The sequence below is a fragment of the Anolis carolinensis genome, chromosome 3 (genome assembly GCF_035594765.1).
Source record: "Anolis carolinensis isolate JA03-04 chromosome 3, rAnoCar3.1.pri, whole genome shotgun sequence".
NCBI classification, from domain to species: Eukaryota; Metazoa; Chordata; class Lepidosauria; order Squamata; family Dactyloidae; genus Anolis; species Anolis carolinensis.
Window position 1 is genome coordinate 279,881,819 of NC_085843.1, and position 124,328 is coordinate 280,006,146.

General features: G+C 40.3%; 3 protein-coding genes across 4 annotated transcripts; all 3 read right to left on the bottom strand.

The window, feature by feature from the left end:
• Positions 1–8,076: 8,076 nt before the first annotated feature.
• Positions 8,077–35,508, bottom strand: LOC100560197 (cytochrome P450 2J2). Of its 2 annotated transcripts, none has more exons than XM_008116252.3 (9): positions 33,604–35,508; positions 19,410–19,572; positions 18,425–18,574; positions 15,498–15,658; positions 14,912–15,088; positions 13,557–13,698; positions 12,149–12,336; positions 9,988–10,129; positions 8,077–8,649 (listed from the first exon to the last, which is right to left on the bottom strand). In XM_008116252.3, exons 1-9 carry the CDS (start codon positions 33,769–33,771, stop codon positions 8,459–8,461), a joined length of 1,482 nt encoding a protein of 493 aa, XP_008114459.3. In that variant the 5' UTR covers positions 33,772–35,508; the 3' UTR covers positions 8,077–8,458. The 2 variants fall into 2 exon arrangements, with proteins under 2 accessions (XP_008114459.3, XP_062832936.1); XM_062976866.1 differs by lacking the exon at positions 33,604–35,508 and adding an exon at positions 29,609–30,407.
• Positions 35,509–40,880: 5,372 nt separating this feature from the next.
• LOC100565324 (cytochrome P450 2C31) lies at positions 40,881–67,787 on the bottom strand. The gene is made up of 9 exons (XM_008116272.3): positions 67,412–67,787; positions 56,321–56,483; positions 53,995–54,144; positions 50,838–50,998; positions 49,973–50,152; positions 48,306–48,447; positions 46,908–47,095; positions 44,507–44,648; positions 40,881–42,763 (listed from the first exon to the last, which is right to left on the bottom strand). The coding sequence occupies exons 1-9, from the start codon at positions 67,577–67,579 to the stop codon at positions 42,537–42,539; spliced, it is 1,521 nt and encodes a 506-aa protein (XP_008114479.2). The 5' UTR covers positions 67,580–67,787; the 3' UTR covers positions 40,881–42,536.
• A 19,646-nt stretch (positions 67,788–87,433) lies between these two features.
• Positions 87,434–113,082, bottom strand: LOC100565520 (matrix metalloproteinase-23). Its single transcript, XM_008116273.3, has 8 exons — positions 111,916–113,082; positions 110,198–110,328; positions 108,322–108,458; positions 104,917–105,084; positions 104,279–104,443; positions 101,202–101,312; positions 91,482–91,620; positions 87,434–88,833 (listed from the first exon to the last, which is right to left on the bottom strand). Exons 1-8 carry the CDS (start codon positions 112,039–112,041, stop codon positions 88,659–88,661), a joined length of 1,152 nt encoding a protein of 383 aa, XP_008114480.2. The 5' UTR covers positions 112,042–113,082; the 3' UTR covers positions 87,434–88,658.
• Between the last annotated feature and the right edge of the window lie 11,246 nt (positions 113,083–124,328).

Consider the following 124,328-nt stretch of genomic DNA (forward strand, 5'->3'; position numbering starts at 1 on the left):
TGGGAGCTGTCCAGCGTGCTGCATCAGGAGCCGTGAGTTCTAATCTTCTCTCTATTTTTCTCTCCCTGTTCCTTCCCTATCTTTCCCCGCTGGGAGCTGTCCAGCGTGCTAACCCTAAAAATGCTAACCCTAATTCTCATTTTTTCTCTGACTCTCCCTGCCAGTTCTAGCCCAGTTTTGTATGAATGGCTTTCTTCTAAAGTAAACTTCTGGCAACAGTTGGCCACAAAGGCCTTAAATGTCTCAGACTTTTGCCTGTCTAGTGGAGCTTCCGCCACAGACCTGTTTTCCACTTGTTTAATTGGCATTCCAGAACCTCTGGAAATTTTTAGAAATTATACCATGTTCCAAGACATCCCAAAGGATATGTCTTACAGAGATCTCTCAAACTGGGGAAGAGTTTCCATGGACAAGTTGCCCGGCATGGCTACTATCCGCCTTGCTCATGTTCCACAAGCAGAAAATTGTTTTCAAATACCCACCTGCACCGGTGAGTGCCATCAGCTTCCCATTGACAACTCTCTAAATTGCACACATATAGAAAAACTGTCTCATCTGAATGCCCATTTGGTCCTGCCCCCAGGATGGTTTTTCCTGTGTGGACAGACAGCCTATGGTTATCTACCTGCCAATACCTCCATGGGGAATTGTGCATTGGGTAGGCTGTCTCTTTTTATGCCTTCCAAGAACGACTTGGAACTGGCACACTCTTTGAGTCGGAAGGCAAGATCCATTCAAAACTTGGACCCAAATTGCGACCCCTCAGTGGTACTTAAGGGCATTCCTCAATTTGTGGCAGCTGCATTGTTCACTCCTGGAGTGGCCTCAGCCATGAATTATAGGGCCATAAAGCATCTGGCCTGCGCTCTGGTCAAAAACATCAATTATACCTCTCAAGCCTTGGCATCAGTGGCAAAGGAAATGCATGAGCTGCGGGAGGCTGTATTAGATAACAGGGCAGCTATTGATTTCCTCTTATTGAAAAACCACTATGGCTGTGAGAGCGTAAGGCACATGTGCTGCTTTAATTTGACAGACCAGACTCCTATGATCCAAAAATCCATCGAGAGTTTGAATGATTTGGCTTTAGGAATTAAGGAGACGACTGGATTCGACCTTAGTTTTCTGACCGATTGGCTCCCTTCTTTAGACTGGTTGAGGAAAGGTTTTCTCCTTTTTCTAGCTGTAATCCTTTTCCTTCTAATAATAAGCTGCTGCTGGTCGCATTTGCCCGCTCTGTTCCAAATTTGTCGCAAAAAGAACCATTCGAACCCCTCTCAGCAGATGGCCATGCTGCCGCTGAGAGGTTATAATGCTTATGCGGTAGGGCAGGGGCGAAATGGGCTCCGCCCACCTCGCCCCGCCCTCCCGAGTGGGGTTATGATAACCGAAACCCCGGCTTTTAAATTAATTTAAAAGCGCAGCGGAGAGTTCCACAGATCACTCACCAAAGGAACGGAGCGGGACCGCAGCAGACTATTATTAAAAGATTTTTTTCTTTCTTCACTTTCCCCTTCCCTGAACTATGTAACAAATCCCCCCAATAAAAGTAGCATTTATTTTAACAGTAACACTCTCTATCTGGTTATTTTGTGTCATTCTCTGACTCCTTCCTTTGCATGCAATCTCTCTCTCTCACTAACTCGCCTGATCTTAAAAAAAACCCTAGCGGAGGCTTCTCCGCCATAGATTAATACGGCGGACGATATAAATTGGCTCATATCTCTATCAAAATTACCCCTAGAACGCTCCTCTTTTAGTCCTAACCCTTTCTAAGGCTCCTGACTCGAAGACCACCAACGGAACCGAAATCGGTCCAGTTTTCGGCACCTCAACAGCTGACTGTCAAACGGGACCGACTGCTCTTTTCAAGCCGGGCTGCCCTCCTCCAGCCTTATCCCGGACTTTCCTCTCCCCGCGGCTCGCGGAATGGTTTTAAGAGATCCCTAGCCCCTTTCTGTGAACTGGGGATGGGGGGATCGCTCTCCCGCTGGGGAGACATAGATCTCCAAGTACCCTCACCCTCTCTGCAGCTGCCAGGGGGTGCCCGGACGGGTGCCCTCCACGTTTCATTCATACCTTCGTAATTTTATGAAGGAGAAGAACACTCTTCCCCAGACCTACCCCTGGACTTATGAAATCTTATACTTCCGAGGACTATAACCCACATGTGCCCCTTCCCCATGCCCTCTCTATGAATTTCCTTCCATCACAGATGAACTCTTTTCCCTCATGTATCCATGAATTTTCATATTCTATGTACCTGGACACCCTCATGACCCACTGTTGTATGAACTTCTAATCGTTGGGCTAACTTCATGAATTGTGAAATCATGCTGCTAGAACTCCACTTCTATGACTTTCCATATTGGGTTCCCCAGATGTTGTAAACCTCGTTCTTATCAAATGTTTTCAATTGTTTATATCATTCATGATCCCCCTTATGCAATGTAACCCACCTTTATGAATTCCCCCCTTACTTCCTCGAAATCTGTCTATCTGCCTATATGTATTTGTACTCTTTGGGATCCCCGGAAATTATGTGTTTTTCCTAGCTGGGTTTACGCTCCAACTTTATTTTATTTTTCATTTTCATCTCATATAATTGTCAAATCATGAAATCAAATGGGAAATATTTTGACCCCAACATGAACCCTAGCCCCTATGACCCAGGCCTCCCTTCCCAAAAACAAAAGGATAATCTGCTACAGCTTAACCCAATCTAATTCAGATTGCATGGACAATATAAGGCTGAGTCACCAAATTCGGAGCATAGTCCTAAAGGTGATTCAGCCCCCAGGGCAAACATTGTCATATCTCAGGAAATTCCAGGACGCCCCACGTTGGGCGCCCTGTGGAGCCTGTCAATTTTGGCTCATCAACACCCATCACCACTTCCCGTCTGACACCCCAAGGCATATCTAAAATCTGTGAATGTGACAGGACCCTGGACATCCTTGATGGGTGCCATTAATTCCTTTAGAAATCGGCCGGGCAAGGATTAATCTGATATTTCCTGTCCTGTCACTTCATTGTTTCAATAGCTCCCGCCTCCTCCTCTCTGATTGGCCCGAGTGGGGACAAAAAGCGGCTCCCCATTGGGCCAGCAGAGCGAGGCGGGAAACGAAAGCCCGCCTCGTTCAACCTCCCAGCCTATCCGCGATTAGATGGGCGGGGGAGCGGGGCGGGAAATTCAAAGGGCTGTCAGACCGAAACATTGTATAAATATGGCTTTATTTGAAACATATGATACGCTAGTAGATTGAATGATTGCTATTAGCGTCCTTTTCGGCTGAATCGCTCAATAAAGACTCCTTGGCGGATTTTCCTTCAACTTTGGCGGACCTTCTTCATTTCGGCTTCAGGTTGTATTGCGGCTTATATTCTCCTTTTGGCTTCGCCAAGGTCCGTTCCCTCCGGACCGGGTCGGGTCTCTCCTTAAGGGCCCGATCCCCTAAAACGCGGTCGACAACACGGGTGCATAGGTCCCAAGCCTGCACCCATAGGCCCAAAGCTCCCGGGCCTATGGGTGCAGGCTTTGGGCCTACGCGCCCTGGCCTTGCAGAGCCTGCAGCCGATTGCCAAGTAAGGAGCGCTCTGTACTCAGCACTCAGCTGCAGGCCCTGCGAGGCCCGGGTGCATAGGTCCCAAGCCTGCACCCATAGGCCCAAAGCTCCCGGGCCTATGGGTGCAGGCTTTGAGCCTACGCACCTGGGCCTTGCAGGGCCTGCAGCCGATTGCCAAGTAAGGAGCGCTCTGTTCTCAGCACTCAGCTGCAGGCCCTGCGAGGCCCGGGTGCATAGGTCCCAAGCCTGCGCCCATAGGCCCAAAGCTCCCGGGCCTATGGGTGCAGGCTTTGGGCCTACGCACCCGGGCCTTGCAGAGCCTGCAGCCGATTGCCAAGTACTCCATACTCAGCACTCAGCTGTAGGCCCTCTGAGGCCCGGGTACATAGACCCAAAGCCTACACCCATAGACCCGGGAGCTTTGGGCCGAGAAAAAAAAAACAGATCTTTCACCCCAGAAGACAAAACAAAACAAATGTCTGATTTCAGGAGGTCAGATGAAAATGGAACAGGTCCCACCGAAAGCTGCAACACGAAACGGAACAAGGTAAGTCCTGAATGCACACCACTAGTCGGAACCCAACTGGTGACCATTACCCAGAGGACCTTTTCATCAGCCCCAAAAGACTGTAGAATGATCTGCCAAAAGAAGAAATCCCACAGGTAAATGAGTGGTCAGAATTTAAGACACAATTGAAAACCCAACCTTTCCGGCAGGCCTACCCAATCAACTTTCAATCATGAGTTTTGGTTTACATTCTATTGCTATGATATATCAATTCTGTATCTGTGTTTGGTGCAACTTTTTATATTTTTGTGTTTTTTCTATGTAATTTATTGTATATATTTTAAATTCATATCTTTTTGACTTTGCTGTACCCTGCGTCAAACCATCAGGAGAAGTGGGTAGTATTTATTTATTTATTTATTTATTTATTTATTATAATATTTATATCTCACCCTTCTCACCCAATAAGGGACTCAGGGCAGCTTACAATAAAACACATATATAAAATTGTACAATACATTGTGAATCAATTAAAAAGTTATTAAATTAAATCAGACATTCATAAAAACACTTATAAAATACAGATAGGCATGTTCGAGTCTAAAAGACTGGGTCTGTCAATTGAGTTACAGAGTACATAATAAATAAATAAAACATATTATTATTATTATTATTATTAATTATCATTATGAAGTTATATTGGTGGCTGAGGCACTTAATACTCCAAGGTGTTTCAAAAAGGCGGACCCAATTTGAAATCACTAGATCTCTGCAACCACAAATTGCTCATGAATAAAACTCTTACCATTTGAAAGGGTGGAATATAGAATTTCAGATGATTACTACTAGAAGCCTCTCCAGCACACAAACAGCCCCTTGCCTCAGTCATTTGCAAGATGGTGAACCCACAAAATAAGGTATTTTGTGTTCTTCAGTTCATCAAAACAGAATCCATAAGCATGGTGCAGTGTGCATTTCAGTGACATTTTGGCTTTGGCACAAGCCAAAGAGCACTTGTCATAGTTATCAACAATTGGAGGAAACAAGCTGTTTATGTCCGGGGAACAGCTCAGGGTGACCATGTGCTACACAACACAAAATGCCTTATGTTGGATGGTTGCCATTTTGTGACTGATCGAGGCTAAGGGATATTTCTGCACTGAAAATTGTGAATTTTCATCCGCATTTTATCAATGGATTTTAACTTGTATCTTAACTCTGTGTGTTTTGTTGTATGCCTTTTAATAGTGCTTTCTCTCTTGTTTTAATGATGTTTTATCCTGCCTCAAGCCACAAGGAGAGGCTGTTTATAAATTCATCATCATCATTATTATTATCATCATCATACTCATATCTAGTGGTAATAATTTGAAACTCTATACCTCATGTTTTCAAGTGGCAAGAGTTGCATTCAGTGGGCACCTCCACTTTATTTATTTATTTATTTATTTGATACATTTATATCCCGCTCTTCTCACCCGGAAGGGGACTCAGAGCGGCTTACAAATTAAATTTACATACGTTATATTATTAGCATAGCACAATACTGGTAATAAATTACTATATTGTACTATATAAATATATTGTAATATTATTAGTAATATTACATTTAGTATATAATATATAATTAATATTATTATATTGTATTATTAGTACTGTATTGTATTACAAAATAATATTAATATTTTATGCATATACAATATATTATAATATTATATATTGTAAATTATATTGTATATATGTATACATGCATATATATATATATATATATATATATATATATATATATACATACACACACACACACACACACACACACACACACACACACACACACATATATATATATATATATATATATATATATATATATATATAGCCAGCATGGTGTGGTTTGAGTGATGGAATATTGCTCAGCAGACCAGGATGCAAATCCCTGCTCAGCCATGGAACCTGTTTCCATATATATAAAAGCATAGCATGTTACTGGTGAGAGGGGCCTTCAGCTGGTGCAAAGGAGACAAGATGGAACTGTCCTTGCTTTAGAACACTAATGTGATAGCATCCTTTGAAACATCTTGTACTTTGGATTGGGAAGATTTTTGTAGTGGTCAGTGGAAACCACACAAACAGCCTTACTAGTCCTATGTGTGATCCAAAGACCATATGTTGGCAATTCCTGTGGTGCTTTTTTGAGTCATTTCCAACTTATGGGAACTTATGTCATGGTGTTTTCTACACAAGAGTTGTTTAGAAGGGGGTTGCTTTTGCCTTCCTCTGAGACTGAGAGAACATGACCATTGCAAGGTCACCCAGCAGGTTTCCATGGCTGAGCAGGGGTTTGCACCCTGGTCTGCTGAGCAATATTCCATCACTCAAACCACACCATGCTGGCTATTATGTGTTGGAAATGCCTGGCTTAAAATATGTGTATTATGTGGGCATCTCCCCCTGTGTTCTCTGTTATTATGAAGGCATGGTAAGAATGAATATGACTGACTTGCTTTATCTCTGTCATTGATGGTAGTATGAAGACATATTATTTTATTAACTCTGGATCATCATGTTGCCACTACAAATAACATATTTACGTGCTATGTATTATGTGCTTCTTTGTTGTTGGGCTGTGTGTATGGATGACTAAACCTAAAGGATTTTAAATGATTGTGTAAGATTTTCTCATTGATTTTCTAATATCTTGAAAGCCTCTCTGTGTGCTGTTGCCCAGGAATGGGTCTTACGGCTTACATTTCCAGAGTCCCCATACTGAGCTTTAAATGGGCACCAAAAGAGGATGAATTGCCCCTCTTAGAGCCCTTCCACACAGCCATATAACACAAAATATCAAAGCAGATAATCCACAGTATCTGCTTTGAATTGGATTATCTGAGTCCACACTGCCATATAATCCAGCTCGATGTGGATTTTGTACAACTGTGAGGAAGAGACCTTAGAAGACTCCCTAAGCACAACAATTTACCTTTGAAATAGATTGCAGTGTCCCCCTGTATGATATAATGTAACTAATTCCAATTTTTGAGAACCTGAAGTACACTTCTGATCACTCTGAGGGTTTCTTGTTGTTATTGTTGTTGTTATTGTTGTTAATTTTTAGTAGTGCATGTGGCTCCCAGAAGACCCCAGGGCATACAAGTGGGCACCAGATCTGCCGTAGTTGTCTATCCCTGCTATATTTAATCTTCAGAAATGACATTGTAATGTTACATTTTATATCACCATTTAAGTCACCATCTGTTATAATTCAGCCAATGATTGGGGATGATGGCCCTGTGGATGATGGGCTTGCTGGGCCTAAGATTTCAAGTCCTGAAAATGAGCATTCTCTTTCTCCTGTAGCTTCTGAAGGCCACATTCCTGAAGAGGGGCCCAGCAGCCTTTCTCTAAGGAACTGAGTTCTGAAGATGAATGATCAGGTGCAGTGGTTAATGAGCCAGGAGATAGGAGACAGAACTTTCATAAACTTCGGGTGCCAAAGGTCATTGCATTTGTTAGCAAAGAGACCTTTATCTGGTTGCAGATGTAAACGAAATGATTTCTTGACAGTCTGAGACGAAAAGCTTTAAATGAGACGGGGAAAAGATTTTAGATCAGTCTGGGCAATGTTGGAGTTTGTAGAACATCTTGCATCAAGCCTTTGCCAAGGGAATTTCTAGTTTCATGTTTCAAGTTAGCCAAGTTCTTGTTTTTCTAAATTTAAAGGATTATTTTGAAGTTCTGTATATTAAATTTCATGTTGCCTTGTTTATCTGGAGATTTTGCATTTCTAGACTTTGTATTCTACCTTTGTATCTTGGAGTTGATGGACTATTTCACATCTTTGAACTAAACTGTTTTTATCATGTTTATTGCTTTGCATTTATATATTCTTTAATATTCTTCAAGCTTGCTGATTTATTGGATTGGTGTGGTGGTTAAGTAGAGAGGTATTCCTGCTCTGGGATACAACACCATCTATTAGAGAATGTATGATGCACTATAAAGTGAGGAAAATATCACAGTATTTATTCAACAAAATACTTTTTTCTTAGAAAAGCACAGTCTTTATACAAAGAGTACTGTCATGATCATTTGTGCATTAACAGCAGGAAAAATATACATTTTTTAAAGATAATCACAGTAGATTAACAAAACAATCCTCAAAGGTGGTTTGCTGAAAAGTAGGTCCCACTGTACTCAGTATGAACTATTCCCAGGCAACTGTGTGCGGTTACAGCTTTAGAACCCAAATCCATCACAGATCTATCTTAAGTTCTGATAATGTTGCAAAGTTTAAAGACCAAGTGAACTGACCAAGACAAACCAGAATGGTGGGTCAGTTGAAAAGAAGTGAGGTAGGAAAGTACAGAACCATTGTTTTTATGGCTCATGTTGTGCTCAATCGGGGGACAGCACAAATCTTGTAAGGACGGGGATGCATTGTCAAGCCAACTATAGGTTCTTGATTGAGTTTTTTCACTCCTTTTGGCAGGTGGAAAGTGAATGCCCTCAATAAGTTGGTCAAGAAAATGAAGAGCTCAACCCTTGCCATCTGTTCACCCACACACGACCGAGCTCCTGTAGGGAAAATATGGAGAAAGACGCAAGTGAATATTAACCTACTACACGTAATCCGCAATTAGTTTTGTTCCTGAGGACTAATGAGTTCAGGCTCGCCCTCTCTTCCAAAGTGGGCCAACATTATCTCCCATCAAGAACATGGGAAAGTCATAACGGGTCAAACCAATTATTTATATAGCCTGGTATCACCCTTCACAGTAGACAGAAGTCTATGGAGAAGCAAAGTGAAATAGCAGCCTCTCAAGATGCTATAACAGGCATGGGCAAACTTTGGGCTTCCAGATGTTTTGGACTTCAACTCCCACAATTCCTAACAGCCTACCGGCTGTTAGGAATTGTGGGAGTTGAAGTCCAAAACACCCAGAGGTTAGGAAAACTTCATTTTTTGCAACTACAACTTCCCAAACCCTTATTCTCTACAAATGAAGTGTTTTGAAAACTAATGTAAAAAAACTTTTCCAAGTTGTGCCAAAACCCAACGACATTAATTTCCTCACAGTTGCTACAGTATTTCCTCTGCTTACTTTTGGACTGCAAAGAACCACTGGGCTATTTTTGTGGAAAGAATAGAACTCATAAGAAAAAGGATCACAGAATATTGGGGAATTTGTTAGGTAACTTCAGTTGCTAGTGTCTAATCCCATTTCTTTAAAGCCTCAAACTAAGCAGGACAAATGTGGGAGGCTCTGCAAATTTGCTGAGCTTTGAGCCACAGGCTCCCTAGTAAAGGTAAAGGTTTTCTCCTGACATCCGACTCTGGGGAGCCGTTCTCATCTCAATTTCTAAGCCGAAAAGCCGGCGTTGTCCGTAGATGCCTCTTAGGTCATGTGGCTGGCATGACTGCATGGAGCGCCATTACCTTCCCAAAAGAGTGGCACCTATTGATCTACTCACACTTGCATGTTTTTGAACTGCTAGGTTAGCAGAAGCTAGAGCTAGCAATGGGAGCTTATCCTGCTCTGCAGATTTGAACCACTGGTCAGCAGCTCAGTGCCACCGCAGCCCCTACAGGCTCCCTACAAAAGTGGAAAATCCACAAATTAAAAAACCTTTTCTATGTGAAAGAACACACTTCTAGGAATCTCTAGGTTCTCCAGCACAACTCTGCAATTTGACCATAGAGTCTCACTGGAAGACCTAGAGATTTCTAGAGAAGACACCAGAAACGGAGGACCATCATCCTCAGCCTACGAGGGATTGCCTAAGTAAGTAAGTAAGTATTAATCAAAACTGCCAGTAATCAAATCTGCCAATTTTAACCCCCCCAAATGTGGAGGGTAACTGTCATCTTTTATTCTCACACAATATTATCAATCATAGACGTTAGCATATTACCTGCTCCAAATGGCAAAAATGCTTCTCTTGTCACAAAATTGCCTTCCTGGTCCAAAAAATGGTAGGGATTGAATTTATTGGGAGTTTCCCAGTGCTTAGGATCAAAGAGAACGGAGCGCAAATCTGGAGCAATGAAGGCCCCCTGCAAAGATTAGGAAAAGAAGAAGCTGAAAAATCCATCTAGATAAAGACAATTTTAATTCTCAGGCAAGAAATTGGTGTTGGGTAGAGATGAAAGATGTGCCTGGAACAGCAAGACCATCCAAGTGTAACACAGGAAATAATCTCATCCTGGATAGGAAACTTCTTAGTACACAGACTGAAGGTCAAACCTGAGGACAAGTTTAGCATGTGACTGAAGATGTCTATTTGCCACAGCAAGTGATTATCCTCAGCTGGGTTAATTACATTTACCACTCTTTGTTTTATGATAGGTCACTTGCAGATTGAATTGCAAGAGAAATATGAGGAAATCCAGGTGTGGGAGGTAAAATGGGTTAATTGCTAGCAGTAGGCACCTTCCTAAATTAGGTTGATGGCGAGAAGTTGTTTTTTAATGCCTCCAGAGATGAAAAAAGAGCATCAGAAGAAAACATTAAAAAACTTAATGTAAATTTTAAAAATATACTATTATTACTGGACCTTCTGGACATTTCAAACAGCAGTGAGTCTACCATGAAGTGCAGAAATTTAGGACACGCAGTTAATCCTAATCTGGGTTCCAGATCTTTGCTATTATTGAGGTCTTGGTCAGGCTGACCTTGAGATCAAACAGTGGCTTGAAATGCAATTACAATGAAAGAAATCTTCAAGGGCAGGTTTCAGAGTATGAATAGATAGCATCAAAGAAAAGCATAGAGAGCAAAAACCTTCCCGTAGGAAAATAAGGCATAGTTTTCCTCCCAGGGCTTAGATGCACCCAAACTCAAAGCATGATTCATTTAGGAATTTCCTCCAATCCAGGCACAGATACCAGTGTATTTAATTTAATTCATCATCGGTCCTTTCCTTTCCACCTCAGTATTTAATCTTTTTTAAATTTGACAGAAGTTTACATTAAGTTTACTTAGTGCCTGTCGAAAGGTTCACTTATAATTTAGTGAAGGTTTTTTTAAGACAAATTTCAATGCAAATATGTTATACCAAAATACAGTCTAGAAGAGAGCGAGTGTGAAATTCATTAAATAAGGCAATAAATAAATGTGGTACATGACACACTGCTTTCTGCCAAATAAACATTTCTCTGCAACATTATTTTCATAGAATCATAGAGTTGGAAGAGACCTCACAGGCCATTCAATCCAACCCTATTCTGCCAAGAAGCAGGAAATCGTATTCAAAGCACCCCCGACAGATGGCCATCCAGCCTCTGTTTAAAAGCCTCCAAAGAAGGAGCCTCCACCACAGTCCGGGGGAGAGAGTTCCACTGCCGAACAGCTCTCATAGTTAGGAAGTTCTTCCTGATGTTCAAGTGGAATCTCCTTTCCTGTAGTTTGAAGCCATTGTTCTGTGTTCTAGTCTGCAGGGCAGCAGAAAATAAGCTTGTTCCCTTCTCCCTATGACTTCCCTTCACGTATTTGTACATGGCTATCATGTCTCCTCTCAGCCTTCTCTTCTGCAGGCTAAACATGCCCAGCTCTTTAAGCCGCTCCTCATAGGGTTTGTTCTCCAGATCCTTGATGCTTTTAGTCACCCTCCTCTGGACACGTTCCAGCTTGTCAACATCTCCCTTAAGTTGTGGTGCCCAGAATAGGACACAGTGTGGTTCCAGGTGTGGTCTGACCAAGGCAGAATAGAAGGGGAGCAGGACTTCCCTGGATCTAGACGCTATTCCCCTATTGATGCAGGCCAAAATCCCTTTTTTTTAGCTGCCGCATGACATTGTTGGCTCATGTTTATCTTGTTGTCCAGGAGGACTCCAAAATCTTTTTCACACATACTGCTGTCCAGCCAAATAGAGGACTCTGTTTGTGCTCCTTTCTTTACAGATCAGAGGTGACAATATTAACCTCTCACCTATTTAGATTTTAATCTAAATAAGTGATCCTTTGGGCTTTTTACAAAGAAACTTTTTATGAAAAGGCATAGCACAAACACTCATAAAGTATGATGCTCCTTGCTCTTGGGCCACACCAGGGTGGCTATAATCAGCCTTCTATACCTTGGGAATGAAAAATCCACGCATCTTCACATCCTTTGCACATTGCCTTGGGATCCCAAATAGTAAGACAAATTTGGTACGAAGAATCTCATGGATCACAGCATGGGTGAAAGGCATTTTCTTCCGTTCTTGATAGCTGATTGATTGAGTGGGATTCAAAACGGCATCTATCTCCTTCTGGATTTTTTCTGGAGAAAGAAAATTGGTTCAAAATTGTGATTTTTTTTCCCCTAATATTTTAGCTGAGGCTTTTGTTGCTCAATTGCTATCCATCACACATGGAATTTTACCAGTATTCTAGATGATTACAGGAAGCTTACAAGGATATAATCAGCTATCTTATCTTAGCCTTTAATTATGCTAAAACATAATTAAATAAGCAATAGCATTAAAACAAAACATTAGTCCTTTTAATATGATCTGTTTGGGGGCCCCTCTAAATATGAGGGTTGAATGAAAAGTAATGCCTCCACCTTCGTAACTCCTCAATAGATGGCAGTCCTGGTCTGCGGCAGGTACTGGCTTGTTCAGTAGACTCTCCTCTACAGTTCCATTTGCCGGGAAGCCTTAGCATTGAACGGTTGTGTTGTTAAAGTGCGAAGTATGGAACCCAATAGACTACACATTGCTTAAGTCGCATTGACCAACCGTCTGCATAGGGTTCCATACTTCGCACTTTAACAACACAACCGTTCAATGCTAAGGCTTCCTGCCAAATGGAACTGTAGAGGAGAGTCTACTTAATAAGCCAGTACCTGCCACATACCAGTACTGCCATCTGTTGAGGAGTTAGGAAGGTGGAGGCATTACTTTTCATTCAACCCTCATATTTTAAAAGAATTTGGGGGAAGATGCCAATGTGTGTGATCTCATTAGAGGCCACAGAAGAGATCTTGGGCCATACTTCTCCCCTCCCTGGCCTAGAAATACCATTCATCTTAAGGAAAAAAGAGACAATCACTGAATGGAAATGATTCCACATCATCATTCCACACACTAGTGTCTGTACATCCAAAGATCACATCTTTATCTTAAAGCCTTCGAAGATAAACAAACATGGAAACACGAGATCAGACCGAGATATGAGATCTTTCTATTAGAAATAACCCATTTATCAATAGGTTGCCTCCTATCAAATTATATAGGAATGATAACAAAATATTAATCAACCCTGCTCTTTCTCCCACCCTGGAGATTCCACAGATCTATAAACCTCACTTGCCTAGTTTCCAACAGACCTCACAACCTCTGAGGATGCCTGCCATAGATGTGGGAGAAACGTCAGGAGACAATGCTTCTGGAACATTGCCATACAGTCCAGAAAACTCACAGCAACCCAATCCTGCTTTTGTTCTTCCCTGTGAGGCTTAATATAATCCCTTGTTCACACTGCTACAATTTGTCTCACCTTGAATATCTGGATAAGTTACCATGAGAAGCAGGGACCATTGCAGAGAAGTAGCAGTTGTGTCAGTCCCTGCGATGAAGAGGTCAAAAATACATTGGACCAGGTTATCTTCATTATAGGTCGAGGTGGGGTCTTCCTTGCTCTGTCATTGACAGTGAGAAAGGGAAAAAATATTTTAGTGGCAGTTCCTAGTTAACATTAATGCTGTAGCACAGACTTCGCCAACCTGAACTCTCCAAATGTGTTGCATTACAACTTGCATGATCCCCATTCAATTTGCTAGAGATTATGAGACCTGAAGTCCAAGTTGAAGAAAATCGATATAGGCCACATTGGCCATATATAAAGAAATCTGGAGGATACAAAGCTTTGGAAGGCTGATTATAAATAGGGGATGTAATACCGTACCCTCTATTCTATTTTGCAGGGACAGTCCCAATTAATCCTCTGTTGTCCTACTTTTCCGGTAACTTTTAAAATACTTCAGATTCTTTCTCTTCCTTCTACTTTTCCCTTTGGCCTTCAGCTTACTTCAAATTGCTGCAAACTAAGTTCAAAAGTCATTTGTGCTCAAATGACATGGCAGGAGAGAAAATAGAAGAATTTCGACCTTTCTAGTAGGCCTATGCAAAAGCAAACTTGCTACAGCCTGTCCTAACTTTCTGTTCTGTGCCATTAATAGTTTTTGCTATCATAATCCATACGGATGTTTTTTGGCCAAACATGTCCTGTTTTTCATTTGTGGAATGTTGAAGAGCATGTAATGATAGAATATAAGCTCAGTTTCACAAGAGCTGTGAAGAAAATGAACATATCTAAATCTTAGAGATTAGGACGGAGAAAACTTTATCTATCCTGATACCATTAGACTCCCAGCTCCAAATAGCTCTGGTTAATGTGATACGGAGAGCTGTAGTCCACTGAGATCAGGAGGTCCATAGTTTTCCAATCCCTGCCAAAGCTGATCTATTATGATAGCAGAAAATCTACACATTTGTGTCCACACAGAGGTCTTTATGTCACAGTAGTAGTAGTAAATTTATTGATTAGTCCTTAGACCATATCACAGTACCAAACTAAACAAAAAGACTTGATAAAACATGATGACATACCATATAGTCAATTAAATAAAACACTTATAACAATACAGTAAATAAATATGATAAAACTGAATATATAGATCATGTTTCCATATCATCCCTACAATTTACTTTATGTCACAGACAACACCAGATCAAAAACTGAACAGATCCGACTAGTTACTCCGCAGAGCATGCTGTTCAATCACATGGATGATTCTAATAACTATTTGGATGTGTAGTATTCTCATGCAAAGCAGCAGAGCAGACCCTTACTTTATCCATTTGAAGCAGATAGTAATCAATGATATCTTGAGGCTCGTGCTGGTTCTCCTGCACCTTATGTCTTTCCACCTCCTTCCTTGCATATGAAAGAATAACATTCATGGAGGATATGGCTTTCTTGTGAGGCCCTGGAAGATATTTCATGACACCTGGAAAAATTTCACAGAGCTGGAGAAGCAAAGCAAATAGTCAGTACAACAAGGAGTTTCAGTTGGCATGCTGAATGCCTGGTGTTATGTGTAATAGGGTTGGAATTGAAAACTGTTTCTCAAATGGAGTCATGTTTGACATTCCCAACAACTCCAGAAACCTGCGTCAAATGTTCCTGCAAATTGTGGGAACTTCTTTGCAGTTCTCTTCACAACATAAACGGCACATTCTTTGAGAACAGTACAAGGGCTTGAGAAACATAATAAACTTTAAGTACTGATGGAATTTTGGGGGGTTAACCTGGCATGATGTCAGTTGTAGTTCACCCACAACCTTATGCATTTTGTGCAATTAAACAATGACTTTTTAAAATGACCCGGGCAACTCCAGGTACTTAAGCTAGTAATTAATAAAGTTACTCACTCACCCCATGAAAAAAGCTGCCTCCAAATTCTAAACTAATCCGAATGGCTTCAATCAGTTCCAGAAAGTCTTTGTCTTCAACGGAAAACTGGGATCCGAAAGCCACAGAACATATCATATTGCAGACTGAGTTTGTAACGGGTAGTAAAGGAGAAAACGGCTGGCCTGTAAATGAAATGATTTGCCATAATATTCATTAATTCTTTGCCCTTAATAATAGAAGGAAGGCACCAAGTTTTAACTTAAGTAAAGGGAAATGCAAGATTTTTATATTTAAAATGTTATAAACACTTCCCTCATTAAAAGTTTCATGCCATACATTCCATCGGTTAGATTGTGGATGTGGAAACATCATAGAATCAGAACAGAATAGGATTATGGAAATATAATGTAATCAGAATATAACAGAATTATGGAAACTCAATGGAATCAGAATAGAATAGAATTATGGAAACATAATGGAATCAGAATAGAATAGAATTATGGAAACAAAATAGAATCAGAATAGAACAGAATTATGGAAACATAATGTAATCAGAATAGAAATGTTCTCATCCCAGAGGAGACAGGATGTCTCAACACTGAGATATCCAGAAATTGTCCTGCTACAAGAAAAACACAGAATATAAATAAATTAAACAAAGGAAAAAATTAGGAAAGTATATCGGTTCAAAAATAATCTGTTGGAATCTATTGAATTGTTGGGTATTTTTTAATCCACCACAATGCTGTACAACTTGTTATATTATTTATCTTTGCCTGAGGCTGTTAGGAATGGTGGGAGTTGAAGTCCAAAACATCTGGAGGGCCCAAGTTTGCCCATGCCTGGTATAGATTCATCTTCTGTCTATTTCCAGATGTTTTCATTCCTCCATCCCCACCATAATCTGTCTCCCTCCTTCTCAGTTTACATTCAAAATGCTTCCAGTTCTCACTGCTGCTGGAGAATCCCAGTGGCTACTCCAACATTTCACCAACTCTTGCAAGCAGTACACAAACTCATGGGATGCCATGACTAAAACAAACATCTCTAAGCTTCTGGCATGAGATCTGGCAAGATTGTTTTATTAACATAAACGTTTCAACATCTTACTACTACCACTCAATGTTGTGAAATCTAATAGTAACTGATGATTTAGTCAGAACTATGGCGAGATGCAAAAGAGACTTCCTTAATGTCATTGAATGTTGCAGGATATTATGGTGCATATTTATTTATTCATATTATATTTATATTTTACCCTTCTCACCCTTCTCACCCTGAAGGGGACTCAGGGTGGATCACAATGGACATATACATGGCAAACATTAAATGCCATTTATGGACATACAACACATACAGACAGATAGAGGCAATTCAACATTCTTCCAACTTCAGCTTCAGGAAGTTATGCTCGATTCATAGAATCATAGAATAGTAGAGTTGGAAGAGACCTCATGGGCCATCCAGTCCAACCCCCTGCTAAGAAGCAGGAAATCGCATTCAAAGCACCCCTGACAGATGGCCATCCAGCCTCTGTTTAAAAGCCTCCAAGGAAGGAGCCTCCACCACGGCCCCGGGGAGAGAGTTCCACTGTCGAACAGCTCTCACAGTGAGGAAGTTCTTCCTGATGTTCAGGTGGAATCTCCTTTCCTGTAGTTTGAAGACATTGTTCCGTGTCCTAGTCTGCAGGGCAGCAGAAAACAAGCTTGCTCCCTCCTCCCTGTGACTTCCCTTCACGTATTTGTACATGGCTATCATGTCTCCTCTCAGCCTTCTCTTCTGCAGGCTAAACATGCCCAGCTCTTTAAGCCGCTCCTCATAGGGCTTGTTCTCCAGACCCTTAATCATTTTAGTCGCCCTCCTCTGGACGCTTTCCAGCTTGTCAATATCTCCCTTCAACTGTGGTGCCCAAAATTGGACACAGTAATCCAGGTGTGGTCTGACCAAGGCAGAATAGAGGGGGAGCATAACTTCCCTGGATCTAGACGCTATTCCCCTATTGATGCAGGCCAGAATCCCGTTGGCTTTTTTAGCTGCCGCATCACATTGTTGGCTCATGTTTAACTTGTTGTCCACAAGGACTCCAAGGTCTTTTTCGCACACACTGCTGTCAAGCCAGGCGTCCCCCATTCTGTATCTTTGATTTCCAATTTTTTATGTCGAAATGAAGTATCTTGCATTTGTCCCTGTTGAACTTCATTTTGTTAGTTTCGGCCCATCTCTCTAGTCTGTCAAGATCGTTTTGAATTCTGCTCCTGTCTTCTGGAGTGTTAGCTATCCCTAGTTTTGTGTTGTCTGCAAACTTGATGATCATCCCTTCTAACCCTTCGTCTAAGTCGTTAATAATGAACAGAACTGGGCCCAGGACGGAGCCCTGTGGCACTCCACTTGTCACTTCTTTCCATGATGAAGACGATGCATCGGTGAGCACCCTTTGGGTTTGTTCGCTTAGCCAATTACAGATCCACCTAACTGTAGTTTTGTCTAGCCCACATTTTACTAATCTGTTTGCCAGAAGGTCGTTCCGGCCACAAGGGGAGCTGTTGCTTCATCCACTATGACGGCGAGTATTTTTTATCATAGTATTTCCTCCTTGCTCTTTGATCACTGGCAGTTTCATGGTGTCGTAAATAAAATTAACCTCCCCGCTTAAGTGGTCCCTAATTTATCTACTCGCAGCTGTTTCGAACTGCTTAAGTGGACGGTAAGCTAGGCTATTAAATGGTTGGGTGCTCAATCCAACTCAGGCTTCGTACTTGCCACCTTCAGGTTGTCAATGATCTATTGCTGCTGGCAATTAACCAGCTGTGCTAAAGATGCATACAGGTTTTATATCAGGAACACAGAACAGGATTAATTTTGGCATTCAGTAAATAAGAAAATATAGGACACAGAAATAGTTCTTCTAAATGAGATACATTATAACATCATCTGCTATTAGTACAAACCTTTTGTCTTTGCAAAAGCCTCTATAAGTCGAAGAGCCTCATCTTCAACTTGCTGCTCCATGCCTTTCTTCCCCAGTCCCAGCTTCCGCATAGTAACTACTCCAAACCGTCTCTGCTGTTTCCAAGTGTGACCGTTTGAAAATACAATCCCTGGGATCAGCAAGATTCAATGGGAAAGCATTGTTCACTATTACTAACATTGTTTTTTAAAGGCCGCAAGCATTGGAAAAAATCAATGTTCATTATGCCTATGAATTCTGCAACTAAGAATTGTCAGGTTGATACAAATCAATTTGTATAACCTTCTCAATAAAGAGTCAAATGTAAGTCTTTTCAATGTAGCAGATAAAAAAGATGACAATATATTATGTATCTTCAAAACAAGATACAGTAGAGTCTCCCTTATCCAACATAAACGGGCCGGCAGAACGTTGGATAAGTGAAAATGTTGGATAATAAGGAGAGATTAAGGAAAAGCCTATTAAACATCAAATTACCTTATGATTTTATAAATTAACGTCATGTTTTGCAACAATGTAGTAATTACTGTATTGACGGATTTAGCACCAAAACATTGCAATGTGTTGAAAACATTGACTACAAAAACATTGGCTACTAACAAATTGACTACAAATAAAGAAAGAATTGCATAAAATGAATGTATAGTAACAACAATGTCAGAAAGTAAATCCGTAAAAGGTTCAGTCCTTGCTGCCTAGAGAAGCAGAAGTGGATCCGAGTGGGAGGCAGACTGCGTTGGATAATCCAGAACATTGGATAAGTAAAGGTTGGATAAGCTATATAATGAAATGAAACAAATATCCTTGACTGTGGCTAGAAGTAAGAACCACATATACCCACGCCATTTCATGGAGAAAGCTCCAAATAACTGGAACATGTAAGAAACCCCAGATATCTTCTTTCCTTGAAGTACCTCAATGATTTTACTCAAAACCACTAAAACGGCTTCATCTGCACAACATACCTCTTTTTTTAACTACAGATTGAAGAAAGGGTGATACTGGGCGCTCGGCAAAGTCTTCTAAATGGTCAATCATCCCTTCTTTCACGGCTTCATATCCAGACAGCACCACAGCAGGATAATTCCCGACCCATATCATGTAAATGTCTCCATATTGTTTTGCCATCTGCAATTTGGATCAAAGTAGAGAAGTGTCATAATTAGGCAATCCAAACTATTTCAGGTCACCTTACAAACTTTAGCATCTTTCCAAATTCTGGCTCTTTTCACTTATATTCTCTGTCCATTCCCTTTCTCATTATTCTTTTCATTCACTGAATCCTAATTCCTTTCTTCATCCTGGAACATTCCATCTTCCAACCTTCCTTTTGAAGATGCTTCCATCGTTTTGCTTATTCTACATTGCCCTTTCTACATTGCCATATAAAATCCAGATTATCTGCTTTGAATTGGATTATATGGTAGTGTGGACTCATATAATCCCATTCAAAACAGATAATGTGGATTATCTGCTTTGATAATCTGGATTACATGCCAGTGTAGAAGAGGCAGAAATTTTCTTGCTGGGAAACAAAACTGACCACTAGATGGAGTTCTATACTTTTCACTACACATATGGATGAAATGAATAGGACTGACCAATATAAATGCTTACTCAGAAGATTGCAATTCCATTAAGCATATAAGCACACTTCCAAAGAAGAAAAATACAAGGGAGAGACAGAATTGACCTATAGTAATAGTTCTGGTAGCTATTCTATTTTGCAATGCCATTGTGTAACCTCTAATTAATTTTACAATTACGTTGCATTTCCTCTTAGTGCTGGTAATGTTTATAGAGCAAGAGCAAGAATAGTTCAACCCACAGAGAGGGCACATGTGGTCCTGTGGCCTACATTTGTGGCTCTGCCAGTCTCCCAAAGTTCCCTCAAATCTCTCTCTCGCTCTGAAGCACAAGATAGAATGGTGATTTAGGAAGACAATTTAGGTAAGTTCTGCCAAAGCAATTGGTTTTCAAACCCCACAGGATACAAGAGACAATGATTCCGGCTATAACCATTGCTTTCCATGGGACCCTACAGTTTTGCATCAAACCCTATGGAATACAAGAGACAGTGATCCCATTTAAAACCATTGCTTCCCATGGGAAACTACAGTTCTGCATCAAACCCCATAAGATACAGGAAACAGTTATCCAGGTTAAACCATTGCTTTCCATGGGACACTATGGCTCTGCATCAAACCCCATAGGATACAAGAGACAGTAATCCCAGTTGAAAACCATTGCTTTCCATGGGACCCTACGGTTCTGCATCAAACCCCATAGGATACCAGAGACAGTGATTCCAGTTAAAACCATTGCTTTCCATGGGACCCTACAATTCTGCATCAAACCCCATGGAATGCAAGAGACAGTGATCCCAGTTAAAACTATTGCTTTCCATGGGATCCTATTGTTCTGCATCAAACCCCATCTATATATATATATATATATATAAATGATTGATGGCATCACGGCGACCAACAAAACAACAAAACTACAGGCCCCCCAATCTCAAAATTTGACAACACAACCCATTATCCATGCCTCTAGGTTGATACAACAAAAAGAAAAGAAAAATAAAGTCCTAATTAGAGGGAAAGGAATAATTGTTTTTATCCAATTGCTGCCAGTTAGAGGACTAATCTCTGCCCACTTGGTCTCCTAGCAACCAACTCAGCCGAGGGGACAGGCAGACTTGGGCCTCACTTAGGCTTCTTCCACAGATTATCTAATTTGCACTGGATTATATGGCAGTGCAGACTCAAGGCCCTTCCACACAGCTATATAACCCATTTAGAATCTTATATTATCTGCTTTGCACTGGATTATCTTGAGTCCACACTACCATATAATCCACTTCAGTGTGCATTTTATACAGCTGTGAAGAAGGGGCCTCATATAATCCAGTTCTAAGCAGATAATATAAGATTATCAATATACAGTAGATTCTCACTTATCCAACACTCGCTTATCCAATGTTCTGGATTATCCAACGCATTTTTGTAGTCAATGTTTTCAATATATCGTTATATTTTGGTGCTAAATTCGTAAATACAGTAATTACTACATAGCATTACTGCGTATTGAACTACTTTTTCTGCCAAATTTGTTGTCTAACATGATGTTTTGGTGCTTCATTTGTAAAATCATAACCTAATTTGATGTTTAATAGGCTTTTCCTTAATGCCTCCTTATTATCCAACATATTTGCTCATCCAACATTCTGCTGGCCCGTTTATGTTGGATAAGTGAGACTCTACTGTACTGTATTTACAAATTTACCACTAAAATATCACAATGAATTTAAAACACTGACTGCAAAAACATTGATTACTAAAAGGCAGACTGCGTTGGATAATCCAGAACATTGTATAAGCGAATGTTGGATAAGTGAGATTCTACTTTAATATGAAAGAGTTACTGGGATAGAATAATGCAGAACAATATAATCTCTAAAACCAGGACAGTAAATTTAGAGCAACACTCTGAAAGCAGTGAAATTGTAAATTCCACAAAGGAAACAATCAGGGCCAGCTAACACCTCCCAAGAAAGGATTCTTCCAGAAAGCTGAGAAGGGAGTGAAGCACTGTGTATTACCAAAGTCATTATTATTACAGTAGAGTCTCACTTATCCAACACTCGCTTATCCAACATTCTGGATTATCCAACGCATTTTTGTAGTCAATGTTTTTAATATATTGTGATATTTTGGTGCTAAATTCGTAAATACAGTAATTACTACATAGCAATATTGTGTATTGAACTACTTTTTCTGCCAAATTTGTTGTCTAACATGATGTCTTGGTGCTTAATTTGTAAAATCATAACTTAATTTGATATTTAATATGCTTTTCCTTAATCCCTCCTTATTATCCAACATATTCACTTATCCAACGTTCTGCTGGCCCGTTTATGTTGGATAAGTGAGACTCTACTGTACTATTATTATTATTATTATTATTATTATTATTATTATTATTGTGTTGCGGTCAACCGTGAAAATGAATACAATCTGGCTCCAAGTATTCAAAAACACTAAAATCAAAATATATAAAAATTAATGTGGTATAATAAAACAGAACAATACAATCTCTAAAATCAGAACACTAAATAAAGAACAACACTCTGAAAACAGGGGAACTCCACACAGGAAACAATCAGGGCCAGCTAACACCTCCCAAAAAAGTATACCCATCATCAAAGTCTGGCAAATCCTCTGTTTTCTCAGGGCCACAGACAGTAGAAGCACATAAAACATCGCAAAGAACACCACTCTGAAAACAAGGGAATTCCAGACAGGAAACAATCAGGGCCAGCTAACACCTCCCAACAAAAAATTCATTCAGGGAGGAAACAGCCAGGCTTTAAAGCTGCAAGGCCATTACATCCTAATCATTTTTCCTAATTGCAGCATTCATACTTGCCTCCAACAGACAAAAAAAAATCAGAAATATTGTATATTCACAACCTTTAGGAAATAATATTCCCTGATGGCGCAGCGTGTTAAAGCGCTGAGCTGCTGAACTTCTGGACCGAAAGGCCGCAGGTTTGAATTGGGGGAACGGAGAGAGCCCCCAATGTTAGCCCCAGCTTCTGCCTACACAGAAGTTCGAAAACATGCAAATGTGAGTGCATCAATAGGTACTGCTCCGGCGGGAAGGTAACGCTGCTCCATGCAGTCATCCCACATGACCTTGGAGGAGTCTACGGACAACGCCGGCTCTTCAGCTTAGAAATGGAGATGAGCACCAGCCCCCAGACTCAGACATGACTGCACTTAACGTCAGGGGAAACCTTTACCCTTTACCTTAACTACCACCTATTCCTCAATATTTTATTTCCCATACCACCAGACTTCGCCACAGCAACGTGTGGCCGGGGACAGCTAGTAGGATACAAGAGACTACTGACAGTTGGACAATGAAACAGGATGAGAAACTTTTGATGGCTCCCATCCCACCTGTTTTTCAGTTGTAAAGATGTGAGTAAAGCACAAAAAGAGACAGGAACTCTGAAAATAATGGCTGGCCTGTACCTTCACCTCTCCTGTTTACCAAAAGGTAGGTTCTGGACATAATTTGCGGAATGATATTTTAGCTTCCAACTCCCTGAATTGGGAGAGCTGTAGTCCAAGGCATGATTTTTCAAACTCTTGTTTTGGATCTGATGGTCCAGGTGCTGATATTATTAATGATACATTCCACTGACAAACTGACTGTGGTCATATCTACTGACGTAACTATCACATTGGCCTCTGGTGTTTTCTCTTCTCGGGCACCTGACGACAATAAAATGTTGCCTAACATTCTAAGAATACCTCTGTGCATTGTTCAAGCTACCTGAGACTGTTTTTGCTGTGATCATTGCCCTCCAAAGGCAGCTCCAATGTCGTAATGATAGGATCCAAAATGATACCACAGGAAGACACACATTCATTTGCATCCACCAAGATTCAGCAATAATCTAAGGAAGCATATTTCTAGGATGCCTCCTTCGTTGGACTGTGTTCGCTGAAGCCAAAACTATTTTCTTGCTACACCTGCTTTTCTACTATCTACATACTACCTTGAAAAAAACAACAACGTAGGTTTGTCAAATGGAAGACTATACAAGGCCAACAGGTTTGTGGACACCACGTATATCTTGGGCCCCTTCTACACTGCTGTATAATTCAAATTATCAAAGCAGATAATCCACATTATCTGCTTTGAACTGGTTTATATGAGTTTATGTAAAGGTAAAGATTTCCCCTGATGTTAAGTCCAGTTGTGTCCGACTCTGGGAGTTGGTGCTCATCTCCATTTCTAAGCCGAAGAGCCAGCCTTGTCCATAGACACCTCCAAGGTCATGTGGCCAGCATGACTCCATGGATCACCATTACCTTCCCACCGGAGCGGTACCTATTGGTCTACTCACATTTTGCATGTTTTCGAACTGCTAGGTTGGTAGAAGCTGGAGTTAACAGCGAGTGCTCATTCCGCTCCCTGGATTCGAACCTGCGACCTTTCGGTCTGCAAGTTCAGCAGTTCAGCACTTTAACACACTGTGCCACACGGGCTCCTTATATGAGTTTACTCTGCCATATAATCCAGTTCAAAACAGGTAGTCTGGATTTTATAGGGCAATGCCTCTTACAAAACACCAACGAAAAGTTATTAGACTTTAAACTATAAAGGAAAGGGGGATTTCAGAGGTAAGAGTGAATGGTGTATAGTTGAAAATCACAGTGAAAATGTGAAAAATAAAGATTGAACGGCCTAGGATTGAACAGTTAAGAGAGAAGGAATTAGGAAAAAGGAAGTAATGAAGCAAAGGAGAGAGAAAGAAAAGAGGCAAAAAAACTCATGAAACAGAGATGTATAATCTGAGATGGAAATTCATCAAATAGAAATGTATAATCTGAAATGGAAAGAACTGGAACTAATAACCGGTTTAGCTCCTCAGGTTAACTATAGTTCCTCTCAATATCATATGAAAAGCTTTCCAAAGGATTACAAAGGACATAATATTGACTCATCTTTCACCGATTTTGAGAGAACTTGCCATGGTTTGTGGGTGAAAGAGAATAGGATGCTTCAGATCTCAACAGAGAATTGTGGGGAAATTAGTGGAGGAATCCAATAATTCATTTTAAGGAGCCCCTAGTGGCACAATGGGTTAAACCCTTGTGCTGGCAAACTGCTGACTTGAAGGTTGGGTTGCTGACCTGAAGGTTGCCGGTTCGAATCCAACCCAGAGAGAGCGCGGATGAGCTCCTTCTATCACCTCCAGCTCCAGCTCCATACAGAGACATGAGAAAAGCCCACAAGGATGGGAAAACATCAAACATCCAGGTATCCCCTGAGCAACGTCCTTGCAGAAGGCCAATTCTCTCACACCAGAAGCAACTTGCAGTTTCTCAAGTCACTCCTGACATTAAAATTATTATTATTATTATTATTATTATTATTATTATTATTATTATTATTATTATTATTATTATCTTTATAGACCTCCCTCTCTCTCTGAGGGGACTCAAAGTGGTTCACATACAAAAAAGGCAAACATTCAGTGCCACAGGCATCAAAAACAACAAATCAAAACAATACAAAAAAAAATCAGTAGACTCAAATGGAAAAGAAAAATACTAAAATTTTAAATAAAACATAATTGCACATAGAAACACATGTGCCCCAAAAAATTGAAATGATTAAAATACATAAAAAGTGCCTGGGAACGCCCAGATGTTTGATGTTTTACCATCCTTCTCTCATGTCCCCACTAAATATCATGCCGATCGCTGAACTAGCTGAAGCTTCCAAAACTATCTTCAAAGGCAGCTCCATGTAGAGAGCATTGCAGTAATCCAACCAGATGTGACTAAGGCATGGACTACCACAGCCAAGTCAGGCGTCTCAATGTAAGGGCACAGCTGGCACACAAGTTTTAACTATGCGAAGATGTTCCTGGACACCGCCAACACCTGGGGTTCCAGGGTCAGTGATGATTCCAGCATTACCCCCAAGCTGTGAATCTGTGTTTTCAGGGGGAGTGTGACCCTGTCTAACACAGGTTGTAACCCTATTCTTTGTTTTGCCTTCTGACTGACCAGAAGTACCTCTGTCTTGTCTGGATTTAGTTTCAGTTTGTTGGCCCTTATCCAGTCCATCACTGATGACAGGCACCAGTTCAGGACCAGAAGAGCATCCTTGGCTTTGGGTGGAAAGGAGTAATAGAGATGGGTGTCATCTGGGTAAATTTGACACCAAACTCCCAAACTCTGGATGGTCTCTCCCAGTGATTTTATGTAAATGTTAAACAGCATGGAGGACAGAATTGAACTCTGAGGGACACCACAGGTCAACGGCCATGGAGTTGAAGAGGAGTCCCCCACCTCCACCATCTGGGTCCGACCCTCCAGGAAGGACCGGAGCCACTGCAGAACAGTACCCCCTAACCCCATCCCAGAAGGATACCATGGTAGATGATATTGAAAGCTGCTGAGAGGTCCAGGAGAACCAGAAGGGACACACTCCTCCATCTAGCTCTCTTCATAGGTCATCCACCAAGACGACCAATGCCATTTCAGTTCCATAAGCAGGCCTGAAACCAGATTGAGATGGATCCAGATAATAGTTTCATCCAAGAAACTTTGGAGTTGTGAGGCCACCACCTTCTCTAGAACCTTGCCCAGAAAGGGGAGATTTGAAACTGGCCAGTAGTTGTTCAGTTGAGTGGAATCCAGTGCTGGTTTCCTTAACAGCAGTCTTACTACTGCTTCCTTGAAACTGATTGGCATTATGCCATGGATCAAGGAGGCATTCACCAGCACCTTCACCCACTCTGAGTCCTCCCCTGGCCAATTTTATTAGCCAGGACAGGCAAAGGTCCAGAGAACAAGTGGTTGTCCTCATTCCTCCCAAGATCTTGCTCATGTCCTCATGTCAAACAAGTTGAAGGGAATCCATTAAACAAGGGGGGCAAAACAAGTGCTCATGCAAAGCACTCATGATACCTATGCTCAATTAGACCTAGCAAGTATAGGTAGGTCTTCTGCCACAAAGTTTTTAGCCTCCCACAAAATGAATATTCATTTAGAACACTATTTGACTCTTCCAGTTCCGTTACCCTTAAGAAGAATATATACCAGGGCCAGGTTTGAAAAACTCGGTATTATGATGCAAACTGGTCGCTACTGTAACATCCCAAGAAATGAGAGATTTTGTGTCTGGGGAGAACAAATAGTGGAAGATATCGAACATTTTTTGATTGACTGCCCAGCATATGCTGAACTTCAACACAGATATTTACATCCATTACTATCTAATTTTAGGTCACCCAACAGATATGATCTTCTGACCGTCCTCTTGCAAGGACAAGAAAGATCCACCATAATCAGAGTAAGCCTTTTTATCCTATCAAGAAAAGAGCACATTTCCTGAAAGAAGAATCAGGAAAATAAGATTTTGACAGCAAACAGAAGGTCAGCTGCTGTCCTCCCATCCTTTTTTTGCCTTGTTTTTATTTATGTTGCACTTTGAAATGGTCATATGACTGGTCAAACAAATAAATTATTATTATCATCATCATCATCATCATCATCATCATCATTAAACAAGGGCAAGCAGGTTATATCCATGGAGACTGCATTAATACTGGCATCTAAATCAGAGAAGATCCGAGTGCCTTTATCTGCAAAAAACCTAGCAAATGTATGCAGAGATTTTGTCTGTATTACCACATAAAAGAGCTGTGAGCAATCTGGATAAAATTTTAATAGACTGGTAGAAGGGATCTAAGACTGAAACAAAACAGGATGTAATACATGTACAAGTTTGGGGCAATTGTATAATATCTTGCTTCATGGTTGCAGAGGGCTTGCCCGAGATAAGTAGCCAAGGCAACAGAAATGATGGATTGCCTGGTAAGAAGTCATCGAAATTGACAGTCCTCAGCTAAAGGAATAACAGAAGTTTATAAAGAGTGTAAACATTGACAGCCCAATAATAACAAAAGGCCTGAAAGAAGTGAAGGAGTGTAAGTCTCAGGAAAAGAGGTTCTCTTGAAAGACCTAGATAGTCCTGCTTTTTCTTTGCAACTGGCATGGAAATTGGAATGCTGCCTGTGCACAGACATCCCTGTGCCCTTTTTGATTTTAGCCAGACAGGAGGTGTGAATCTGTGTCACTAACCGCCGTCAGAGACAAGAAGAACAACTTTAGTAATCCAATGTAGCAAATGGGGATCAGCCTAGTAAACAGAATCCTGTGCCAGCTGACCATAAGAAAAAGAGTGAGGCAACAGTTTTGGAGAAGCAGGATTTGATTAAGCGTAGTCCTTTTAGAGATAAAGATGCCTGTGATTTCATTAATGGGCAGAGACTGAATCTCCTTTGATGGAGCTAGATTCCAAACCTGAAGAACTGCTGAAAGAGAGCCCAGTCAGAAATGTGAAACTGCAAGACAAACTTTATAGGGAACTAGCTGTGCCCGGCCACGCGTTGCTGTGGCGAAGTGGTGGTGGTATTGGTTAAAAATTGTTGTGTAATTTTTATTTGACGTTATTTGCATTTTTTATTAATTTTATTGTAAGTTATATTTTTATTTATTATATTTTATTATTTTCTTGTATTATTTTTAGTTATTTTCTGTCATTATAGTATTTTATTGTATCAATTTTTTAGTGTTTTTTATTATTTTTTATTGGGTTGCTAGGAGACCAAGTTGGAGGAGCTTAGCCTTCTAACTGGCAGCAATTGGATAAAAGCAATTATTCCTCTCTCTCTAATTATGACTTTATTTTTCTTTTCTTTTTGTTGTATCAACCTAGAGGCGTGGATGATGGGTTGTGTTGTCAAATTTTGAGGTTGGGGGGCCTGTAGTTTTGTTGTTTTGTGGGTCGCCGTGATGCCATCACTCTTTTATATATATAGATCCCTAAAGCACAGGTACAAAACACTGTGGGAGAAATATGAATGGTTGCTGTATCTGTGAAGGACATTGTTGGAGATGGCACTCATAAGCCACCACCCTCTGAAGTTTGTTGAGTGGGAATAATGAAAAGGGCCTTTCCAGGGCCCATCTACACAGAAACTAAAACATGGCATTTACCGAGTTAAAGGCGGGTGGATATATGACACTAATGCTAAATCCATGTGGAATCATATTAACTAACAAAAAACACGTGTTAAAAGGGTCCACTAATATCCCGATATCAGCCAGAAAATATGCATATTTGCATCACTGTATATCCCTGCACTCGCAAAAAAAAGTGGTTTCCTTCCCTGCGCCCATGACGACTGCTCCAGCGCACTTGCACTTTTTAAAAGCCCAAAAAAGCTGATCGACTGTTTGGGCTGTTAAATGGACACACACTTGGTTTGAAGGAAGCATAAACAGAGAGCCATTAGAACTCTCTAAAACTCTTTATTTTAAACTTTATAATGCTTGAATAAACAATTGGAAGAAGAGAGAAATCCAAGGGAAGTTTTTTCTGAAAGAAATTCCCTCTGTTATGCACTGAACCTCATATGCACACATATGAATCTGCTATTTATTAGGAGTGTACATAATTTTGTTTTTAATTCGTTTTTCAGATCAATTTTGTTAGATTCGTACATACAAATAGATATTAGAAACATGCAGGAAAGGTGGGGGAATTTAAGAGTCAAAACACTCACCAATTATTTTTGCTAAGATTCCGTAACATTCCGATGCCTCCCAAGGTCAGTTTAATTTTCAGTATAAGCATTAAGCAACTTTGAGAACCAAGAGAACAATTAAACCAAGAGAACATAAAGTGTTTTAAAAACCAATCCTTTTTCTTTGACCCAATTGCCATAAGAAAGGCACTGGGAGTGGGACAAGCAAAGTTAATGGGCGGGAGACTGGGAACAGTTGGGAAAGGTGAGGCTCCCTGTGACAGAGAATGCAAAAAGCCCTGCCCTAAACTACATTTCCCAGAATGCAATACTCAGCATCTGAAAGCCCCAATGGCACCAGCCGTTTAGAGTCAGTCCAACAATAATAAATAAAATTATTGAATCTGCAAAGAGGACTAAAGTAAGTAATAATATAAATCCGTGCTAAATTGAAACTACAGTAGAGTCTAACTTATCTAACACTCGCTTATCCAACGTTCTGGATTATCCAACAGATTTTTGGAGTCAATGTTTTCAATATATCATGATATTTTGGTGCTAAATTCATAAATACAGTAATTACTACATAGCATTACTGCATATTGAACTACTTTTTCTGCCAAATTTGTTGTTTAACATGATGTTTTGGTGCTTCATTTGTAAAATCATAACCTAATTTGATATTTAATAGGCTTTTCCTTAATGCCTCCTTATTATCCAACATATTCGCTTATCCAACATTCTGCCGGCCCGTTTATGTTGGATAAGGGAGACTCTACTGTATACGGTTGTGTGTCATATAGACAGACAGGCATTCAAGGGGATTGCTGTTGTCGCTTTTGGGGGGATAAATCGTTTTTGTCTAAACTTTTAAATCTGTAGATGTCAAGGACAGAACGCCACAAGATTCAAAGTAACAGAGTTTATTAGATTACAGAACTCAAAAATGCCCGTAAAACACAAGGGCCAGGCAGTATTTGCCTTTAGGAGCAAAAAGGGACAAAAGTAAATGTTCAAAAGATAAACCGGATTAAACCGGAGTTTAATCCGGGTAAAAACAAACTGCTTGCTTCAGCCTGGAGGTAAACAAAACGAAAGCCAAGGAACAAAAGATACAAAGAATGCAACTAATTGGCAGCAGATTCCTCTCTGCTGCCAACACTGTGCTTAGAGTAACTTGCGTCGCTCCCACACACACACAGCAGACAGGATTTCCAACACGAGCAGATCAGCCAAGGATTGTAGCAGTAGAGTAGACCAGTTCCGTTCCGTAGATCAAAGCCAGAAGCAGACGTTTGTAGTTTTTCCAAGTCCAAGAAGGAGGGGAAGACAAGCCGTGGTCAGTTCAGTCCGAGTTCTCAAAGCAGGAGATGGCGTCCGTCAAGAAGACGATGGAAGGTCAAGGTCTCAGCACAGGAAAACACACCAGTCTTCAGGAAAGCGTCCCACACACACAGATCCCAAGCGTTTGTCCAGATTACCTTGCCCAACGCAATTTGCAATTGCTCCCAAGCCCCATTTTATGCCAGTTACAAATCCTCATCACTGTCAGCTGTCCTCCTTAACCCGGGCGTTTCCTCATCACTTTCCTCGTCAGAGCTGGAACACCTCTGACTACGCCCAACAGCATCTCCAGCTGTGGATCCCGTCCCATCCCTCCAGCTAAGCCATGGGTCTAATCCTGAAGGTCCCCATTCATCTTCTGTCCCATCATGGCCAGTGGCACCCAATTCCTCCCTTACCCGAGTCCAATCCATCTCATCCTCCTCTGAGCTAACCAGCCCCTCCTCCATTCTCTCCGTAAACCCCTCGAAAGACTCTTCGTCAGATGGTGCTGCAAATATGTCTCGCAGTCTTTTTCTCTCTCGCTCCTCGAGAGTATCTGACTCTCGAGGAGTCTTACGCCCACGTCTGTCAGTAACAGAGCCATGAGGCTCAATCATAACAGTAGATGTTTGAATCCTTCTGAATCTTCTGGGGATTGATGCCGTGGTTATCTTGTGCATTATATATAAAATTCAAGTAGATAGCTCTTATAGAATTTTTTTTAATGTTGCTTATAAAAACTTTGAAAATTCCCCAAAGGTCTGTGGATAAGTCAATCATTCTGAAATTTGGTAGACTAATAGTGGTAAATGTGCCCTACCATTGTAGCAAGTTTCACTCCAATAGCTTTAAAAATCAGGGAGAAAGGAGCCTCTGGATTTTTTCCAATTATAGTAATTATGTGCAATTACTATAATGAAATAGTAATGAAATTTCATCACTCTCGTTATAGTAATGAATTTTTCACAAACTATACGTCAGAAACACTTTACAAATGAAATGCCAGCACCCCACAGTTTTGTAATGACTTTTGAACCATTTTAATGGATCGCACATTCCTAATATTTATATTAAGATAGTCACATATGTGCATATACAGACCAGTGCATAACTGAGTGATTTTTAATTTTTAAAAACCTTCTGCTGGATGTCTCCCATCCACCCTCCATCTTGTTCTGATACAGAGGACTAACAGGTCTGTGTGGGGAACTGAAGTCAGGTCCCGGGATTTTTTATCCCCAATTTAAAACCTGCATTTTGGCAATGTCTCGAAGCGCCCTCAGTGACTGATTTCATGCCCATTTACACTTCCATATAATCTAGTTTCTGAATCTAGATTATCTGCTTTGAACTGGAGTATATGGCAACGTAGACTCCTATAATCTACTCAAAGCAGATAATATGGATTCAGAAACGGGATTATATGGCAGTGTAGATCCAGCCTCAGACTTTGGAACTCCCTAGGGAAGCCAGGATGATCCTGTACCTGCTTGACTTTGTCAGTTATAAATTGGTGATTGGACTTTTAAAAACAGTATGATTGGGATTCTAAGGTGGGTAGAAAGTTTTAATACATTTTAATATTGTTAATGTTGAATGGTTTTAATAACATACATTAATTGGTTTTATTTCAAATCACGTTTTATTGATTACCCCATCGGCCGTATCAAAACATCTAACACATAGACATACATACAACATACAACCCGTGGTACAAAAGAAGTTAAAATAAACAAGCTGTTAACAAGATCCCGTTCAGGTCAAATATCTGCATCACCTCCACAGTTTACCCCAATTGATTCCAAATATGCAATTCTCAACTGTGTTGTTTTGAATAGGAAAAGGGCTGTTTTGTGTGTTATTTTAGGATTTGGTTTCATTTATATTTCTATATTAAGGGGTTCACATTCTTTTAAATTATCATTGTTTTAAATTGTTAGCCACCTTGCATACATTCATTGTTTTCATTTATATTTATATACTAGCTTGGGGACCCGACAGTGCCCGGGTAATTTGAGAAACTTGTGTGCCAAGTTTGGTCCAGATCTGAAGTCGGCTGGGTTCAGTGCTGTCTGTATAAGTGTGAACTACAACTCCCAGAGCAAAAAGTGAGTGAAGCTACTTGGTCCATCCTCCCCCAATCTGCACCAGGATGGAAAGGGGTTCATGGGGGTTCTGCGTGCCAAGTTAGGTCCAGTTCCGTCACTGGTGGGCATCGCAGTGGCCTGTGGAAGTCATAGCGATTGAAAGTACTACAAATCCCATCACCCATGGCCCATTGTCCCGCCAACAGCACCAGGGCATAAAGTGCATCATGGGGGTTAAGTGTGCCAATTTTGGTCCATGTCAGTGATTCCTGGCAGTCACAGTGGCCAGTGATAGTGGCAGCCAATCAGAAAGCTGCCACATACACAGATACATACACCGCCTGCCCACCGGCCGCATACAAACATTGACTTTTATTATACATATAGATATAGATTAAGGGGTTCACATTCTTTTAAATTATCATTGTTTTAAATTGTTAACCACCTTGGGTCGATAGATAGTTGGATAGATAGGTAGGTAGGTAGGCAGGTAGGTAGGTAGACAACCCCTTAAAAGATACCATTTGTGCACAAGCAAATTAGGTTCCAATGAATAGAAAATAATTTTAATTATTTCTCTCATCCCCTTAGTCAGCTGATTAATTGTTTAGAAAGGCATACCTTCTTGAACGTATCCTCGGTAAGCTTTATCCCAAATCGCCAAACACCTCCAACGAGAGGGAGCCGAAAAGGCCCCGGGGGGTAGCGTTTGCAAGACCAGAACTGCTTCAGAAAACTCAGAATCAGGCGTGGAATCAGAGTAATCAAAAATACAAGTTTCCCCAACATTTTCCTGCTGTCCTCCGTCAATGAACCTCTTTAGACAAGTGTATTGATCTTCAAATTATCCCGTTCTGCTTTCTTGGGAGATGTTTCTACCTGTCACCTCTCTTTTTGTCTGTCAGCACCCTTTTATGCATTCTGTTCCTTAGGACTCCTTATTTAAGTCACCCTGAGGAATCTACTTTCTGACACCTTATTCAAGAAGCCCTGGAATGTGGTCCTCCAGATAGGTATTATTGCACCAAATGTAGATGTAAACAAACACGGTTAATCGCTTTGTAAGTGTCACCCAAATAATTGAGGGGAAGGTTAATATCAAAGGTCATTATTTAACCCAACCCTCAACTAACATAACATCAATTATGTGACATACATATCCTACAAATTAATTTGCCATATCTTGTCAGCTATATATGCCATGTAGCTACATTACACTCTCAGACATCTATGGAAAGTTCTTCAAGTGTCTTGGAGTATTTTGCCTTTCCTCACTACCTTCAAACATATGTCTCCAATCAAAATATTTCTAATACCCGATGATGAACAAGATAGGTCATGTAGGTTTGTTCTTAAGTTGAATTTCGATGTAAGTCACAACAGGTACGTTTTTAAGTGTAGTTCTGCATAGCATAGGGAAATGTTAATATCCCTGCAACGTTTGTTTTGCTGTCTGTTCAGAAGGTTTCATATCACTTTCTGTCTCTCTGACAATTGGTTCTTGAACATTTGGAGTTGCTGCGAAAACAAGGATTGGTGATAAAGCTTCAGTGGAGACATTTTTACCCCATCATAATTTTTTCAGGACTAAATTTCCCTTCCTGGGAGTAGATTTCCTCTCACTTCCTGCTACTCTAAGGATCAAACTATTTAATATTGATGCTAGCACTTTAATGGTTGAATTGGGCTGTGGCTGAGATGCTATACTATCCGTTTTAATTGGCAATTTAGTACTATGATGTTGTCATTGTTTAATATGTTGGTGTAATTTTTCTAAAATAGTCTTTATTAAGATTTATCATTACAATAATAAAATATAGCTAGAGTTAGAGTAATAGAAAATAGAAATGATAGGGAAGAAAAAAAAATACCAAAATATGTTATATAGCTATTAAATAGTATTTGCTATTATACTATAAGGTAGATAGATAACACAATATAAGAAACTGTATAAGTAGATGATGTTCTTATTAGGATTAAGTGATAGATTAAAAAGAAAAGAAAAGTAAGAAAAGTAGGAAATAGGTAAAAAATAAGAGGGTGAAAAATATTTTGTTTTTGACTTCCTGGTATCTTCTGGAGGTCTTAGCCTTTTCTTCCTTTTTTAATATTCTCTTTTTTAATATTTCTCCCTTTCTTCCTTCTTCGGTATAATTTTACCTTTATTTATGTGTTATGACACTTTTATGTGCTTCTGTAAGCTGCCCCAAGTCCTTTCTGAGACATAGTGGCGAAGTAAAAGTAAAGCTATTATTATTATTTGTCTCACCTCCAATGTTAACAAGGAGTCGTATGAAGGGACAGAAGATAGGAACAAAAAGTTAATGAAACTGAATTTCATTGATGGAGATGGTGTAGAAAAGCCAAGTGCACAAGAAAAGTAAAACTCATTCCGGGAGGAAGCATTGTATTTGCGTGATTGAAAAGTTTGTTCAGACCTTTTCAGAGCGATTTATTCACTTCAGAAAAGAATTTCAAATAAAGCATACTCTAGTTGATCTATGGATGCATAAATACAGAAAGACACAACATTCTATAACAACAACAACGTGGGACTTCCGAATCCAGACTGACAAAGTTCTGGAACACAACACACCAGACCTCACAGTTGTGGAAAAGAAAAAGATTTTGATCATTGATGTCGCCATCCCAGGTGACAGTCGCATTGACGAAAAACAACAGGAAAAACTCAGCCGTTATCAGGACCTCAAGATTGAACTTCAAAGACTCCGGCAGAAACCAGTACAGGTGGTCCCGGTGGTGATCGGCACACTAGGTGCCGTGCCAAAAGATCTCAGCCGGCATTTGGAAACAATAGACATTGACAAAATTACGATCTGTCAGTTGCAAAAGGCCATCCGACTGGGATCTGCACGTATCATCTGAAAATACATCACACAGTCCTAAACACTTGGGAAGTGTTCGAGAAGAAAACAAGTTTAGGTTCCCCTGCCTTGGCCAGTTTTTAATTGGCCAACAATGACAATCAGTACTACAACTGAAATTCCAAACAGTTTCAGAACCTCGGCCAGCCTGGAAACCAGACTGATAATCAAAATAACCAGCATCATCAAATAATGCCTGTAGGTGACCTAATACATTACCTTAACCAAATCAGATCAACAAGAGGCTAGTCTATAATTTGCAAAGTGTTTACTGCAATAATGGCTTCTTAATCATAGCTTCTTTTAATGGGGGCCAGAAAAAACCCATCTTGGCGTGAAACATTAGTCATAATTGTGGTGGTACTTTCCCATATACTTGGCTAGATCACGCACTCACATGTGAACTGGGCTCCCTAGATCAGAGATCAATCAGAATCTCATCCTACGGTTTAGAGATAATCATAGAGTGTGTTTTGATTGCTGTTTGTGGCGTAGGAGCACCGGATTGGTTCCATAATCATTATATGACGAATAAAGCCAATCTGGCATAATGCAGTCTTGACCCATGTTAAAAGTTGTTGCTGGATAATCCCAAAACTAAGGATTATCCAGTTACTTCAGGCACATGTAGTCAACCGTGCCACTTCCCATTAGGCACCATCAAGCTTTCCCAGTGCTCAATCCGTCTGCAGATAGGAGACGACACCAGCTCTTGGAATGCCACTGACCTAATATTGTAAGGGAGTTTTAATACATTCATCCATCCACAAATCTGTACTGTAGAAGATATAAGATCCATCTTCTGATGTGTATTTCTGAATGCTTCTTTGGAGACTTTTAAACAGAGGCTGGATGGCCATCTGACAGGGGTTCTTTGATTGTGCTGTTCCTGTATTGCAGGGGGTTGGACTAGGTGGCCAATCTGGTCTCTTCCAATTCTATGATTCCATGTCACGATAAGGACTGGTTATCAGTTGAGCAGAGGTGCAATTATTGCTATCTGGTCTGTTGTAATCATCTATGTTCCTTATGGAAATATAAGAAGACTCCATTTATATTCACACTGCAGTCAGCTGATTTCCTGTTTATTAAAAAAAACGTTTGCTATTACATATAATTTGCTCTTAAGCATGACACCAGAAACCAGAGGATGGATGAAACCTACTACAATGAGGCCACAAAGGGTGTTCTATAGACTCCTCTCCACATCCTTTTCACCATTACAATCTTTCCAAACATGGTTCTAGATCAGCTGCTTAGTTAACTGATTAACTAAGTAAACAACTAAGTAAGCAATGGTGGGCTGTGGCGCAGGCTGTTGAGCAACCAGCTGCAGCCAGCTGCAATGAATCACTCTGACCAGGAGATCATGAGTTGGAGGCCAGCTCGGAGCCCTGTGTTTGTCTTGTCTTTGTTCTATGTTAAGGCATTGAATGTTTGCCTTATATGTGTAATGTGATCCGCCCTGAGTCCCCTTCGGGGTGAGAAGGACGGAATATAAATACTGTCAATAAATAAATAAATAGCCTCTTTTGGCCTGATCCACATCTCTTCTTGACTTACAAGTTGCTATGAGTGATGGAAGACTGTTCTGCTCTTGATGGGGATACAGTAGGTTGTTTCTATTGTACTCTCACTAGTGATTTCCAGTGTGACAGTCAGAATCAGAATCCCTGTCCCAATTCCACTTCACACTCAAGATTTCTTCTAGGAGAGTGGCGGTGCTGGAATTTTCAGTCTTCTGGATCCAAATTGCCAGAAGAACAGAGCCATCACTTGCAATGACTGACGCCTAATGAGTCAGGACTGAGAAACTTTTACAATCCCTATATATTCCCTAAACGATTGGGTGTGTGTGTGTGCACGCCCGCATATACATGCCTTCGAATCACCAGATTACTTATGGCAATTTATGAATGTTTCTCTGGAGACAAACAACATTCCCAATTTTGAAATTATTTGAAATTATTTGTATTTATAATCCTCAAAGGAATAGATATTTTTTTTCATAGGAGTGTTACTGCATATTTTGTATTTGAAAGTGAAAATTAAACCTTTCCCAAAAAAAACAGCTCTTAGGTTAAGCCCTGCAAAGTTAGAAATAATTAGAGTCATGCAATCCAGATAAGCCATGAGCCGTTTCGTGTCCCGGCTCTCTTTGGGGGCCTTGATAGGTTTTTGGGAGCCTTCTGAATACTGGAGGGGAGATATCTGTATTTGCTCTGTGGGTGCCGAAAGATACTTTTGGGGGGGGGGGGGCTTCCCAGGCTCTCCTTCCTGTCATTTTAGGCATTAAATCTATTTGTTTCTACTCTAGAGGAGAGGCGCTCGGCTGCAGGCAGATGCGAGTGCTTTAAGGAGGCCTCTTACCTGTTTCTAGTCTAAAGGAGAGGCACTTGGCTGCAGGCAGGCACGAACTTTAAGGAAGCTGTTTTTCTACCCTAGACAAGAGGCACTCAGCTGCAGGAGAGGCAGGCACATATGCTTTGTCAGTCTCCACAGCATCAGCATGCCAACAGCTTTCCAAGAGGCATATTAAGGAGGCCCCGGAAAGGAAGAGCTATGACCTGTAGCTCAGTAAAGCTATCCTTCCAGGACTACCTTAAAAATCCCCTCTGTTTTTAGTGCCTTCAGTCTCCTTTTCTGTTTGCCAGTTTTGTTTCCTTAAAGCTGTTTCTACTTGTACTTTAGAGGAGTAAAAGGCAAGAATATGACTTGCCCAGAATCACCCGGTGGGTTTTCATGTCCTGTGGTCCTAGCTCAACACTCAAGCTGCTACATCACACTGTCTTTTTCTGTTGTATTTAAGTGCAATTGTTCAGATTAGTAGCTGTAGTAAGCCACTAGGAGTCACTACAGTGCAAATCTGTAATTAAACAGCTAAACTGGCACCACTTTAACTGCCATGACTCAATGCTATGGAATCATGGGAATATTTAGTTGACAGCATTGTGACAGAGAAGCTAAATATGTAAAAACTACAGCTCCCATGATTAGCATTGAGCCATGACAGTTAGTGGTGTCAAACTGTATTAATTCCTCAATGCAGATGCATCCCTAGCCATCACAATTAATTTTTGAAGGTATCAAGAATTTTCTGTAAGAGGTTGTATGTGAAAATAATATTTGAACATAGAACTGTGAACCCAACCAATAATTAATCTGGGCCAAACTTGGCATGCATACCAAACATAGCCAACTTTGAACACTGGTGGGGTTTGGGGATAACTGACCTTGAATTTGAGGAGTTATAGTTCACACACATCCAGAGAGCATGGTGAACTCAACCAATGATGGATATGGACCAAACTTGGTACATATATCCAACTTTGAATACTAGTGGAGTTTGAGAGGAATTGACCTTGAATTTTGGGAGTTATAGTTCACCCACATCCAGAAAGCAATGTCAACCCAATTGACCATGAATCTCAACTAAAGGTGACATGCATACCCAACATGGCAAACTTTGAATAGTGATGGGGTTTGCAGGGGATTAAATTTTGGGAATTATAGTTCATCCACATCCAGAGAGCAGTGTGAACCCATCTGATGATGGATCTCATAGTGTAAACCCAACTGATGATGGATTTCAACTAAACTTGGCATGGGGGGAGGGGTGTTGGGGAGAATTGACCCACAATTTTTGGAATTGTAGTTCAACCACAATCAAAGAGTCTTTTGAACTCTACCAACAATGGATCTGGACCAGACTTGGCACACAAACCAACATGATCAGCTTTTAATATTGGCAGCATTTGGAGGATGGGGATTGACCCAGGGTGATGGGAGTTGTGGTTCACCCTCATCCTTGTACGGTTTCTAATGGGATCATTCATAAAACCCAAAAACAAACAATGACTACTAAAATTGGAGGCCTTGAGGACTTTCCTGAAAGAATAAGAAAAATATGTTAAAATTATTTGTTTCTGCCTGAAAGAATGACATTTACAAAGGTTTATATCCTCAATGTGGAGTGATTACAGTAAGGTGTATTACATGTTAGTATTTTAGAAAACATAAATCAAGCAAACCTTTTACACTTACACAGTTGTAGCAGTATGGTTACACTTGTGTCTGCCATGGTTGCATTCCCTGGGATCCCACTGGTTGTAATTAGATGAGACAATAGAGGTTTTTATGCTGAAATTCTAAATACTGATTTTGAAACTGCAAATCCAAGGATTCGACAGGATTGAACCGTAGTAGTTAATGTGGAATCATAGTGCTATAAAATGTACAATATAGTATTTATTTACTTACTTACTTAGGGCCCTTCCACACAGTCATACAACCCAGAATATCAAGGCAGAAGTCCCGCCATATCTGCTTTGAACTGTGTTATCTGAGTCCACACTGCCATATATTCCAGTTCAAAGCAGATAATGTGGGGTTTTATTTAGCTGTGTGGAAGGAGCCTTACTTACTTATACTCCGCCTTTCTCTCTATGGGCTATATGATCCTCTTATCCGCTGCAAATACATTTGTAAACGTTGGGTGGATACATGAAACCACAAATAATCATGAATTAATATTTTCAGTGGGATGAATGACTGAGATACCAAGAGGATGGAGTAACTTGTACAAAAGGCCATAAGTGGGTAAATGAAAATGTGCATATTGACTCTGTGGATAAGAGGACCATATTGTGTATCAGGAATGGGCAAATTTTGGTCCTCAAGGTGTTTTAGACTTCAACTCCCAGCTTGAGCGATTGAGGGGGGAAAGAAAGGGACCTGAGTCTGTTAGTTGAAGTCCAAAATACCTGGAGGGCTGAAGTTTGCCCATGCCTGTATTAGAGGAAGGAGAAGAGGTTGAACAAGCAAGCATATTGAAGTGTGCTGAATTATGGTTGCAGAAGGAGAATGTGGCAGCTGGATAGGGAAAGTAAGAAATGGCATTGAGGCAAAGACAATTTGGATTTGAAGGTAGTGCTAGTAGTCAGTAGAATAGGCTGGGATTTAGAGTAGGTAATCTGTTCAAGATATTAAAGATTCCATCCTCAATTTTTGTAAGGTATGTGTAGACTATTTTTCCTTTTATTAGGTGCATTCATGCCATTGATATTAAATGATAATATCTTCAAGACCCTCATTTTTCAAAAATGTATACAGGATTAAAAATTCAAAGAATAGAAAACTGTCAACAAATTACAAGAGAAACTTTAATCGAGTTTTGCAAATCTGTTTTCACAAAATGAATAATAATGCATTGCTGCACATAGATGACAATCTGAACGCCTTACATTAAATTGTTATTTAAGACGGAAATGGTAACTCTTATTAAATCATTATTGTAACATTTATTAAATAAATTATTCATTTTGCCTTCACACAATCACCATAGCTATTATGGAATTTGATAGCAGTAGATGATCAATAACAGGTGGAAAAGTTAATTGTGTTATTTTCAAGAAAAAGGAGGTGTCCCTTATACCACCAAGCTATCAGAAACCTTGTCATCTATACAACTATTAAAGTTTGTGTAGAACTCCTGCCCTCTTTTTCATCACTTTAGTCATGAGTGGAACAATAGACCATGGGTTAAACTGTTGAACTATTGAATCTGCTGACCTAAAGTTTGCTAGTTCAAGGCCGCGGGTCAGGGCAAGCTCCTGCTGTTAGCTCTAGCTCCTCCCCACCTAACAGTTCGAAAACGTGCAAATGTGAGTAGATCAATAGGTACCACTTTGGCAGGAATGCAATAAAGGCACCTATGTAGCCATGCCGACAACATGACCAGGAGGTGTCTACGGACAACAGGCTCCTCAGCTTGGAATTGGAACAAGAGCACCTCACCATGACCAGAGTTGCACTGCCTCGAGAAAAGCCGAAAAGCCTTTGTTTTGTGTATTTGTATGCCATTGTTATTCCACTGTATTAAAGGCATTGAATGTTTGCCTATCTGTAATCCTCTCTGAGTCCCCTCTGGGAGATAGAGCAGTATATAAATATAGTGTTATTAGTATTATTATAATCTATTTAGCTGGCACATGTTACATTATGTGGTTGATGACATCCATTTCAGTATTGCATTGCTTATTTCTCTACTCTGTTACACCATCTTGAATCTGTATTGAAAGGCAGGATATAGCGGTAAATATTTTAAATAACATAAATAATATAAATAAATAAATAGCAACAAATTTTACAAGAAGAAAAAAATGTACTTTCTGTACAAGGAAGAGAAAGTCCAAAAAGAATTTCTTTAGCTTCTCCATATAGGTATCACTTGTCCAGAATTTTGAAATCTATAATACTCCAAAGTCCAAAATTATCCATTGGAGAATCTTAGCTTTCTGGTGGCTCAATCTACACAAACTTTGTTTCATGCACAATATAAATATTGTATACCATTACTTTCAGGCTACATGCATAATGTATATATGAAACATAAATGAAATTTGTGTTTAGACTGGAGTCCTATCTTCAACATATCCCATTATCTACATATGAAAATACAGGTATACCAAATATTTTAAAAAAAAAACTTGTCAAAAAAATGCTAAGACAGAATTATCATAAGTTGGACTAGACAACAAACACATGACAACAAGTTGGTCACTGTGTCTTCACAAACAAGCATTGCAGAGTGGAAATGTGGAATGGTAAAATGAAGATAAGCAAACAAGTTAAATAGTAGGACTCCAAAAAATGTACAGTGCCAAATATTCAAGTACTCTTTGAGTTGTCTTGTGTTGGACTTCGATGCACTGCAGCCTGGTGAGGAACGGCGCAAATCTTAAATGGGCTGGGATGTACCACAGGGCCCATTATAGGTTGCACGTTACTTTCTTTGATTCCTTCTGGCCAGCGGAAGGTAAAGGCTTTCATCAGGCAGGCGAAGAAGATAAAGAGCTCAGACTGTGCTAACTGCTTCCCCAGGCAGGCCCGGCATCCTGCAGAATGAAGAAGGAAAGGGAGTGAGAATCTCATACGTAAGACTCTGACAGGCCATTTCATACACCGTAATTAAGGACGAAATGACATATGATGATCATAAGGAATGATAGGGAAACATAGTCTATGTAGAGCAGTCATGGGCAAACTTTGGCCCTCCAGGTGTTTTGGATTCAACTCCCACAATTCCTAACAACCTACCGGCTGTTAGGAATTATGGGAGTTGAAGTCCAAAACACCTGGAGGGCCAAAGTTTGCCCAAGCCTGGTGTAGAGTGTGTGCATGCATGCCTTAACGTCACTTGTCATTTCATGAAGTCTCCATTATTTTCATAGGAGTTTTTTCAGCTGTGTCCACACTATAGCAGTTTGAGACCACCTTAACTGCCATGGCTCAATGCTATGGAATTCATATATATATATATATATATATATATATATATATATATATACACTAGCTGTGCCCGGCCACACGTTGCTGTGGCTTTTTTTTAGATGGTTCCGTGTCTTAGAGGGGGGGAATCCTTTGTTGGGAGGTGTTAGGTGGCCCTGATTGTTTCCTGGATGGAATTCCTTTGTTTTCAGAGTGTTGCTCTTTATTTTGTGTTTTGAGATGAAAGAGTGATGAGTACCGAATGGGTTTGGACCTTCAAAGAGTGGGTGTTTCCCTGTTTGGGGGGGGGGGGGGAATCCTTTGTTGAGCGTAAGAACATAGAGACGTGGATGAGGGGTTGTGTTGTCAATTTTCTAGGTTTGGGGCCTTTAGTTTTGTTGTTTTGCCTGGTGGAGCGACACCATTATCCTTTTATATAAAATTTGTATTAGTTTTCTAAAAATACATCAATACATCAGTACCTTCCTTACTCTTATATTTCACACTTAAGTCATTGCATCAACTATATATGTATATATATCTTGTATGTTGTTTTATTCACTTTTATTCACCTCTGTGCCCCCCCCCCCCCCGAGCCACTTCAATTTACATTTTCTTTCCAAAATACTATTTATTCTTGTGGGGGTAATTTCCCATCTACTGTTTTTAAACCATTCTCAACGAATTTTCCCCAAACTTCATCAAAGTTGTTTTCCTTCCATACCCCTTTCCTGACTCTTAACCTACATGTCAACTTATCGTTTATTGCTAATTTCCGTAGTTCTTTATATCATTCTTCGATTTGTATATTTATTTTACCTTTCCAGTTTCTTGCTATCAACAACCTTGCTGCAGTTAGCATATTATTTATTGCATCCTTCTCTGTTTTTTTTTTAAATTTCGTAACATTATATAATGACAACAAAGCAATACTTGCACTTTTTCCTATCTTCATATCCATTATAGCTTCTATTTCTCTAAATGCTATGGAATTCTGAGATTTGCAGTTTTTTGTGATATTTACTCTTTTTCAGTCAGAGAACTCAGATGCGACAACAAACTACAAATCCTAGGATTCTCTAGAATGGAGCCATGGCAATTAAAGTGATGTCAAACTGCTACAAGATGATTGTGAGGATGGTCTCTTAGGCCAAGAATACTCAGAAGTAGGTTACCCTTTCCTTCCTCTGAAACACCACGTGAACAGCACGTGGTGTTCACTGGTACTTGGATGGATCCTCCATCCAAGTACTAACCAGGGCTGATCATTTTTAGCTTCCAAGACCAGAAGGAATCGGAAACTCTCATTCTTAGAAAACCAAACAAAAATTGTTCAAAACCAGCAGCACTTAATAATTGAGTACATTTACCTGTTCCATATGTGTAGAATTCTTCTCTCGCTGTATATTTTCCATCCTTGTCCAAGAAATGGTTGGGATTGAACTGTTCAGGTGTCTCCCACTGCTTGGGATCAAGAAGAACAGAGCACAGATCTGCGACCACCAGCGTATCCTATAAAGAAGAAGATGGGCTCAAATGTATTTCTTGAACAGATTAGATACATACAGGAAAGAACATAGATGCATGGCTACAATACCCAATTGTTGTGACTCAGCTGGAACCTCAGAGTGACTCTGATGGGGATTATGGGATTCAGGTTCAAAATGACTCTGATGGGAATTGTGGAATTCAGATTCAGAGTGTCCCTGTTGTAGAAGATGAGGAACAGGGAGTTTTTTCCACAGCAGGGAATGATGTTGATGCTGAAACTAGCCAGGTGCAAATTGACTCAGAAAAGGAGGACAGTTCTCAGCCTGATAGTTCTCAGCCTGATAGCTTGCAGACAGACGCTAATGAGCTGGCTGGCCTTGATGAAACGGAATCTCTAAATCAAGCTGGCCGTTTGGAATTCCGGGTTAGAAAGAGTGTAAGAGTAGCAAACAAGAAGGAGGTCAAAGGCCAAAGAAATGCTTTCATGCTATGCAAAGGGTATTAAAACAGTGTGTTGGGAGACAAACCTTTGTCAAAGCAACTTCTCGCTCAAGTCAAGATGCAAGTTCTTGTTTCCTGGGTTATCTTGCAGCCTTGGTGTGTTCATGTTCATGGGACTTCGTCATGCTCTTTTGGGACCTTGCGTATTCCTTATGATTTCTTGGATTATTCTTTGAAGCCTTGTTTTGTAACAATCTTTTGGAACTTTACCTTCTATTTCCTAATAAACTACAAAAGACTTCAACCTTGTGTGCAGCCTGGTGTATATAGCAAGTTGAAACTAGCCTGAGGTGTCACACCAATATAATTAGGGGGGAAATGAGGGCTGAAGAACAATCACCATTGCAGCACCGCATGTCTCCTCCTTTAACTTTTTTCCACTGGTGACAGACAGATGCCATAGGTGCTGCACTATGTGGAAATATAATTAATGGGTTGCTGTGAGTTTTCCCGCCTGTATCTTTTAGAAGTATTGTCTGAAGATGAGGAAGGAAAGGAGGAAAAGAAGCTAAAAGGGTGAAAGCCCCCAAATGCATTCACACCCCACCAACCTTCCCTCAGGTCCCCAACTCCCAGTCAGTCCCACTAAATAAAAAATCAGGAAAATTAAGGAAAATCAAAAAGATTCAACTGTGATGCCAAATAGGGGAGGAGGAGCTGAGGTTAGCTCCCACTTGCTTTCGTTGCGGGCGGGTTTTCGTACCGGGAGGGCCCTTATCGTTGTTGTCCTCCCTCCTGGACCTGCTTCATACCCAGACCCTAGTGGCTACATAACTGTTCTTATGTTCCACCAGCATGAAGTAGAATCTTATAACCCTTCCAGACAGGTCCTATATCCCAGGATCCGATTCCAGGTTTTCTGCTTTAAACTGGATTATTGTCAGGGATTCCTCTTCTTCAGAAGAAGGGGAGCAGGAAAGTGTTCATGATCTGAGGGTGAGTTGGAGTCTGAGGAGGAGACTTTGCTAGTACCCTCATTCCAGGAGAGGTGAAAGGAAACAGAGCAGAGACGTCATTCGGCTAGATTAGCTGCCAGAAATGCAGCTGAGTGGTTAGGAACTGCCCTAGCAGCTGTGTGGGACCCAGGGTTATAAAAGCAGAAGCAGGTGCAGCCAGCTCTTGCTGGTAACAAACTGACTCCAATGCCTTCATTCTCTGTGAACCTGCTCCAAGTCTGCATCTGGATTTATGCCTGTTTCTTTGTTGCCTGTAAATTTCTCTGGCAAAGCTGCTGGGCATTTCTGCTTTGGAGCAGCATCTCTCTGCAACTCCTCTACAGTTAACAGCCACTTGTTGCTTTAAATCTTCAACCTCTTCTATGACCAGACAGATTTATGGCTGGCTGAAAAGTTAAGGCTGTAAAAAATTTTGGGCTGGTAACAATCTGTCCTGTTTTGTCTTTCAAGACCAGCCTTAAGACACTGTGGTAAGTAAATGAAAACTGCTTTACTTCAGCAAAACATAAAGTACAGTACACTCAGTGAAATAATGCAAAAGAAAGCCAGGAAGTCTTACTTTACTGGAATGAGGGTACTAGCAAAGTCTCCTCCTCAGACTCCAACTCAACCCCAGATTCATGAAAACTTTCCTGCTTCTCTTCCTCTTCTGAAGAAGAGGAATCCCTGACAATTATAGGAGTCCGCACTGCCTGATAATCTGGGATAAACAGAAATCATGGGATCGAAACCTGTCTGGAAGGGTCCTAAGTCAATGTTTACAGAGTAAGTCCTGATCCTTTGCTTGGGAAACAGAATGGTGGTGGTATAATTTGCTCTGTACCTTTGGAATGAAATGGCCAAATATATTTAAATCCTGTATGCACAGTCTGGGCAAGCCAAACAATACGATGTTGCTGAAGCGTTGGATCTCATGAATCACAGCATTGGTGTAGTGCAGTTTCTTCCGATCATCATAGCTGATCAGTTTGGAGGGATCCAGAGTACTTTGTAGCTCCTTCTGGACTTTCTCTGAGGAGCAAGAAGAGCATTCGGGTTTATAAATGAGATACACATTTATTTTGTAAGTGATTTTACCACAAGTATCTTAGGTTCTGTCTAACTGCTCAAAAAACCAAAGCATGGAGAAAAATTTTTAAGAATTAATATGAGAAAGTGAAGTCATCAATAACTCAACCAGCCAACCATCTTAATGTACTTCACAACTAGAAGGTGCTGCAGTCATCATTTCCCAGTGTCCCGAACTCAAGTGCCTCCTAAACCCTTCCATCCGAGTGTTGCCTAGCTTAAGAAGGTAGTTCAGGCATGGGCAAACTTTGGCCCTCCAGGGGTTTAGAACTTCAACTTCCACAATTCCTAACAGCAGGTACCTATTCCTCATGGTCAACAGACTAATGAATAGCATTGTAGATTCATAGAATCCTAGAGCTGGAAGAGATCTTGTGGGCCATCCAGTCCAACTCCCACCCAAGAAGTAAGAAAATCACATTCAAAGCACCCCTGACAGATGGCCATCCAGCCTCCGCTTAAAAGCCTCCAAAGAAGGAGCCTTAAACACATTCCAAAGCAGAGAGTTCCACTGCTGAACAGCTCTCACAGTGAGGAAGTTCTTCCTCATGTTCAGGTGGAATCTCCTTTCCTGTAGTTTGAAGCCATTGTTCTGTGTCCTAGTCTCCAGGGCAGCAAACCTGCTCCCTCCTCCCTATGACTCCCTATGAAGGCCATCTTGATCCATGGCCTTCATCATGTCTCCTCTCAGCCTTCTCTTCTGCAGGCTAAACATGTCCAGCTCTTGAAGCCGCTCATCATAGGGCTTGTTCTCCAAACTCTTGATCATTTTGGTTGACTTCGTCTGGACACATTCCAGCTTGTGTGTCAACATCTCCCTGTATGTTTCCATGCTGATTAATTGCTATACCCTAATAAATAAAATATTTAAAATAAAAAGAAATTACACTGTGGCCATTGAATTATTTTGATATGTGTGTGTGCCTCACAGTTTCCTTTTCTCCATTACTCTTTGTATATGGGTATCTGTGTACATCAGCATACCATAGAATTAGCCAAATCTGCTGGATCATGGATGCTGTCATTTTGGCAAGAGTATTGACCATCAGAAACACAACTGTATCTCGTTGATAACAATCCTAGGATTTTGTTTTTCAATATATATAAAGCTAGCATAAGCATCCATCACATGTTTTATACCAGTTCTTTTCACCTTGAATATCAGGATGAGTCACCATAAATAGCAAACCCCATGACAGGGTAACAGCTATGGTCTCTGTGCCCGCAGCAAACAGGTCAGCGATAACTTGAATTAAGTTGTCCTCATTAAATGTAGTTGTAGAGTCCATTTTCTCCTGTGGATTACAAGCACAAAATTACAACCAAAATACCATAAGTAAAGTAGGCATAGGATTAAATAGGATCTAATGAGAACTTAGATCTAAAGCCAGTTTGCTACCGAGCACAATTCAAAGTGCTGGATTTGACTTATAAAGCTCTAAACAACTCCGGTCCAACTTACCTGTCCGAAGGTATCTCTCCCTATGAACCTGTTAGAGAGTTAAGATCTGTGGGGGAGGCCCAGCTCTCGGTCCCACCCCCATCGCAAGTGCGACTGGTGGGGATGAGAGACGGGGCCTTCTCTATGGTGGCCCCTCAGTTGTGGAACTCCCAAGGATATTAGACTGGCCCCCTTGCTCCTGGTGTTTGAGGAAAAAGTGAAGACATGGTTCTGCAATCAAGCATTTGGGTAGTGCAATATGGATCCAACACAATGTAGCATGCAAACGACAACCATAAAACTGAGTCAATGTTTTAATAATTTAAGTTTCAATTGTGTATTGCTTTGTATCGATGTATTGGGGCCGGGCTGTGGTGCAGGCTGGTGAGCAGCCAGCTGCAATAAATCACTCTGACCAAGAGGTCATAAGTTCGAGGCCAGCCCTTGGCGGGGTGAGCACCCAACAATTAAAAATAAAATAGCCCCTGCTCGTTGCTGACCTAGCAACCCGAAAGATAGTTGCATCTATCAAGTAGGAAATTAAGGTACCACTTATAAAGTGGGGAGGCTAATTTAACTAATTTACCACTCCATAATAATCATCCAGCTATCATTGGAATGAGGAAGTGCCGTCGCAGTGGATGATGAAGCAGCTGATCCCCCCGTGGCTGGAATCGAACATCCCCTCAGGAGAAGGTTAAATTGCCTCTGTGTCTGTCTCTGTCTTTGTTCTATGTGTATATGGCATTGAATTTTTGCCTTATATGTATATAATCCCCTGAATCCCCTTCGGGGTGAGAAGGGCGGAATATAAATACTGTAAATAAATAAATAAATTGTATTTTATGTTGCTGAATATGCAGCATTGAATATTGCATTGAATATTGTACACTGCTCTAAGTCCCCTGCAAGGGTGAGAATAGCAGGATAGAAATAAAATAAATAAAGGCACATTCACAGAGATGGATACTTTTTTTCTCACACCATGGGATTTCCCTATATATATACTGTGATATATATCAATCAGATTTACAACACAAGAAGGGTAAACAATTCCTAAAAAAACCAGTCACAAAACAAATACGAGATTTTCAGTTCGGGACAATCATGTATTATGACAAATATGTGTCTTTCACCAATTAAAGAAAAACACCTCTTCTAAATATCTGCTAAACATGCCATCTCTACACATGCAGTAAAAGCCCTTCTACACATGCAGTAAAAGTCAGAAATAACTGGGATAAAAGGGGTGGGGTGGCTAAATGAGGTTTAGGGAAAGTACAGGTGGAATCAGGTTAACAGCTGAAAAATCCATGTTTAAAAGGTGCACTTAAAACAACAACAACAGCAGCAGCAGCAGCACATAAAAAAAGACTTACCCTGTGGATCTGGGCCAGATAGAAGTCAATGAAGTTCTGTGGCTCATGGTGTGCTACAGCATTCTGTTTATGTTTTTCTACCTGCTTCTTGATAAAGGAACGGATAAATTCACAGGAGGAAAATACCTCCTTGTGAGGTCCAGGGATGTGTTGCATGAGCGAAGGGAAGAAGTTATATAACTGCAGGAAAAGACAATTTAAAAAAACTTACGGTATTGCTGAAAACAGAGGACTGATGTCCAGTGGTCATTTCTACATCCCGGTCTGTGTGGTTCCAAGATATGGACTCACATGTCCACTGGGCAACTTATGGTGCCGATGCCAGTGATCCGGTGAATTCATTCTCAGTTTTAGTCTGAACTTCACGGGATGTGCTGGATACTACCTGCTATACATTTGGCAATTTGGATAGTTTCTTTAAAATTAAAACTGAAACCTGGAATAGATTTATTGCTCTAGTGACACTGGAGCTAGCAGCAGTATTTTAAGTTGGATCATAAAGGGTATCAAGTTTGGTCCAGATCCATCAGGCCATGTCTGGAGTCTTTGTGGAACATACATACATACACACTTTTATATTTCACTTGGGGAGGTCACAGCTAATTAGCAGAGTACGGTCATCTTTTGTATGAAGAATGTTCTGAGCCCAGTCCTCATCATTTGTACTGGGAAATGATCACCATAGTAGAAAATACTTATTTTGGTCTGGGGATCAGCAGAGTTGCTACCAGAAAATGTAGACCGCATTGGGTGGGAGTAGGCAGCAATTTGACACAGTGTAATAGGTTTGCATATAATACAGTATCGTCCCATTGGGATGGGGCAGAGAATTCTCCTATCCCATATTGGATACAACACTACTCACCGTCTCACCAACACTGCCTCTGAATTTGGTGACAATACTGATATGTTCAGTCAACTTGCATAAAGCTTCATCCTCAATGGGGACATTATGGCCAAATACTGCAGTACAAATCACTTTGGAGGCTGAACGCATGAGGGCCGATGAAGGATCTAACGGCTGTCCTGCAAAACAACAACAATTGGAGCATGTATTACCTTGGTCTTTAGAAACATAGAATAGAATAGGATAGGGCCAGGCTGTAGCACAGCTGGTTAATTGCCAGAAGCAATAGATCACAGCCAACTGGAAGGTTGGCAAGTTGGATCAAGCCCCTGACCGTTAGCCTAGCCTTACTGTCCACCTAAGCAGTTCGAAAACAGCTGAGCTGTGAGTAGAAAAATTAGGCATCGCTTAAAAGCGGGGAGGTATTTTACAACACCATAAAAATGCCGGCGATCAAAGAACAAGGAGGGAAAATTTTATGATCAAAAGTGCTCATTGTCATAGTGGATGGAGCAACAGCACCCCCCTGTGGCCAGAACCAAGCCTAGCCTCCAAGCGCCGATGTTGGGAAATAGCTCTCTCTGTCTGTCTGCCTTGTATGGCTAAAACGCGTTGAATGTTTGCCTGGTATGTTTGCATTGTGATCTGCCCTGAATCTCCTTCGGGGTGAGAATATAAATACTGTAAATAAATAAATAAATAAATAAATAAATAAATAAATGAGAAGAGAAGAGACGAAAACAGCTTTATTTGTCATTGTGCAATAATATACCTTCCCACAATAATATACCTTCCCACAAGGTATATACACATCACAAAACAACACATACATCCCTCCACACCCCAACCACCACCACACAGCCCCCCAATGCCACATCAATGCGGAACCAGAGTTTAACATAGCCACAGCTCTAGGATAAAAACTATCCTTTAGTCTGTGTGTCCTTGCCTTTGTCACCCTGTACCATCTGCCAGATGGTAATAACTCAAAAAAAAAGAATATGCTGGGTGAGATGGATCCCTAAGAATGTTCTAAGTTTTCTTAAGGCAGCGGGAATTATTGAGTTCTTCCAAAGAGGGAAGAAAGATGGCAACCCATGATTCTCTGTGCAGTCGTGGTGACCCTTTGGAGCGCCTTCCTATCTGCCACTGTGCAGCTACCAAACCATTGTCATTTTTTAAATTGTAAGTTTCGTTGATTCCCAATTTTAGGAGAAAAGGAGAAAATGACCAGAATCCTGTTTGGGATTTATATCTTTATACCCACTTGTGGGAATTAAAATCATGCTGCTTCGCAAAGTCCATATTCAGGTGCTGTTACATTACTAAGCAGAAAAACCATCAAAATGCCAGATGTACACTGGCCCAGTGCATAATATAACTGACCAGTACATAACAGTGATGCACACTGAGACCAATGTTCATATCAATCCTTCTATGCATTGGGACATTAGCTTTATGTGTGTGTGTGTCAGGAGTGACTTGAGAAACTGCAAGTTGCTTCTGGTGTGAGAGAATTGGCCGTCTGCAAGGACGTTGCCCAAGGGATGCCTTTGAAGTTTACCATCCTTGTGGGAGGCTTCTCTCATGTCCCCGCATGGAGAGCTGGAGCTGACAGAGGGAGCTCATCCACACTCTCCCCAGATGCAAACTGGCAACCTTCAGGTCAGCAAGCCAACCTACAAGTCAGCAGTTTTGCCAGCCCAAGGTGCCACTGGGGGCTCTGGGACACTAGCTAAGAATTAACGATGTGGATTGGTAGAAACCAATATGCATTGAAACATCCCTTGCCAGTTTCCAGCTACAGATTCCCTAATAGGATTTCTTAACAACTCTGCTACATAGTAATTGTACGTAATACCCATAATAACTATGATTATGATACCCTGCAACACTATCATGAACATTGTGAAAGGGGTTCCATTGTCGGAAAGATTCTATGACTGTCCTTCTTAGCAGCGTATGAGAGAGTTGCACAGACTCATTCACAAGGTGAAAGTCAACAAATATCCTATGATCAGTTGTGCAATGATGCTGTTTAGTAATTCTAGCATAACTATGCTCCCTATTTATATACTGCACCAACCAGAGGAACAAGGTCTCGGCCATTGGATCACTCATAAATGAATTGGTTCCTGAGTCTTCAAAGAACATTCTGATCTCTGAAATAGAATGATCTGCCAAAGAAATCATGCCACTTTGAGACTTATACAGTAGAGTCTCACTTATCCAACATAAATGGGCCAGCAGAACGTTGGATAAGAAAAAATGTTGGATAATAAGGGGGGATTAAGGAAAGGCCTATTAAATTTCAAATTATGTTATAGTTTTATAAATTAAGCAGCAAAACATTGTGTTTGAAATCCAAAACACCTAGAGGAATGGCAACACTGGAAAACCAAAAGTTCGCTAAACACTGATATTGGTCAACTCTCTCCAGAATCTCATCTGGAGCTGGGTGGTCTGTGTTGGGAGGGCTTGGCTTGTGCCTTTCAGCCTAGCAGAATGAGGCTGGACTGGATAGCCTCTTAAGGGAGTGGGGTCTCTTGCATTGCTAGGATTCTATGCCTCTAATTATCCTTGCTTGGGTTAGAAGAGGAGGAGGAGGCCAAAAGTGCAAGTTGCTGCAAGGCTGTCAGAGGTAAAAGAGGGAGGAGGAGGAGGAGGATGAAGAAGAAGAAAAAGTGCATGGGGGAGAAACAGGAAGGGAGAAAGGAGAGAGAGTGATGATCTGGAGCTATGTGTGTTTGTGTGTGTCTGTGTGCAGAAAGAAAGGGAGGTCCACCCACCTGGCCAGGTAAGGAGATGACAGAAGGCCCCCCAACAGAACGATTCACCCCCCTTCCCTCCCTTCCGTTCCTTTTGGAGATGCACTTTCCTCCTCCTCACAGTTTTTTCGCACAGGAAAGAGAGCCACCCACTCTCGCCTTGGATTGAATGAAGAAGCACATATAAAAGGATGCAATGTTTCCAATTGGCCACATTATGGAGCTGGTTAATACGGAACGTCAGATAAGTAAAGATCGGATAAGTGAGACTCTACTGTAGTTCCATTTTGAGTGCGATTACAACTGCCAGAATCGACCATGGCCTTTCACATCCATTCAGCCCAAGCGATAGATGCCAAGCAGATCAGCTTGCACACTGGCCAATCTTTCATCCATCATGTACATACCATTTTCCCGTGCAAAGGTTTTCACAAGAAGACCAGCTTCCTTGTTTATTTGATGTTGCAAGTCCTTCTGCATCTGAACTAATGTCTGTATGGTCGCTTGGCCAAAATGCTTCTGATCCTTCCAGGTTTTGCCATTGGCAAACATGACACCTATGACAAACAAGAACCATAGAGATGTTTTAACAGATACCAGTTATTCACTGTCTGGTCTAGCTCTAAAGGGAGATTGAGCTATACCCTCTGTCACACACATACATGGCCTCCTGTTGGCTATACTTGAATTGAATTAAGAAGTGCCAAAATCACAGAATTATGGAATTATGCCTGTCACCACTTTGCAAAAAATACCATCAATAAAGATACTAAACTATGCTCACTCCATACCAGGGATAGAAAGATTTGAAGTCATTCAAATCTAGGCACTTATCATAGTGATGAATGAGCTTGGCAACTCCTTCCCCACAAAACTCTGCCGCTTGCGTCCTCAACCAGCCAGTCACCCCTCCTGCAGCTGAGGATGCAAGCGGCAGAGTTTTGTGGGGAAGGAGTTGCCAAGTTCATTCATGGCAACTATGTTGAGAAGTGGTATTTGGGTGTGGCTTTCAACTGCATATGGTAAATGTTTTCTCCTATACTTTGTTCATTTTTAATTCCAAAACGTAATCTACTTTCTGGATAACCCTTGTATTTGAATGTGTAACAGGTTAATTCTCCAACAGACCAGAGTTCAAAAACATGCTCAGCCACTGAAACTGGCTGACCTTGGTCAAGTCACACTTCTATAGGGCCACAGCTACAGAACAGTGGGTTAAAGCACCAGCTACAAAAGATCTTGCTGACCAGAAGGTTGACAGTTCAAGCCATGGGTGGGGTGAGCTCCCACCATCAGCCTAGCTTCTGCCTACCTAGCAGTTCAAAAACAGCTGTGAGTAGATAAATAAGTACTGCTTTAGGTGTACTGCCCCTGAAAAACATGCCAGCAGTTCAATCAACACACTCCTCGGCGTGGAAGGATGGAACAACAGCACCTCTCCATGATCGAGTCGAGCACAGCCTCCAAATGCTGGAAAAGAAAGATGGAAACCTGCCTCTGTTTATGTCTTGTCTCTGTCAATTGTATAATTGTCAATTGCATAATGGCATTGAATGTTTGCCATATATGTGTACCTGTAATCTACTCTGAGTCCCCTCAGGGAAATAGAGTGGAATATAAATAAAGTATATTATTAGTAAGAAGAATCTTGGATTGATGAGAACTGCCACAGCCTTTGCAAAATTGGTTTTGCACATGATTACGAGGGCTATCCAGAAAGTAGATTATGTTTTGGAATTAAAAATGAACAAAGTATAGGAGAAAACATTTACCATATGCAGTTGAAAGCCAGACCCAAATACCACTTATCAACATAGTCCCCATTGAAATCTAGGCACTTATCTTAGCAATAAATGACCTTGGAAACCCTTTCCCCACCAAACTATGCCGCTTGGCTTGTGCCTCAACCAGGCGGGCGTCCCCACAGCTGCGCATGTGCACACGATCAGCTTTCCCCCATGCTCGTCCTGGATCACTCTTCTAAGGCTTTGCAAAGAAGCACACCTTTTCTGTCCCAAAAATCGGTCGCCATAACCTTCCTTGCAAGCATTTGCAAAACCTTAGAAGAGCGATCCAGGATGAGCGTTGGGGGGGGGGAGCTGAGCGCATGCACATGCGCAGCTGCAGGAAGGAACACCCGCCTGGTTGAGGACGCAAGCCAAGCGGCAAAGTTTGATTTCCAAGGTCATTTATTGCTATGAAAAGTACCTAGATTTCAATGGGAACTATGTTGAGAAGTGGTATTTGGGTCTGGCTTTCAACTGCATATGGTAAATGTTTTCTCCTATCCTTTGTTCATTTTTAATTCCAAAACGTAATCTACTTTCTGGATAGCCCTCGTATTTTGCATAGATATACTATTTATGTTGCAGAAGAGAGTGTTTCTTATGCAAAAATGGCCAGGTTTTGCGCAAAACAACCTTATGTGAATTTTGTGTGGAACAAGAACTGAATTGTGAATAGTCTTAAAAAACTGTTTTTTGAAGTCTTTCTGGCACCAAAAAGAAAATTCCTCAAATTATTAATTGTTTCCTTCAAGAAGAAAAGCAATGACAAATTACGTTTCTACTGGAGGTTAGAGAAAGGTGGTGCAACTGTTCTGGGTTTTAGGCCGAACTGTAATTGAGCTTTCCAAAGTGGTGACAAAGATCTGCTCCATCAAGTGTGTGAAACATCTGCCAGCCCATCAAATGAGTAAAAGGAAAGGAACTCACCCTTTTTGCAACAACTTACCATTTCTGTTGCCCAATAATTTGAAAAAGGGCATCATGGGTCGTCCAGACAGTCGTTCATAATTGTCCATTAGTCCTTCTTTCACATTTTTAAATCCTGTCAAAACAACCACAGGAAAGTGTCCTATCCAGAGGGTGAAAACATCTCCATAGCTCTTCGCAAGCTGTAAGTGGGATGAAACCAGACAAAATAAATGTTACTCATGGGCCAATCTACAAACTTTCTTCCTCTTACATTGCATGTTTTAATCTCACCTTAAAAACTGGCTCTCAAAAAAGCTAACAAACATCATCAGTTTAAACAATAAAACCAACCAACACTCACAATCAATAATGCTAAATATCATTTGAACACGAGATGCACTTCTAATGTTTGTCACAAATGTCTCAGGCCTTCTTGTTCCTGTCCATGTAGCCTGCCCTGTTTCAGACTGCATCTATGATCCTTTTGTTTTATTTGCTTGATGTGGTTTCCAAATTATTTTAAATACAGTAGAGTCTCACTTATCCAACATAAACGGGCCGGCAGAACATTGGATAAGCGAATATGTTGGATAATAAGGAGAGATTAAGGAGAAGCCTATTAAACATCAAATTAGGTTATGATTTTACAAATTAAGCACCAAGACATCATGTTATACAACAAATTTGGCAGAAAAAGTAATTCAATACGCAGTAATGTTATGTTGTAATTACTGTATTTACGAATTTAGCACCAAAATATCACAATGTATTGAAAACATTGACTACAAAAATGCGTTGGATAATGCAGAACGTTGGATAAGTGAATGTTAGATAAGTGAGACTCTGTACTGTATTGGTGCATATTAGCCTCATGCCACAGAAACATGTTACAGTGCAACTGGTTTCAGCCTCATCAAACTAGTTTAGCAACTTTCTGACTTCAAATTGTCCCTTTTGATGCAGGAGTGGGAGGAATGGCCTCCATTTGCTGACAATGATTGACAAGGCCACATTAACAGGTGTTGCGCCCTTGAGGGAGTGTTTTTAAGTTTCTTTTTAAAAGATATTTTAAAGATGTTTTTAAATTGTTAGAGTTTAGCCTTTCTTGTAAGCCGCCCCGAGCCCTAGGGGAGTGGCGGCATATAAGTTTAAATAATAAATAAATAAATAAATAAATAAATAAATAAATAAATTTCGCCCAGACACCACACAGTATTGAGAAAATCCACTAAGTTAAATTTATTAAGAAAAGCATAAAAGATAAGAAAAAGCACAATAAAAAGTACAATCCAAAAGACAAATCCAGAAACTCCACAGTTGTTGAGTATATGTGACATTCAGTTTCATGAATCAAATCACAGAAATGCAAAAACTTGGAGGTGATACAAGGAAACAAGGCAAAATCCATACACTTGATCAAAATTATGTCCAGAACTTGAGAACAAAAAGAAAGCAAGCCAAAAACCATGAAGATCTGAACAGGAATTATAATCCAGAAACATGAAACTTAACCAAAAACCATGAAGATCTGAACAGGAATTATAATCCAGAAACATGAAACTTAACCAAAAACCATGAAGATCTGAACAGGAATTATAATCCAGAAACATGAAACTTAACCAAGAAAACATGATCAAGACACACAATCCAGAAACTTGGACACTTGGAGCAAGGCCATAGAATTTTGGAGTTGTATCCACTTGAAGGCAATGTTGTTCTCACAAAGAGCTGTACGCTTGAAGCCCACTTAAATGCCTCAATTCCCTCCCATGATATCACTCCTCGTACACCTGCTTTTCCTTTGCTTATTTGGAAGTCACTGGGAAAAACGAGTCTCTCTTTCTTTCACATTCTTGCGGCGCAGCTGTAGCCGTTCCAACCTAGTAATAGACTCACACTCCACTCACACTTACTAGTAATGTCTAATGGACACCAAAAACACAATTCCCCTGATCAGTTGTTCCTTCATCATTGTCAAACATAGATGGCAACTGAGACGAAGGCAAGGGCCAATATCTCCTGCATCCATCCCATCAGGCCATTCTGTCACGTTTGCTTTCTTCCACTGCTTTTCCACTCCTTTGAAGACAACTTTCACCTTTCAGACCTTTTTAAATCCACAAAACCCACAGTGAAAGCAATACAAAGAATAAGGCTGCAATTCATCACTTTTGTGAATCTGGGTGATTTTCCAGACAACTTTGCTTTATGATCATCACAGCCAAATATACCTTTCACTACTATTCAAATGCAGCCCTTGGCACCAATAATGTCAAATAAATTTGTTATGTATACTCAACCAATGACGACTTGCTCTAAAATGACCAAAAGTCAAATTAGCATGGGATCCCATAAACTGTCATACATGTACATTGGCCATATACATACATTGTTAGGGCTCAAGAAATTCCAGAGTCTTATGGACAACAGGTAATTCTTGGAAGCAAACATTGATAGATGCAAATCATACTTTTACATTAAACTGTCATTTTAGCTTCATGTTTACCTATTGCTTTTCTATTTAGATCTGCATCTGCTACAGTAGCTTGGGAGTTCTCCTGGATTCATCACTAAGTCTGGAACCCCAGATTTCGGCAGTGGTCATGGAAGCTTTTGCACAATTAAAACTTGTGCGCCAGTTGCGCCCGTACCTTGGGAAGTCTGACTTGGCCACAGTAGTCCATGCTATGGTTGCATCCCGAACAGATTACTGCAACGTACTCTACGTTGGGTTGCCTTTGAAGACTGCTCAGAAGCTTCAAATGGTCCAACGGACGGCAGCCAAATTGCTCACCGGAGCAGCGTATAGGGAGCATACGACCCCTCTATTGCGTCAACTCCACTGGCTGCCAATCTGCTACTGAGCACAATTCAAAGTGCTGGCTTTAGCCTTTAAAGCCCTAAATGGTTCTGGCCCAGCTAACCTGTCTGAACGTATCTCCCTCTATGAACCATCTCGTAGTTTAAGACAATCTGGGGAGGCCCTGCTCTCAGTCCCACCTTCTTCGCAGGTGCGACTGGTGGGGAAGAGTGACAGGGCCTTCTCAGTGGTGGCACCTCGGCTTTGGAACTCCCTCCCTAGGAATACTAGATCAGCCCCTTCCCTTTTGATCTTCCACAATAAAGTAAAAACGTGGCTCTGTTTGTGCAATAAACAAACAGATATGGATTAACATGTTATGACTATAGGAACAGCCTGGTTTATGCTTGTGGATTATGTGATCAACTATGACTGAGTCCCCTTAGGGGTAGAGAAAGGTGGGATAGAAATATTGCAAATAAATAAATAAATAAAAAACGGGGACACTTGTGGACAAGTCACACCAGAGTGTGGTCAAGGTGACAAGCATTTAATGAAGAACAAATCATAAACTAGGAGACAGTTTGGTAGTTTGCTTTTGCCTGATCTTACTGGGAAGGGCAAGCTTTCACCCCTCCTCTTCTCTCCCTCCTGCTGACTTAAATGAGTGCAAACTACTTTTGCACGTTGCAGCAACAATAGTGAGCTGGGACCGAAAAAGGAAAGTGGGAGGAAGAGAAACTGGCATGGCAAAAGGAGCTGGGAAATTGCGATGACAGAGGATTAATCAACACTGTTCTTGCCAAATCATGACTGTTGGAGGATATGGTCCTACCCTTTTCCATTGTATTTTCACACGATGCACAATAGTCTGGAGAAGATTGTGTCTCCAGTCTCCTCATGACTAGAAACTGATTTTCATGGTTCTGTTTTAATGACTTCCTGGATCTCTGAGTTGCTTCTTCAATTGCTATCTTGAAAATTCAGTTTTGTTTTCAAAGACTTCAGAATTTCATTTAATCAAATCTAAAAGGAAAGATGGAGCCCCCAGTGGCACAGCAGGTTAAACCTCTGAGCTGCTGAACTTGCTGACCGAATCCAGGGAGCGGGGTGAGCTCCCACACTTAGCCCCAGCTTCTGCCAACCTACCAGTTCAAAAACATGCAAATGTGAGTAGATCAATAGGTATCATTCCAGTGGGAAGGAAATGATGCTCCATGCGGTCATGCCAACCAAATGACCTTGGAAGTGTCTATGGACAACGCTGGCTCTTCGGCTTAGAAATAGATATGAGCATCAACCCCCAGAGTTGGACACAACTAGACTTAATGTCAGGGGAAACCTTTACCTTTTACTAAAAGTTGAGGCCTGAAGCAGCATTGTGTATGTCTGTTTTTGAAAACTGGTTAATGTTCCAGGCATACAGAGAAATTGTGTAAACTGAGAGAAAGTTGGAATTACTTGAGGGTGAATGATATTTCTATAGAAATCTAATGCAAGGCATCAAATCTGATGCCTGCCTAAAAGGAATACCTCTGTCTCTGCAAAGACCGGTACGAGTCTCCAGCAGTCAGTCATCCAAAACCAAAATAATTTGCTTGCGCTGCACATAAAATTGTTCATTGCACAAAGAAAGCAGAGAGGTTGAACAGCATTCGTTTATTGCTCAAGGAGCCCTCAAGCCGTAAACCAAGCAAGCCAGCAACAAGACCTGTTTTTCTTGTCCTGAAACCACATGTGTTCATATCAGTGAGGTTTTGAAGCGTGCTAAAAACAACTTACGTAAGCAATGCATGCACACAGGATGCACATATTGGGTCTACTACTCCAGTCATTGTCTGCTTTTATAGAAAAGAACCAGTTTGCAAATACCCCAGTACAAAACTCTTAGCAATTGACAGAAAATGAGTGTGACAGATGCCAACACAGCAGCCATGCTTTTAAATATTTCAGGACTTAGGTCTGTAGCGCTTCATTACATTTTCATTACATATATGCCAGTTAGGTTTGCATAGATTTTATATGTGAACATTTAGCAAAGACTTTGGGATTCATTTAAGAATGATTTTAAGCTCCGTGGGCATTGAACAAGATGGCCCTTGCGGCCTCCTCCAATTCTAAGATTTTATTATTCTAAGATATAATTACTTTAATTTGCTTAAATTACATAGACTTTAAGCCGAACAATTAACTTCTCATGGAAATTGCCCCAAACAAAATAAATTCTTTAATTTATGTGTGTGTGTGTTGTGTACCTTCAAGTCACCTGTTGACTTAAGGCAACCCCATGGATTTCATAGTTTCTAAAGCAAGGAATACTTAGAAATGGTTTTGTCAATTCATTCCTCTGAAATTATTATATTCGAAATCAATAGCTGTCTTGCAATGGTGTAAGGCAATGGAGCAGGGCTAACTTTGCCCCCACCACTCCTCACAGTCTCATTTTGGGAGGGCAGATTTTCCAGTTTGGGGTGTTTTGAGGCTTAGAGAGATCCAAGGGAAAGGTGGGGAATGTAAACTGCTACACTTATAGATACACTATAATGATGTGCACCTACAATGATTTAGCACCTATAATGATTTCTTTCAGCCAGTAATGAAAGGACCAAGGCAGTGACATCTCCAGCCCATCCTCTGTTCTGATATCAGCCAGCATACCAAAGCCTTAAATCAAGAAATAGCTTACTAAGATCTATACACCAGGAACACCTCAGTAAGCAAGAGTCCAAAAGTGGCAGGCTAAAACCTGGAACCTTGATCCATGGCTGATACTGGATGATACTGGGCACACCGAAGACTGGGCAACTTGGAAGGTGCTGAACAGACTGCACTCTGGCACCAGGAGATACAGAGCCAACCTTGATAAATGGGGCCACAAAGTGGAATCCACGACATACAAGTGTGGAGAAGAGCAAAATACAGACCACTGACTACAATGAAGCCTGAGCCCTGCCACATGCACAATGGAGGACCTTCTTGCAGCCACACCAGAGGTACTCCAAGTGGCCAGCTTCTGGTCAAAGGACATTTAGTATAATGCCAAGTTTTTAACTTTCATTGCATTTTTAAATACATGATAACTGTACCCTCATTTCATTTCTTTCTTTCTTTCTTTTTATAAAGAAGCATGATACATCGAAAGTGGTGGAACAATATATTGATAACTAAGTGAGGAGTGGGAGCGTTCTGGAGGTAGGTGAAGAAAGAGAGCAAAGAAAAAAAATGTTGGTTGACTTCCCATCTTGGCTTCGGAGTTTTCTCTTTCATTGATTACATATTTGTATTTTCCCTTTGTCTCTTTTCATTTAATCCATTTTATATTATAGATAGGTCTATCGTAAAATCCATTCTTCTTTTTATCAGGAATTTTGTGAAGTTTGTTCAGTTTGTTTTATTTTTACCCTCTCTTATTTTTTGTGTTAGCTTGTCCATTTGTATCATGTCCAAAATTCTGATTAACCATTCCTCGGAAGTAGGGAGTCTTTTCCCTTTCCAGACTTTTGCTATTGTTAGCCTGGCCACTATGCTTATGTAGAAAAATATTCTGTCTTCATTTTTTAAAAATTTTGAGTTCGTAAAGCTTAATAAATACATTTCCGGTTCTAATTTGAATTTGATCCCTATAATTTCCTGTGTCATTTGATGTATTGTCTTACAAAATTCTTTTATTTTCTCACAGGTCCACCACTGATGAAAAAATGTCCCATTTTTTCCCCACATTTCCAACACATATTAGATTTCTTTTTATTGAATTTTGATAATTTTTCTGGCGTGTAATACCATCTGTATTGCATCTTGTACCAGTTTTCTTTAATATCAGTGGCAGCTGTGTATTTTAATTTCTCTTTCCAAATTTTTTCCCATTGTTCCAAATTCAAACTATGGCCTATGTCTTTCACCCATTTTATCATACATTCTATTATGTATTCCTCATTTCATTTCTGACATGATAAATAAATAAATATAGGTGCACTAAAGCCCTTTTGACAACTTAAAAAAATTGGAGCGTGCTGTGGGGAAGCCCCCAGGTTAGGATTCAAGGACCTTACATGAACCACAAGTTTCACTTTTCCAGTCATGGTTTAAACAATCTTTTTTAAAAACTTGGTTGTTGTAGTTCCCATGTCCTCTTTTGTTCTCCCCTTAATCTATGCCAATTATGGGAAAACTTCAGTCCTCTGGGTGCTTTGGACTTCAACTCCCACAATTCCTGACAATTCCTTCCTTATCCCGCTCAGCTGCTTAATTGCAGGAGTTGAAGTCCAAAGCATTTGGAGGGCCAAAGTTTGCCCATTCCTGGACTAGATGGTCCTTTTGGTTTCTTCCAGCTTTATGATTCTATGATCCTATGTATGTATTTCTATCACTTCCTCATTTGTGTACTTGCTCATATATATGCCCACACAGCTATACATATGTATATTGGATGATGGGTGTTGCCAGGCTTTGAGCATATTGATATTGCTTATTTTAAGGGCCTCTGGGGAAAGCTCTCATTAGATATGAACACTTATCTAGGTCTGAAATATAAACTATGCTGCTGCAAGCAGTTAATGCTTTACCAGTAGTCTCAAGGTCATTCTCATGGCAAAACAGACTGAGAGTGGGCTAAAGGATTATGACTGATATGCCTATGGGTTGCTGTGAGTCTTTTGGACTGTTTGGCCATGTTCCAGAAGCTTTCCTGCCTGACATTTCACCCACATCTGTGGCAGGCATACCTCACACCTCTGAGGATGCCTGCCACAGATGTGGACAAAACGCCAGGAGAGAATGCTTCTGGAACATGGCCATACAGCCCGAAAGACACACAGCAACCTAGTGATTCTGGCTATGAAAGCCTTTGACAATACACATTGATATGCCTATGTTGGGGAAGCCCACACAAGTGGAACTGAAGCTGCATCTTCACAAAGTAGTGAAAGTCTGCATATTATTTGAACTGTATTACCTATAAATGTATGTTTGTCAGATCTGACAACATCTAGGGTATAATTAGCAACTTTGCTGTTTGAAATGAAGTTCCTACATTTTAAGTACTGACTAAACCTGTATATGGTAACCACCAATGAATACCAAGTGCTTTAGGCTGTATTTCAAGGGAATGAACCGTCAAAAGCACCTCTGAAGGAAGCCCTATGAAATTCATGGAGTCAGCATAAGTCAACGGGTAACTTAAAAGCACATAAACATACACATTGACAAGTTGACAGTCATCTTCATGGACAAGAAAACTGAACCATCATTAGAATCGTAGAATCATAGAGTTGGAAGAGACCTCACAAGCCATCCAGTCCAACCCTATTCTACCAAGAAGCAGGAAAATCACATTCAAAGCACTCCTGACAGATGGCCATCCAGCCTCTGCTTAAAAGCCTCCAAAAAAAGAGCCTCCACCACACTCCGCGGTAGAGAGTTCCACTGCTGAACAGCTCTCACAGTGAGGAAGTTCTCCCTAATGTTCAGGTGGAATCTCCTTTCCTGTAGTTTGAAGCCATTATTCTGCATCCTAGTCTCCAGGGCAGCAGAAAACAAGCTTTTTCCCTCCTCCCTATGACTTCCCCTCACATATTTATACATGGCTATTGTTCCATCTCCCAGGAGTTTGACTTTCATTGTCCCATAGTTGTAGGAAATAGCACCCTTTTTGCGTTTCTTCCAGGGTTGCTACAGACTCAGCAACACCCTGATAGTTAACCATCAACAGAGGTTTGTAGACAGCCTGCAAAATCTTTCCTGTTGTCAGCTTGCAAAAGTATCTTTTTGATCTTGAGGGCTGCCCCTTTTTCCTGGGGATAAAATCTCCATTTTGAAAAGCCTTTTTGCCTTCTGCAAAATAGAGAAAAGAACTCAGATGTGCTTGTGTGGTCAAACCAGGCCAGCTCAGACAAGCCATCATAAGTACTAACCTCTTGCCTTTAAAACTAGTTCTGAGTTTAGATGGGGAAAGACCTGCTCTTTCTAATATAGCAACTCAGCACTAGGACAGAGAATATCCCAGTATTTCTCTGCCATTGGAAGAAGCTCTAACTACTTCGTCTCCAAGCTAGCTTTGAGTTTAGACAGGCAAAGACCTGCTCTTTCTGATATAGCAACTCAGGGTTAGGGTAAAGAGCATCTCAGGATCTACCCACCTTAGGAAGAAGTTAACCCAACAGCCAAAGGGAAAGGTAAAAGGAAACATCTGCATGATTTTATAAGTTGACTGTTTGTATTTGTAACCTCAACAAATTGTGCCAAGCCTGTCAAGAACCTGGAGAAAATAAAAATCTTGTTTGATGTTCAATTTGGAGTGGCCTTAGTTGTGGGACTTCTGAGCTTCAAGGTAAGGCCCCCGCAGTCCACCCGGCAAAGAAAGGAGCACATCTTAATTTCAACCCAAGGGTGTCTGGGTGTGACAGCACAGCTATCATGTCTCCTCTCAGCCTTGTCTTCTGCAGGCTAAACATGCCCAGCTCTTTAAGCCGCTCCTCATAGGGATTCTTGTTCTCCAGACCCTTGGTCATTTTAGTTGCCATCCTCTGGACACTTTCCAACTTGTCAACATCTCCCTTCAACTGCGGTGCCCAGAATCGGTCATAGAGTTGTCCAATTACTTGTGAATAATACTACCAAGCAGTATAGGATACTACAGACAGATAGCAACAAAACTGATCACAACCAAGCAAAAATACTATAATGGATGCTTTAAAACGGAAGCAACGCCAATGGCTCACCTAATTTTCCTCCCTGAAAAGTCTTGTCTCAGCGATAGAAAGCTGTGCATGAAAGGACAAGGCATGTGATGTAAACATGTTGACTGCGGGTGGCCTCTGATGTTGGGGTTATGGTGAGAGTTAGAATTAGAGATTTTACACTTCCAACATACGTTTTCATGGATCACTCTTTTTCCTGGCACAAAATGGGTTAACCTATTACCAGCATGGTTGCATTGTAACCTTGTAAACATTTGAAGGGTTACAGGAATAGAAACTGCCCACATTGTTGTATGAACAGAGGCAACCAAGTAACACATATTTTGCTGAGGTTGCTTCCAGAGAGCCCCAAATCGCAGGTTTTAGTCAGGAGCAAAACATCCCGGGACCTGAGAAGAGGTCCACATACAGAACTCTTGGTCCCGGGATTTCTGCCTCCGTCGTCCACACTTGCGGCTTTGTCATGAGATTTTGCAGCCATTTTTCGGCATTTTTTTTAAGTTAAGATGCGAATATGCGAATCATTGTATAAGTTCCATTCTTGGGTTATAGAGGCTGCATGGCCAACTCTGCAGACAAGTTTGGCTTGTGCCTGGGAACTACGGGGTGCTGTTCCTGGGTTATACATGTCTGATCCTGATTGTTTTTATTGTGAAAAGATGTACAATGTTGACTATAGGGTGACAACTTTGTCTTGACAAGAGAAACTTTGCCATCCACACATTTAATGAAGTTTCTGGCACACAAACAAAGTTTATGGAGTAGGATCACTATTTTCGAACAATCTAACACAATCAAACAGGAACACACACTTTCAAGCCAGGAACAGAACTTAGTCATTATTACCACTTTTAGAGGCTGCCTGGCCATCTGTACAGACAGGTTTTGCGGCATGGAACAACAGGGTCATGTTCCTGGGTTGTTCCATGATTGTTCCATTTCTCATAAATAAAAAAGTTGATTACATGGCAAAACCTTTATCTGTGTATCACAAACTTCATTAAACGTGTGGAGGATGAAGTTTCTCTTGCTAGGATAAAGTTTTCTCCCCCTAGTCAACTGTTGCCATGTTTTTAGGATAGAACGAGTCAGGAACCAACATGGATAACCCAGAAACAAACCAACCTAAAAATCCAATATTTTCTGAGTGTAGGGACATACAGAGATTCAAATACAGTAGAGTCTCACTTATCCAACACTCGCTTATCCAACGTTCTGGATTATCCAACGCATTTTTGTAGTCAATGTTTTCAATATATCATGATATTTTGGTGCTAAATTCGTAAATACAGTAATTTTTACATAACATTACTGTGTATTGAACTACTTTTTCTGTCAAATTTGTTGTATAACATGATGTTTTGGCGCTTAATTTGTAAAATCATAACCTAATTTGATGTTTAATAGGCTTCTCCTTAATCCCTCCTTATTATGCAAGATATTTGCTTATCCAAGCTTCTGCCGGCCCGTTTAGCTTGGATAAGTGAGACTCTACTGTACCCACATTTTCCAGCCAGAACCAGGATATTCCCGCACTTGAAAAATCTTGTGTTTTTTGGCGTTTAGTTGGAATAAAAACAACAAGGCTTAGGCCAATATTAACAATTGTATGGTTGATATTTTAGAGAAATACCTTCAAAAGAGTATCCTGCCGTATCTTCCAGCCAACTCTCCATAGGCTTCCAATGAAGGGGATGGGAACAGGTCCAGGAGGAAATTGCCGGCGTGCCCAGAGAAGCTTTACAAACCGTACAACCAGAAGACAGATGAACGTAGCAACTAGTAAGCCACTAGTCCACATCTTTACCAAGCCGTCCTTCTACTAAGTATCTCCCTCAGAGTTGTCTTGGATCAATAGTTCCCTTCAGAGGTGTCTCCTTGGTCCTTCACAAAGCTTGAGGACATCCAACTTACTCTTGTCTTATATCCTACTGCATCATATGGAAGAGAGGCTAGCTAAAGATACACTGTAATTAGGCAGGCAAAACAATCCAGTATTTGGCATACTCTCACGCTCATTTATAACCTAGGAATGCAGACTTCATCATAAAAGCTGCTCCATCACGTGCAAAGCCAAATTATTAGATGCCTCGGTACAGCAAGGAAGAGTTTAATCGTCTTTGAAGCAGGTGAGCCAATGGAAGAGAGGAGATTTCTTTCAAGGCACTCTTTCTATGTTTTTGTACAGCCTTGAAGGGAAGGGCAAGTCTATAAATACAGCAGTCTCACTTATCCAACATTCACTTATCCAACGTTCTGGATTATCCAACGCATATTTGTAGTCAATGTTTTCAATACATCATGATAATTTGGTGCTAAATTCATAAATACAGTAATTACTACATAGCATTACTGCATATTGAACTCCTTTTTCTGTCAAATTTGTTGTATAACATGATGTTTTGGTGCTTAATTTGTAAAATCATAACCTAATTTGATGTTTAATAGGCTTCTCCTTAATCTCTCCTTATTATCCAACATATTCGCTTATCCAACGTTCTGCCGGCCCGTTAATGTTGTATAAGTGAGACTCTACTGTATGAATTTTCTCGTGTTATTTGTTTATTTTGTTGTTTGTTAAGGCCAAAATTCTGTATCAACTGCTTTGTTAAGTAAAGTAGAGTCTCACTTATCCAACGTTCTGGATTATCCAACGCATTTTTGTAGTCAATGTTTTCAATGCATTGTGATATTTTTGTGCTAAATTCGTAAATACAGTAATTACTACATAGCATTAATGTGTAATGAACTACTTTTTCTGCCAAATTTGTTGTATAACATCGTGTTTTGGTGCTTAATTTGTAAAATCATAACCTATTTTGATGTTTAATAGGCTTTTTCTTAATCTCTCCTTATTATCCAACATATGCGCTTATCCAACGTTCTGCTGGCCCGTTTACGTTGGATAAGTGAGACTCTACTGTATACTCAATTCAACTAAGTAACCTCTCCTGGTGGGATCTACCATATATACTTAAGTATAAGCCGACCCGAATATAAGCCGAGGCACCTAATTTTGCCACAAGAAAACTGGGAAAACATTGACTCAAGTATAAGCTGAGAGCAATAAATTTCAGAAATAAAAATAGATACCAATAAAATTACATTAATTAAGGCACGGGTAGGTTAAATGTTTTTGAATATTTACATAAAACTCTAATTTAAGATAAGACTGTCCAACTCTGATTAGATCATTAATCTCATCTTCTTCAGTATAAATACCCTTATGTATCCTTTTAATAATAATAAATAGAGTACAATAATAAGTGTAATAAAAATAATAATATAAGAGTGAAATAATAAATGTATTAATAATAATAAAAAACAGAGTAAAATAAATGTAATAGTAACAATAATAATAGAGTAAAATAATAAATGTAACAATATCAATAAAAATAGAGAAAAATAATACATGTACCATATATACTCAAGTATAAGCCGACCAGGACCTTCACTCGAGTATAAGCCGAGGGGGGCTTTTTCAGTCCTAAAAAAGGGCTGAAAAACTAGGCTTATACTCGAGTATATACAGTAAGTAAAGGTAAAGGTTTCCCCTTGACATTAAGTCTAGTTGTGTCCGACTCTACGGGTTGGTGCTCATCTCCATTTCTAAGCCAAAGAGCCGGCATTGTCCATAGACACCTCCAAAGCCATGTGGCCGGCATGACTGCATGGAACACAGTTACTTTCCCACAGAAGCGGTACCTATTGATCTACTCACATTCTTGAGTAGATGTTCTTGAACTGCTAGGTAAGCAGAAGCTGGGCTAAAGACCAGGAGCTCACCCTGATTTGGGCTTCAAACTGTCAACCTTTTGATTGACAAGATTTACTGCTTCTGGTGGTTTAACCTGCTGTGCTAAAGCCTGTCCCGATAGTGGATAACACTAGATAATAAAAGATTGTTGACACTTGCATGGCAGGGAGTTGAACTAGATGGGCCATGTTGTCACTTTATTATTTTATGATTCTATTTTTAAAATACGGCATGGCATGGATATTTGATACAGGTGGTCCCCAAGTTACAAACATCCATTGCCATTAAGAATGGAGGCGAGACAACATGAAATTAGCGAAATCTACCCCTTGGAAGGGAAATTAACTCTGGAAAGAGTTTTCATGGGAAATAGGTGTCTCCACTGAAATTCTATCACCAATCCTTTGTTTCCACATTAAGTCAAATTTTTCAAAATCCAATTATTGCAAGGACAAAAAGTGATGTGTTGTCAAATGCTTTCATGGCCAGGATCACGGGGTTGTTGTGTTTTCAGGGCTGTATGGCCATGTTCCAGAAGCATTCTCTCCTGACGTTTCACCCACATCTATGGCAGGCATCCTCAAAGGTTGTGAGATCTGTTGGAAACTAGGCAAAAAGTGAGGTGAAACCTACTGAACTGGGGCATAGACAGCAAAATATACACCACACTGATGTACTGTTCACCTTTACGTATGCTATCTAAAGTGTATATATTTTACTGTAGTTACACTTAAAAATGTACATACAAATTCAACTTATGAACTAACCTACAGAATCTTGTTCGTAACTTGCCTGTATATGAGAAAACATTAACTGATTCCAATTTTAAGAGTCATCTCCTAAGAAAGGCAATATACATAGTATAGAAGAAGTACAAACCAATAATCTATTCAAAAATACTTTTGTGGACATCAACCAAAGAAACCTTTCACCAGATAGAAATGGGTGGAGACCAATCATCCAACTATGAACAAGGGTTAATTAGGCAGCAAGATCATCATCATCATCATCATCATTATCATCATCATCATTGCATGGAAAGTTCCTTGACAAAATTGAAGGAAAAGCTGACAAGGAGAAGACCTGGTTCTGGCTCACAAATGGGACCCTGAAGAAGGAGACAGAAGGCCTGATCCTTGCAGCCCAGGAGCAAGCCATCAGGACAAATGAAATTAAGGCCAAGATCGAAAAATCAGCTGATGACCCAAAATGCAGACTGTGCAAGGAAACAGATGAAACCATTGATCATATCCTCAGTTGCTGTAAGAAAATTGCACAGACAGACTACAGACAGAGGCACAACTATGTGGCCCAAATGATTCATTGGAACTTAAGCCTCAAGTACCACCTCCCAGCAGCAAAGAACTGGTGGTATCACAAACTTGCAAAAGTATTGGAAAATGAGCACGCAAAGATACTGTGGGACTTCCGAATCCAGATTGACAAAGTTCTGGAACACAACACACCAGACATCACAGTTGTGGAAAAGAAAAAGGTTTGGATCATTGATGTCACCATCCCAGGTGACGGTCTCATTGACGAAAAACAACAGGAAAAACTCAGCCGCTATCAGGACCTCAAGATTGAACTGCAAAGACTCTGGCAGAAACCAGTGCGGGTGGTCCCGGTGGTGATCGGCAGGCTGGGTGCCATGCCAAAAGATCTCAGCCAGCATTTGGAAACAATAGACATTGACAAAATTATGATCTGCCAACTGCAAAAGGCCACCCTACTGGGATCTGCATAAATTAATTTAGTAAATTAATTTACTAAATTGTGTTGTCGAAGGCTTTTATGGCCGGAATGACAGGGTTGTTGTGTGTTTTCCGGGCTGTTTGCCCATGTTCCAGAAGTATTCTCTCCTGACGTTTCACCCAAATCTATGGCAGGCATCCTCAGAGGTTGTGAGGTTTACCTTACAACCTCTGAGGATGCCTGCCATAGATGTGGGTGAAACACCAGGAGAGAATACTTCTGGAACATGGGCAAACAGCCCGGAAAACGCATAACAACCCAATTTACTAAATTTCTTTCCAAACTCGAAGCAACTCTAGGAGACTTGAAAGACCGCCATAAAGAGACAGGTTCTGCTTCCACCAGGTTGGTTGAACTCAACTATATCTGGAGCCAATGCACTGAGTCCGAATCCTGGCCTTGCAATCTACTGAAAGAGCTCTCTCCCTCCTTTCCGATATTTACTCAGCTGTTGCATAACCTAATAATATTAATTGACTTCCAAATAACCTAATAGCAATTCCAGAGTTTCATTCCTTGCGCACTCTCCAGGGTGATATATGCCATAACCTGCCATGTGATATCACAGTCATGGGAACAGAGAACAGGTGGCCCTCTGATACAACTGGAGTACAAGTCCCATCAGTCCCTAAGTAATACAGCAAATAAATGAGGGAGAGCTTATCTACACTAGTAAAAAAAAAAACCAACATACTCCGAATCCAGTGCTGGCAGTCCTCACGGCTCACAGGGATTTCCAGTAAATATTTGACTTTTTGGCTTTATCCATAATTTATTCCACTCTGAGCAAAGTCGGGGAATACTTCTAAGTTCCAAGTTTTTTGTGGTGGTCTCTGTGCCCCATACAAAGAGGCCCTGTTCCAAAACTTTATAGTTCAGCAATTTGGCAAGAACCTCTTCCATCTACCACACATGTCCCAACCACCAAGCTACTGAACATTCAGTTTCATTTCATCCATCAACGGATCGTTTTCTCTCCTATTTTTCTTGGAGCTTCATCTTTGTTTCGTTCTTATTCTACTGTTTTAAAAAATCTCTCACTTTACCTCATGTTCTCCTCCATTTGCCCTTCCCTTACTGTTCTCTGACCTCAGCAGCTCTTTTCAAACTCTTTTCCATCTGTAAGGTCTTCCTGTGCTTAAGTAAAGGGTTTATTGTTGAAAAGTATGCCATTTGCCAAAGTTTCACTAAAGAACAGAACTCTTTGAAATCATCTGTTGGGGAAAACTTCTCCGAGTTGCCTCTCAAGCAGCAACAAACCTGTCTTTATACATGGGTTCGTTTTTGTTAACTAAGTCTCAGAAGCTTCCCTCAAAAGCTTCTGGTTCTTCAGTACTGGAAACTTCTGTAGATCCGGGAGTGTCTGCAAACAGAGTCCAAGAGCCCTGGTCACCACAAGAATCAACACTTTGAAGAAACTACTTGCTGTGATAAAGGCCTTTCAAACATTTCAGAAGACATTCTTTGGGGGAGTTGTCCAAGTCACATCAGACAATGCAAGAGTAGCATGCTATATAAACAAGCAAGGAGCACACATTCCAATATTCCTCTTGAACTTGTATTGATTCTCTGGAAGTGTTGTGTTCAAAAGGCCCGGGCTGTGGCGCAGGCGGGAGAGCAAGCCAGCTGCAATTAACTGCAATGAATCACTCTGACCAGGAGGTCATGAGTTCGAGCCCCGCTCGGAGCCTATGTTTGTTTGTCTTTGTTCTATGTTAAAAGGCATTGAATGTTTGCCTATATGTGTAATGTGATCTGCCCTGAGTCCTCTTCGGGGTGAGAAGGGCGGAATATAAATGCTGTAAATAAATAAATAAAAGTAAGTTCATCCCATAGCAGTATATCTAGCGAACACAGACAGTGGGTTGGCAGACTTTAAGCCATCACATTGTTTGTGATGTACACCACCGTGAATGGACTCTCTGTTAGATGATGCTTTCAGGTCCCTGATGTCCAAATAGGGGATTCCAAATCTTGATTGATTCACTATTGTTGAGGCTAGGCTCCCTTTTGAGCCTCAGAAACCTGTTTCCTCAATAATGGATTCTGAGGAGAGAAGATTAGTACAAACAGATGTTTATTTTGCAAAACAAAGGTACAGTGTTCCCTCACTACTTCGCAGTTCACTTTTCGCAGTTTCGCGGGTTTTCAATAAACTCTAAAAAAACGATTACCGTGTTTCCCCGAAAATATGACAGTGTCTTATACTAATTTTTGCTCCCAAAGATGTGCTAGGTCTTATTTTCAGGAGATGTCTTATTTTTCAATAAAGAAGAATTCAGATTTATTGTTGAACAAAAAAAGCAAACATATATTATATACTATACAGTAGTTGTCATCACAAACCAACATAACCAGACAAACTGTGAATCCTATCAAGAATTTCCTGTTATTATCATTATTTCCATGTACAACTGGTATGTACATTTACCAATTCTGCATGCTCTGGCAGGCGCCGGGCATGCTTCCAAACAAAAACTTCACTAGGTCTTACTTTTGGGGGAGGCCTTATATTTAGTAATTCAGCAAAACCTCTATTAGGTCTTATTTTCTGAGGATGTCTTATTTTCGGGGAAACAGGGTATAAATCATAAAAAATTACAATTTACAGCCTCGGGAAGGGAGGAAGGTGACGCCAAAGGGAGAGAAAAGGAGCCCAAGCGGCAACGGGAGGAGAAGGAGGCAATTTATCAACACACGATTGGTTGATAAAGACTTAAAATAGTGTATAACTACTAAAATAATGTATAAATATTAAAATAAATATAGTGGCCCTACTTCGCGGATTTTTACTTATTGCGGGTGGTCCTGGAACCTAACCCCAGCAATAAGTGAGGGAACATTGTACTGTCGGGCAGCATAGAAAGAGAATGTCACACGGGATGCAACCTCAGTTAGGTTTTTATACATTTTCCAGAGAAATTTCACACTTCTGTGTTTTGCTGTTCTCAGCCCTGTGTCCTTTCATCTGGTCTTTTCTCATGCATGGTGCTTTTGATGAAATGTTTGTCAAAACAGTTCAAGACAAATGTCCGGTTATAACTGATATTATCAATATACCATCTGGGCCCTTTGAAGTCTCAATGTGGCCCAATCGATCAAACTACATCAAAATGACATTTCCAACCCTTACATCTAAGGCAATTGTTGACTGGGGCTTTATTGTCCTTGATATTCCCAGACCCTCCAATTGATTCCTTTCGAAGGAAGTGATGGTCTGTTTATTGCTGTCATTTGGTGTTTGTGGCAAACCTTTCTTTCAACTGCCGCTTGTGTTATATATTTTCAAAGACACTAAAGCTATCTCCAGTTGATTTCTAAGGCTAAAGCTATCTCCAGGTGATTTTTAAGGCTAAAGCTATCTCCAATTGATTTCTAAGGCTAAAGCTATTCGCCAGTTGATTTCTAAGGCTAAAGCTATCTCCAATTGATTTCTAAGGCTAAAGCTATTTTCCTGATCAATCTATTGCTACTTATTAATCAAATTAGATCAGGTGTTCCTTGTTCCCTTCACTATCTTGATGAATACCATTAATCCTGCAATTTACTCTGGTGCTTCCAGGGAAATCTGGAGTGATTCTGGTGTTTTTCAGGTGTGGACAGCAGACTAAAGCTTGATCCTGGGCCATCCAGTGTCCACATGTCAAAAGACCCAGGGCCCTTCCACACAGCCATATAACTCAGAATATCAAGGCAGAAGATCCCACAATATCTGCTTTGAACTGGGTTATCTGAGTCCACACTGTCATACATTCCAGTTCAAAGCAGATAATGTGGGGTTTTATTCAGCTGTGTGGAAAGGCCCCCAATGCTGTTTTGTTGGACAGAAGGAGCTCCGAGTAGCTCCCTGACAGATCCTTGTTGACAATGTCAGTTCTAGGGATCATGTAGTTGGGCATCCTGTTGTGACCAGTTGTGTCGGCAGATTTGCTGACATTGGCAAAGATGCTGAACAATGGCTGACCAAGGGGCTCTCCAAAACTCCTGTAGTACAAAAAACAAAACAGGTAAATCCCGGTTTACCTGTGCTATGGAGTGCAGGAAAAGCATGTTAGTAGCCTGGCTTCTGTAAACAGCAGGCTTATTTCCAAAACAGAACCAGCCCAACTTTTCACACCACTCCAAAGACTGGGGCTGCTCTGGGGTTTCAGGAAAACTCTGGAGCATTCTCTAACTTGTCCTAATGCAGGGCAAAACTGATTTAACTGGTTTTGCACCACATTGAGAGCTGGGAATGCCTTGGATACCATGTGGACACGTAGGAGCAACTTCTCACCTACTTGGCGCTTGCGGCCTACGTAGATGGGTCCAGAGCTTCTTAGCATCTCTGCTACATAGGTATGTATATATAAAATTACACAAGCGCATTAAATAGAACTGGCTCCACTGTGGAGCAGCTACTCAAACATCCCCAGGAACCGGTTAGGGGTTGGGACAGAGGCCAAAGTATCTGCTGAATACAGATTGAACTGAACCCAGCGATGGTTTTGATTTATTACCAGTCTGCTGAGATGTGCTGATGTACATTGCCATGTCCATTAGGGATCGGTGATAGACTATGGCAAGGCACATGAAACAAGAAAAAAAGTGTGGAAAGTGAGAGTCCCCTTGGGAATAATGTGCTTTCCTCTCTTTTCAGGTCCTGGTTTATCTTCAGCCAGCCGTGCTTCCGGGTTTTTATTTAAGTGTGTCGGTGCTAGGGCTATCCTGACATGCACTCCACATTTTCCAGTCTCAGATTTGAGCCCTGCATGGGATATACCCTATTAACTCGAATCTAATGTTCACCTTTTGGCGAGGTTAAATGACCTCACCAAAAATCAAGGTGTTCATCAAATTTGTGTCATATAGTAATCTTACTGCTGAACCAAAGCAAAAGGGGAAGCTGCTTCAGAAATAGAGTTGTTGCATGTTTTCTGGGCTGTATGGCCATGTTCCAGAAGTATTCTCTCCTGACGTTTTGCCCACATCTAAGGCAGGCATCCTCAGAAGTTGTGAGGTATGGAGAAACTAAGCAAGGAAGGTTTATACATCTGTGGAAGTTCCTGGGTGAGAGAAGAACTCTTGTCAGTTGGAGGCCAGTGTGAATGTTGTGGTTAATCACCTTGATTAGCATTGAATAGCTTCATCTCCTGGCTTCCTCCTGCCTGGGGGCATCCTTTGTTCAGAACATGAAAGGCATTGCAGACTAACTCAACCAGAGAAGTCAGCCATAGCAGAGCACTTGATGAACCAACCTGGACACAGTATATTATTTGACAACACAGAAATGCTCGACCACTCCAACAACTATCATGTCAGACTACACAGAGAAGCCATTGAAATCCACAAGCATGTGGACAACTTCAACAGAAAGGAGGAAACCATGAAAATGAACAAAATCTGGCTACCAGTATTAAAAAAAACTCCAAAATCAGAACAGTAAATAAGAAGCAACACTCTGAAAACAGAGGAGATCCAGACATGAATCAATCAGGGGCAGCTAACGACTCTGAACAAAGGATTTCCCCCAGGCCAGGATGTGAGGCTGGGAAGGCCATTTAATGCTAACAAAGGTGATTAATTACAACATTCGCATTGGCTTCCAACTGACAAGAGTTCTCACCCTGGACTTTCCACAGATATATAAACCTTCCTTGCTTAGTTTCTCCATACCTCACAACCTCTGAGGATGCCTGCCATAGATGTGGGTGAAACGTCAGGAAAAAATACGTTGGATAAGCGAATATGTTGGATAATAAGGAGAGATTAAGGAAAAGCCTAATAAACATCAAATTAGGTTATGATTTTACAAATTAAGCACCAAAACATCATGTTATACAACAAATTGTACAGAAAAAGTAGTTCAATACACAGTAATGTTAAGTAGTAATTACTGTATTTACGAATTTAGTACCAAAATATCATGATATATTGAAAACATTGACTACAAAAATGCGTTGGATAATCCAGAATGTTGGATAAGCGAATGTTGGATAAGTGAGACTCTACTGTACCATTTTTGGCTTCAGGGTTTTGAAAACTGAGTAGCACATTAGTTTCGATGGCGCATTAGACTGAAGTAAATGCAGGACACTGATCGGCTGTAGCAGATTTTCTGGCTTATTCCAAACTTTCTGGTGAGTTTTTTGGGAACTGTTTCTGGCTTAATGTGAACTGCAGTGTGCATGGGAGTGTTCACTCCGCCTTCAAGCCAGGACATCTTGCCTTCAAGCCACTTTCGAACTGCATTATAATTAATGTGTAGAACTGCCCTCTGATACAGGATTGTGGCCTATAATTGTAACCATAACCAGCAACATCTTAGCTGGTGAAAGTTTAACTGTAACTAATTACTTTTAAAGATAACTTCAAGTTCTAGTATCTTTAGTTGTAAAGAGTCAGGACAAAAATCATTCAAAGTAATCATCAGTCAATGCATGAAATCACAAGATCCGCCCCTATACAACTGCCAATTGTGCCTCTAATGTCAGCACACAACACTTTTCCTTTTGAAGCTCATAACCAATAAGTTTAAATTATCAAGCAATGTTAAAATAGGGTTGTTGTATGTTTTCCGGGCTGTTAAAATATTTTAATTATTTTAAAAGAACATAGCAATCCCTGTAATTTGAGCAGCTCTTCCTAGAACAACGAGCTATTTGCCTGGCTGACTTCTAATTGACTTTAATGGGCATCTTTCACATGTGCCAGGTCATAGTGCAAGGTCATAGTAGCCATTTGATTAAAACATGTGCATGTCATTATTCTTGTTCCCATAGCTCTCCACTGCCGTGGATGATTTCACAGGAAACGGCGGTGAGTCATATAATATCTCCCCGATTCAGCAAGGGTGATGCATACTAGGAAACCAGTTTCAGCAAACACCTCTCCAACATGCTTCACTTGGCTCTGGTTGACTATTTTCCAGTTATTCCTGCTAACCCAGGTGGTAAGTGTATTCATTTATTCAACTTAACATGCACAACGAGATTAATTAATTAAACAAATGTGGATGTGAATGTGATGGTTCACAAAAAGGAATACAAAGGAATTATGAAATGGAAAACTGGATGTGATGTGAGTCAATGTGGCCACACTGGTTGGTTGGAAGATCCTGGGAGTTGTCATCTCAAAAAAGAAAACTGCAAGAAAACTGGGACGCGTGTGGCTACAAAAGCAACAATAGAGTCAGCTCAAGATGACAAAAGTTGTCAATGAGGAACACCATAAAAGCTAGGAGAGGCTGCAGCAGTTTGCTTTTGTCTGAGCTTACTGGGAAGAGCAAGATTCCCGCCACCTTTTTCATCTCCCTCTGTTCAGTTAATTGGGTGTAGAATACTTTTGCAATTTGAAGCAACTGACAAAAGCTGAAGACAAAGGGGGAAGCCTATCTTGGCCCAGTTTATTTATTTTTATTTATTTACAGTATTTATATTCCGCCTTTCTCACCCCAAAGGGGACTCAGGGCGGATCACATTATGTACATATAGGGCAAACATTCAATGCCCATAAACACATTGAGACAGAGACAACAGACAGACAGACGCAGAGGCAATTTAACCTTCTCCTGAGGAGATGTTCGATTCTGGCCACTGGGGGGAGCAGCTGCTTCATCACCCACTCTGATGGCACTTCCTCACTTCCTCATTCCAACATTGTAAATTAGTTAAACTTGCCTCCCCACTTTTATAAGTGGTACCTTATTTCCTACTTGATAGATGCAACTATCTTTGGGGTTGCTAGGTCAGCAACGAGCAGGGGCTCTATTTTATTTTTAATTGACGGGTGCTCACCCTGCCACGGGCTGGCCTCGAACCTCATGGTCAGAGTGATTTATTGCAGCAGCTGTTTACCAGCCTGCACCACAGCCCGGCCACAGTTCTCTCCTGTCTTTGGTAGGTTGTGCCATACTCAGAGGCGGTCCAACCATAAGGCGAAATAGGCATTTGCCTGTGGCGCCATCGTCCCGGGGGCACCATCGTCCTGGGAGGAGGGCACCACTCTCCACCTCCTTCTCTTTCGGGCCTTCCGGCCAGCGCAGACCCACCTTTGGGGCCTTCAGAGATTGTGAGGTCTGTAGGAACTTGGAAGCTAGGTATGTGGGGTTTATATATCTGTAGAAGGTCCAGGGTGGGAGAAAGAACTTTTCTTTGAAGCAGGTGTGAATGTTGTAATTAATCACCTTGATTGGCATTTAATGGCCCTGTGGCTTCAAGGCCTGGCTTCTTCTTGCCTGGGAGAATCTTTTTTTGGGAGGAGTTAGCTGTCCCTGATTGTTTACTTTCTGGATTTCTTCAGTTTTCAGAGTGTTGTTCTTTATTTATTGTCCTGATTTTAGAGGGGTTTTTTTTAATACTGAGGGCTATCTGGGTTATCTAAGTCCACACTGCCCTATATCCCTGTTCAATGTTTAGTGCTAAATTTGCAAATATAGTAATTCCTACATAACATTACCATGTATTGAACTGCTTTTTCTATTGATTTGTTGTAAAACATGATGTTTTGGTGCTTAATTTTTAAAATCATAATGTAATTTGATGTTTTATAGGCTTTTCCTTTATACTTCCTTATTATCCAACATTTTCACTTATCCAACGCTTTTATTTTTCAGTGATTGGTTTGGGGTGGCGCCAAAATTCTGTTCGCCTACACTTGAAAAATACCTAGGGCCGGCTCTGGCCATACTCATTTCTATTAAAATTGCAACTTGGGATTTGTTATTCCTATTGCTTGCTATCTGACACACAGTAATCAGGGCAAAGTATGACTAGTGCAGAATGAGATGAAACTATTAATCTCTATTGGCATGAAAATTAGAATGCTATTCATCACATTACGAACACATTTGCCTTTTGTGGCAACCATGTCATGTTGCTTAATCATATTCGACTCATCATCAAATACAGTCCCAAGAGCTGCACCTGTATATTTCACTTCGTTGCCCAAGTACAAAACTGTGCATTCGTGTTAGAAATCTATTTATTGGAGCCTCCGGTGGCATAGAGGATTAAAGCCTTGAAACTTGAAGATTGGGTTGCTGACCTGAAGGCTGCCAAGTTCGAATCCCACCCGGGGAGAGCGCGGATGAGCTCCCTCTATCAGCTCCAGCTCCATGCGGGGACATGATAGAAGCCTCCCACAAGGATGGTAAAACATCAAAACATCCAGGCGTCCCCTGGGCAACGTCCTTGCAGACGGCCAATTCTCTCACACCAGAAGCGACTCAGGTTGCTCCTGACATGAAAAAAAAATCTATTCCTTCCTTCTGTCTCCATTTTCCCAAATGTCATGATCAGTTTTATGTCATCCCCAAATCTAGTAAGAATTTTCTCCAAAACTCTTAATCCAAGAGAGGGACCAAGAACCATAGCAGTTCGTCTATGTGGACCCCAAAATGCACAGCAATTCTCTTTTTTTAAAACAAGATAATAATTGAGAGGTTCTGGAATATTGAAAAACTCAGATTTTCTGATATAAATGAATACAGTTAAACTGCATTATATTAGTCTATACCAGTGGTTCCCAACCTGTGGTCCATGGACCACCAGTGGTCCACAAGAACTAAAATATGGTCCGTGGCCTCACCATTACTACACCGTTGCAACAAGCATGACTGGGCTTGAGAAACCCTCTTACAGTGCTGAAGCAATGGGGATGTCGGGAGGGGAAGAGACTGACTGCCCACGAAAGGCGCAACAACAAGCCTCCTGACTGCTGCTTCTCCTCCTCCTCCTCCCTCTCTCTGATGAAGCCATTCCATATGGCACTCTTCATTTTTAGCCTGTTCCTGGGGTTAATAGGGGTGCTGATTAAGAAAATTGCATCAGCTCTAGATTATTAAATAATCTAGATGGCGACTACTGGATGGTATATGTTCTATCTAAGAAGCTGATGTGGTCTATCCAATGCAATTTTCTGATTTATTTATTTATTTATTTATTTACATCACTTTTACCCCACCTTTCTCTCTGAGGAGACTCAAAGCGGCTTACAGTAAATGGCAAAAATTCAATGCCTAAAAACAATGTAAAAACAATTCATATAAAACAATCTACAAAACAACAGTTCATATAAAACAGATACCATTACAAAATAAAATCACATTATAAAAAATTTTAAGAATGTCCAAGATTAAAATCCATTCATCCAGAATCCTCAAGTCAGAATCAGCACCCCAAATAACCAAATCTGGACAAAGTGGCCCCTGGTCAAAGTGGTCCATGGTCAAAGTGGCCCCCAGTCAAAAAAAAGGTTGGGAACCACTGGTCTATACCGACCATATAATGCAGTTACATGGTAGTGCAGTCTAAAAGAACTCAACCTTAGCATTAAAATAATCTTACCTCTTAGTCATATATTGAAGCCATTTAGTATTCCTTCATAATCCTTGTCACAACTAACTATTTCAGGAGATTAGCAGAGTGACACAAGTGAGAGAAGAACTTAATCCCAGATCTTGTTTTTCTCTTTCACGTAATTATGTCCCATTCACTCACATTCATCCAAACATGCATATATACATATACATCTTATTCACTTACTCATACATTTCTACATGGTAGCTGGGATCCTACTCTTGACGGATACATTGGCAAAATGGGGTGGGAATGAGGTAGCAGAACATTGTCAGCTTTTACAACAGCCTTTTGAGCTACAGGTGCATTAAATATTAGTTAAAATCACAGGTAGAGCTGGGATAAGCATCACGGGAGAATGTCACAAAACATTTGACTTTTAGATCTTTTACATTCTCCAAGAACATAGGATGAGATAGACAGCAAATCCAAAGGCATGAACTGGTTTGCAACAGTCCCATATGACCTGTTACATTATCTGGCTTTGCCAGGCCTGCACAACCTGTGGCCCTTTGGGAGTTTTAGTCTTGAGCTTCCAGAATTCCTGACCATTGGGCAAGCTGGCTAGGGCTTCTGGGAGTTGGAGTCTGAAACACTTGAGGGCCACAGATTGCGCAGGGCATAATTAGCTATGTAGCAAAGGCAATGTGTATCTTCTTTAATCAATTGCAACGATGCATAACAGGACACCAGCAGGAGCATCTGGTGCACAACACACATCAGTGCCTGATGCACATTGGTGTACACTTCAGTATTCAATCTATCAGATACTTTACCAGCTTGGCTACAAAGTAATATAACAACAGTCCTCTGGTGAATACAATTCTAAACTCCACAGACATTTGTCTGCTTGCAACGATGGAAGACCCCAACTGGAGTCTGCCAGTTTTCTGTAACAATTTCTTTATTGATATATCAGTGTTTGTAATTCCATTCATTCACTCAAACTCACTTACGTAGTCCCACTGCAAGTTGTCTGGGATAAATAAATGAAGCACCTTTTGATTCTTAAAAGTGAACCTCGCTTCAAAAGTGAAGCTCTCAGTGTGGCTCTTCATCTGCTTTTGCCTCTTGGCATTACTTATTAGCAGATGTTTTTTTCTGTTTTCTACCTCATTAGATTTTAATTCATGCACTTTGCACCACTGCCCACTGTTCTTATCCAGCGGTTTTAATCACCATTATATTGTTGTTAATTTGTTGGTTTGATCTTTGTAATGTTAAATGTTAATGATGTTTTTACTGTGAATGTATTTTTAATTTTCTTTGTTGTAGAAATTTGGGTTTGGCCCCATGTTAGCCGCCCCGTGTCCCCGCGGGGAGATAGAGGTGGGGTATAAAAATAAAATTATTATTATCATTTTATTATGACACAGCAAACAAGATAGATATGCTGGATTTCGTATCACAAAATCAGAAGTCGAACACTTCCCAAGTGTCTAGGACTGTGTGATGTATTTTCGGATGATGCGTGCAGATCCCAGTAGGGTGGCCTTTTGCAGTTGGCAGATCGTGATTTTGTCAATGTCTATTGTTTCCAAGTGCCGGCTGAGATCTTTTGGGAGGGCAGCCAATGTGCCCATCACCACCGGGACCACCTGCACTGGTTTCTGCCAGAGTCTTTGAAGTTCAATCTTGAGGTCCTGATAGCGGCTTAGTTTTTCCTGTTATTTTTCGTCAATGCGACTGTCACCTGGGATGGCAACATCAATGATCCAAACCTTTTTCTTTTCCACAACTGTGATGTCTGGTGTGTTGTATTCCAGAACTTTGTCAGTCTGGATTCGGAAGTCCCACAGTATCTTTGCGTGCTCATTTTCCAATACTTTTGCAGGTTTGTGATCCCACCAGTTCTTTGCTGCTGGGAGGTGGTACTTGAGGCATAAGTTCCAATTGATCATTTGGGCCACATAGTTGTGCCTCTGTTTGTAGTCTGTCTGTGCGATTTTCTTACAGCAGCTGAGGATATTATTATTATTATTATTATTATTATTATTATTATTATTATTATTATTATTATTTAGTCTGCACTTGCCTAAACATGCCCATGGTTTCCCTGACATCTCCAAATTAATGATTCAATTGTTTCTTCACATAACAGTCCAGCATGTTAATGACTTCATTGAACCAGTCCAGTTTATTCTGGTATGTTTCTCACAATACATTCTGATCAGGGCCGGCCCTAGGCAATTTTCAAGTGTAAGCAAACCGTATTTTGGTGCTCCCCCCCCAAAAAAATACAGTGAGAGTGGAAGAAGAGAGCCATGGAGATTTCCCCAAAGTGCCGGGCCTTTACCGGAGGGAAGTTTCCTCCCTCCAGCAAAGGCCCAGCTTAGAGAAACCTGGGACGCGTTGCTGTTTCCTATAACTTTTGTTTGCCCACCTCTCTCTCTCTCTCTCTCTCTCTCTCTCTCTCTCTCTCTCTCTCTCTCTCAGCACTGAACTGGGTGCCTCAATAGCACCCCCAGGGGATCGGCGCCTTCCGCATTTGCATGCTTTGCTTACCAGTTCAGCCGCCCCCGATTCTGATATACTAATTTCTCTCTATACCTAAGATTCAAACTCCAGAAGTCCAGTTCTCGGATGGAGTCTCTTTGACCCTCGAAATCTCATTTCTGATATGCAAAACTGTCCAAGCTCTGCTTGTTAGGAATGAGATCAGGATAATCTAAGCCCTAATGTCATTTCTAACAAGCAAAGCTTGTCAAATTATTTTTTTAAAGGAATTCTTTTCCCATGGTTCATGGGCCTTTTTGAAAAGTACCTGTGAGGACCCCCACCTTCCACTGACACAAAATGTGAGGATCTTCTATATGTCCCCAAAGTTCATGGGTGAGGTGCTATTCCTGTAATTCTGACATTTTTTTCATGTCAGAAGTGACTTGAGAACGTACTGCAAGTCGCTTCTGGTATGAGAGAATTGGCTGTCTACAGAGATGTTACCCATGAACACTAATCCTGAAAGCAGGGAACTGTTCAGTTTGAAAACTGCCCTGAGAACATTTTTGGCTGAAGAGCAGGTTATAAATATTCCAAATAACTAAAGAAATACCATCATGGATAGGGAAACTGCTATCCTTGGAGGCTTATAAGAGAGACCCCTTGACACAGCTGAATAAAATCCCACGTTATCTGCTTTGAATTGGAATATATGGCAGTATGGACTCAGATAACCCAGTTCAAAGCAGATATTGTGGGATTTACTTCTTTGATATTCTGGGTTATAATGAAGGTGACAAGGGGCCTGGTTTAATTTGATTTAATCTGATTCATCAATAGCAATGGTATGAGGAGTGAGTTTGATTGGGGAATGGCCTTAGTCTTTAGTGTTAAAAGGGAATCAGGTGAAGATCAAGCCAAGAAGATGGGCCATAAAACACCACACCAGATGGACAAGGCAATACATACTCACACAAGAGGACAGAAGGAGAACTTCCGAAACAATTAAAACACACCAAATGGAAGCGAAAGACATTAAAGGGAATGAAGAAAGTTCAAACAGAACTCAAAGTCTAAACACTGTTTGATGGACTGAATGACTGTAATCGAGATTTGCTTTCCTGAACTGTTTTGATAAGCTTCTGACCAAACGGTGCCATGCGCAGGATGAAACAAGATGAAAGGGAGAGGGGGGGGTGAGAATAAAGATGTTTTTGGAAAATGAATTGTACCTGCAAAACTGTAAGAACCTTGTTAGAGACTTCAATGTTGTGCCACTTTCCATTCAGAAGGGTCACCCGCAGCTCTATTTGCAAATAAATCTGTGCATTTCTATCTCCGCTGCCTCCTAGTTCTTGATTTGCAAAACCGGACGTCAGAGGTTCCACAGGGTTTGCCTTCTTTAAAAGGAGCATTGCAAGTAAAACCTTCCTTGCTTAGTTTCTCCATACCTCACAACCTCTGAGGATGCCTGCCATAGATGTGGGTGAAATGTCAGGAGAGAATGCTTCTGGAACATAGCCATACAGCCCAGAAAACATACAACAACCCTGTGATCCTGGCCATGAAAGCCTTCGACAACACATTGCAACTAAGCTTCTTTAATAGGGCTGTGTGGAAGGACCCAGAGAGAAGTCTCACACCATTTTTGCCAGAAAAGGCTTTGGAGCACATGCCCATTTGGACAGTAAATCAATAAAGCTGGAGGCCCTTCAGCAGTGCTGTCAAACCTGTGGCTCTCCAGGTGTTTTGGATTTCAGCTCCTGGAATTTCTGGCTATTGGACAAGCTGGGTAGGGCTTACAACAGTTAGAGTAGGAAACATGTGGACGGCCACAAGTTGTATGCCTCTACCCTAAAGAATCATAGAATAGTAGAGTTGGAAGAGCCCTCATGGGTCATCCAGTCCAACCCCCTGCCAAGAAGCAGGAAATCGCATTCAAGTCCGGGGGAGAGAGTTCCACTGCCAAACAGCTCTCACAGTGAGGAAGTTCTTCCTGATGTTCAGGTGGAATCTCCTTTCCTGTAGTTTGAAGCCATTGTTCCATTGCGTCCTAGTCTCCAGGGCAGAAGAAAACAAGCTTGCTCCCTCTTCCCTGTGACTTCCCCTCACATATTTATACATAGCTATCACGTCTCCTCTCAGCCTTCTCTTCTGCAGGCTAAACATGCCTAGTTCTATAAGCCGCTCCTCATAGGGCTTGTTCTCCAGACCCTTGATAATTTTACTTGCTCTCCTCTGTACACATTCCAGCTTAGAGTCAACATCTCCCTTCAATTGCGGTGCCCAAAATTGGACACAGTGTGATTCCAGTTGTGGTCTGACCAAGGCAGAATAGAATAGAGGGGGAGCAGGACTTCCCTGGATCTAGACACTAGACTCCTATTGATGCAGGCCAAAATCTCATTGGCTTTTTTAGCAGCTGCATCACATTGTTGCCTCATGTTTAACTTGTTGTCCATGAAGACTCCAAGATCTTTTTCACGTACTGCTATCAAGCCAGGCATCGTCCCCCATTCTGTATCTTCGCATTCCATTTTTTTCTGCCGAAGTGAAGTATCTTGCATTTGTCCCTGTTGAACTTCATTTTGTTAGTTTCGGCCCATCTCTCTAGTCTGCCAAGATCGTTTTGAATTCTGCTCCTGTCTTCTGGAGTGTTGCCTAACCCTTTGTTACGTATACACCTTTTGATTATGCCACTCTCCCCTTCTTTAACATTTTAAAATACTTTGTTTTCAAAACCAGAATTTTTTTTTGTTTAGGGCTGCCGGAGAATTGGCTGCCAGGCTTGTGAAGTTGTCCAACCCAGATAGAAATGCTCACCAGCCACTTTCTCCTCCCTACAATTTTTTGCTTCAATAATTTCTACCTCAAGTTCTAAGACCAAACTATTCTGGGGAGAAAAATATCCAGAATAGAGGAGTATAGAACTTAGGTGCCAAACATTTCCAGATCTTTGTATATGCTCCCCTTTCCTCCTGCTTTACACTTGGCACATGAAGAAACAAGCATCACGTGGAGCTTGGGGCAGGGTAATTAAAGGGTGCGCATGGCAGAGTGTGAAGTAATTTGTTTGGTGTCTCACTGAGAAATGAAAAGTGATGTTCCTCAAAAAGAATTTGGCATGTGGCTTGCCCTTCTTTTTTTCCTTTTGGAAGTCTATGGTGTCTTCCTCTGTTCCTCGAAAGATCCTGTCTTGACAAGTCTGAGCAATACATTGGCTTCGGCCTCTTCCTCCTCCTTCAACGGAAAGTCAAATTCTGGCATGCTTCTTTCAAAAGACATGTTAGGGAAGTGATGAATAAAGAAGTATTAACTTCTTTTGAGAAGTGTCTGTTAGTACTCTCAACTCAACTTTATAGTCACAGATGGAAATACAATAGTCTCTCACTTATCCAAGCTAAACCGGCCGGCAGAACCTTGGATAAGCGAATATCTTGGATAATAAGAAGGTGTAAAGAAGTGTGTTTTTATTTTGATTTATAGAAGTCATGTTTAATTTCGTTTTAAAAGTCAGGTTTAACTATGTTTAAAAAGGTAAGTATTAGCCACCAGTGCGTGGGGGATGGTAACCAGCTCAGCATTCTGAGGCAGGTTGCCATAGTAACGAGGGCGGAGTCAACCGCCGTTTGAAGGAAAAGGAGGGAATGTTTTAAAAACAGTTCAGTCTGTGATTTTTAGTCACAGGGAAGACACTGGTTCCAAGTTTTTGTTCTTCAATATCCAAGTCTCTGTCACCTATATTCAAAACTAAGTAACGCTACCATCTAAAGCGAATAAGAACAAGAAAAGAATAAAATAAGAAAGATAAAGAAATAGAAATTCCCCTCTGCCTGAATTCTCCACAATTGGTGACAGCGGATATAGTAAAATATATAATATAATTAATTAAAAAGATTCCTCCCTCCCACATCTCTACAGAAGGGATGAAGGAAAAGCCTATTAAACATCAAATTAAGTTATGATTTTACAAATTAAGCACCAAAACATCATGTTATACAACAAATTTCACAGAAAAAGTAGTTCAATACGCAGTAATGTTATGGTGTAATTACTGTATTTACGAATTTAGCACCAAAATATCACGATATATTGAAAACATTGACTATAAAAATGCCTTGGATAATCCAGAACCTTGGATAAGCGAGTCTTGGATAAGTGAGACTCTGCTATATGTCCACATGGTTTGCTCATATATTTTCATACACTTTTATATGTTGCTCCAAATTTATTCATAATTGGCAACTATACCAAACTGCAGAATGGTGAAAACTGATACTCTTCTACAAGTGGGCTTCGGGTGGTTTCTCCCACATTTTCCATCTGTTTTTAAGCCAACACAGCCATGTTCTGGTTCTTTAGGGCAGGCCAGATCTTCCGCTGCAAATATAAGGGACTTGTGGGGCATTCTGTCCATGCTTGGCAGTCAGCCTGGATCAATACAAGCTCAGGGGACGTCTTTTATAACAACAAGTTGTGCACTTTCCTTGCAAGTCACCACAACAGGACAACTCCTGTCCTGTCATGCAGCTTCAGTTTGTCATCACAGAGAGATGCCTTTTTTGTGATCCCAGCACAAAATGAAACAGACGTCAGTCCTTGAGCTTTATCTGCCATGAATTAACCCAAAGAGTCCTGCTACCGCGGCGGATCATGCAGGCGTACCGCCCTTCGCTGAACTCTGTGGCAACGATACGGAGATCCTTGCTGGGAAGCAGCTCAAAGCCTTGGACGGAGCGGGAGAGCGGCTCCCCGTCTTTGTACCAGCTGTCAGAGAGGAGAAAGCGCACAGATCAGGCAAACAAACAAAATGACATATTCGAAAAACTGCTGGTGTATCCCTATAACTGAATATTGCAAACACGGTAACAATTAAAGTCACATTATCTATCTATCTAGGGCTGGGCTGTGGCGCAGGCTGGTTAGCAGCCAGCTGCAATAAATCACTCTGACCAAGAGGTCATGAGTTTGAGGCCAGCCCGTGTCGGGGTGAGCACCCGACAATTAAAAATAAAATATAGCCCCTGCTCGTTGCTGACCTATGCAACCCGAAAGAGAGTTGCATCTATCAAGTATGAAATTTAGGTACCACTTATATGTGGGGAGACTAATTTACGGCACCATAAAAATCATCCAGCCGCCGTTGGAATGAGGAAGTGCCATCATAGTGGATGATGAAACAGCTGCTCCTCCTGTGGCTGGAATCAAGCATACCCTCAGGAAGCTGGAAGCTGGAGAAGGTTTAAATTGCCTCTGCGTCTGTCTCTGTCTCTGTTCTATGTTCATATGGCATTGAATGTTTGCCTTATATGTATGTGTACAATGTGATCCACCCTGAGTCCCCTTCGGGGTGAGAAAGAAGGGCAGAATATAAATACTGTAAATAAATAAATAAATAAATAAATATATTAGAGGTGTGCATTTGTATAGAGTTGCTGTTTGTTTTTTGTAGTTTCATTCGTGTCCTCTCATTTTCGTATTCATGTCCCACTAACAAAAATGGGCCACCTATACGACACAAATTTTCGTCTGGCTTACAAAAACAAACTAACATTTTCAAACCATTGGATGCAATGGCAGGGCTTCCAAGGCTCATTCCCCCACCCCCCAAAAAAATATCTGGCGTGGTTTTTGGGCTGAAAGTTGCCACGCATGGAGGGCATTTCGACATCTGATGTAATTGGGAGGCACTGCTCTCCCAGACCCAGACTCAGCTTAGGCTGCCAGAATAACTGCTGTTGTTAATATTAATATAAATATGATGATCAAGACCCATTGATCTACATTGGATGTAATTGGGAGGCACTGCTCTCTCGGACCCAGACTCAGCTGAGGGTGCCAGAAAAACTGCTGTTCTTAATATTAATATAAATATGATCATCAAGACCCATTGATCCACATTGGATGTAATTGGGAGACACTCCTCTCTCAGACTCAGCTTAGGGTACCAGAGTAACTATTGGGTCAAAACGAAAGGAAACGAATACAAGCACAATGATTGTGCGGCTTTTATTTTCGTGTCGCCTCTCGTTTCCTACGAAAATGTTGTCATTCATTTTGTGTAGACGAACGGTCAAAACGAAACGATAGTACAAAGGAAATGAAGAAAATTTTTCGTGCACACCTCTACTATCTATATATATCTAACTATCTCTATATCTCTGTATTCCAGAGTAATGAACTGGCAAAACCACCTGTGAGGAATCATTGCCCAAGAAAACCTTTTGAAATTCATGGTGACTTGAAGACACACACAAACCATGGGCCAGGAACTAATCTCACTGTTTTGGGGACTATCCATTCACACAAGGCATACTGTATATGCTCAAGTATAAGCCAACCCAAATATAAACTGAGGCACCTAATTTTACCACAAAAAAACTGGGAAAACATTGAATCCAGTATAAGCCAAGATACCAATAAAATTACATTAATTGAGGCATCAGTAGTTTAAATGTTTTTGAATCTTTACATCAAACTGTAATTTAAGATAAGATTGTTCAACTCTGATTAAATCATTATTTTCATCTTCTTCAATGTAAATGTGCTTAGGTATCCTTTTAATGATAATAGAGTGAAATAATAAATGTAATAATAATAAATGCAGTAAAATAATAAATATAATAATAAATAGAGTAAAATAATAAATGTACAGTAGAGTCTCACTTATCCAACGTTCTGGATTATCCAATGCATTTTTGTAGTCAATGTTTCCAATACATCATGATATTTTGGTGCTAAATTCGTAAATACAGTAATTACTACATAACATTACTGCATATTGAACTACTTTTTCTGTCAAATAACATGTTTTGGTGCTTAATTTGTAAAATCATAACCTAATTTGATGTTTAATAGGCTTTTCCTTAATCCCTCCTTATTATCCAACATATTTGCTTATCCAACGTTCTGCCAGCCTGTTTATGTTGGATAAGTGAGACTCTACTGTAATAATAATAAAAATAGAGTAAAATAAATGTAAAAGTAACAATAATAGAGTAAAATAATAAATATAATAATAATAATTAATAGGGTAAAATAATAAATGTAACAATACCGATAATAATAGAGAAAAATAATAAATATACCATATATACTTGAGTATAAGCTGACCTGAATATAAGCCCACCAGGACCCTCACCCGAGTATAAGCCGAGGAGGGTTTTTTCAGTCCTAAAAAAGGTCTGAAAAACTAGGCTTATACCAGAGTATATACAGTACTTCCAGTAGACAGTTCCTTATGCTCTTATCAAAACATGTGCATTTTTTTGTGAATAGGAATGAAGAGGCAGAGAAGTGATGGTTACAAGCAAAAGATGGCATTGTTCAGAACCCACTTCCTTCCCACAAAGTTTTACTTAGTTTGAAAAAACTATATTGAAGCACTCAGAATACAATTGGCTGGAGATTCCCACCTGACTTTGACCAGGGGTCTGGAAGAGTTCAACCCACAACGGAAGGTGATGACCTTGCCTTTAGAGATGTATCTGATGTGTTCACGAGAAGGACGGACTGGTGGAGACAAAGAAGGGGCCGTGGCAGCCGCAGGGAGCTCTGTAAGGAAGGCATAGTCAATCTGTCAGCCATAAAATTGCCACCAAAATCACTGAAAGCAGTATTTTCATTCCAGCTTAGATGTTTCTGCTTTGGGTAGAAGATCAGAGAAGATATTTTAGGAGATGACCCCACTCTCAAGCAGCACTCAGGAGAATTCTTCCACCCGTCACATGGACCTCCTCTTGTTCCAGCAATAGCTGTGAAATAGGGTGAAATAAACTATTGGGGAATGAACCGATATTAGCAACACTGCACAGGATAATGTGGAATTATATCTGAAAAATGTTCAGAAACTACACCTGCTCAGTAATAAACCAGCCATGCTATTAACTGGCATAGTATTTGGAAGACCTGAACTGGCTGCTGGTTTGCTGCTACTGGGAACCACACAAAATGTTGGTGGTGATCGACAAAGCACTAACTACATTAGAGTCTCACTTATCCAACATAAACGGGCCGGCAGAATAAGCGATAAGCTTATTGGATAAGTGAAAATGTTGGATAATAAGGAGGGATTAAGGAAAAGCCTATTAAATGTCAAATTACGTTATGATTTTACAAATTAAGCACCAAAAACATGTTTTACAACAAATCAACAGACAAAGCAGTCCAAAACACGGTAACGTTATGTAGTAATTACTGTATTTATGAATTTAGCACCAAAACATCGCAATGTATTGAAAATATTGACTACAAAAACATTGGCTACTAACAAATTGACTACAAATATAGAATTGCATAAAATGAGCTTACAGTAGCAACACTATTGCAAATTAAATCCATAGAAAATTCAGTCCTTGCTGCCTAGAGAAACAGCTGTGGATCAGGGCAGGAGGCAAACTGTGTTGGATAATCCAGAATGTTGGATAAGTGAGACTCTACTGTATCTCTAGCCAGGAAGTCCCAATAGTCACTTTGTCTTAACAGAGCTTGATTCCATGTTTCATTTACTGGCTTGTTTATTCAAAGATACCATATATACTCGAGTATAAGCCAACCCGAATATAAGCCGAGGCACCTAATTTTATCACAAAAAAACAGGGAAAACATTGACTCCAGTATAAGCTGAGATACCAATAAAATTACATTAATTGAGGCATCCGTAGTTTAAATGTCTTTGAATCTTTACATCAAACTGTAATTTAAGATATGACTGTTCAACTCTGATTAAATCATTATTTTCATCTTCTTCAATGTCAATGTGCTTATGTATCCTTTTAATAATAATAGAGTGAAATAATAAATGTACTAATAATAAATGCAGTAAAATAATAAATGTAATAATAAATAGAGTAAAATAATAAATGTATTAATAATAATAAAAAAGGTAAAATGAATGTAAAAGTAACAACAATAATAGAGTAAAATAATCAATGTAATAATAATAATTAATAAAGTAAAATAATGAATGTAACAATACCAATAATAATAGAGAAAAATAATAAATATACCATATATACTTGAGTATAAGTCGACCTGAATCCTTTTCCAAGTATCATTCCAATCAGAAGCTAAATATAGGATTCTCGCATTGATAGAGAAGTCAAACTGAGGTGGCATCCTCTTGTTTGTGTGCCCAATACACAATAGAATCAAAATCAGTCAAGAATTCAGGGCAAAATAATCAAGGTTTATCAAGCTTGGTTTTAATAAATTGTATTTCTGATATTGTACTTTCAAAACATTGTATTTTTTTTATTTTATTGGAGCAGGGAATGTGCAGTGCTCCAGGGTTTGGAATACTCATCACCATTTACAATGGTAGCAAGCTAAGCCAGATGCAAGTTGTAGTCCAACATAAAGAGGGATAAAATATTGCAGCTTCCTATTGTGTTAACTGCATTGGATACTTAAATAGAGTGAATAATTAATTCCATCAGAAGCTGTAGAACCTCTGACGTTACATTGCAGCTTGGGCTAGAAATTGCCAGAACATTGTCTGGGACAACAGAAACATCATTTGTGTAATTAAAAACCAACAAGCACATCACCGAGAACCACAGTAAAAAATACCAGTCTCCTGAAATATTGGCCCCATATAGGAGGAGACCTATATATACTAGAATGACATCCTGCAGTTGGCAATCCATACGTAACGAACTGGAAATTGAAGAAATAAGTAGATCACCTTTGTGCCACATGTGAGCTCAATAATCAAAACACAGCCATAATCTCTCTGGGTCAACCTTCATCAACTAAATGAAGATTGTGAAATATAAAACTTGCGAAGCTAATGGGTTATTTTCCTAACCTACAAAACCGCATATAAAGATAAAGGTCGGGCAAAGTCTAGGCTTCCAGAACTTGTTGGGCCACAATTTGCATCAGCCATACTTTTCATAGTTAGGAAGAGCTGGCATGCCGTAGTGGTTTGAGACTATGACGCTGGTTCACCAAGGTTTGAATCCTTACTCAGCCATGGAAAGCCAAGCAACATTCTTTCCACCTCAGAGGAAGGCAATGACAACACTCCCCTGAAGAAATTCGGCCTAGAAAACCCCATGATGGGTTCTGCATCACTCCGAAATGACTCCAAGGCATCAACAACATCAGCGTCATCAAGATTCAAGGTTCATCTGACTCCGCAGCTATTTCATGCTGTTTTGACAAAGTTCTGCAATTCCAAAGAAAGTCCCTGCCTTCTTCCTCAGCAAACCTGAATCAGCCTATGACTTTACCTTTCTCTTTTTGGCTGAAGTGTTGACTTACATTATTCCTTCCCACCTTCCTCTCCCAAAACACTTGGAGAGCCAAAGTTTATCCACACCTGTTATAGATCCTAAATATCCTAAATACCCTAAAGATATCGGTTCCTATCTGATTTTGGAAACTAAGGAGAGTCAATTCTGGTTGACTGCTAACTAATGCCAGGTGTTGTAGGCTCTATTTCAGAGGAAGGAGTTGACAAACTCACACCTGAGTATTCCTTGCCTAAGAAAATTATGTAAAAGCCATAAAATAGCCATAAGTCAGCAGTCAACTTGAAAGCAAATGCATACACATATTGTTAGCCAGGATGAGGGAGGAGCCACATTTCTGAACAACCAGATTATGATTCTCATAGATGGGTTTCCTATTTTTTTTCCCACCACCAACACGAGGATTGTTTCTTTTTACATATTCGTTTCTTTGTGAGACAATCTTTATATCTTTAAATCTTTATCCATTTCCATCCTATATACTATATAACATTTGTATCTTATTTCTTATGGCTTGATCTCCAGATTGATTTATGATATAGTTATTTACCCTTGTCCATCTTTCTTCCATTTCTCTTGTTCTATTTTCATTAGTTTTTACAACATTTAATTTCACATTCATAGTTTCAAATTCCATTTGCTCCACCATATATTGGTACCATTTACTTACTGACCATTTGGATTTATCTTTCCACCCTAATACTATTACAGCTTGTGCACATTCAATTATTGCTTCTTTTATTTCCCTTTTATTTCCCGTTTCCTCTCTTTTCCCTAATACCGCTATTTCCTTTGTTATGACCCACTCATTTCCTAGTATTTGATTTGACTCATTTTGTATAGTCTTCCAAAAATATTGTACATATTCACATTCCCACATCATGTGCATAAACCGCCCTTTCTGATGACATCCATGCCAACACTGACTACTTCCCTTTTTATAGTAGTATGCTAATTGGCAGGGTGTACAGTACCATTTGTGCAATATTTTCCTCCTCATTTCTCGTACTCTGGTATTCCTTTTCATCCCTATTGTCTCTACCACATTTCTCATCTCTTGTTCCGTGATTTGCAGCTCCGTTTCCCACATACTTTTCAAATCCCGTATTATACATCCATCAGCCTCTATCAGCATTGTATATATTCTGCTGGCCTGTGCCTTCTTTCCTTCCCCCTTTTCTCTTATTATGTTTTCAAAGGCGTTATCTTCTCTCTTAATCATATTAATATTTTCTTTTATTTTGCAATATGCACAGATTGCTCTTAGCTGTAACCAATTTTCTTGTCCAAGCCATTGTTTAATTTTATTTTATTTTCTCTTACCGTTCCCTCTCCGTCATATAGTTGTTCTACTATCTCTATTCCTTTTTCCTTCAATATTTGAATATTTCTATTCATATTTGATTCCTTATCCTTATCCATACTGTTGACATTTTAGATTTTAAGCTACTTATTCTCCCTTGCCATTTCTTCCACACTTGCATTGTTCCTTTCATTGGTCCTATTAATTTATCTATATCTCTCGTAGTTGGGTTTCCTAAATCTTTTAGATCTCAACTCTCAGAAGCCCCATCCAGCTGATGACCAGAATATATGTGAGCTGAAGTTCAAAATACTTATCCGGAGGGCTAAGCGTTCTCAGGCACTTCCAAATAACTGGAGGATGAAAATGTAGATTAATCAGCAAAGCAATAGCACCGCCTTGTGCTGATTCCCTATTAGTACAGCATTACTCAGAATAATGCTGATGATTTCACTTACACTTTGAATAAAACAAAAGTCTGAGTGGTGCACTTATAATTGTTAACATTTGTTTCACATCACAAAGGCATGTCTTTTTTTAAATAAACAGCAATTTGCCTATTGGTTTGGAAAGTTCATACAAATGTTTGCTGTATCAACCAATGTGTTTTACATGTTTGAGAAAAATCCAATCATAAATGTACATTCCAGAGGGGGAAAATTGTTAGGATTTTCTTGTTAAAGGAAAACAACCCAGAATATAGCAGAGCATCCAAAAATATAAACAACAGGATACTTGTAGTTCAGCTCACAGCAAGCAGAGTGTGAAGTGCCATGTGGCTGTAAAGAATCTAGAGCTTAGGACAATGATGGGCAACCTTTTGCACTTGGTGTATCAAAATTCACCAAAAAACCTAGCATGACTTGGGTGGTGTGTCCCTTTGAGAAAAAAAAAACATAATTTCGCAATATGTATAGTTTAAATAACAAAAATATATAATTGTAATATATAACTGTATTCAATAAATCAAAAACTATTTACTACTATTATTTCCATGTACAACAATATATGGTACCTCTTGCAGTTTCCATGCTGATTTCTCTCTATTCTAGTTTCAATGTAGTCATGAGCAATGAATAATATAATAGTAATATAATAGCAATAATATGATAATATACTACAATAATAATAGAATAATAGAATATATATATATATATATATATATATATATATATATATACACACACACACACACACACACACACACACACACACACACACACAGTAGAGTCTCACTTATCCAAGCTAAACGGGCCGGCAGAAGCTTGGATAAGCGAATACCTTGGATAATAAGGAGGGATTAAGGAAAAGCCTATTAAACATCAAATTAGGTTATGATTTTACAAATTAAGCACCAAAACATCATGTTATACAACAAATTTGACAGAAAAAGTAGTTCAATACGCAGTAATGTTATGTTGTAATTACTGTATTTACGAATTTAGCACCAAAATATCACGATATATTGAAAACATTGACTATAAAAATGGCTTGGATTATCCAGAGGCTTGGATAAGCGAGGCTTGGATTAGTGAGACTCTACTGTATATACATATATATATATATATATATATATATATATATATATATATATATATAAAAGGATAATGAAATTTTGGCCTAAGACAAAACAACAAAACTACACATCCCAGAAACACTAAACTTGGCAGCACAACCCCTCATCCATGCCTCTACATTCATACAACAAACAGCTCCAGCTACTCCAGAAAACGGCCAGGCTTTGAGACTGCAAGGCTATTCCCTGCTATTCCACCTGGCCAACAAAGGATTCCCATAAGCCACAGCAACGCGTGGCCGGGCAAAGCTAGTATATATATAAATGTAATGTGCATAATTCCCATGGAGTAAACAACAAAACCACTGGACCAAATCACACCAAATTTGGCCACAAAAGACATAGTCATCCAATCAACCTGCATGCAGCAGCGTGTCAGCAAAAATGGCTAGGCGTGTCAGTGATGACACACGTGTCATAGGTTGGCCATCACTGGCTTAGGAGGCAACTTTAAAACTTTAAAAATTACAAACGGTTTATTTACAAAAATAATAACTACATTTCTTAATAGCAAATAACTAGGTCCTAATTATTCTATTCCAATTATCATTCAGGAGACGGGGGAGGGATTTCCCTCAGCCTATTCTAAGCTAACTACTCCTCATTGAGGACTTTGGGCAATGGGGTTGAATTCCAACAAAAATCCCACAGGAATCCAAAATGTTTGTGAAGGAAATACCTGAAATAGTGGATGACTCAGATCTAAAACCTTATTACAGCATTGACAGGGGCTCCACTGGGTAACAACAAACGTCTGTGACACTTCATATGCGGGTACTAGGCTTGTGGTGACACTACTAAATGTTTTAATAAGGCACAGTATCTATATCAAAATGCTACAGGAATGATATCAACAGAAATAAACAATTAAAAAAAACAATTTTCAGTGCTCACTCTCGTGTTAAAGTGATTCTAGAGTACTGATGTTCTCATATAAACTTAAATATATATGTTCTCATACAAAATTAAATGTGTGTATTCATAAAACTGCATGCCTGGGTTGATAAGTATTTTCTTTACAGTCCCAACTGGGTACTATCTTACTATGTAACACATGAAACATAGCATAGATCAATCTCAAATGGAAAATAGTCCATAAATATGGTGTATATACATATACGATTATATAGCAAAAACTAATTCTAAGAGCAATGTCCTTGTTTTGGGGGATCCTTCTTCAGGTGGCATATATTTACAATAAATCTTATACAATCTTTTGATGTATGGTTATTGTATTCTTAAACCCATGGTCTCAGAATCTTATTTTTGGACTGTTTTCTGTTTGAGATTGATGTATGTTATGTTTCATGTGTTACATAATAAGATAGTACCCAGTTGGGACTGTAAAGAAAATACTTATCAATCCAGACATACTATTTTATGAACATATTTAATTTTGTATGAGAACATATATATTTAGGTTTATATGAGAGCACTGATACTCTAGAATAATTTTAAAACGAGAGTGAGCACTGAAAATTGTTTTTTGAATTATTTCTATTGATATCGTTTTTGTAGCACTACTGAATGCTTAACAAGACCCTCCACATTGCATAATTACATAACTGCCAATTGTCCCTACTTGGCAGTTACTGCCCTGACTGATTCTCTGCCATCCCACTTTTTCAGCTGCTTTTAAAATGTCACACTTTCTTCCTTTGCTTCCAGCTTACTTTAAGTACTGCAAACTGAGTTCAAAGTGCAAAAGACATTTGCATTGAATTAACCTAGCAGGAAGGAGAGGAGAGAAGGGTTGAAATCTCGCCCTTCCCAGCGGACTCCAGCAAAAGCAAACCGCTGCAGTTTCTCCTAGGATGTCTGTTCTTCCTATTAGTAGCTGTCACTATCTTGGTGTTGGTTAACCACACTTACTTTAGCTTTTTTTTTTTTTTGAAATGTTAAGAGGATCTACAATTATAGTATCTTTAATCCATTGCAATTGTATGGCAATTGTATGGCAACATTGTATAGAACTTGGGATTTGAAAGTGAAGGAGTGGCCAAAGAATGTGAGTCCTTCCTTCAACATTCTGCAAGGCCCAGGATACTCCAAGATGTTGCCTGTTAGTGTGTTTGTTGGTATAGAGTGAAATGTTGAAACATTCTGTTCTGGATTTTATGAATTAGTCTCCTGTTTTAATATTGTATGTTTTTTGTATGCTTCTTGCTGATTTTAATGATCGTTTTATTGCTATTGATGTTTTACTGGTATAATTGTTTTATAGTCATGTTATTGATATTGATTGTTTTATCGGGCTAGGCCCCATGTAAGCCACCCCGAGTCCCTTCGGGGAGATGGGGCGAGGTATAAAAATATTGTTGTTGTTATTCTTATTATTATTATTATTATTATTATTATTATTATTATTATTAAATGTTAGATCAATTGTTGCTGTTGGATTGTGCATCTGTGTTCTGGTAAGCTTTCCAGCAGCACAGGAGTTAATTACTTGCCAGCCCTGATTGATTGCCTGCAGGGCCAATGGGTCAAGACTTCCGTTTCGGTTCATCATGAACTGTGGAATGTTGGGAGGTTCCTGTTTGCACTGATAACAGACTCGGCAAACTGAGAGGATGTGCTATGCTTTGCCCTTGCCGAGGGAACATGTGTCCAGACAGTGATGGTGTTTTAGTATTGTTGTGATGACTCATGGGCCTTGTAGTCCAGTTCCTAGTACTATTGTGGCAGACGAAGAGGAAAACATGGGATTTTCGCCGGTTCAGCAAGAGCCGGAGCCTCTTCACCTGCAGGATGTTGATGTTTGCCCTCAAGAATTCAGCCAAACAGGCCTTGGGCAGAACTCCCCCCCGTTTTCCAGGAGGGAAAATTATTCTAAAGATAAGGGAGCCAGGGAGGCTAATCGCAGAAGCCTGAGAATCGCTGCCAAACAAATGGCTGATTAGGTCTGCTTCCCTTGGGAACTTCTAAGGAGTCATGCATCTGGACAGAGATGGGTTTCGCTTCTCGTTCTCTAGGGAAAGAGTTCTGTTGGCGGGAAAACGAGACCCAATATAGGTGTTTGGCGCGAGGGATACTTTGCGGAGTCAATTGATCAGCTTGAGGAGAGAGATTGTGTGTGGACTTCGTAATCCCAGTTCCTTGCTTCCCGGATCAAGCTTCAAGCCTAGCCCTGTCTCACGGATTTACCACGGACTCTGTTTCATGCTTCATGTTCGTCTTGCCTCCAGCCACGGATCTAGTCGAGAATCAAGTTTATTTCCAGCCTTGTTGTCAAGCTTCATTGGACTTTAAAGACTCTGTTATTTCCCCACACTATTGCTTGGCAAAGTGTGTGTTTCGGTCAAGTGAATTAAAACTTTGAACTCTAATATCTTATATTGGACAATACATTTCTGGACTATATTTGACCTTATCTGAAAGGTCTGCTTCTGAACTATATTCTTCACTTGTTTTTATTGATTTTATATATTTCTTTAATAAAAATATTAGATAGAGACTGGCCTCTGTGTAAGGTTTTGGTGCTCTGCAGCCAGGGTCCTGACAATTGTATATAGTCTGTAAATAAACGTATAGTAACGCTGGGATCAGCAGATAATCTACGGCTGAGGTGTCATTTGTTGGTGCCACTTTGCTGATGCTTAAGTGGTCTGACTGGTGAGAAGAAGGTTAGAACTGACTCAATAGGTCAGGGCGACGACTTCCCCTGAAATTGCCAAGGTAGTTGAAGTGGAATCATAGTGCTATAAGATATAATATAATGATGTGAAATGTTCTATGGAATCGAAGAGGAAGAAAGGAACTCAAAGGTCACGAGCCCAATCCGTGATGATGCTGTAGATTCACTTCTCAAATAGTCCAAAATGTATTTTTGTTGTTATCCTTCCTTTCTCCTGATATAAAAACTCAAAACTAGAAAACAGGTCAGCATCAAGGGGTGAGGATACCCTCCTTCTCCCTTAGTCAGGGAATAAACCCAAAAGAGCTGATGGTGCTTTCTAATTCTAGCTTGAAAGGCTATCATTAGGAGCCCCAGACTCACCAAAGCAGGCGTTGCAGATCCTGGGGCAGTGCTTCTTCATGAAGGCCCTCCGGCGTGTGCAGAAACCCTGCTGGGCCCAGGGACGGCATTGCTTCTTCTCATCCACACAACCTGCAGATTGAGATGAGACGGATGAAAGCAGGTAGATCAAGTGCCCATCCATCAGCCCCATGTCTTTGCTACCTAATGGGATAAAGGCCTGATTTCAGAAAGGAAAGGCAGATCAGCTACCACAAGAGTGGGGAACCTTTTCTCCATGAAGATCCACGTTTCCCTGGAGGGAATCGGTCAAAGTGAATGTACATAACTACTATTCCCCAATGTTAATTGACTACTGTATTCTTAATGTGTTGTTGAAGTCTTTCATGACCAGAATCACTGGGTTGCTGTGAGTTTTCCGGACTGTATGGCCATGTTCCAGAAGCATCTTCTCCTTGCAGCTTCAAAAAGCTTCAAGGAGTTTGATTAGCTTTAAAAAGCCTCGCACTTCCCAACAAAGGATTCCCCCAGGCAGGAAGCAGCCAGGCTTTGAAGCTAAAAGGCTTTTCAATGCTAATCAAGGTGGCCAATTGCAACATTCACACTTGCCTCAAACAGACGAGAGTTCTTTCTCCCACCCTGGACATTATTCCACAAATATATAAACCCCATTTGCGTAGTTTCCAACAGACTTCACAACCTCTGAGGATGCCTGCCATAGATGTGGGCCAAACGTCAGGAGAGAATGCTTCTGGAACATGACCATACAGCCCGGAAAACTCATAGCAAACCAACTGTATTCGTATTTTGCATGCGTTTACAATTTAATGAATTTTTTTTAAAAAAAAATTAGTATTCAGCTGACCTCTTCATACTGTTTTCTTTGCTTGTATAGTGGCTTATGATGTCCATGTCAATAGGACAATGAATTCAGTGTGAAAACCCTCTGGATGATCCTGGTCAAGTCTTATTCTTTCAGATTCAGAGGAAGGCAATGGCAAACCGCAAATGAAAATCCTATGTTAGGTTTGCTTTAGGAAATAGCTTGGAGACACACAATAACCCTCAGAGTCCTAGTTCAGCAAGCAGATCACTAAGCACACTGTGTCTCTGTTCTCCTTCAACTGGCAGGCAAATATCTTTCTGTTTGGACAAGTGTTTGGCAGTTTCTTATCTGTTAGAAGCTGGTGATGGATGAAGATTTTTTTATGGTTTTTAATCCAAATATGGAGCCTCCAGTGGTGCAGCGTGCAGACCGAAAGGTCACAAATTCGAACCCAGGGAGCAGAGTGAGTGCCCGCTGTTAGCTCCAGTTTCTGCCAGCCTAGCAGTTCTAAAAAATGCAAATGTGAGTAAATCAATAGGTACCACTCTGTCAGGAAGGTAACAGTGCTCCATGCAGTCATGCCGGCCACATGACCTTGGAGGTGTCTACAGACAATGCCAGCTCTTCGGCTTAGAAATGGAGATGAGCACCAAGCCCCAGAGTTGGACACGAATGGACTTAACATCAGGGGAAACCTTCACCTACCTTTACCTTTTTAATTCAAATGTGTGTTCAGTATAATTATTTGTTTAACTGTGTTTTAATAAGTAATATTATGCAACTGTATCTGTAGCTGCTTCTAATCTTATTGGGAACTGCCTTGAATTCTGTGAGATATAAATCAAAACATTTTTAAAAAGTACTTTCTCAATGAAGAAAGTACGATTCAACTTCCACTGGACTTCAGTTCAATACGCCAACCTCAAGGCTGCTTTGGCTCCCTGTCTCGTCCGGTTCTCAGGTCTTCAATGGGCTTTTTAAAAAAGATAAATTTCCATGCTTGATTGTTTATTTTTGTATTAAAACAAGATCATGGCGTCTTGTTTTGTGCCATCTTCTAAACCAAAAAGAAAAAAAGGAAGTAGACACTATATCACTTCAGGTTTTGATTTGGAACAGACTACCTCGGAGAGAGGCAGAGCCTCCTTCTTTGGAGGTCTTTAAACAGAGGCTGGATGGTCATCTTTGAGGGCTTGAGTTACATATTCCTGCATAGAAGGAGGCTGTTCGAAACGTGGTCCCTTCCAACTCTGTGATACTGTGACTCTAACTTGGAGGTAAGTATACAAAATGTTGCCATAATCTTGGAATCTCACATTTTGCAGGTATGGGATACAGAAGAAATAGCATTCATTTATCTCCAAAATCCAAATTTTGCAGGTATGCATTATAGAAGAGATGAGCTTTAGGTCCCTTTCCAAATCTATTATTTTTTCCTCCCACCCACCTCCAATTTTCACAGTTGATTATTGGCCCCAAGGCTTTTGCCCACCCCTGATTCAAGTTCTTTATGAATCAAGGGGGCTGGACTATGGCGCAGCTGGTTAGTAGCCAGCTGCAATAAATCACTTCTGACCGAGAAGTCATGAGATCGAAGCCTGGGTCGGATTGAGCTCCTGACCATTAATAGCCTAGCTTGCCATTGACCTAAGCAGCTTGAAGGACAGTTGCATCTGTCGAGTAGAAAATTTAGCTACCGCTTTATGCAGGGAAACTAATTTAATTTACAACACCATAAACTTACAGCAACGTACAGAAAGGTATGAGGAAGTACTACCATCAAGGACTCGGTGTCACAAGTGGACGATGAAGCAGCAGCTCCCCCTGTGGCCAGAATCGAACATACCCTCATGAAGCCGGAAGGTGGAAAATGTTAAATTGCCTCTGTGTCTGTCTATATGTTATATGTCTAATGGAATTGAATGTTTGCCATGTATATGTGCATTGTAATCCACTCTGAGTCCCCTTCAGGGTGAGAAGGATGGAATATAAATATTCTGTGTGTGTGTATATATATATGTGTGTGTGTGTGTGTGTGTGTGTGTGTGTGTGTGTGTGTATGTATATATATATATATATATATATATATATATATATATATATCTTTCTTTCCCAAGAGTGCCACTCTTTGGGTTAAATGCAGCTGTACCCTTGGAGAAGGAGGTCATAAATCTCCACAAGACAAAGCTCATCTCCACAACTGGGGACACTCCTATGCCGAAGCCTAATGCCTCTTGTCACCAGGTGTTGCGCGGCCAGGTGTGCCACTCACCATACAGACGCTGGATGGCCCAAATGTCATCCTGGCCAATCTGCCATGTCCTGCTATAAGTGGCATTGGGATGCATGAGGGCGCGGACGTCCCGGGAGTGCCACAGGCCCAAAGCGTGGCCAATCTCGTGAGCTGCTACCTGGACCAAGTCGTTTAGCCAGACACCTGCCAAAAAGAGAAAGTGATGCACAAGAGAAGAGGAAGATGACTAGAAAATCCTCACTGCCATTGCACAACATCCATTAGTTCTAAAGTGGAACTGGAATTGTATGCCTCTCCATTGGATTGCCACTCTCAGCAACCCTCACCAGCATTATTATTATTATTATTATTATTATTATTATTATTATTATTATTGCCAGCGGTGAGGAATGCTGGGAGTTACAATCCAAAAATATGCCAGAGATTCCTAGAGGTTTCTAGAAACCTGCAAACCATTCAAAACACATCAAAAAGAGCACAGAACAAATCAGATGAATGTGTAGCATGGGCCCTCCTGCTTGTGCCATATGTAATAATGGCACATCTTTATGGCAAACACGTAGTGTCATCAACATGCCATAAACGGCAATGAGTGCTTATCCCACCCCCTTTCTAATAGTAGGCCAAATGAATAAGCACTGGCAAAGAAGTGGCACCTTGCTTCCAGCTGAAGCGGGAGCGCCCAAATATCCAAAATTCATGGTTATCGAAGTGGATCTCACCACGGGGAGGGAGGAAGGCGTGAGCCAGCTCCCCGTTGAGCCCATCAAAGCAAGGGTGCAGGGGAGAGAACCAGCAGTCGGTGTGGTTAAATGTGTAGAAACCTGCCAAAATCAGAAAGAAGACAGACTTTAGTATTGCTAGGCAATGGCTTCCATCGGCAGTATGCAAAGTTTCTCCAATCTGGCCCAACAATTCTATTAAGCGGAGAAGAGAAGTAAAGTCATTCCATGAACCACAGGTATGCATGACATCAAACCAATTTTTCCACAGTTTGCTCCAATTCACCAGTAGAGAAGATAGGGAAAAACAAACAAAATCTACACAACTGACAAGCTAGTTTTATATATGTAGTGTTTTCCTCTTCTTTCAGTAGAAGTATTGAGTTGACTAAGGTGCAAAGTTCATAATTCAGTAAAAACTGAGCCAAATTTGCACAACTGTGATGGAGATGTGTTGTCAAAGGCTTTCATGGCCGGAATCACAGGGTTGTTGTATGTTTTCCGGGCTGTATGGCCATGTTCCAGAAGCATTCTCTCCTGACGTTTTGCCCACATCTATGGCAGGCATCCTCAGAGGTTGTGAGGTATGGAGAAACTAAGCAAGGAAGGTTTATATATATCTGTGGAAAGTCCAGGGTGAGAGAAGAACTCTTGTCAGTTGTCCACATGCTTGTGAATTTCAATTGCTTCTCTGTGTAGTATGACATGATAGTTGTTGGAGTGGTCAAGCATTTCTGTGTTCTCAAATAATATACTGTGTCCAGGTTGGTTCATCAAGTGCTCTGCTATCATGTCAGACTACACAGAGAAGTCATTGAAATCCACAAGCATGTGGACAACTTCAACAGAAAGGAGGAAACCATGAAAATGAACAAAATCTGGCTACCAGTATTAAAAAAACTCAAAAATCAGAACAGTAAATAAGAAGCAACACTCTGAAAACAGAGGAGTTCCAGACATGAATCAACCAGGGGCAGCTAACGACTCTGAACAAATGATGCCCCCAGGCTGGAAGAAGCCAGGAGATGAAACTATTCAATGCTAATTAAGGTGATTAACTACAACATTCACACTGGCCTCCAACTGACAAGAGTTCTTCTCTCACCCTGGACTTTCCACAGATATATATAAACCTTCCTTTCTTAGTTTCCCCATATACCTCACAATCTCTGAGGATGCCTGCCATAGATGTGGGCGAAACGTCAGGAGAGAATACTTCTGGAACAGGGCCATAGAGCCCGGAAAACATACAACAACCCTGTGATGGAGATATTGGAAAATCAAGTGTCTGTTCCAAATGAAGGTCCACGGCCTCCATATTGAAGATGGTATTTTTAGTTTTGAATTTTCGGCCAGAGAGCTCCAGTATCTCCAGAAACTGCAAAACTCATGATTCCAAATGAGGTCATATAGTTGTGCAGTGAGGAAGAGATAGAAAGGCAGAACAATCTGAATGCAATGCACTTATAAATGTTACCCTTCAGCTCTTTGAATCTGTCAGTGTTAGATGGGAAAGAGCCACAGAGCCATAGCAGTTTCCATGAAATGAAATCTGGTAACTTGGAATCATCAAATTCTTTACAATGGAAACATGCAGTTGGAACAAGAGACCGCAAGGTCCATCCAGTCCAAACCCCTGCCATCTAGGAATATACAATCAAAGCCATCTATTGAATTGCCAACTCCACCTTCAGAAACCCAAGACACTTCTGAGTCACTGCTCACTGCAGTTCCTGGGATTTAATAAAAACCATCCCAACAATTTTCTCTCCTGCCTCTCTCTTTCCATATGTCTTGCATTCCCTCTTCCGCCTTCTTCATCTCTGTCAAGCTTCTTTGAATTCTTTCTAGCCAAACCAGATGTAATAAATCTGCCAGCGAAAGACCTTTTTTGCTTCTTGGGATTGTGTTAGAAGTTCACGTTCTTTTGAATCAGACAGTAATAAAGCAACTACTGAGCTACAGAGCAAGACGACCAACACTTCTGTTGCCCTTCAGGATTTGATTCTCACAGGAGTCACTTCTGATCATTTCGGGGGTTTGGGGGGTCTTAACATCAGAAACAATAAAAAAGAGCTTGGATAAATTCCTTTCATGGGCTATAACTCTTCAGTTTGCTTGCTGGGGAATGGGACCATAGAAAGTTCTAGATCTCTTTCATTCCACCACAATTTTAACACTATGGTTTCACTTTAACTTTCATAAATGCATCCTGTCAAATCCTGTGATTTGTACTTTGGTGCCTACTAGAGCTCTCTAGTAGACTATATAAATACCCTTAGGAAACTAAGGGCCAGGCTGTGGTGCAGGCTGGTTAGAAGCCAGCTGCAATAAATCACTATGAGTTCGAGACCAGCCCGTGTCGGAGTGAGCACCCGACAATTAAAATAAAAAATAGCCCTGCTCGTTGTTGACCTAAGCAACCCAAAAGATAGTTGCATCTATCAAGTAGGAAATTTAGGTACCACTTATGTGAGGAGGCTAATTTAACTAATTTATGACACCATAAAAATCATCGAGTGGCATTTGGAATGAGGAAGTATCCAAGGACTCGGCGTCATGGTGGGTAATGAAGCAGCTGCTCCCCCTGTGGCCGGAATCGAGCATACTCTCAGGAAGTTGAAATCTGGAGAAGGTTAAATTGCCTCTGTGTTTCTGTCTTTGTCTCTGTCTCTATGTTCATATGGCATTCAATGTTTACCATGTCTGTGTACATTGTGATCTGCCCTGAGTCCCCTTCGAGGTGAGAAGGGCGGAATATAAATATTGTAGATAAATAAATAAATAATAAAATAAATAATAAACTGTACGTCCCAGCTTGGAGAAAAAAGTGGAGTACAAATAAAGTTAACAAGAATAGCAACTTTTTCAAGTTCCAAATGGAACTTCCTAGGCCCAGGCTTCTTCCCTTATTTATTATATTAATTCTTGTTCTGAGAATCAAAGAATTGCAGTGCTCTAACTGTGGGCCATGGACTCTGGAACTCGCTTTTTGGAAGGACACCTGCAAAACTGTCCAAGCTGGCTCCATATCTGAATAGTAATTGCAAACCTAATGACTGCAACCTATAAAAATGGATCACAATACAGGGCTGTCTTTTCCTTTTAACCTAATGGTACCTCCCTTTTATACATACACACACAGTGTTGTAGTTGGGCCAAGGGGCAGTAATGGTTCTATGGGTAAAACAGTTGCGTGTGTGGCTCTTTAAGAGGCGGCTGTATCACCACACACACACACACCCATACACACACACACATATACACACACATTCCTTGCTCGCTTCCCTCTCTCCCAATGACTCTGCCAGGACCTGTGGCTTTCAAGAGACCTCCTACCTATAGTGATGTCTGCCTGTTGGGTGGGTGCCAAGCGCCGGAAACTGAGCGGTGAAACATCGCTCCACATGCGGAAAGCACTGGCAATGGCACGTTCGGTGTCGCCCTTGTTGAGGGTGCTGGGAAACTGCACAATCCTGCAGCCACAAGAGGAGGAGGCAGAGAGTAAGTCAACAGTCTAGACAAGATGCTTTGCAAGCCAGCAGGTTCTAGGTGTTAAAGATGTTCAACGTTAATTCTCTGTGAAGCTAGAAATTTGGGACTGCAATTCCCAGACCTCGGTCATGGAACCATATCCTTTGGATAACCTACAGCTTCAGTGGTGTCACTGAGACCGTTGTCACCCACTGCAGTAACTCATGGAGCATGATAGCTCTGACCAGAGCATGGGCACATGATAAGGAGTTATGGAAAGTAATCAGGCCTTGTGCCAGCAGGACTGCTGGCCAAAAGGTTGATGGTTTGAATCTGGGGAATGCAGTGAACTCCTGTCTGTCAGCTCTAGCTCACCATGCGGGGATATGAGAGAAGCCTCCCACAGGATGGTAAAACATCAAACATCTGGTTAGTTAGGCGATCCCTCGTAGCTCGAGGATGATTGTCTTCCATCCTTGGTGTCTTGGGGGTGGGTTCTTAGGTGGCTGAAGAGACCTATTCTTGACCCGCATATTCTCCCGCAGTGAGGACATCAGTTTCCAGGTGGAAGGCGGTCCCGGTTGGGGTTAGATTGACGCACCTTCCTCTTGGCACGTTACTCCCTTAAGCCCTCCATTCGTGCCTCTTCGAACTCCGCAGCACTGCTGGTCACAGCTGACCTCCAATTAGAGTGCTCAAGGGCCAGGGCTTCCCAGTTCTCAGTGTCTATGCCACAGTTTTTAAGGTTGGTGTTAAGTCCTTCTTTAAATCTCTTTTCCTGCCCACCAACATTCCATTTCCCGTTCTTGAGTTCGGAGTAGAGTAGCTGCTTTGGGAGACGGTGATCTTTGGGCATTCGGACAATGTGGCCAGTCCAGCGGAGTTGATGGCGTAGGAGCATCGCTTCAATGCTGGTGGTTTTTGCTTCTTCCAGCACACTGACATTTGTCCGCCTGTCTTCCCAAGAGATTTGCAGGATTTTCCTGAGGCAACGCTGATGGAAACGCTCCAGGAGTTTGGTGTGACGTCTGTAGACAGTCCACGTTTCGCAGGCGTAGAGCAGGGTTGGGAGGGGAATGGCTTTATAAACAAGGACCTTGGTATCTCTATGGATGTCCCGGTCATCGAACACTCTCTGCTTCATACGGAAAAATGCTGCACTCGCAGAGCTCAGGCGGTGTTGTATTTCAGTGTCGATGTTGACTTTTGTGGAGAGGTGGCTGCCAAGGGAGCGGAAATGATCAACATTTTCTAATGTGACACCGTTAAGCTGTATTCCTGGCTTTGCAGAGGGATTTTGCAGAGGTGCCTGTTGGAAGAGCACTTTGGTTTTCTCGATGTTCAATGAGAGGCCGAGCTTCTCGTATGCTTCTGGAAAGGTGTTTAGAGTGGCTTGTAGGTCTTCTTCTGAATGCGCGCAGACTAGTCTAGTCTAGTCAAACATCTGGATGTCCCCTGAACAACGTCCTTGCAGACTGCCAATTCTCTCACACCAGAAGTGACTTGCAGTTTCTCAAGTCGCTCCTGACACGAAAAAAAACATTGTCATGTTATATCTAAGTACAGAGATTTTTAGGGGGAAAAATAATTTCTGCTAAAATACTAGACGAACATTTTATGGAGAAGTCAATTTGGTGTCTTCTGCTCTGAGGAACCTATCCAGTGAAATTTGCACACCCTCCCAGTAATGCCCCTGGGACGTTACAATCCACACGTAACTTCCACACATATGCACACTCACTTGTAAGTCAGGTTCACATGGTCCCACTTGTAGCCTAGAGGGTTGATGGCATAGCGTCTCCTCCTGGCCAGGCCTTTGTTGGATGGCCAAGCATCGGAGGGCGCTCCAAAGGACTGGGCTGGTTCTTCTGCCTAGAAGGAAGCAATGAGGACACCTAGGATGGAGAGCCAAGCAGTGTGGTTTCTTTGACCCACGTTCCAAGTCCCCTTCTAATCAAAGCTGCCTTTCTTTTCTCTCCCTAAACTTTGACATGTTGTTTTTCAAGCTGGCAACCACACGGGGAAATTATTCAACCACAATTTGGGATTCTCCAAAAAGTGATACAGACTCCAAATTCAGCAAATAGGACCTAGTTCTGCTCTCAAGGAAAGTTTGTTAAAAGCTGGATGGATGAGGGGAAAGGAGCTCCTTCCCATTGATCAGAGCCCAGAGAACTTCATCTTATTTAGAATACAACTCCCAAAATGATTCTCCCCCCAACCTTTCTCAGATCTGCCTTTAATGACAAACCTTTGGAATCCCTCTCCGCCCCCCCTTTCCGTTCCTCATCCCCTTGGAGTGATGTTTGCATTCCTGAGAAAAATTAGTCACTCTTGGAATTACCGTATATACTTGAGTATAAGCCGACCCGAATATATGCTGAGGTACCTAATTTTACCACAAAGAACTGGGAAAACATTGACTCCAGCATAAGCCGAGGGTGGTAAATTTCAGAAATAAAAATAGATACCAATAAAATTACATCAATTGAGGCATCAGTAGGTTAACTGTTTTTGAATATTTACATAAAGCTCAAATTTAAGATAAGACTCTCTGACTCTGATCAAATCATTATTCTCATCTTCTTCAATGTAAATGTGCTTATGTATCCTTTTAATAATAATAGAGTAAAATAATACATGTAATAATGATAATAATAAATACAAGAAAATAATCCATGCAATAATAAATAGAGTAAAATAATAAATGCAATAATAATAAGATCCGAGTGAAATAATAAATGTATTAATAATAATAAAAATAAAAATAGAGTAAAACAAATGTAATAGTAGCAACAATAATAGAGAAAAATAATAAATGTAATAATACCAATAATAATAGAGAAAAATAATAAATGTACCATATATTCTTGAGTATAAGCTGACCCGAATACAGTAGAGTCTCACTTATCCAACATAAACGGGCCGGCAGAATGTTGGATAAGCGAATATGTTGGATAATAAGGAGGCATCAAGGAAAAGCCTATTAAATATCAAATTAGGTTATGATTTTACAAATGAAGCACCAAAACATCATGTTAGACAACAAATTTGGCAGAAAAAGTAGTTCAATACGCAGTAATGCTATGTAGTAATTACTGTATTTATGAATTTAGCACCAAAATCTCACGATATATTGAAAACATTTGACTACAAAAATGTGTTGGATAATCCAGAACGTTGGATAAGCGAGTGTTGGATAAGTGAGACTCTACTGTATAAGCCAACCAGGACCCTCACCCGAGTATAAATTGAGGGGGGCTTTTTCAGTCTTAAAAAAGGGCTGAAAAACTAGGCTTATACTCAAGTATATACAATATGTTTCAATATTATGAAGGGAAAGCTGTTCCTAAAGTCTTCCTTACTCTTTTCAGTTACTTCTCATCTGCTGCTCCCACTTCTCAGGCATAAACTATCCCCCTCTAAAAACCCTTCCAAGAAAGCAAAGTGTTCACTCACCTTTGGGTTGGTGTCTTGCAGAATCCAGAGAACTGTAGACAGGAAGAAGAAGACGGCTACCCATCCAACCACTGGCCCCCAGTTCCCATTAAACCTTTTGGAGCAGAGAAAGGGCCCTGACCTCATGACTCGTGCTGGATTAGTCCTTTCTCCAGGGACCAGGCGTTGTCCCAGCTGCTCCTTCTGCAACTACTGTATGTCTCTAAGGTTCCCCCAGCACTGAGGCTTTTGCTTCCCCATAAGATCAGAGAGGATCATGAAAGGAGCCGGGCTGTGCAGCAACAGGGCTGCCACCCCCCTCCACCTTCTCTGCAGCGCTCCCAGATTGGATCCATCTGTCCAAAGTATACAGGAACTAAAAGCAAGCTTCTGGTGCCAAATCAGGCTTCCAGATGCAGACCCCATCTCCTCCCTGCCCTCCCAAGGATCACCGGCTTCCCGGTTCCAAAGTGTCTGAAATGCAAGAAGTGCATCCCTTGGTGTTTGGACCTTTTATGCGAAGTTTACCAAGGGAAGGAGGAGACGGAAAATAAATGCGCTCTGAGTAGAAATTTCAGTGTCCCACTGTTTTCAATGCTAGAATATTTGAGAACAGAAGGAGAATTTTACAGGGGGTGTTTTAATAGGATAGCTTACTTAATTTTTTAAATATTTTTTTATTCATTTTTTCAAGTGCATTACATAAAAGGGAAAGATACAATCTGTGAAAAGGAAATGAATAATAAGGAGAGAAAGAAAAAAGAAGAAGAGAAAAGAAAAAAAGGTGGAAGGAGTAAAGGTTTCAGGATGTATTTTAGTCTTCAGTTCTTTGTTCTTCACGTTATTATTCAATTAAGTTTATTCTTTTCAAGGTTTTCTAGACTCGTCCATATTTGAGTCTGCAGGAACTCTTAGTTATTTTCAAGGCCTTTGCTTGTTCTTATATTCTTCATATTTCTTCCAATCTGTTGTTTTTAATATTTTTCCTTTACTTTCTTTTAATAGGAAGGTCAATCTGTCCATATCATAGATTTCATCTATTTTTTTCTAGCCATTGTTCTTTTGATAGTATTTCTTGCAATTTCCAATATTTTGCAAAGGTTATTCTTGCTGCTGTCGTAGTATAAGTTAGTAATACATCATCGTTCTTGTTCAAATCCTTTCTGCTTTCAGTTAGTCCTAAAAGATAATACTCTGATTTCTTTTCTTTTTTCTTTTTTTTATAAATTTTTATTGAAGGGTAAGTGAAATACATAGACACAATTTTAAAAACAAATGACAGTGGGGTACAACTAAAAAGGGAAATGAGGGAAGGGGGGGGGAGTGAAGGGGAACGAGCACCTAAGGGTCAACACGAGAGGAGTAGGGGTACAGTGATGACTTCCATTCTATCCCCTTCTCGGAAAACAAGTTCATTAATATGTAATTGTTACTATGTCCCGGCTCAATTTACTGTTTTAAGTTTTCATTGATGTATTTATCAAATTTTTCCCAATTTGTACTTTTAATCAGTTTTCCTCTACTTGTTTTCAAATAAAAAGTTAATTTGTCCATGTCTTTGATTTCTTCTACCTTTTCCAACCAATTTTCCAGTTGCGGAATCTCTTCTGTTTTCCATCTTTTTGCAATTATTATTCTTGCTGCAGTGCATATATACGTAAATAGTTTATCATCATTAGTGTCTAATTTCAGCGATGTATCTGATAGTCCCAATAAGTAGTACTCAGGTTTCATTGGGAATTTCACGTTCAAAATTTTTTGCGACTCTACGTGGATCATTTTCCAAAAATTTTGTAACTTTTCACATGTCCACCATACATGAAAAAATGTCCCTTCCTGTTTTTTACACTTCCAACACTTATTCTGATAATTTTTATACATTGCATTTAACTTTTTAGGGGTCATGTACCATCTGTGAAATATCTTTAGCCAATTTTCTTTTAGATCCCATGCATAAGTATATTTTGACTTCTTATTCCAAATTTGTTCCCATTCTTCCATTCTTATTGGGCGGCCGATATTTTTTGCCCATCTAATCATGCAATTTTTCACTGATTCAGTTTCAGTAGACCAACCTAGCAACATATTGTAAATCCTAGAGATTTCCTTCCTGTTTGCTGATAAGATTTTGTCCCATGTACTTTCCTCTCCACTGAAACCTATTATTTTATCTTTTATAAATTGCTCTTTAATTTGCACATATTGAAACCAGGAGATACTCTTAAACTTATCTTTCAATTCTTCCTGAGGTTTTAGTTCGTATTCTCCCTCCTTTTTCTTCAAAAGGTCTTTATATCTGGGCCAATTCTTCCATCCTAGTATATTTCTCTGATTCGCTTCCAGCGACGAAGTCCATAATGGAGTTTTTTGGTATAAAAAATTCTTGTATTTCTCCCAAATTTTAATTAAAGAAGCTCTAATGAAGTGGTTGCCAAAGTTTTTCTCTACCGCCCGTTTTCCATACCACACATACGCATGCCACCCTCTGCGCAAGTCGAACCCTTCAAGGGTTAAGATGCTTTCATCCGCCAGGGTGATCCATTCTTTAACCCATTTTAGGGCGCATGCCTCATAATAAAGATGTAAATTTGGCAGTCCAAATCCCCCTTTACTTTTAAGGTCTGTCATCACCTTATAATTTACTCTTGGCTTTTTATTCTTCCAAATAAATTTAGATATCTCCTTATTCCAGATTTTAAATTGATTTTGATTTCGGAGAATTGGTAAGTTTTGGAATAAGTGTAACATTTTTGGGAGAATATTCATCTTAATTGTCGCTATACGGCCTAACAAGGATATATTTAATGATTGCCATAGTCTTAAATCTTTTTGTATTTCCTTCCACTTGTCCTGGTAATTATTTTTCAGTAATTGATTGTTTTTCGCTGTTAGCCAAATACCTAGGTATTTTAGTTTTGGTGTTATCTTTAAGCCAGATATTTCTTGTAAGGTAACCTGATTTTTCTTAGTAATATTCTTTGTCAACATTTTTGTTTTCTGTTTGTTTAGTTTGAATCCAGCTAGGTTACCAAAACGTTCTATTGTCGCCATCCATTTGCTAATTTGTTGTCTAGGTTCTTCAATAATGCATATTACGTCATCCGCAAACGCCCGAATTTTATATTCCTGGTTTCTTATTTTGGTACCTTTCAATTCTTTATCTTTGCGAATACTATTAATTAATAGTTCCAATGCAAAAATGAATATAAGTGGTGAGAGTGGACAACCTTGTCTCGTTCCTTTTTCGATCTTAAATTCCCGTGATTGTTGATTATTTATCGTTACTTTGGCCGTTTGTCTACTGTATATCGCTTCTATAGCATTCAGAAAGTAGAAACCTATGTCTAACTCTTTAAATAATAATTTAAAGAAAGACCAATTTAAGTTATCGAATGCCTTTTCCGCGTCAATGGCTAACAAAGCAATTTCTTTTTCATGATGGTGTTCATAATATTCAATAATGTCCACGATACATCTTACGTTTTCACTCATGTTTCTACCTGGCAGGAAACCTTTTTGGTCAGGGCTTATCCACTCTTTTAAAAACTCCTTGAATCTATTAGCTAGAATTGTCGTAAAAATTTTATAGTCTGTATTCAAAAGGGATATTGGTCTGTAGTTTCTTATGTTCGTCAAATCACTATTTTCCTTCGGGATGGCGACAATTTCTGCCTGTAGCCATGATTCGGGTATTTCCGAATTCTTCAAAACTGCATTCATAATATTTTGTAAATGTGGCAGTGTTTCTTCTTGGAAGACTTTATAGAAGTCAGCTTGGAACCCGTCTGGACCCGGGGCCTTATTTGGTTTCATTGTCATTATTGCTTTTCTAATCTCCGTTATTGTTATTTCTTTATTTAGTGTTTCTCTTTGTTGGTCCGAAATTTTTTGGAACTTGAATTCTCCTAAATATTGAGATATTTCATTTAAATTAACCTCTTCCTTTCTATATAGATTCGTATAATATTGTTTGAATATCTCTAATATTTCCTCGTCTGTTGTGTATATTTGACCATTCTCTATTATGTTTGTTATCTGTTGTCTTTGTTTTTTCTTTCTTATCCTTCTCGCCAACCATTGGCCCGGTTTATTTGCGTTTTCAAAGTTGTATTGCTTAATAAATTTCAGCTGTCTGGCGGTTTCTTCTAATTCCCTTTGGGTTTTCTTTTTCTTCCAAAGTGATAATTCTTTTATTATTTCTTTATTTGATGGGTTTATCTTAAGATTAGATTCTAGGGATTCTATTTCTTTCTTAATTTTATTTAATTCTTTATTTTTCCTCTTATTTTTCTCTACCTTTTGTTGGATAAAATAACCTCTTGTGACTGCCTTAAACGCATCCCATAGAGTCTGGACTTTAATTTCCGGTGTATTGTTTATTGTAAAATATTCTTTTATCAGCTGTTTATTAATTTTTATGTCTTCCTCTAATTTCAATAAGTTTTCGTCTAGTCTCCATCTGTAAGTTAGTAATTTTCTATTAACCGTAATAGTTATGGGACAGTGGTCTGATTTATCTCTAGGATGTATTTTGACTTCTTTTAATTTTAGTACAAAATGAATTGGAGACCCAAACCATATCAATTCTCGCCCAGGACTTGTGCCTAGCAGAGAAAAAAGTGTAGTCCTGTACTCCTGGGTTGTGGATGCGCCAAGCGTCTTGTAGGTCAAGTTCTTCTTTTAATTTTACAAAATTTTGTGGTATTAATCTGGATTTTACATAGTTTCTGTTTTTAGTTGAGTTGCTTGTATCAAGTCTAGCGTCTAGTACTCCATTGAAGTCTCCCAATATTATTAGATGGTCAAAATTTACTTTCATAATATTTTTCTTTAACTCATTCACAAAATGTTTTTTGGGACCATTTGGGGCATAAATGTTACAAATAAGAGTTTTTTGTCGATCCATGTCAATCAAAACTGCTATATATCTTCCTTCCATATCTTTAAATTGTACTGTTGCTGGGATGTTTTCTTTAATATATATTACAACACCCCTCTTTTTTACAATATCAGACGCAATAAATTCTTTGCCAATTCTTTTATTTGTTAAGTGTATTGCATGTTTAGCTAGGATATGAGTTTCTTGTAAAGCCACAACGTCATACTTTTATTTTATTAATTGAGACATTAACGCTTTTCTTTTGCTTGGGGAGTTTAGTCCGTTGATATTGTTAGAGTAGATTTTTAAACAATCCATCTGAGATCCTTTATTCATGTTTATTTTCGGGGGGTTCGTCAAATTTCATTAGCTCTTGGTCTTCATCCGGTTCTTTTCCTGCACCTGGTGCTATTTCTTCTTTTTCCTCTTCTTCTTCTTCTTCTTCAATCTCTATCTCATCTTCTTCTTCTTCTGTTACTTCCTTTTCGTCTATCAGTCTTGTTGTTTTGGGATATAGACTTATATCCTCTTTTCCTCCTGCTGGTGAGGTATGTCGGGCTCTTTTAGGTTTCTTCCTCTTTACTGACGGTGGTGTAGTATCTTCTACTGAAGTTTCGTATTCTCCTTTTATAAATTTTTTATGAAATTCCCTTGCCTTCTCTTCCGATGTTAACCAATGTTTCTCTTCCTTGTATGTTACCATTATGCCTTCATTTCTTTCCCACCTAAATCGTATTTTTAATCTTTTAAGTTCATCTGTTAGGAAGAAGTATTTCCTTCTTCTGTTTAAGATTGTTTGGGGGAATTCTTTCAGTACTATTACTTTTTTATCCTTATAGTAAATTGGGCTGCGACTATTTTGCATTAATATTTCATCTCTAATCCTTTTTTTAACGAAGTGTATAATAACATCTCTCGCTACTCTGTTCTTCCTCGAGAAGTTGGTTTGAATTCGATAAACTGTGTCAATCTCATTATCTATAGCTTCTTCTGGGCGATTTAAGAGTTTCGCAATTAAATTTTTAATCGTTTGCCTAATGTCCTCCTTCGCCTCTTCTTGAATATTGCGAAATCGCAATTGAAAATCTCTTTCTTTTTGCTCAAGTTTTTCTTGTAATCTTTCTATCTTTTCAATTTTTGCATTTTTTTGCTCTATATCATCCTTTTTTTTTTAAATCATGTTCTGTTGTTTTATTATTTTAGAGTTCTCTATTTTCAGTAGATTGATCTCCTTATTTGTTCTTACCATCTCTTTTTTCAAAAAGCCAATCTCCTCTTTAATTTCTTTTTTCATATCTAGCAATTCCTGACATATTTCTTTTTGTTGTATACTTTGTTTATCTAACTTTGTCTGGGATTCCTTCTGATATTCGTCCTGTTTCTCTGCCAATTTCTGAATTTCTCTAAAAATATCTTTAAGATTAATGTCCTCAGTTTGAGAAGGCCTTCTCAAAGCACTTTTACTGTTTTCAAACTTCGCTCTTGCGCCTGCCATCTTTTAGGTTCAAGGGAGTCCTCGCCTTGTCTAAACTCACACTATTTCCAAATTCAAATGATATTTCTCCTTTTGTAGCTTTCCTAAATGTGGTCTCACCAACCGTCTGGCCCCTTACAATTCATATAAATCTTATAAAACATATAGGTCCTTTCTTTTTATCCCCCAAAGAAAATTATCAATTGGACAGTTTTCCCCCTTAATTCAGGTGCGCCTGACCTTTACAATTAACTCCAATGCATCTAACAATTAATTTCGATATGCCTATCGTAAACCAATTAATTAACTAAATAAGCAAATTAGTCCATAAGCCAAATTAACAACTTAATCCATATTGTCTCTAAAAATTAACTATTTTAGGTTTTTTACCCTAAACAGTTCTATGTAGCTTATTTGTTTCGTCCACGTGTTTCTTCTCTGTCTTGCGAAGTCCCACGAAGTCTGTACGTCTCCACGTTGCTCCTGTCCCTCGTCGTTCCCTACTCGGACTCAGATCGCTCCTTCGTCGCTCCTGCAGTACTCCACTTATCAGTTTGAACACTCCGCCGCGGGGTTGGTTAATTATGGTATCCTTACTTCAGAGAGGATGCCATTCAGAGCTTTCCGCTGGTCTCCGTAGGTTACCGCTGTTGAATTTTTTTTTTTAGTTTATTAGTTTATTAGTTTTCGGCAGGACCCTTTTTAATGCAACACCAACGTATCACTTTGTTCCGCCCTCACATTGAGGTCACACGCTTGCCCTTACTGTGGCGGATTTCCTCTTTTGTCACTTGCCTCTCTCTCGCGCCTTCCGCTGAATCACCCCAAGGCCGGGAAGATTGTTTACAGGAGGCTGCACAATAGTCAAAACAATCTCCAATCAAGGTCATCCGCCATTAGGTAAGTTCAATCCTCGGTTACATTACAGTTAGACCCGTCTGGAAACTTCAATTCATTTCTTCAATTCTAATTTAATTTTAATTTACTTTTAAATTTAACTTTAATGGTATTTCAGAGTATTAAGAGGTATCTTTCTGGAGAGACGCCGTTTCACCGTTTCGCCTCTCTACTTTTCAGTCCCGGATTTTTTACTCACTTTTGGATCTAGATCTGTTCTGTTCTTATATCTTCTCCTTTGAGCCCGGAGTGCCGATAGGAGATAGAATCTTCAACTTTGCTATAGGTTTTATTTGTTCATCATCTTCTTCTTCTTGGTTTAAAAGTGTGAGCTGGGTCGGCAGTATATGCGGGCTTGAAGCCCGCTGCCGTTGGGACGGTCCGCGATCCCCGCACTTCCCGGACCCGTGCGCCTCGGACCCTTCGAGGTTCGGATCAACGGGTGTGCTTGGGGCCTTGCGTCCCTCCCCGCCTCGATCCGCGGGGAGAGGGGAGCTGAAAGCTCAAACCCGACCGTACCCAATCGATGGTTTGCTGGGAGCCCTCAGCAAACCTGACCTGCCGCCATGAAGCTCACCGGAAGTCATTTATCAAGATAATACTCTGATTTCATCGGAAATGTCCTGTTTAATATTTTTTGTGTTTCCTCATGTATTTGTCTCCAATATTTTGAGGTTTCCAGACAGGTCCACCAAGCGTGATAGAATGTTCCCTCTTGTTTTTTACACTTCCAATATAAATTTTGAGCATTTTTATACATTATTCCAATTTTTTTTGGCGTGATATACCAGCGATTGAACATTTTCATCCAATTCTCCTGAAGATCTGTACTTAATTTTTTTTTTTTAAAGACTCGGTTTTAAATGTTTTTAGCTGTCTCACCATAAGGTTTTCATCGTAAAAGACATTCAAAGGGATGTTTTTTGACCCTCTTCCTGCACAGTATTAAGTGTTTGTTATGGTTCCACTTCTGTTGCCTCTGAGAGATCCTTGCCAGTGGTCATCTTATTCCTGCCCAGTAGTTGTTTGGTACGTTTAGTGTGGCTCCTCAGTTTGACATGGGAAACCCTACCAATAACACTGCTACTGTTAGCATGTCCTCTTGCCTTACAGAAGCACACAGTCCTACCATCACATAAAGGTGAGCCAGTGTGGGTACTTTGTTTTTAATCTGTGCTGTAAACAACTTTGGGTTCTATGTTGCAAGAAACGTTGGTTCTAAATTAAAGAAACAGAAGTCGGTTGTCTCCAGGACTTCTGGAGGAGTGCTACCAGCAACCAAAAGCAGGGCGAGATGGTCTCCTCAAGGTTGATGGTCCAACAGGGCAGTTCTTCTGCCTTCTTCCAGCCTCACATGTGTCTGTCCTCAACCAATCCCAATTATTTAAGGCACTTAATCCATAGGTGAAAATCATCTCCATCTTCCAAGATTGCAACTATCTAGTGTAGCCCATGGTGGGGCATGACTGGATTTGCAATCCAAGATCTGGAGTTCTTCCTGATGTAACCTGCAGTAGACCTCTATGGTCAATGGAACTTGCAACAAACAATGACTAAGATCCTATACTGAGGAGAAACACAACTCTATGCTCAGGAGAGTTCATGCTAATCACACAGTGGTAGTCCACAAGGAGGTTCTGACTTTGTGTGACCTGATGCATGTGCACAACAACAAGTGCAACATACATCCCTGCAAAATATGACAAAATGCTCAGTGGCACCATATGAGCAACAAACAATTTGACATAACATGGTTGTTCTCCTTTGGACAAAAAAGTCAAGCCTTTCTGCCAGAAAAGTGACATCTGTGTAAGACACCAACAAGATTCCAGCCAATGTTGACTCCTGTGGATTCACTTTGCCTAACTGGGCTTCAGGCCTTATCCTGTGGCCAATGGCCATGGTCCTGCTGCTACATTTAGCTTCACCTTTTGCCTCTTCAGTTGTACTTGTAGTTAATTCCTTCAGAAGGTACTTGGGATGTGTCCACACTGGAGAATTATAGCACTTTGTTTCCACTTTAACTGCTATGTGTCCAGCCTATGAAACTTTGGAATTTCTAATTAGATGGGTCTTAGATTACTCCGAGTTATACTCGTAGTTCTGAAAAGGGCCTAATTTTGAATGGGGACTATGTTTAAAGGTACTATTAAAGTATGGCTTTTAACTGCATATAATAAATATTTTATCCTATACTTCGTTAATTTTTAATTCCAAAATGTAACATACTTTTTGGATAGCCCTCGTAGAACACTTTAGCAGAAAATGCTAAGTACCTGGCCAAACCACAAATCCCACGATTCCACAGTACTGGGTCCCAGCAGTTATAGTGGTATGAAACTGAGATAATTACAGTAGAGTCTCACTTATCCAACACTCGCTTATCCAACGTTCTGGATTATCCAACGCATTTTTGTAGTCAATGTTTTCAATATATTGTGATATTTTGGTGCTAAATTCGTAAATACAGTAATTACTACATAGCATTACTGCATATTGAACTACTTTTTCTGTCAAATTTGTTGTATAATATGATGTTTTGGTGCTTAATTTGTAAAATCATAAACTAATTTGATGTTTAATTGGCATTTCCTTAATGCCTCCTTATTATCCAACATATTCGCTTATCCAACGTTCTGCTGGCCCGTTTATGTTGGATAAGTGAGATTCTACTGTATGTAGTGTAGACTACCTGTGACCAGTCCTGGAAGTGCATTCATAGACATGGTGCTATTTCAACCTCTGAAACTACTTCCCTTACTGCAAGAATCCCGACACCAGGCATAATTCTGGCATTAAAATGGAGAGAATTGCCTGTAAAAGAGTTACATGTAGGGACACCTTAGTCAGGAAGAGTGTAGTAGGGAGAGAGGGCAGAGGTGCAAAATCTACATGATAATATAGACTGAGGTCATCCAGCCAGAAGGAGGTGCCATTCTCCCACAAAATTCAACTCTATGAAAGGAAGAAAATTTCTATTAGGGAGCATACAATTGGTAAGTAAGGTGTCCTGGTTCAATATTAAGTCTTCAGTCATGTCTGGGAATGACTTATGGCCAAACCCTCAAGAGCAATTTCCAATGTTCAAGCAGATAAGATCACTAGTGTGTCTCAGTAGAGAGTGGCACCTCCTTTGTCCTCATCACTAACTTTTCCACACACTTTCTTTTTGTGTATACCATTTGCTACGCTGGGCTTGGAAACTCCTGGCTCCCGTAAAAGAAAAAAGCACCTAAGCCAGAGTCAACACTATATAACAAGCCCTGACTTGTACTATGCTGGCTGGTACATATAGCTGCTTCCTCCTTCTCTATCCCGGACTTGGCAAAAAGCTGCTATCTTTGGAAGACTAGGATCTAACAATTTCCTGAACTGATTTCACTTAACGCTCCTTCCTCGTTGATCCATGCTATGACTCAGAATGAGAACTCCTGCGGAGGGACCAGGCACCAACCTGAAAACTGTGAGCCACAGGCACTGTATAGGAATGACTGCAAAAAAAAAACACCATTTGGTAAATGAATTTCATTTCTTTGATATCCCATGTCTGCTAAATCAGTGGTTCTCAACCTGTGGATCCTGAAGTGTTTTGGCTTACAACTTCCAGAAATCCCAGCTAGTTTACCAGCTGTTATGATTTCTGGGGGTTGAAGGTCAAAAACATCTGGGGACCCCAGGTTGAGAACCACCGTGCTAAATGTAAGCTATGGTTAACACCGTCGGTACACTTACCACCAAACAAGAATCATAGTATCACAGTTGGAAGGTCCTGGAAAAAGCCATCTTGTCCAGCCCCCCATAATGTAGGAATCCACAATGAAAGCTCTCCTAAGAGATGGCCAGCCAATCTCTATTTGAAGGCCTCCAAAGAGGGGGTGTCCACTACCCTCCAAGGGTATCAATCAGCTCTTAGTCAGGTTCTTCTTAATTTTTAGGTAGAATCTCTTTTTTTAAAAGCTTGAATCCATTGATTCATTTCCTATGGAGGAGATCCATTTGATATAAAAATACATTGGTTTTATTGCAAATAGACCCAGAACATTTGACCTATTTTGATTTAAAGATAGTATTTGAATAGCTTTCAGAAATCTTTGTGAGAGAATGTTTCCTTAGGCATGAAAACCAGAGGCCAAAGACACCAATTCAGCATTGATCTCAGTAGCAGTCCAGTTCATGATGCCCTTTTTTGATCTGACAAGAGCAGCTGAGGAAGGGCTGGTTGCTTGTCAGCGGTACTTTGATTCTGCTTTTCCTGCATGGCAGGGGATTGGACTAGCTGGCCCATGTGGTCTCTTCCAACTCTAATATTCTATTATTCTAAGTCTTTTTTTGAGTGGCGATGTTACACTGCACCTATTTGTTGTTGCATGCCTTCGAATAATTTCCAATTTATGACAACACTAAAGCAAACTTATCATGGAGTTTTCTTGGCAAGGTTGGCTTTCCTTGTTCTTAGAGGGAACCCTTTTAGAATGTGATCTGCCTAAGGGCACTTCGTGGGTTTCCATGAGTAAGTTGGGCTTTGTTGGGGTCTCCAGAGTCAATCAGATCACTCCACCAAGCTGGCTGTCATTCTGCACAGCTATGTACTTGGAAGGTTGTAGAGCCAGCTCGTGCTTTTGGTGGGAACCCTGCCCTGTTGTGTCCAATATTGGCACCTCCTTTTCAGTCTCATCTGTTCCAAACATGACTACCAACTCTATTAGCCTTGCCAAGGCAGAGGAGACAATAGGAGAGCCCATCAGACAGTGAGTTTGTAGTCACATCTGAGATGTTTCCTGAAGAAGCCTGTGGAAGCCACAAACTTGTGGATGGGAAAAGGGGGTGGGAAAAGGTGGTGCGACAAGGAAGCTGTGGGTTCCTGCCAAAAGCATGAGCCAATGCTACAGGAAAGCCTTCCAGAACTCTGAAAAACAGGTGTGCCTCTCTAGACTCTGTAGTCTGCCCAGCTCTGCTACATGGCATTCATTCCTCTCACACACTCCATATGCAAAGCTGCCCATCCCATATAGTCTGTTCTAGACTGGTCCACCTGTAGTATATCCTCCTCTTGACACTGTTGCTGTTAAAGCATATTTGCAGGCCTACCCTCCACTCCTCGTCATGAAAATGCTTCTTCGCCAAATGCTTTCAATTGTTGACAAGCTCCACTGCTTGTCAACAATACACATTCTTTGTTCTTAA

Coding starts and splice junctions, on each gene's coding strand:
- LOC100560197 (XM_008116252.3), bottom strand. CDS start 33,771: ATGTTGGGGAAACTTGTATTTTTGATTACTCTGATTCCACGCCTGATT. Junction 19,573..33,603: donor CCGAGGATACGTTCAAGAAG/GTATGCCTTTCT, acceptor TCCAAATTGCAG/ATGGCAAAACAATATGGAGA. Junction 12,337..13,556: donor AACTTATCCAGATATTCAAG/GTGAGACAAATT, acceptor TTCTTTCTCCAG/AAAAAATCCAGAAGGAGATA.
- LOC100565324 (XM_008116272.3), bottom strand. CDS start 67,579: ATGTGGACTAGTGGCTTACTAGTTGCTACGTTCATCTGTCTTCTGGTT. Junction 50,153..50,837: donor GAGGCAGTGTTGGTGAGACG/GTGAGTAGTGTT, acceptor CTTTTCCTGCAG/TTATATAACTTCTTCCCTTC. Junction 44,649..46,907: donor TTGGCCATTTCATTCCAAAG/GTACAGAGCAAA, acceptor TCTTCTTTATAG/GATACGCTGGTGGTCGCAGA.
- LOC100565520 (XM_008116273.3), bottom strand. CDS start 112,041: ATGAGGTCAGGGCCCTTTCTCTGCTCCAAAAGGTTTAATGGGAACTGG. Junction 108,459..110,197: donor CATGTGAACCTGACTTACAA/GTGAGTGTGCAT, acceptor TTGTGGCTGCAG/GATTGTGCAGTTTCCCAGCA. Junction 105,085..108,321: donor ACAGGCAGACATCACTATAG/GTAGGAGGTCTC, acceptor TGATTTTGGCAG/GTTTCTACACATTTAACCAC.